This window comes from Malus domestica, chromosome 14, assembly GCF_042453785.1.
Source record: "Malus domestica chromosome 14, GDT2T_hap1".
NCBI classification, from domain to species: Eukaryota; Viridiplantae; Streptophyta; class Magnoliopsida; order Rosales; family Rosaceae; genus Malus; species Malus domestica.
In genome coordinates, this window is record NC_091674.1 from 1,339,621 (window position 1) to 1,481,923 (window position 142,303).

General features: G+C 38.1%; 13 protein-coding genes, 1 long non-coding RNA gene, 1 other non-coding gene and 1 pseudogene across 19 annotated transcripts; 8 read left to right on the top strand and 8 right to left on the bottom strand.

Annotated features, from left to right (window-relative positions):
• Positions 1–256: 256 nt before the first annotated feature.
• Positions 257–2,897, bottom strand: LOC103453984 (uncharacterized). Its single transcript, XM_029092871.2, has 6 exons — positions 2,385–2,897; positions 1,818–1,899; positions 1,368–1,434; positions 1,085–1,249; positions 819–879; positions 257–619 (listed from the first exon to the last, which is right to left on the bottom strand). Exons 1-6 carry the CDS (start codon positions 2,623–2,625, stop codon positions 450–452), a joined length of 786 nt encoding a protein of 261 aa, XP_028948704.2. The 5' UTR covers positions 2,626–2,897; the 3' UTR covers positions 257–449.
• Positions 2,898–3,827: 930 nt separating this feature from the next.
• LOC114821212 (uncharacterized) lies at positions 3,828–4,613 on the top strand. The gene has a single exon (XM_029093196.2). It carries the CDS (start codon positions 4,003–4,005, stop codon positions 4,465–4,467), a length of 465 nt encoding a protein of 154 aa, XP_028949029.2. The 5' UTR covers positions 3,828–4,002; the 3' UTR covers positions 4,468–4,613.
• A 10,935-nt stretch (positions 4,614–15,548) lies between these two features.
• LOC103424228 (glucomannan 4-beta-mannosyltransferase 9-like) lies at positions 15,549–22,825 on the top strand. 2 transcript variants are annotated; one of them, XM_070812021.1, is made up of 10 exons: positions 15,575–15,972; positions 16,042–16,451; positions 16,581–16,679; positions 17,216–17,468; positions 20,399–20,509; positions 20,974–21,110; positions 21,521–21,634; positions 21,735–21,934; positions 22,031–22,228; positions 22,331–22,825. In XM_070812021.1, exons 2-10 carry the CDS (start codon positions 16,122–16,124, stop codon positions 22,491–22,493), a joined length of 1,605 nt encoding a protein of 534 aa, XP_070668122.1. In that variant the 5' UTR covers positions 15,575–15,972; positions 16,042–16,121; the 3' UTR covers positions 22,494–22,825. The 2 variants fall into 2 exon arrangements, with proteins under 2 accessions (XP_028948323.2, XP_070668122.1); XM_029092490.2 differs by having other exon boundaries at positions 15,549–16,451.
• Positions 22,826–24,056: 1,231 nt separating this feature from the next.
• Positions 24,057–29,644, top strand: LOC114820983 (pentatricopeptide repeat-containing protein At5g12100, mitochondrial-like). The gene is made up of 2 exons (XM_029092474.2): positions 24,057–24,242; positions 24,813–29,644. The coding sequence occupies exon 2, from the start codon at positions 24,963–24,965 to the stop codon at positions 27,441–27,443; it is 2,481 nt and encodes an 826-aa protein (XP_028948307.2). The 5' UTR covers positions 24,057–24,242; positions 24,813–24,962; the 3' UTR covers positions 27,444–29,644.
• On the bottom strand, positions 28,586–29,509 carry LOC103413460 (peroxiredoxin-2E-2, chloroplastic-like). Its single transcript, XM_008351924.4, has one exon. The coding sequence runs from the start codon at positions 29,507–29,509 to the stop codon at positions 28,808–28,810; it is 702 nt and encodes a 233-aa protein (XP_008350146.1). The 3' UTR covers positions 28,586–28,807.
• A 7,621-nt stretch (positions 29,645–37,265) lies between the features above and the next one.
• LOC103453924 (enolase) lies at positions 37,266–41,048 on the top strand. Its single transcript, XM_008393517.4, has 15 exons — positions 37,266–37,507; positions 37,836–37,899; positions 38,053–38,117; positions 38,221–38,268; positions 38,398–38,484; positions 38,584–38,664; positions 38,841–39,023; positions 39,280–39,354; positions 39,466–39,528; positions 39,618–39,695; positions 39,821–40,015; positions 40,149–40,199; positions 40,298–40,438; positions 40,527–40,583; positions 40,707–41,048. The coding sequence occupies exons 1-15, from the start codon at positions 37,442–37,444 to the stop codon at positions 40,785–40,787; spliced, it is 1,335 nt and encodes a 444-aa protein (XP_008391739.1). The 5' UTR covers positions 37,266–37,441; the 3' UTR covers positions 40,788–41,048.
• Positions 41,049–42,362: 1,314 nt separating this feature from the next.
• Positions 42,363–42,445, bottom strand: TRNAL-UAA (transfer RNA leucine (anticodon UAA)). The gene has a single exon. It is a non-coding gene; the product is annotated as a tRNA-Leu (tRNA).
• LOC103453990 (splicing factor U2af small subunit B) lies at positions 42,426–45,693 on the top strand. The gene is made up of 5 exons (XM_029093101.2): positions 42,426–42,857; positions 43,003–43,089; positions 43,182–43,263; positions 44,644–44,770; positions 44,859–45,693. The coding sequence occupies exons 1-5, from the start codon at positions 42,618–42,620 to the stop codon at positions 45,298–45,300; spliced, it is 978 nt and encodes a 325-aa protein (XP_028948934.1). The 5' UTR covers positions 42,426–42,617; the 3' UTR covers positions 45,301–45,693.
• A 1,155-nt stretch (positions 45,694–46,848) lies between these two features.
• LOC103453927 (histone deacetylase HDT1) lies at positions 46,849–50,647 on the bottom strand. Its single transcript, XM_008393520.4, has 10 exons — positions 50,471–50,647; positions 49,340–49,407; positions 49,026–49,231; positions 48,889–48,902; positions 48,736–48,789; positions 48,534–48,634; positions 47,821–47,919; positions 47,606–47,693; positions 47,185–47,320; positions 46,849–47,090 (listed from the first exon to the last, which is right to left on the bottom strand). The coding sequence occupies exons 1-10, from the start codon at positions 50,481–50,483 to the stop codon at positions 47,027–47,029; spliced, it is 843 nt and encodes a 280-aa protein (XP_008391742.3). The 5' UTR covers positions 50,484–50,647; the 3' UTR covers positions 46,849–47,026.
• Positions 50,648–51,378: 731 nt separating this feature from the next.
• LOC103453928 (protein CDI-like) lies at positions 51,379–53,677 on the bottom strand. Its single transcript, XM_008393522.4, has 2 exons — positions 53,256–53,677; positions 51,379–52,510 (listed from the first exon to the last, which is right to left on the bottom strand). Exon 2 carries the CDS (start codon positions 52,484–52,486, stop codon positions 51,716–51,718), a length of 771 nt encoding a protein of 256 aa, XP_008391744.3. The 5' UTR covers positions 52,487–52,510; positions 53,256–53,677; the 3' UTR covers positions 51,379–51,715.
• A 7,021-nt stretch (positions 53,678–60,698) lies between these two features.
• LOC139191516 (ADP-glucose phosphorylase-like) lies at positions 60,699–61,503 on the bottom strand (annotated as a pseudogene).
• Positions 61,504–62,312: 809 nt separating this feature from the next.
• Positions 62,313–64,729, top strand: LOC103441777 (uncharacterized). Its single transcript, XM_070812401.1, has 3 exons — positions 62,313–62,634; positions 62,794–63,492; positions 63,963–64,729. The coding sequence occupies exons 1-3, from the start codon at positions 62,313–62,315 to the stop codon at positions 64,727–64,729; spliced, it is 1,788 nt and encodes a 595-aa protein (XP_070668502.1).
• An 18,274-nt stretch (positions 64,730–83,003) lies between these two features.
• On the bottom strand, positions 83,004–86,385 carry LOC103414721 (gamma-tocopherol methyltransferase, chloroplastic-like). Its single transcript, XM_029092547.2, has 7 exons — positions 86,119–86,385; positions 85,652–86,020; positions 85,377–85,549; positions 84,390–84,494; positions 83,882–84,085; positions 83,574–83,676; positions 83,004–83,375 (listed from the first exon to the last, which is right to left on the bottom strand). Exons 2-7 carry the CDS (start codon positions 86,013–86,015, stop codon positions 83,272–83,274), a joined length of 1,053 nt encoding a protein of 350 aa, XP_028948380.2. The 5' UTR covers positions 86,016–86,020; positions 86,119–86,385; the 3' UTR covers positions 83,004–83,271.
• A 1,276-nt stretch (positions 86,386–87,661) lies between these two features.
• LOC103453991 (delta(14)-sterol reductase) lies at positions 87,662–92,984 on the top strand. The gene is made up of 13 exons (XM_029092817.2): positions 87,662–87,893; positions 87,993–88,110; positions 88,236–88,306; positions 88,973–89,029; positions 89,606–89,697; positions 90,315–90,362; positions 90,757–90,877; positions 91,153–91,199; positions 91,617–91,698; positions 91,933–92,009; positions 92,106–92,225; positions 92,500–92,574; positions 92,658–92,984. Exons 1-13 carry the CDS (start codon positions 87,846–87,848, stop codon positions 92,809–92,811), a joined length of 1,110 nt encoding a protein of 369 aa, XP_028948650.2. The 5' UTR covers positions 87,662–87,845; the 3' UTR covers positions 92,812–92,984.
• Positions 92,985–113,762: 20,778 nt separating this feature from the next.
• On the bottom strand, positions 113,763–122,796 carry LOC103453929 (uncharacterized). The gene is made up of 3 exons (XR_003768321.2): positions 122,657–122,796; positions 122,198–122,275; positions 113,763–114,240 (listed from the first exon to the last, which is right to left on the bottom strand). It is a non-coding gene; the product is annotated as an uncharacterized lncRNA (long non-coding RNA).
• On the top strand, positions 120,437–131,020 carry LOC103453930 (DNA glycosylase/AP lyase ROS1-like). Of its 4 annotated transcripts, none has more exons than XM_008393523.4 (20): positions 120,437–121,010; positions 121,110–121,639; positions 122,694–124,358; positions 124,448–124,855; positions 125,122–125,212; positions 125,295–126,642; positions 126,740–126,819; positions 126,964–127,048; positions 127,124–127,215; positions 127,298–127,366; positions 127,499–127,535; positions 127,618–127,700; positions 128,030–128,551; positions 128,841–128,877; positions 128,987–129,050; positions 129,391–129,530; positions 129,659–129,724; positions 129,821–129,935; positions 130,019–130,057; positions 130,610–131,020. In XM_008393523.4, the coding sequence occupies exons 2-20, from the start codon at positions 121,270–121,272 to the stop codon at positions 130,723–130,725; spliced, it is 5,427 nt and encodes a 1,808-aa protein (XP_008391745.3). In that variant the 5' UTR covers positions 120,437–121,010; positions 121,110–121,269; the 3' UTR covers positions 130,726–131,020. The 4 variants fall into 4 exon arrangements, with proteins under 4 accessions (XP_008391745.3, XP_008391746.3, XP_070668124.1 ...); XM_008393524.4 differs by having other exon boundaries at positions 120,635–121,010; positions 121,113–121,639; XM_070812023.1 differs by having other exon boundaries at positions 120,635–120,807.
• Positions 131,021–142,303: the final 11,283 nt, after the last annotated feature.

The window sequence follows — 142,303 nt, forward strand, 5'->3', positions numbered from 1 at the left end:
AGATTTGATTTTAAAATAAATTATTCATTCAATCCCTGTAAAAAACGACATTTCTTAAGCTGCTATACTTCTGCCACGCCCATACTGCTTAGCAGTAGGCTACATTTTCTCTTCAAGTTACCTTTCCTTGTAATTTCCCAATTTATTTCTTCTGAAATTTAAAAAGAGGTATATCCGTTCGTATCGGAGTTGTTAATATACACTGGCGATTTTGTACGACATACATTGATGAATTAGAAATAACTTGGAACAAAACTATCGAAGAAAGATTCCGTCGACGCGAAAGCGTCGAACGATCCAACAGAATGTATTGCAACGACAGTAACAGCTAGACAAACACAGAAGGTAGCAGAAGATAAACATGTTCAGTTCAGGTGCTGCAAACAAAAAGCAGATGTTGAAATTTAAAGTTGACAACAGTTCATGTTAAAACATGAAAGCCGAGTCTCTCAACGCTTGTGCCGCTTTTGGAGTCTACGAAGAACATTCGAGTAGAATTTCCAATCCGGATGAGTAGGTGAAATTGCAGGCTGTCCAAAAGGGCTTCCCTTCACATAAATTTGCACATCTTTTGCATCTGCAAGGCCATCCAAATACTTCCCAAGTTCCCCCTTTGGATCTATTTCCAACAGTCCAAGAAAAAAGAAAAATCGGCTTTTAGGTTAAGCAAGTGGTAGAATTTCAGATGTTAATTCTCAAGGGAGATGATATCCGAACACGCATGTTCATTGTGTGCTAAAAATATACAGTACAAGAGGAGAAAATGAGCATGCGGTAATCACTTCCAAAATAATAAATGTATCAAATTCTCGCCATACCTAAGTCTTTGTCGTTGTCATTCTCAGCATCATATGACTCCAAGAAGATACCTGTGTTAGGCTGTGACATGAAACAAGGAAAACAACTTTAGAATGATTCAGGATGGCCATTGTTGCACTCTCGTTTACCCCTTCTGCACTCCTTCCATTTCTGTCATTTGATTCTCCTTCAAAATTCAATCCGAAACCTAGGAAAAATTGGAGTGCCGAGGGAGAAAACGGGAGTCCGAAAAAAAAGGAGGAAGGCAGATTTGTGATGACTATACAGGATTCAATAGGGCCTTGTAAGGTTTATCATCAATGGAAAGTGTATCAGATTCTGAATACTTCCCGCTAAAATGGCTCCACACTTTGTCCAGTTCTTTGAAAAATAGAGGCTTGTGTTTATTCTCTAGCGACTTCAACCCAGAGTCAGTACATTCATGTTGATCCTATTGAAGAAATACATATCAGCAAATCTTGTCACCAAACATTTACCAATATATATATATATATATCTCAATAATATATGTATATGTGTGTATAGCTTTAATATCTTACAGTTCTTACCCAAACAAATGACAGTCGTCTTCTCAGCTTTCCCATTACACAATCCAAAACACTATCCACATTTTTTCTGTTAATCAGTCATTCATAGCACAATAAACAGAGTGAATAGGAAGTATATGACAAATGAAAATCATGAAGAAACAGAAGTATAACTCGACATGATAATCGGTAGACAAGAACACTAATAACATGTTTACTTGCCAAAAACGAGCACAAGACTAAATGATATCGTTCTAATTCCTAACTTCTTCATGTTTACAGTCAAAAACAAAAAATAAATAAAAAAAATAATGTGGGTTTCATCTTAAAATCAGGAATTAGATACTCTCGGAATGAAAGTTGATTCATTTCGCCAGTTTGAGTTACCTGCTATAAGTTCCCAAATTCATAGTTGATAATAAACATGCCATAAAAAATAATTGGAATATAAAACATTGGGTGTGCACTTACTCTTGGGCAGAACTCCATATTCCAACTTCAAATCTTTCGAAACAAAATTGCATGAATTCCTCACAAAATGGTCTCTTAAAAACTGCAACGTCAAAGAAGAGGGTGGTCAAACCTAAGGCGAATGTACATTGTAAATTGCGAATGTAACATGTAGTATTAATTCTAAGTATTTTTTTTATTTACTGTTTTTTAATACAAACGATATTATTATTATAATTCATACTAAGAGAAGGACAATTTGAACTCGGTAGACATCATGCTACAAGCTCTAGTAGACGAGAAACTCATCGTTATCCATAAGTCGTTGGTAAACTTTTTTGAAAGTGTAATGCTAGGTACACAAATTTTTTAAATTATATTTGCAAATCCTGTGATATGTCAACAATAAAAAAATATGCATGTTAGTAGATCTTCAGATTTCCCCCTACACGAAATTTCACTCTCACCTGTCTCACAACACTTAATAATAATCCGACATTCATCAACCACGTTAGGTTTACAAAATATAATTTAAATTACCTTTAAATGCTATGAACAACACTCTAATTCAAAGATTGGTGTACGCACCTAGATAGCTTCCATATGTGCCATCAGGAGTACGATTGCTCGGAATTTTTGTCCCGTAGTGGAGGGAAACTCTGTGGACGATCAAGCCATTGAGGCTAAAGATTACAAGCTTCTTCCTTGATCCTATGTTTAGCTTCTCCAGAGAAAGGCCGCAATCGCTTCCGGTGTCTTCGTTGCCATCATCGTCGCCGTCATCGCTGACATATTGATGCTTGTTTTTACAGATCTTTTCATCAGCCATTGTTCAAAGCAATGATGTAACAAGTAGCAATTTTGCCGATTAACATATGGTGTCGTCGGTTTATAGAGGAAGAAGAGACTGCTGGCTTTTCATCTTCGGTAAATGTTTGTCGGTCAATTTATAGAGGAAGAAGAGACTGTTGGCTTTTCATCTTCTGTATATGTTTATCTAGTAAATGGTGGCAAAAACCGAAGAGTAAAGAGAAAAATGGTCCTGCAAATGGCTTTGGATACCCTAGTCAAAAGATGAGAATGACTTGAAAAATGCCACTCATTTTTTATGACGTGAGATATTTGACTAAAAAATTAATCGTGATCATATGATATTAGAATATCTTCAAATGAAATGTCAAATTTTGAACTTAAAATTAAAATTTGACAACCTAAATGACATTTTGACATCTTTCAAAGTTTTATTGTCCACCCGATATGTCAAATTAAATTATTATTTTATTATATTATAAAATAAATGATTAAATTAATAAAAACTTAATAAAAGGCATTTAATAATTATGAAATTCGAACTGGTCACCATTTCTTTTTAACAAGAGGGAAGTAATAAAAAGCATTCATAATTAATTTTGAAGCTGCTCTCAAATTTGACAGCAACTCTCTTGCTACCAATTCATGTTATCGCCACATAGAATTTGACATTTTGGTTGGAGAACATTAGTGTGATCTTTTTTTACTGTTATAGCTTATGTAGACATTTTAACATCTTTTTTTGGAGATGCTCTTACTATTCACTTATAAAGAGGGGCTCTTAAGTTTTACTCATTTAGACGACGAGTTTAATATCTAATTGTAGTGTCTGGTCATCTCAGTCCAAATCCTTTTTGCTTTTAAAGTAGAACATTAAAATTCTCCAATATTCAACGGTCTGGACCAGTTGTCCCTGCATCACTACTCACACAATCGTCATATGGAGTCATATATTTTTTCTTTCTTTCTCGTCACGTGACACGTATTGAAGCAATGTCAACCAACAACTACAATTGGATATCCACTTCTTTTAACCGACCCAAGATTAATGAAGCCCAAATTGCAGTTTTCTTTCTAGCCCATTATAACAACAAAGATTTCTAAGAATTGGGCTTGTAAAGACAAAATTCATGCACCATGGTCCAAAATTCTTCAAAATTTGTGCAGAAGCTTCTCAAAGTTACCACATAAAGGATAATAATTCCTACAACAAAACGTGGGAGTCTCCCATACCTCCACAGGGCAGAAGGTTGTAGTAATAGCCCACTTTTCCAGCACCTTCTAGTACTCTCTCTCTCTCTCTCTCTCTCTCTTATATACACACCCAAGAGTAAAGACAGAGACCTGGGTTTTAGTTCAGTGAGGCATAACATCAAAACTTGGAGTGCATAACAAAATGAAGCCAATCGACGACAAGAAAGACAAGGTGACGATCCGGGCGGTGACCCACGACGAGGAGGGCCGTAAGAGGGTGGAGAAGATGGAGCTCCCCACCCACAACATAGACAGCATCAAGTACGTCGAGAAGAAGCTCATAGACAAAGGCGTGCAGCGACTCGAACGCCACCCGAGAGACGGGACTGGGATCGGGAGGCCGCCGCCTAAGTCGGGCCACGGCGGCAAGTACACTTGGGAGGGACCTGGCGACGAGGTGGAAGTTGAGATGGACCCGGTGCCGCCGGCGATCGACGAGAGGGATCCGAACTACGTGGATGAGGAGACGGAGAAGAAGATTGTGAAGGGGGAGGACGATGATGCGGCGGGGTTGGTTGTGGGGGAGGTGGAGGTGGCGAAGGCGGCGAAGGACAGGGAGGGGGTTGCTAGAATTGAGGTGGTTAGCCCTCGTCACCTCCAGACTTAAGTTGCTGATCTTTGTAACGTAACGGTGTACTAGAAGAGCTTACTAAAATTAAAATGTTGTGACCTGTCTGGCGTGTAATTATTTGGTTTTGCATGAAAAATTATGTATGCTTTCTTTTAATAAATATGCTTTAATCTTGTATTGAATTTTATGATAACATTTCACTTTCTAAATTTTGGTCCCTAATCTTGTGGAAGATCAAATTGTGTGGGCTTATATTAAGCATGTTCTGCGCCTTCGGGTTTGTGTTGCACATCCACCATCTTTTTTTTTCTTTTCTTTTTTTTTAATATTAAGAAGGAAGAGTTCAGTTTCATAATAAATTAGTAATAATGTAGCAAAACTTCAAATTTAAGATTTTTCGCATACAACAAAGAAGAACATTAGTAAATGTAGTATTAAGTGGAAAACTTAAAAAACTTAAAATATGTTGCTTTGGGCTTTTAAACAACGAAATTTGGCCTAAAGCACCCATATGGTCTTTATACAGATCATGTGGACCTTTAAAATCATCCTCAAGCCTCTTTGTTGATTTTATGCTTGTCTAGATGCCTTTTTTAAGGTCTGATAAACGAGTTGTGTTTGTTTTATTTGTGTTATTTTCGTGTTATAATTGTTATCGTAATAGGTTTAATGTGTTTTTAACATGTGACCTAATAAGGATCTTATTCAACGGGTCGTGTTGTTTTAAGTCAGGTTAACGGATTGTGTGAGAAATTATCATGCTTGATGTTTAAATTTGACAAATGATATTTTATTCGGCTTTTAACCGGTGACATGATAGTAACTCAATATGTTAACGGGTTCTTAATGGGTTACTCGATAAGGGCCTGACTTCTTATTAGGTTGACTCAAAATTTGTTATTTTCATGTCATTTATTGTCGGGTTAACGGGTCATGTAAAAAATTGTTCAACCAATCTCCTCCCCTCCTATTGCCTTATCCTCCCCTTCTCTCCTCGCTCCTCACTTTCTTCTTTTACTCTCTATAAAAAAGTCAACACAAGATGTTGACGTGTCTTAATTGTGGCAGTTCAAATAGGTGAAGAAAATAAAATTTTGAAGAAGTGAGAATCATACTCTATAACAAAGATCATGTTCAATAGCTAAGGCCTTAATCAAATGAAGCGATCTTCTAGTATTTAATTGATAAAACCCAAATGGTGACCCAGCTCATCACGTCACTCCCATGCAACAGTTTCGTAAGCATTAACTTGTCCAACATGGAAGTTCAAGAGTGATGCCATATCCAGGGCTGAAGGGTTAGAGGAAGACTTAGGGAAACTTTGAAAGAAATTCTAAGAAAATACTTAGAGTACTTGGATTTAACAGAGGACATGACACAGGACCGAGCGCAATGGCGTTATAAGATTCATATAGCCGACCCCACTTAGTGAGAAAAAGCTTTGTTGTTGTTGTTATTGTTATATAATTATTATCGTTAAAGAGAATAGAAAATTCGAAATTATTACAACAATAAAAAAAGAAAGAGTTTTTAACTTGGGACTTATTCACTAAAATATTGAACCATATGCAAAAACGGAAGCCAATTAATGCCACACTATAATCGTTTTTACATCACTTTCCGTATTCTAAACTTATGGATTATTTCACCCCAAAAAAAATCTTATGGATTAAGTGTCTGACTCATCATCGTCTCAGTATTTTGTTTTCGTGATATCTGGACTCCCTATCTGAAGCTAACATTAATAATTGACCACCTTTTTTATTTTATTTTTATTTTTTTATAACAAATGATATTATGTACACTAAGAGGGAGACGATAAGCTTAATCTCACAATGGACTAGCAATAATGTAGTTCAAATTTATCATTGGCAAGAATCGAACCTAGAACCTTTCACTTACAAGTGAAAATGAATACTATTAGATCGTAGTATTAAGTGACATTGACCATCTTGTTCAGAACACCAAATTTCGTTGAAAATCCAAATTTCTCGGCACGTTTGTTTGAAAGTGTTTTTCTAATCTTGAATTTTTGTGAATTTCAATTAAACAAGGACAAGATTTTTACGAAACATCGATGTATAGCATGCATTGTCTTTTACGTGGTGCAGTTGCACTTGTTAAATTTTCTGGAATTCTGCAATAAATGCCTAGCTGTTAAATATCCGTTACATTGTTGTAATCTTGAATTTTCAAGTAATTTAAGTATCTGGAGTGACACGTGTTAGAGATGTTGTGGATCTCTCACCAGAATTGTCCAATCATTTGAATTTATTATTTGAAGATGAAGAAAGCCATACGCAAGGTTTTGTTCCAGAGAAGAACAAAATGGATGACAGCACAAGGAGTCTTAAGTTAAGGGGAGAATGATTTGATGGCTGGTTGCTGAAACGAATAATGTCTCTGGCTCTCTGCATATCTGAAGCAAAAGGGGCGTTCCAACCTTTTTAATGATAATTGACAAACTAACAATTGCGTTAAGTTTGTTAATTACTTGTTTGGATTCGTCTAATGTCGTATTACTTGAGATAAAGAAAGTTTTTTCAAGAGCGTGCGTGAAGAATGATTTGTATTAAGTAATGGGATCAATTTCCCTTTATCTCCTAATATGGCAGAAATGATTAGCTTGCATTCCATTCGTCAATGGAGTCTCAGCTGGCTTGGAAATCATCTTTGAAATGATTAGCCACAAAAATGTAAAAAAAGTTATTAAAGGGATCCAAAGTGAAGATCTCAAATTTAATCAACTCAAAAAAAGTTAAAGCACAAATTTAATATTTTACGCCACTATCTTCTTCGGCCAATTTCTTATGGTTAATCATCTAGATTGAGGCTCACTATTTAGAATCTATATGAGAAATGATTTGCGTACTCAATTTCTACCCTTCACATTGTTATTTATTTATGATATTTGGATAGAATATAGAGAATTTTAACGAAAAGCTCCTGGTACTATTCATTTTAACGAAAAATCACATTTTTACACTAAAAAGTCAATCTTGGTACTATTCATTTTACCTTTTATTTTGTCTTTATCGTTAAAACTCAAATTTTTCAAGTTATTTTCATTAGTTTTCCTTAAAATATATAAAACTAAAATTACGAAGAGTAGAAAAAATGATTGTTGAAATTATATCTTTAATGAAACGGAAATTCAAAATGCAACTTAAATAACAAGTTTTGTACAAGAAAATATGAAATTTGCTGCAAGTGGTGGATTGCTCTGTTAGAGTTTTTCTCTTCAAGACTTCAACCCACTAGTTACAAGGTTCAAAGCTTCCCCCTATCCTTACTGTATAATTTTGCTTGTAAATGTACACAGTTTGGTTACTTAATTTCAAAGTTCAACAATTTTCTTGGTTTCATACAAAACAAGTAATTAGCCATGAAAAAGATATAACTTAACTTGTTGAGATTGCTACATTTTGTGCACTAGCTTCAAGTTTTTCACAAAGTTTGTTGTGATTAAGATGAAATAATAAGAATCGAATCATTGACCTAACCTAATCCTTTCTCAACATTTAGCCTAACTACAAGGCAAATTATTTTTAATTTCATTTTAGGCTAAAATATAATTTTTAAAAGTCTGAACGCTGATTTTTTTTTCGCCTTTCATTTATTCTCACTTTTTTCTATTTATACAATATGGTGAAAGGGACTTATGAACATACTTTCCGAGTCAAATTCAAAATGGGTGTGAGGTGAGTGGAATATGGTATGGTGTCTAGTTCAACAAAGACATATTTCACATTAGATAACATAATAGAGTGAACAACATCAAAGAGAATTGTATAACAAGTTTGTTAAAACATGGTGGATGGGAGATCATTTCTATTATATTTCATATGGGCTCCAAGCCCACCAAAAAGTTTTCAGACCCCAAAAAACAGAAAATATAAAATAATTAAAGAATAAATAATATATGATTAAAATGTCAAACTGCTTTTAGACAAATTGTTTTTGGGCTTCATAAGCACTTGAAATGTTTCATTCAAGAAGCATCAGTTATGTGCTTCTTATAGTTATATGTTTCTTCTATGAAGCACTTCAAGTATTTTTCTAGGATTTACTTGTATTCTTACTAAAGATTGGTTTAAAAAATATTTTCACCAAAAGCGTATTTAGTCATTTTCAAAGTCCAAACGAGCTATATATCTCTTTGAAAAAAAAAAGTTAAGTGCACTAACCACAGTAAAAAAAAAAAGGATAGTGCTATCCAACACCCACTTCTACCTCCTACACAACCCTCTTAATTTCCGATCGTCAGATTGAATGAATTTGAAGAAGATCAAAGACAAAAAATTAACAAGCATGCGTGGGAAGTAAAAATAAGTGTGTAAATAGCACTATCCTAAAGAATATGTACACAACATAGGAAAATTGAATACTTCACTTGATTGGTTTTCCTATAGAGTAATTATAGGCAAATCAACTTTTTATTTTTTATTTTCCAAAATAAAAATAAATAAATAAACACGTTAATCATGTGATATGTCTCAAATAATAAATAAACACGTTAATCAACGCTTAAGTAATAATCCAATAATCAACAACCATGCCATATGGTTTACAAAATTTAGTCTAAATAGTTGGTCTAGCATTACCATTTGATTTAAAACAACAATTATTAAAAGAAATATTAACTAGTTTTTCGTATCATCTCCTCTAAATTAAGAAAAATCTCAATAGTTTTCGTTGATATAATTGACATAATAAATCTAGACACAGAATTAATTACATTATTGATCATTTTTCTAATACGGATCAACTCACTGCAGATTGAAATGTGAAAGGGGATCATTCCAAAATTGAAAAAATTTGTTCATTGGTGACATTAAAAATTTAAAATGCTAATGCAAATAATTGTAAATTGGATATGCTTTGAACAACATACTAGTTTTAGGTGATGAAAAAGATAGATAGGTGACTATTAATTCAGAGTTTTTTTTCAGAGATATATGCAACTATTAATTAATTGTAAATTGGACACAAATTTTCACAGTCATACACAAATAAGGGTCATCATTACGGGTTAATATAATTATTCTTCACTTATAAGGTCATTTTTAACCAAAGGCTCTAGGCCACATTTAGTCTTAAATTTGATAAAATTAGTCCCTAATTAAAGGGCTAAAGAGAGTCAGGCTAAAAGATTCAGGCTAAATTTGGTATCGTGACAAGCAACATGTAACCTCAAAATAGTCTTTAAAATATTAATTTTTGGAGGACTAAATGGCTTAAGTGGTAGTCGTTAGGTTTTAGTGTTTGTGAACGACGAGTTGTCATTTATTATTCAATTTGGTTTTTGAATTTCATATTCCTCCAAGTTTGTTACGCTCTCTGTCGTTTATAAGGCCAATATTTCTACCTAATTATACACACTCTATTGGTGTACGTTGACTCGATATAAATCTAAGGCCGCAAAGAGTAGTCTTACATTAGTGCATGGTTGAATTAAATGGTGAATACTTTTACCTCTAAATTTTTTGGTTGTAAAAAAATTTAAACAACTTCTCGATCTATGCGTATCATCCTTCTTAGGGTTGGGCATTAAAAAAAAACCGATTGAACCGTCCAAACCGTACCGATGGGTTGATTTGGTAGGGTTTTTTTTAATTTTTTTTTAATTTTTGGTGCTTAAACCGAACCGCACCGATCATAATCGGTTTGGCAAGCGGTTTTCAAAATTCTTCAGATGCGGTTAACTGAACTGACCCGCATATACTTATTTTATTTTTATAACCATAATTAATACGTGTAATAATATAAATAATTAGTTATTTACGAGTTACTCTGTATCCACCACATAAAAATAAAACATGATTAGTTTAGGAGTCCCTTTTTGTCACAGCACATCCCGGAGTATTATTTTTCGACGATATGAAATTACAATTATACCCTTGAACCTTATGGTGTGTGATATGTTGGTTGCGGTTTCATTCCTAATTTTCCCTAAGTTTCGGAAGGACTTAAGTGTTTTGTTTTGGTTTGTTGGGGACAAACTAGGACCACATAACACACCCACACACCACACCCGTGCTCTCTCTCTCCTCCCTCACGGATTTTTCTGAAAAATCCGTACAATTGTACGGATGAACTTTGGAACCAACCATATACGCACGGATCGATGTCAAGAAGGTAAGATTCGAACTCCTTGCAAGTCTCTGAGTTCATATATGCCATTTTTAGATCGTGAAACCCTCAAATCCCCGAGAAACCATCACCCCCAATTTGAGTAATGTTCACGTGGTCGTAATTATGGATGTTTCAGGGGATTTTAAGCGCACAGGAAGTTTTAGGATGTTTTAGGGGATTTTAAGCGCATAGGAAGCTTTAGGACGTTCTTACGAAGCTTGGAGAAGAAAAACCAAGCAAAATGAACGTCAGGATACCTAGTTTTGACGAGTTGCAATTTGGCAGAATTATCGAGGAATTTTCCGACGTGATTCCGTAATTTTTGGAGCTTGAAATTGGTAAGAAAGTGTTTTACTCGTTGTAAGCTTAATTTGGTATAAGTTTCATGAGTTTTTGTGCAAAAATGAAGAAGTTATAAGGATTTTAAGATTTTCCAGTTTCCGGCGACAGCGACGGTCGCCGAAGTTCAAAGGAAGAGGACAGAAACTGGAAGGAATATTCTAACGCCGTCAGGTAGACTTAACGATTTTTGTTGTTTTTTAACGGAATATTCCTAATGGCAGTTAGGTTTCTGTCAGGGTTACTCGCGCGTGGGTGATTGGATTTTTTTTCTAAAAATATGAGGATGTTCGTGAAAGTGTGTAGATCATGTTGGTGTATTCAAACATCCCATTTGAGCAATGTATGAGAAGTTATTAACTAGTTTTGTCCATATGCTTTAAATAACGTTTATTCAGTTATTTCGCATATAGGTGAGACCTATCTCGAGGACGAGCGCAGTCAAGGGCGACTCTGGGGCTACGACCCTTCGACATACCAGTGAGTGGGCTGTTGGTTTTCAGTATATATTTATATACTTGATATTTTCCCAGAAAATGTGTTTAAATGAAAGTATGCTTTGAAAATGCCATGCCTATTGAATTATGCTTAAACCATGAGTTAGAATTGTATGCATAAATGTGATTTGGTGCTGTGGACGCTCAGGTAAGTTTATGAATTATGAATGTGAATTGAATGGTTGTGATTAATTGAGAAACTTCGAGCTTATAAACCTGCACCTCAGTGATTGTGATTTAGTTAGAGATAAGGTACATGTCTGTTTATGATGTCATTACCCGCACCATATGCTCACATTGGATCCAATTTAGGTGCATAGCTTTGTCATACAGACCATTATAGGTGGTTCCGACTCATAAGTGACTAACGATTTATTGCACAACTATCATGAGAACGTAGCATTGAGCATAACTATATTCACTCAGTCTTGTCGTACAGACCATTACAATGGTTTCGACTCGTGTGCAGGTGCAGTGCCGTATAGGTCACTGGCGGTGACTCCAGCTAGATTGATTAATGAGCTATAAATTCAGTCGTACATACCTCTGCAGGGGTTCCGGCTAATATGTTATTTTCCATGAGCTTATTCTCACCTGAGTTACTTATTATTTTCTATATTTGACATGACATACTTATGTTTATGGTTATGTGAAGCATGATTTGAAATATATATATATATATATATATATTCCATTTCTGGGAAAATTATACATGTTTTACGGTGAGGGGTTAGAGCATTTGATAAATGAAATGGTTTTAAAAAGCTTTGTTTTTGCCCACTCACACTTTCTGATTTGCGCCCTTCCAGGTTTTAGATAAGCTTGTTCGCTAGTGGCTCACAAGGATTGATTAGAGGTTCTGACAGACTATCACAAATGTAGGGCATCTTTGGATGTCGTTTAATTAGTACTTGTTGTATGGACTAAACTTAGGCTACTTACGCTCTGATTGTGTATTCACACATATTCTAGCACTTATCTTAGCTGTTACTCTTGAGTTGGTTTTTATTTATTCGTATTCTCTATTATCATTATTGCTTCCGCACAATGCACATGACTACGTCACCCTCACGTGACGGCCAACATGCCTCAATCTCGGTCGGGGTGTGTCACTTTTCCTTTTATTAAAAAAGCAAACAACAAAAAGAAAAGGCAACCTTTATGTGCCTAAACAAGCAGAGAGGAATGAAATTATGAAAGGAAAACAGGGTCGCCATTTGGAGAAGGTAGTAGTTGCTATTTGGTGCTCTCCTTGAGCTGCATCATTTGTGTTTTTCTTTGAGCAATCACTCATATTGGTGCTATGTTCTGTAGCTTTTGGGAAAATAATTTGTTATGTATTTTCGTCTTCACACAAACCAAAAACCAATCCAAACCAACCCGCCACTATCGGTTAAGGGTCTGTTTGGTATGCTACCCAAAAACTTTGGTTGTTCCTAAAAATAATTTTCAAATAACATCACTTAAAAACAGTATTCTTTTAAGTCTCAAAATTTAAAAAATCTGTTTGGTTGAATTTTTAAAAATAATTTTTTTAGTTTGAATTCAAACTTCCTTGAACAAAAATTGGAGGAGAGAAAGAATTGGGAAAGAGAAAAGAGAGAGGAAATAGTTGGCGAGGAGAGAGAAAGACAAGGAGAGGACGAAGAGGATAGGGAGAGCAAAAAATTACGGTGAGAAGGTAATGAGTGAGGAGAAAGAGAGTGTAATGAGAAAGAGACAAGACAAAGGCCGAGGAGAGAGAGAAGACAAAGTGTGACGTGGGGAGAGAAGAAAGAGAGGGTTAAGAGAGAAAAAAGAGAGGGTTACGAAAGAGCAAAAAAAAGATGTTGAGGAGATAGTAGGAAAACTCTAAAAACTCACTTTTAGTGTTTTTAAGAAATAGCCTATGTTTTTAAGTTAGTTCTGAATCTAATTTTTAAAAAGAGTTCTACCAAACAAGAATTCAAAGTCTAAAACTCAAAAACCGTGTTTGAGTTAAAAAAGTTGAACTCAAGTAGGATACCAAACAAGCCCTAACTGACTTTATCGGTTTTAGACCCAGCTTTGTCGGTTTCGGTTTGCAATTTTGACCCAACCGATCCAAACCAACCCCCGCCCACCCCTAATTCTTCTGCAAAGGTCATGCTTAGACTACATAATTAGCTCATTATCAAAATGCCCAGATTGATAAATTGTTGTTTGATTAATTATATCAAATTATCAGAGACGGGCTAAAGTTCCATTTCCAACAACCCGATTGTCCTCAACTTGTTAATTACAACATGTACAATCCGTCAGGTGTGAGATTTTATCACAAAAGACCTCGGTATAAATTAGAGTGGGTGAGAATATTTAATTTTTTTTCTCATAAATACGATCAATGTGAAATATTTCAACAATGATAACCATACATTCAATAATTGTAATGTTTAATACACAATATTTAAGCTTAGAAGTGGGTTTTGAGATCAGTAAACAAATCAAAGACCATACTCTCAAACATAATCATCTTTTTTTTATTCTTTTTAATTTGTTTTTTTTCACCAAAAGGTTTTGCCACACGAGAACCTTCAACATTCTGAGCTGTTCCTTCCATCGGCATGGACAACGCCAACACCGATGCTTTTACATGATTTTGGACCGACTACATTTATTCCCTTTTTTTCTTCTTTTTACTTTTTATTTGCCTTTTTGTAAATGCCTCAATAGTCAATACTATTTCAGAAGGACAAAGAAAAAAAAGGAACAAATAACATAAAGAGAATTACACATGTCGTCTTTTGAGTTGTTGTAGTAACCGGTGGCAGATTTAGGATTCGAATATTGGACGTTTTGGTGTTAGAGGTCAAGTTTTTAGATAGAAGCTTAGCGAAGCGCACCAAAAATTTCAGTTTATTTACTGAAGCATTTCGTTGAACACCTATTGGTCTTGTTGTCGTCAGCAAACCACACATGTCAACAAATATCAACATCTGTCAAAGGGTGATATCGAGAGAATTCGTCAAGTGTTGTACGCAATCTGTTGAAATATGCCCAGTAGGTATTACTTCAAACACTTGAAAAGTACAAAAGGGACCTGTACAAAATATTTGGAGGATTCTCGGAAGATCTTCTTATGTATATTTTTCTAACTCCGACATGAGACCACGTTCCAGAGTGCGTGGCCCCTTATAGTAACAACACATACTAGACAGTAATTTTCACATTTTCGTTTTATTTTTTTACATTGTTTTACTTATGTTTATGATTTACTTATTCATTTCTCAAAAAATAAAAGCCAGAAATAACCAGTGTAAATGGATAAATGGGAGTATGAGAACTGCCACCCTATATACTTGCACGCACCTTAGAAACTACATGATGCAATGCAATTCGGAGATCTCGTTGCCGGTCATTTAGCTCTTTCCCAAAAATAGAGCACCCGAGCAACGAAACAAGATCTACCGACCCCTGAAATTGCTGTGTATTATGTAACAGCATTGCGGCTTTGACTAGAGAGAATTTTTCAAGTATCAGATATAAAGCGGTACTCCACATGTCCAAATACAATTAGAGGAAAATTATTTCATTTCCTGTGTCCCTCCACTATAAAGTACCCGTTCAAATACTGGGCAATTTGAAAAATGTCTATTAACTCGCCTAAAAAATGGTAGAAAAACCCCATTATATTGTGTTTTAGCTATATTTTCTCTTTGTCTAAAAAACAAAATCCCCATTCCCCATCCAATATTAGATTGTAAATATGGAAATATAGTTGGAAACATCCCACCTTAAAAAATGATTACTCAAAATTAACTTTTTTAGTCATTTTTATAGGAATTTCTCCAAAAAGACTAATGATCATGAGCGTTAGGTGACAAATTTGGTAAACGGCTATTGACGTCATATGATGTCAGCCACCGGTAAAACCCGCCGCCGGCACGTTTGCATTTTTCTGTTTTCTATTTAGAAAAATGCTAAAAAAAAAAACTAATGAAAATGATTTGAAAATTTTGAATTTTAATGATAAGGACAAAATAAAAGGTAAAGTAAATAGTAACATAATTAATTTTTTAATATAAAAATATGATTTTTCGTTAAAGTAATTAATATCAAAGATTTTTGGTTAAAGTTTCAATAAAAAAAAAAACATATTTGGGAGGACTGAACTGGAGGCTTATAAAAGAGGTAGAGAGAGAGACCACAAAACTGCCAAAACACCCTAAAAACCCAAAGAAATTAGAGAGCTTTTTATTTCCATTACATTTTACAACTAGCCTTTGCCTTTCTGTTTCTGATTTTTCTGTTGCCACATTGTGTGTATATATATACACACATATATACACACACACACGCATATATGCGTTGTTCTTCCTCTGTTTTTTCCTTGTTTTCTGAAGCAGAAAAGTCTCTGTATTTTTAGAAAAAAGGGGGAAAAGAAAAGAAACGGAGCTTTTTTTTTTTTCCAATACAAATAAATATTCAGTTCAGCCGGTCAATTGTTTCTGTGTTTTTCTGTGCATTTGAGCTTGAAATATCAAATGTGGTGGAGGTTGAACCACTGAAACTTCAGCTCTTCTCCATTTCCATCGTTTTTCCGATCAAACAAGTAAGTTCTCGTGATTTTTTTCATAAAAATCCACTTTTGTCTTCTGGGTTTTTCTCACAATCCAAAAAGTTTTTGTCTTTGCACTTTTTTTCTCTCCCATTTGCTCCTCCTCTGTTTTCTGCGACGAAAAATCGAAGAAAAACTCCCAAATGGAGCGACTGCCGACTGCGGCGATGCTCCCGGATTCATTTCTCGGCGCCAGAGACGACATTTCCATGCAAATGGGGTTGATTTGGGACCAGATCAAGGCCCCATTGATCGTTCCTATGCTGCGACTCGCCGTCGTTCTGTGTCTGATCATGTCGGTGATGCTCTTCGTCGAGCGGCTGTACATGGCGGTCGTCATCGTTCTGATCAAGTTCTTCGGGCGGAAGCCGGAGAAGCGGTACAAATGGGAGCCCATGAAAGATGACGTGGAGCTCGGGAACTCGGCTTATCCTATGGTTCTGGTCCAAATCCCAATGTACAATGAGCGAGAGGTCCTTATCCTTAAGTCTTTTCCTTAATTATGTTTTGAGGCGAAACGATAACTGTTTTATTTACGGTCTAGTTTTTGAGTTAATAACATTGATTAGGTTTGTGTTTTGGTGATTTCATTGTCGTTGCAGGTTTATCAGATTTCAATTGGAGCTGCATGCGGGCTTTCATGGCCGTCCGATAGGATCATCGTCCAAGTACTTGATGATTCAACTGACACAACCATCAAGGTCACTAGCAAAAATCTTTTCTTTTATACGTCTAAACAACCTAAATATTTGGAAAGGGAATTTGAGCACGAGTTTATTCGGCTGCCTGACCAACTGACTTAAACTACGCTTATAAAAACTCAAACATTTCATCAAATTTATACCAATTTTATATTTTCCTATGTTTTGGAATAATTCTCAAAGAAAATTTAGTTGGCTAAGCCATTCTGTTGGCCCCTTGAACCCAAATTTGAGTCACTTTTTCATAAATTAGAGTATTTGAGTAGTTTAGAATATTTCTCTTAAAGTAAATTGATGGAAATGATCAGCTTACAAATCTTAAGAGTTGATATAATTATTTTTTAGTATTGGTGGATATATCGTAAATATTCGATTGACATGTCATCTGTATTTGATTTTGATCAGTTCAACCATCGAAATTTGTAAAATTATTTTAGTCAATTTCCCCGTAAAAACAGCCCAAATGCTCAAATTTTTTAATTACCAAGTTAAAATTTGGAAATTTGGGTTGTACTAATTGTTAAATTAAAATGCAGGAGATGGTGGAGCTGGAGTGCCAAAGATGGGCAAGCAAGGGGATAAACATAAAGTACGAAATAAGAGACAACAGAAATGGCTACAAAGCTGGGGCGCTCAAAGAAGGCATGAAGCGCAGTTACGTCAAAAGCTGCGATTTCGTCGCCATTTTTGACGCCGATTTCCAGCCGGAGCCCGACTTTCTCTGGCGGACCATCCCCTTCCTCCTCCACAACCCTGAGCTCGCCCTCGTCCAGACTCGCTGGAAGTTCGGTTAGTTCTTTAATCCCCCATTACTCTCAATTCTTTGATTCGTTTGGCCGTTTTGAAATTGCTTTTGGATAAAACACTTATGCTCATACACACTTTTAATACAAGTGTTTGTGTAAAAGCACGTTGAAATTTATAAAGTATAAGTGCGTCTTAGAAAAACATTTGGTTGAAAGTGCTTATTTGAAAAGCATTTTTACGACCTCAGTGGTTTAAGTTTTTCTGTCGAAATTAATCAAAATCGCTTCCATAATCAAACAAGCGTTTTTTAGTTATTTCAGAATCTAATTCTTATTTTGTAATGTAGTGTTTAATTTGATTTTGGTTTATTTTAGTTGGGTTTTAAAATCAGATTTGTAAGGATTTTGAATATTTACGTATTGTGTTCATTCATTGTACATCGTATGTTATAAATAATTTAAAATTTTATTATTTAAAATTAAACTCGTAGTTGATAAAAATCATAAAGAACGAACACAATTCATAACTTCTCGGAATAGAGGATCCGGATTCCTAAACTCAGGATCTGTCTTGACTTGAAAACTGTCGGTGCCTCTGTGCTGGTTTGAGAAGATTTCTAGGAAGTAGGTGGGCCGCTCCTTGGGTTGTCCTTTTTCCTTTGCTGTGATTGTCTTGTCGCTTGTTTTGTTTGCCACGTGTCCGAACTTTCTGTCTCTTCTCTTTTCTTTAGAGTGTATGTTTGATGTTTTCGAAACACAATCACGTGACATGATTAAAAGGTCGTACCCAGTGCACAAGGCTCCCGCTTTACGCAAGGTCTGGGAGAGGTGAATGTCGGCTAGCCTTACCCCATTTTATGGAGAGGCTGCTCTCAAGTCTCGAACCCGAGACCTACCGCTCATGGGCGAAGGCACTTGCCATCGCACCAAGTGCGACCTCTAATCACGTGACATGATTATTTTATTAAAATTAAAACATGTAGTTTATATATAGTTGATAAACTATAAAAACAGAACATTTTGATCTTATTGTGCACACATATTGTAACATGTGAAAAAAGATCAGGATCATCTCTTGAGCTTAGGAGGTTGAGCCTCCTAAGTAAATCACACGATCGGTTAGATCAAAATTCAATTACTACAAACAGGAAGTCCCTCTAAAGTTATAATAATTGTAGTCGTTGAATTTTAATCCAACGGTCCGTGTGATTTGCTCAAGAGGCTCAGCCTCTTAAGCTCAGGAAAGGATCCTGATCCATGAAAAAATAGGACTTGGATTGTCTGCCCTCCCCATTCTATCGCCTCTTATTTTTGTGGTCACGGTTAAGCCACGTCAACATTTTATATTCCCATTGTTTTTTGTGTTATTATTTCTATAAAAAATTAATATAAAATATTAATATGGCTTAACCATGACCATATAAATAGAAGAGGATGAGAATTGTATAGGATGAGGGAGGCAGACAATCTAGGTCCAAAAAAATATCACTCGTAGCAGAGCATTTAGGTTACTTGGGAGTTGGGACCCACAGTCCAAAGCAACCCACACGAAAAATCAGTGTGGAAAATCAAAATCAATGGCATTGTTGCTATTTCCATCAATGCATGCAATTTTGAGGACCAGAAAACCCAGATGTTATTTTCAGCACTTTGTCTGTTTTAATCCGTCTAATACATCTGTGATGCTATTAACAATTAATATATTCGTTGTTGGTGTGTTGTGGGCATCTGTGGTCACAAATGGAGAAATGGCAAAGCTCTTAGCTGGATACATAATCCCCAAACTTTATTTTTAAAAGATATCATCTAGTGGTTTTGTCACGATAATTCATCTTTTTAAAGACTAAGAGATTAGCTAGTAATTTTATCATGATAGTCACTTTTTTTAAAGCTAAAAATATTCAAATAGGTATTTCAATCTCATTCTAACTATTATCGTGTGATTCAACAAACTTTTGGTTTTCATTAAATTATTTGACACATTTTGGCGCAAGTTAATTAGATATTGATAGGTTGACAGTAATTAAGTTGAAATCATTTAAAGCAAAACAACTTTTACAGAGGTTTGTTAGTGACATATCAGCTTTGTGGCTGAAGGCTTGGATGGACTATGTTGAAGGGTAACCTATAGTCTATGGAGATTAAATTCTAGGTCTTTTTGGGAATGATTTTGGAATTCGAGGTCTGTTTGGCAGAAATAATAAACAGTGCTTCTGAATAGTGTTTAGGGGTTTTTTCCAAAAGGAATGAGATTCATTCTTTCCGAATCTCTTCCATCAAAATCCACTAATCAATTAATCTGAATCTTTTAAATTTGATTCAACGATTAAAATTGTTATAATTTTTAAAATGACTCCATATTTATAGCCGATGGATTAAATTTCAAAGATTCGAGTTAATTGATTAGTGAACTTTGGTGGAAGAGATTTAGAGCTTTCCAAAAAAGTATTGGCCCTGGATCTCTTCCCTTTCCAAAAAAGTATTGGAATTTTAATAATTTTTGAGCTCGTTTAGAATTGCTTTGGTAAAAGATACTTTTGCACATAAAACATTTTTGTTTATAAGTGTTTTTATTGAAAGTGTTTTCTGAAAAGCAAATGGTATGAATACCTTTAACTTTCTCTCTCAAATCTAATCAAAAAAGCATATGTCATTATCCAAATGGAAGAACACTTAACAAAAATTTTCTCTTCACTTATACCGCTCTGTGTTCCTCGGGTACATTGAAAACTCTCTCCATGTTTGTACATAAAAATTTGCAAAGGCATGCATTGAAACATGGGACAGCAGCATGTGGCCATCTTTAATGGTGGACCTCAATTCTTTATATACCCTAGTCACACTCACACTCTCCTCTCTAACTTTTATACATATTTGACCTAACTTTCTGCTAGCTCATTACTTTTTGAAAACTCGAGCCGAATTTGCAGCAGCTGTTTTCAGACTTCTTTTTTCAATTATTTATTTTGGCAGTGAATTCAAATGAGTGCTTGATGACAAGAATGCAAGAGATGTCTCTGGATTATCATTTCACTGTCGAACAAGAAGTGGGCTCCTCCACTCACGCCTTCTTTGGATTCAATGGTAATTTACGCAAATTTTGAGCGGTCATGTGTTTGAATTGAGGGCTAATTCTGTTTCGATATACAATAATTTTATTTAGGCCCATAAAATCGACACATTGTTCAATAAAAGTGGCCCCACCCCACCATAGTATCATTATACGTGAGATTCATCTGTATTAGAAATGATGTATGTCAGTAAGTGTATCAATTCAGTCTGTCAACCAAGTCGAATTGCTCTTCAGTAGTCATTTAGTTACACAGTGGAGAAAACCAGCACACTCTCTAATAGTGGTGGACCCTATCGTTGTATGCAAAACTCATTTGTATTAGAGAGTCGTCTAAATAGTATTACTCTTCTTAATATATGTACTTTAACAGTCATTTTGTTATGAAGTGGAAGAAAATTGTATTACCATAAGCTAAATGGGTTGAGGTAGTATTATTAGTATGTATATGCTCAGTTCTGTTGGTATAATGATATAGGGACTGCTGGTGTATGGAGAATTACTGCAATCAATGAAGCCGGAGGGTGGAAGGACCGGACGACAGTGGAAGATATGGATCTGGCCGTTCGAGCGAGTCTCAAAGGCTGGAAATTCGTATATCTTGGTAGTATACAGGTACCATTACTGTCCTGTGCTTGTATATTTTTCTGCATTAACGTATTTTTGAGTGTTTAACCGATCGATCCAAATGTTGTGTTTTTGCTCACTAGTAGGGTTTAGGGTTTAGGAAAGCCAAAAAAAAGTTAGTTCTTTTGACTCAACGACGTACTGACATGAAACCCAACTTGTAGAGAGGGACAGATCTCTTAGCATTTGCATTACGTGAGATGCAAGTCTCATCTGACCTTTGGACGTATAAAACCGATTGTTTTGAATGCATTTTTAAGTTACATTTCATCAACTTTTGATTATGCCTCCACTTTGTTCCTAAAATTGGTAGATTTCAACTCCAAATGCACCGTAAACTTTGGATTCATGACGGATTTTGAGTGAAACATCATATCCTCATTTCGTTTGCTCTATAGGTGAAGAATGAATTGCCAAGCACTTTCAAGGCCTACCGATACCAACAGCACAGATGGTCTTGCGGTCCAGCTAATCTTTTCAGGAAAATGGTCATGGAAATTGTAAGAAACAAGGTGAGCGTTTTTCATAAATCGTATCAAATTTAACCAAGGGTGGGAGGTGAAGTGGAAATGAGTGAATAGCTAACCCTCTACCTTCATATGTTTAATGCAGAAAGTAACGTTCTGGAAGAAGGTACATGTGATTTACAGCTTCTTCTTTGTCAGGAAGATCATAGCGCATATCAACGCGTTTGTATTTTACTGCATTGTCTTGCCCTCAACTGTCATGGTTCCTGAGGTTGAGGTGCCAAAGTGGGGAGGGATTTATATTCCTTCCATTATTACCATTCTCAATGCAGTTGGCACTCCAAGGTCTGATTTCCTTTGAACTTCCGCTGTTTTTCCATTTCGATTTCTTTTTGTCTTCTACTCGGTTGGCATTTGATATTCATGTTCTACAATTTGCAGGTCAATCCACTTGTTGGTGTTCTGGATCCTATTTGAGAACGTCATGTCACTACACCGTACGAAGGCTACAATCATTGGTCTGCTAGAGGCTAGTCGAGTGAATGAGTGGATCGTGACTGAGAAACTTGGAGATGCTCTCAGGACTTTGAAGGCAGCCACGAAATTACCTAGAAAATCTCGATTCAGGATCGGAGAAAGGTACACATTCTCACATATACTACTTCCCCAAAATGAGAATTTGATGTTCGATAATGCCTGACCGCAATTTGCCATTTGTGTGTACTTTTTACATGTTAACAGACTTCATCTGTTAGAGCTAGCTGTTGGATTGTACCTCTTCTTCTGTGGCTGTTACGATTTTGTCTTTGGGAAGAACTACTTCTTCATGTTCCTTTACATCCAAGCAACTGCCTTCTTCATCATGGGTTTCGGGTATGTTGGGACATTCATTCCCAACTCTTAATCTGCAGAAACGCTATGAAATCATTCTCTTCTTCGAAGAACACCAGCGCGATTGTAAAGAGGGAGACCAACAACGAAAGGAAAAATGACGGCCAAATTTTTTACGTACAGCATAAGATATCGAGACTACTCGAAAAATTAGTTCTCTTGTGAATTGTCAAGAAAAGTAAGGAAATTAAGTTTTACAGATTGTTGTTATGGGAATGCAACACAAAAGGGGAAATGGCTTTTAGGTTGTAATTGTGAGATTTTTCTTTGATACTTTTTGTTTTCCATTTTTTGGTTTGATTTTGCTCAAATGAATAAACTCCATGGGAATGGAAGATGTCACAATTGTTCTCTCTCTCTCTCAAAATATGTACAAGAAAATTTGTTGCTTGGTATGGCTGCATGATTAGGGCATTTCTCCTAACGTGAAAACAAATGAGATTAAAATACGAAGTTTTTCTGTTTTTACAATAAATGCCTTATGGATGATATGATCAGATACTCGGAATTTTTCATGGTATTCAGATATAAAAAAATGATTCACTATCCTCTGTCCAACACCCATTCTTCCATTTCCGGATATCATCATAGCAATCTTATTATCTTTCAAAGAAAATACAAAAATAGTAGAAAATGACACATTTATGTAGCCCCACAAAAGTGGATCAGACATTGAATTACAAAATGTATGGTCTTCTCACTTATGAGATTTTTTAGTATGTTCCGAAGTATTATATACCATATAGTTTTTAGCCGTTAAATTCTTGATACAACGACTAAATTTTAACGAAATAAATCAGTATAAGATACTTGGGAGCATGATACAAATTTACTTTGTGTTGGTCCAGCCATAACAGCTGTCAGATGCAAGCATATAAGCCCTTGAATTAATACTGGAAAATGGTTTTATGGTACCCACAACCTACTAAAATGTTTGGTTTGGTTGGTGAAGGGGTTGGTCACATATCTTCTGTAATTTTTTGTTCGTTGATTATTTTTAATTTATTTGATTTGATGGTTTGAAAAATTAAAACGAGGTGTGTAGGTAACACCGTCCTAACCAAGGGTGTTAGAAACATTTGTGTTGGTCTTTGGAGGAAGGTCTTGTTATTCTATATGCCTTACCAATTACCATTGACACGTTTTGTATTATGGGTAATGGATTTGTTTAACTGAAATTGGAGTATTGGTCCCTCAACAATAACTGAATTTAAGTTTTAGTCTTTGAATTTAAAATCCAATCAAATTGGTATTTGCATTTGAAAAAAATATAAAGAGCATTAGTTCCTATGCCAACTCTGAGAATTTCTGTCAAAATTAAGCACTTGAAAAGTAGGTAATCCTCCTTTTAGGAAACAAATTGGAGAAAGGGCGTGCTTATCACGTGCTTAAATTTGGCGGAAATCTCACGAGATTGACATCAAAATCTCAATTAAATACATTCCCTCAATTTGTGAATCCAAAAAAAATTTGGACAAAAAAAAATAAAAAAATTGGCCCAATGAAAAAGCCCATTGAAGAGCCTTCAAAGTTCAAAATCCATGAAGAAATCTCCATTGTTCTTTTGGGTTTTAATTACAAAGAGGGTTTTAGAAGGGTTTAACGATCAAATTAAGAACAACAAAAAAAAAAGAAGGGATTTAGGGTTTTTGAAGGGTCAATCAAAATCCCTACTCCTCCTCCTCTGCGCTCTGCCGTGACTGCACCTCTCCTCCACCTCCAGGCGGTGGCTACTGTGGACTGCTGCTAACTCCTTCCTCATGTAAGTGTGTTTCTTTTTCCTTTTGTTCTTGAATTTCAGGGTTTAGCGATTTGTGGAATTGGGGAAATTAGGGACTGGAATTTTGAACCTGAATCACTGAATTCAGTAGTCTTCCTCTCTCTAGCTGCCTCAAAGTCGGAAAATTGACAAAATTAAATCATGAATTATACTGAAAGTAACAAATAAATAACAGATTGGCCGAATTTGGGAGTGTTAAGTGTTAGGTTTTATGAGGTTTGAAGGAACGACTATTGAATTTGAGTTAAGAAATTTTCAAGTACGTTTGTTTTTCTCGAGAATGCGTGTTGGATGAGTCGAATTTAGGTGTTGTGTAGCTCTCATTCGTGACGTTCCGGTTTGTGTATTTGGATTCTATCCCCTCATTGCAATATTTGTAGGCTATGTTTGGGTGAGGGATTTCCAAGTCCCAAGGGATTGATGCCAAGTTTGTAATAAAATGTTAGACAGGAGGGATTAGAACAACTCCCACGTATGGACTTCTACGTACGGATTTGCAAATCGTTCTCACAGCCTTTGTAATACATCTACACTTTTTTTTGTCATCAACAGGTGTGAACTTGGGGGAATGTCGTAGAAACGAAGGAGACTAGTTTGACAAAATCCTTCTGCTAATGAAATTTGGATTCGAAGTTCAGCCCTTTGCAGTTTTAATACCTGGGTCCGTAACTGATTACAGACCGAGACTCTGAAAAGTTGAAAATGGCAAGACGTGTCTATCTCCTTCCCAAATCCGTATTGAATGCCATCAACAAACCTCAAAATCCCATCTCAGTCCCTCTATCTTTCAATCTCTGCACAGACTCTGCTGACAACCAAACTCATCAACCACAGATCGAAGGCCCAACAGAGAACCACAACCCCACCAACATCCACGACCAACAACGCCATGAGCAAGTCCGAAAACTCCGAGTCCTTCTCCAGCAGGGTCGCTCTGAAACAGCGCGAAGGCTCATCAAGTCTCTCATTCTCCCCGGTTCACCCTTCTCTTCCCCCACTGAACTCTACACCCTGTTTTCTCTCTCTGCACCCTCCATGAAACCCACATTCTGCGACATGCTTTTAGCCGCTTGTTCAGAGTCTAAGATGCCGACTGAAGCAGTAGAATTGTACAGTTTGATGAGGAAAAGTGGTACACGCCCTTGCTTAGCTTCTGTCAATGTGATGCTTGAATCTTTGGTGACTTCAAAACAGTTTGGTAAGACCCTTGAATTGTTTTCGGAGATTTTCGAGTCAGGTCAGGGCATTCGACCTGATAAGTTCACGTATGGGAAGGCAATACAAGCTTCTGTAAAGTTAGGGGACCTGGAAAGGGCTGGTCAGCTAGTGAATTCAATGAAGATGAAGCGGATGAATCCAGGTGTGTTTGTGTATAATGTTTTACTCGGTGGGCTGTGTAAAGAGAAGAAAATGAGGGACGCACAGAAGGTGTTTGATGAAATGATTGAGGGAAAGGTGACCCCGAATTTGGTTACGTACAATACGATGATTGATGGGTGTTCTAAGGCGGGTGAGTTGGAGAAGGCCTTTGAATTGAGAGACAGGATGAAGGATGAGAATGTGGAAGCTAATATGGTCACATATAATACAATGCTCAGTGGACTTTGTCGGGTGAAGAGAATCGAGGACGCGAAAAGGATTTTGGAAGAGATGGAAGCTCACAGCTTTGCACCTGATGGTTTTACTTATAGCATACTCTTTGATGGGCATTTCAGGTGTGGGGATGGTGAGGGGTCACTGGCTTTATTTGAAGAAGCAATTAGTAAAGGTGTGAAGATTAATGGTTATACTTGTAGCATTTTGTTGAATGGCTTGTGCAAGGAAGGAAACATTGAGAAGGCAGAGGAGGTTTTGAAGAAACTAATGGAAACTGGTTTTATTCCAGATGTAGTAGTATATAATACTATTGTCAGTGGTTATTGTCGAAGGGGTGAGATAGACAAAGCCATTTTGGCCATTGAACAAATGGAAGTACGCGGGTTGAAGCCGAACTGCATCACCTTCAATTCTTTGATTGACAAGATCCGTGAGACAAAGGATATGGATATGGCTGAGGAATGGGTGAAGAACATGGCAAAGAAGGGAGTTTTTCCAAATTTGGAGACATATAACATCCTTATTAATGGCTACGGGCAGATGTGTGTATTCGATAAGTGTTTCCAGATTGTTGAAGAGATGGAAAATAAGGGGATTAAGCCAAATATTGTGAGCTATGGTTCTCTTGTAAATGGTTTATGCAAGGACGGGAGGCTTCTTGAAGCTGAAATAGTATTGAGGGACATGCTAAGCAGAGGGGTTTTGCCAAATGCACAAATATATAATATGCTCATTGGTGGTTGCTGTACGGTGGGGAATCTGAAAGATGCTTACAGATTCCTCGATGAGATGGCGAAAACTGGGATAAGTCCCACACTTGTAACCTACAATGCACTCATTCATGGACTCTGCAAGAAAGGACGGTTGATGGAAGCTGAAGACCATGCATCTCAAATTACAAGTAGCGGTTATAGCCCGAATGTGATTACATACAACTCCCTAATTTCAGGTTATTCTGATGCTGGAAACACCCAGAAATGTCTGGAATTGTTTGAAACTATCAAGAGTCTGGGCATGAAACCTACTTTGTATACATATCATCCTCTAATTAGTGGGTGTATCAGGGAAGATATGGCATTAGCAGAGAAGCTATATGGTGAAATGCTACAGATGGGCTTGGTTCCTGACCGGGTTGTATATAATGCACTCATTCACGGTTACGCAGAGCACGGAGACACTCAAAAGGCACTTGCTTTGCACTCTGAGATGGTAAACCAGAATGTTTATGTTGACAGGATGACATATAATAGCTTGATTCTGGGGCACTTCAAGCAAGGAAAAATTTCAGAGGTAAAGGACCTAGTAAATGATATGAAGGCTCAAGGATTGACTCCTAAAGCTGATACGTATAGCTTACTTGTTAAGGGACACTGTGAACTGAAGGACTTCAGTGGTGCCTATTGTTGGTACAGGGAACTGTTTGAGAATGGTTTTCTTCTAAATGCCTCGACGTGCCATGAACTTACATCTGGCCTTCAAAAGGAGGGGAGGTTGCGAGAGGCTGAGATTGTCTGTTCAGAAATGAGCGCCAAAGGAATGAATGACTGCAGTTCTAATGAGGATGTGTTTTCTGTTGCCAACGTCTAGGGAACAGATGTTTGCCGTTCTTGAAGTTCTCAGCACAAGAATTGGCCAAGATATATCCCATAGCGTACATCTCCGCTGGCAGCCTGGCGTATCCTTGAAGGAGAGCACAGTAAACTCCAAAAAGGAGTTGGTCAGATAAGTTCAGAAGTAATCCTGCAAAGATTGGCCGGTGGAAGTGAGCAAGGAGCTTTTCGTTGTTTCGTGGACTTGGGAGAGAGTTATCGATGTGAATAAGCTTCGAGCATCCCATATCTTCTCCATAAAAACCCAAAAATGTATGGTGTCCGTATAAGTTTATGATGAATTTTAGTGCTGTATACCTTGTTTATCCTATTCGTCTTCAATGTGAATAAGCTTTTGGATTGGCGTTCTGAAAAGTTGCAATCTTCAAAGCTGTTTCAAAGCTCTTTGTTTTACTGGAAAATGGATATATGTTGTCGAACGTTGATGCATCTAATTTGAGCATGGTTTTCTTCTAACCGTCTCCCCGTGCAATGAACTTACATATGGCCTTCAAGAGGAGGTGAGGTTACGACTTACCAGAGCTCGGGATCATCTGCTCAGAAATGACGGTCAACGGAACGGATGATCGCAACTCTAGTGGGGATGTGTTTTCCGTTGCCAAAGACGTAGGGATCATATGTTTAGTGTTCGTGAAGTTCACGGCGCGAGAACTAGCCAAGATCGATATCCGTATAGAAATGTTGCTAAACCAGTAGCCCGGCAACGAACCTTCATTTCTCTTCAAGTTTTATGCTCTCCGGGAGGGAAAGCAATGCATCGGGCTGAAGACGGTTTTTCAAGGGCCACTGCATTAGAAGTGGTCTCTCTGGATCATTAGAAGTTCCTGGCTGCAATGACATGAAATGTTGATGGTTTGCTTTCATTTCTGCCATGTTTGTGATTGCTTCTGCAAGGGCACAAACCGCTACATGATAGCCAAAGCGCTTCTACTTGCGTTTTGTAGAAAAACTTAAAAGTGCTTGAGTCATGGAAGGGCTTCTAGCATAAGTACTTTCTGGAAATGCAATTCCAAACAGGCCATGATACTAAATATTACCATGCCAAAACGCAAACAATTCATCACGAAAATTCGAAAACCAGAATTTTCTACAACCATCAAATCAGAAAAAAAAAAAAAAAAAAAAAAAACCCAACTGATTTTATTAGATTGGAATGGAAAATCGAACTCATTACCTTGGCTGCAAAGCTACTCTTAACCATCTGAGCTACAAGCTCGCAACACAGTATTCTACTCATAAATTAAGAACAAAAACAAAAAAAACAAAAAAAAAACAAAAAACCAAAAAAAAAAAACCTTACGAAGCTAACAACCACCGTCACCGCCGCCGCGAGAAGCAAATTCAGAGCACTTTGAGAATGTCCTCAGCTCCACTGGAGGTAAAGGCACCGCCTTCCTCCAAATTCAAGACCTTAACAACGCCATCCTCCGCCAAAAGCGAGTACCTTCTGGACCTGACGCCCAGCCCCACCGGCTTATCGCTCAAATCGAGCTCCGCCCCAATCGCCCTCGTGAAATCACCGTTCCCATCGGACAGCAGCAGCACCTCGTCGCCGATGTTGAGATTCTCCTTCCACGCCTTGAGCACGAAGACGTCGTTGACCGCAATGCAGGCGATGGTCTCGACGCCCTTCGCCTTGAGCTCACCCGACTTCTCCACGAATCCCGGGACGTGCTTCTGGGAGCAGGTCGGGGTGAAGGCGCCGGGGACGGCAAAGAGGACGGCCTTCTTGGATTTGGTGAGCTCGGAGACAGTCACGGTTTGGACGTCGCCGGCGGCGTCGAGGTACGCGAGGGTGGCTTCGGGGAGCTTGTCGCCGACGGCGATGGCGGCGGATATAGGTTTGGCAGCGGTGGTGGAGAAGCGGAGGAGGGGTTTTGGGTGTGGGGAGTGTTTGAGGGGGAGAGGGGTGTAGGAGCTTTTGGAGGAGAGGGATTTGGGTGAGAAGAGAGACGTTTTGGGTGGTGCGGCGGCGGTGGTAGTGGAGAAAGAGAGGGACTTGGGGGCGGTCAGGAGCCTTGAGACTGTGAGGGAGGCTGCCATTTTTGGTGGTTTGGGTTTTAGAGAGTGAGAGAGTGAGTTTGAGATGGGAGAGAGAGACTGGTAAGCTTTGGCATGCAGGGTTTGCTGGGTACGCTGGGTTTGTTGGGTTTAAGGGTTTTTAGCGGAGGGAACAATGAGAGGTTGTTGTGAAGAGGGTCGGATAGATAGAGGATTTATTGGACCCTTCTGTTGTGTGGGCATGTGAGTTTCCATATACCTCCAACTTTGCCACCATAAAAATTATCAACGTATATATGACATGTTCTTGGTTATGTTCACTCGGATATGTCCTTCTCTCCACAAAGAAACTTGATAATTAGAACGGCTAAAGTAAAAATATCGTTGTATTAAAAAAAATCATATAATTTAGTAAAAAAAATTAATAAAAAATTGAACTTTATTCCTCCTCAGTACAATTCATTTCAGTTTAAAGGATATCGTCCTATTACATATTAATAAACATGTCATAAAGTAGTTGAGTTCTATAACTTGTCTTTAGGGTTAGTTTGAATGTGCTCTTAAAATAACTAAAAACGCTCTTGATGAGAGTGCTTTTGAAACAAATCCTTAGTAAAATGCAATTGAATTTTGAAAAATACTTAAAATGTTTCCTACAAGAAGCACAAGCACTTCACAAATTATTACACTAAAGCCATAAGTTAGAACTCAAGCGTTTAATCTTGATGTAGTCTAACGTATGGTGATTAGTAGCGCTAAAATATAAAATAGTAAGTTGATAGGCTTTAAACATATTTCTGTGTTTAACATCACAAAATGGAGGGTCTTAGTGTAATGAAAATATTACTTTCAATTTTTTTTTTTTACCAAAAACGCTTTCAATTATTTTAAAATCATATACAAATGAACTCTTAATTCACCTTTTATCAATAAAAACTTTCAAATTATGGTACATAACTTGTCAAATGATGCTCTCAGAATTTGTCATATAGCATCGCGCCACACGTGGTAGTCTAGTAGGTTTATGTCGGCATGTGTCACGTGAGATCACGTGTTGTACTTGACACATGTTGAAAGATTTTTCAGTGTGATTGGCACACGCAATGATACATCACGTGTCTGTAGACATCGAAATTTTGGTAAATAAATGTTGACCGATAAATCAAAGTTTCAACGCTCATATATATTACATAAATTTTACACGTAGCATATGACTCGACGAAAAATTGAAATGAGTCGGAAAAGTCATCAAACAGGACACGTGTCAACACATGGCAGAAACGACTTATTTCATCTGGAATATTATATTCAAAATTAGGCCTTGGAAAATTCTATAAATAGAAGCCAATTTCATTTCATTTTAGAAAGGAATTCATATTACACCTTGAAGCTCTAAAGCTCTGAAACTCCGAAGCTCTCAAGCATCCAGATTCCCGAAGAATCAAGAAAGCCTTCTTCGTTCTTCGTTCATCGTTCTTCCAAGATCAAGCCCCGACGGCCCTTGAAGAAAGTGTTCTTCGTTCATCGTTCTTCCAAGATCAAGCCTCGACGGCCCTTGGATCAACAATCATCCACCTTCAAGATCAAGCCCCGACGGCCCCTTGAAGAACTTCCACCAATTCAAGATCAAGCCCCGACGGCCCTTGAAGAAAGTGTTCTTCGTTCATCGTTCTTCCAAGATCAAGCCCCGACGGCCCTTGGATCAACAACATCAACAAATCCACACAACCGTTCTTCAAGATCAAGCCCAAAAGCCCTTTGAAGATCCGTTCATCACTGTTATTCAAGATCAAGCCTCAACGGCCCTTGAAGAAACGCTCATCCTCAAGATCAAGCCCCAACGGCTCCTTGAAGATTCACTCAAATCCACCTTCAAGATCGAGTCCACGGCCCTTGAAGAACGTTCATCCTTAGATCAAGCCCAACGGCCATTTGGATCAATTGCACATCCACAAATCAACACCTTACGGAGATCGAATCAGATGATCAAATTTAAGAGAGATTGTAACCCAAAATCATCAAATACAAATATTATTTTGTGCACGTTGTTCTTATCTCTTTCCTTTCAGGAAATTTTCGTGTTCACAAATTTGGCACGCCCAGTGGGACCATCTTTACCTCTCATCTCTTTCTCCGTTCAAGAAATTTAAGCACACTTCCAAAATTAATGGCATCAAGGAAGGCTCAAACTGTTCCCGCAATCGGCGCAAAGAACAAGAGCGTCCTCGTCGCAAGTGGTGTCACTTTGGGCATCACGACTCGAAGCAAGACAAGAGCTACTTCTGCCGCCTCTTTCACCTCTGCATCAACTCTGCCAAGGGAACAAGAGCACCCAAGGCACAAGTCTGTGATCACCTTAGCCTCACTAAGGGCACCAAGGGGGGAAAGCCCAAGGAAATACTCCAAATCCATGCTCTCCGATGCCGATTCAAGCGGCAGTTCAGCCATGCAAGTCATGACCACTGGAGCAACTTCAATCGATGAGCAGCTGGCTTAAATGAATGAAGCAATCGCAAGGCTAACCCGAACTGTGGAAGAAAAAGACTTGCAAATTGCAGCACTAGTCAATCGATTGGAGGCGCAGGACGGCGAGAAACCCGACCCAGAGGATGATCCACTAAAGGAATGAATTGGCGGAGAAGATGAGCTTCCAGTGAAGAAAATCGATGTGAAGTTGGAGCCAGACCAAGCAGCGGCACTCATAGGATCTCTTTCTATCCAGCAGCTGCAAGAGATGATCACCAATACCATCAAGGCACAGTACGAAGGGAGCTCTTATGCCTCCACGTTGTACTCGAAGCCTTACTCCAGGAAGATCGACGCCTTAAGGATGCCAAGGGGCTATCAACAGCCGAAGTTCATGCAATTTGACAGAAAGGGAAACCCGAAGCAACATGTCGCACATTTCGTCGAAACCTGTAACAATGCAGGGACGGAATGAGATTACCTCGCTAAGCAGTTTGTACGCTCGTTAAAAGGAAACGCCTTTGAGTGGTACACGGACCTGGAGCCCGAGTCCATCAACAGTTGGGAACAGTTGGAAAGGGAATTCCTCAACCGCTTCTATAGTACCTGCCGCACTGTGAGCATGCTAGAGCTGACGAGCACGAAGCAATGGAAGGAAGAACCAGTTATGGACTACATCAACCGATGGCGTAATCTAAGCCTCGACTGTAAGGACAGACTCTCCGAGATTTCTTCAATCGAGATGTACATCCAGGGCATGCAATGAGGTTTACAATACATCCTTCAAGGTATCAAACCACGAACTTTTGAAGAATTAGCCACCTGTGCCCACGACATGGAGTTGAGCATCGCCCACCATGGAAAGAATGAGCCAATCACTGATTTCAAAAGGGATAAGGTGTTTACTTCAAGAGCAGACAATCATGGGAAAAAGCCCGCCAAGAAAGCTTTTACCACCAATACCACCCCTATCAAGACCTCGTCCGCACCCTTCAAAATCTCCTTCAATAACAAAGCAAATGAGATAAAAAGAAGTGAGACTTCCCACACTCAAGATAGGTACAAAAACACCTTGAGGGAACTGAAGCAGAAGGTATACCCTTTTCCGGACTCCGACATGGACGCCATGCTGGACGACCTACTGGAGAAAAAGGTGATTAAGTTGCCTGAATGCAAACACCCTGAAGAGATGAATCGCATTAACGATCCCAAGTACTGCAAGTACCATCGTATCGTGGGTCATCATGTGGGCAAGTGTTTCATCCTAAAAAAACTCATCATAAAGTTGACACAGCAAGGGCGGATTGAGCTCGACCTAGAAGACACAGACGCAACGCAGACCACTACGATCGTGTTCGGATCCTTTGATCCCGTGCCTCTTCAAGAAATACCTGACCATTCCTATCAATGCACAAGCTACACGGCACCTTCTGCACAACCATCATTGGGGGCAAACGACCAGGATGCACCTATCGATGATGAAGAAGGGTGGACATTGGTGACCTATAAGAAGACGAGGAAGCCAAGACCACAAGCTATAAAGCCAAATGGGGAGCGAGCGAGAAAGCACCGCCGCTGCAACAATAGGAAGCCTAAAAGAAGCATAAGAGCTGCTAAGCCAACATATGCTGGGGAACCTATGGAGCAAGAGCCACGTATTCCCGTCTCCTTGCGCGAATACTTCCCGGAGGACTTTTTCCAACAGTGCATTATCACTGCATGTCACATGGTCGAAGTAGAAATGGAAGAACCCTCAAAAGGCAAAGATATCACCACTGAGGGGGGAAAAGACTCTTACAACTGAAGAAGGTCTGCCAACACACTTTAGCATCGAGGGAGCGCTCCAGTTGCTAAAAAAGAAGCGAAAAGTACTGGCAGCGGTCTTGGCAAGTTCCAACGACCATGAAGTGTAAGAAAGCAAGAACGAAAGCTTGAAGCTTCGACCACATGAATGTGCCACATGCTGTGCCGCCGAGGACGTAATCCACTTCATCGACGAAGACTTGATGCTAGGATCCAAGCCTCACAACCGACCTCTCTTCATCTCTGGTTACGTAAAGGAGCACAAAGTCAGCCGCATGCTTGTGGATGGCGGATCAGCCATAAATATCATGCCAAAGTCAACAATGACCACAATCGGCATCAAGGTGGATGAACTGTCCCTAAGCCGTCTACTAATCCAAAGAGGACAAAGAGCGATGGGCATGATCCGAGTAGAGATGACCATTGGTGAACTCAAGTCAATCACAATATTCCACGTAATTGATGCAAGAATTTCCTACAGTTTGCTCTTAGGAAGGCATTGGATCCATGCGAATGGAGTAGTACCGTCCACCCTTCACCAATGCTTAAAATTTTACCGAGAATGAGTGAAGGTGATCTATGGTGACACCAAGCCATTCACCGAAACCGAATCACATTTCGCAGACGCCAAGTTCTACATGGATGAAGACATGGTGCCTGAAACTCTTCCAAAATAGATCAAATCCATGGGCAAAGCAACACCTAAAAAACAGGAGTGGCAAGCCGTGCCCAAGAAGCAAGAAGAAGAAGCTATGTCATCTTCAAGCAAAAACGACGATGAGCTTGCTAAACCTGCAACAACCAGAGGGAATAGGACACCCTCAAATGGACCAAACATACCCGTTTTTCGATACATCCCAACGTTGAGAAGAAAGAATGGTTAATCCCCGTTTGAAACTGCAGCAAGCAAAGCCGATGCACAGCGGCACATGGATAATGTAAAGTTGCTCAAAACGAATGCAAATATAGTGATTAGCATTACCACTATTTAAGAATGGTGAACAAAAAATGCACCTGTGAGATGCCAACCAGGTTGGACTTGTGGGTCAAATCAAAGATGAAGTGTACACTTTTGTTTTTTTAAAGTAATGATAATTAATTGAAATAAATAAGGACAATAACTTAGAAATGGACTCTATTGGATGGAAATAACAGATTTATCCATAATTCTATATAACCATATATATTTTGCAATCGCATAATTATTTTTATTTATGTTCATTTATGCGAGTTCCGTTCTCCTAGACTTTATGATCTAAGAAAATTTTGGTCAAACACCATTCAAAGTTAATATAACGATAGAAGATAAAGCACAACAATAAAAATTATAAACGACTGCATACCATTAAATTAAAATCGAACAATGTAATGTATAACCACACATTTACCTGGTCATGTAATCTATGGTCATTACGCATGTATGTATACGTATACGTACACATATATATGTACATGGAATCCAAAAGCTGATAAGAGAGATGTTGCAGTTTTGTGTTGGGAGTCAAGCTGTAACATGCTGCAAGAGAGAATATTGCCTTGGCAGCTGAGCATCCTCATCGAAAGTCAATAAATTATTAACCATCTGAAATCATGTTGTCATTTTCGTTTCTTAATTACACAAATATATGCTTGACCAAAAAAAATATATTATTAAGAAAACATATGTTTTTGAAAAATCAATTTGACACAACACGAGCGTATGTGTGGGTTACACTGTTTCACTATCAATGAGATTCACTATTAATCTGCGGACAAGGAGATTTGGGTCGTTCAACAGAGAGGGAAAGAAACGGGGTTTTGTGAGATAAACTAGTGAAATTGACTAATAGGGGTGTATGATTGAAATTGTATGGTCTGGATCTATTTGTCTGTGGGCTCTAAATACATAAATTTGGAGTAGATTCAATCCATTTCACTAGGACAATGTGAATGTTTCCTTATTCTCATATTTGAATTTGCTCCCTGTAAATTAATACGTAATTGAATGAAAAAAAATATAAATATAGGTCATGAATGATTCATGTAAGAACATAAGAAAAAAGGTCTAAGTTGAAACCTGAGACAACATCTATAGGAACAAAATAAATGAGTCTCCAAGTGGAAAATTATTGAACAAGCAAAATAAATGTTTTTAACCAATTGAGCAACACTCTCATTCCAACACTACTAATTGTAAATGACTATACCAATATTAAGAATTTGAATTACGTTTTGTATTTATAACTCCTGATATATAAAGTGAGTAGAGTAATAATAGCCACGAGATTTTATATTCTTGCCCAATAATTAAAAGCCTTGCATTGCACAACAAATAAAAGGATAAAACAGGATGTTTACCATCAATCGTGAACAAATCTTTGAGGAGAATAATGAGCAAATCTTCGTTCTTGCTCAACAATCAAATTCCTTGCACAACAATTAAACCCCTTATTTACAAGAAAAATATATATTTATTAAACTTCGTGACCATAAATTTTTTTTTTCAAAAAGAAAATGTTTTATACCACCAAATTCCAGAAATAAAAATCATACGTACCATATCACGTGCAACTAGAAAGTCAGATCTGACCTACCCATTTTTATTTTTCTATTTTAGTATTATATTCGTTTTGGACAATATATTTATTTTTAGTTATATCAAAAAATAAATTTATTTTTAGAGTGTCACACTTTCCTTTACTTTTCACGCACATTTGTTAATTTTATCCGTTGATCATTATTAATTTGTTCGAAGAAGGCCTGAAAATTGAGAGAGTGTGTGAGAGGTAAAAGTAAGTGTGTGGACCACCATCTTTTTTCAATTGATTTATAATTTATTTTGTTTGAGGGGTCTTGGTATGAGTGTATTTTTGCCCACCATCCTAAAAATACTAATCACTCTATATATCATTGTTGAATGAATTTAGGGGGGTGTATTCAATTGAGAATTTGAGAGATTTTAATGGATTTATAAATTTATGGATTTTTTATGGAGTTTAATTGATTTGTAGAGATTCCATAAAAAATTTTGATTTAATTCCCTCGAAATCTCGTGAGAAGAGGTGAGATTTGTGGATGCTTAAAATATACTACGAAATATCTCCAATTTCCTCTAATTCCTCAACTTTCTTAAATTCTTTAAAATCAATTTCTAATTGAATATACCTGGAATGTTATAAACTTCTTTAAAATCCTAATTGAATACACCCGAATTTCTAAGGATTTTAATAAACTATCTTAAAATTTTGATTCAATATATCTTTAATTTCAGAGAATCATTTAAAATCTTGATTGAATACCCATTAGATTCATTAAAAGAATTAAAATCTCTCAAAATCCCAATTGAATACATCCTCTTAAATTTTTACTTTGTTTTTATCCACAACACATTTTTTTTTAAATTTAATAAAAAATAAACTCATATAACGATTATAAATAAAATATTAGTCTTAGGTCAGGGAGGTAAATAAAAATATTCTCCTTTTGGTACAAATTAATTTTCTTTTCTAAACAAAATTATAAATACTTGCTTAATGAGTCCGCTAAACCTAAAAGATTAAATCGGACGGCTGCAATTAACTAAGTTCCTCTACAAAGAGGCCAGTCCCTTCACTCTCCCAAGTAAAAGCTCTTACCAAAGTCTCTCCCATCTCACTTTCTCCACTCAAACTCTCTCATCTCTCTCTCTCTCTCTCTCTCTCTCTCTCTCTCTCTGTGCATCCATCCATGGCGACGATCCAGAGCGTCAAGGCTAGGCAGATCTTCGACAGCCGTGGCAATCCCACCGTCGAGGTTCGCTTCTCTCTCTCTCTCTCTCTCTCTCTTCGATACTTTCTAGGTCGCCGATCTACTTGTTCAATCACTGATCGCAATCCTCTTTTCTACTTTTTGTTTTTCATTGATTTGAATTCGATTCGGTTAAAACGACGCGTTTCGTCTGTGATTACGACAGGCAAGAGCGTTAGCTGATTAGATCGATGGGTGCTTGATTATATATGAACATTTGTTTTTATTTTTTCGAATTTAATTTTGCGATCTGTAATTTTGTTGAATTTAATTCTCAAATGGATCGATAAATGTTCGATTGAAAATTAAAAAAATGGATGTGTGTTCGTTGCAGGTCGATATCATACTGTCAGATGGCACTTTGGCTAGAGCCGCTGTTCCAAGTGGTGCATCCACTGGTATATTTCTCTGATCGATTTCTCACTTTTTTTCGTGTTATTCGAAAGATTTCGATGTATGGAACTTGTACGATGGTTCGTGTTTATTGTCCAGTATACATCTTAATAGTCTTATCAAACAAGTTTAATTTATCGTTTGTCAATAACTTGCAGGAGTTTACGAGGCCCTTGAGTTGCGCGATGGAGGCAAAGACTACCTCGGAAAGGGTGTTTCGAAGGTGAGGAATCGCTCCGTTGTTAGTTGATTTTGTGTACCACCCAGATTGAACATAGTGTTGATCTTTTTGTGACTGGTTTATTACCTTTTTTTGTTGTGTGTAGGCTGTCAACAATGTCAACACAATCATTGGCCCCGCTTTGATCGGCAAGGTTGGTTGAATCTGCTTGTATTCTATTAGATTATGTGTTCTGTTTTTGTCAATTTAATGTTTGGAACCTTAAGATTGCTGTTTCAGGCGTATATAATTGTAAACTAATGTTTCTTGTTGCATTGCGCAGGACCCGAGCGAACAGACGGCTATTGACAACTTCATGGTTCAACAGCTCGATGGAACCGTCAACGAGTGGGGTTGGTGCAAGCAAAAGGTATAACATATTTATGCTTGTTACATTTAGTCTATATGTGTAAATCGTTGGTTGTAGGTGTTGTCAATCAAATTAACCGGGATATAATTTGTTTTTCAGCTTGGTGCAAATGCCATTTTGGCCGTGTCTCTTGCAGTCGCCAAGGCTGGTGCTAGCGTCAAGAAAGTTCCTCTCTACAAGGTATAGGGTTTGGGGTTTAAGATCAAATAATATCTATTGTGCTTCTTTTCATTTTTAGTGTTCACTGTTTTGATGTAGGTTTTAAAGGACCGGATGAATTGCTTTTTCCTTTTTTAGCTGTTTCTTTTTCATGTTACACGAATCTGATTTTAATGTTGCTGTCTTTTTCATTGCAGCATATCGCCAATCTTGCTGGCAACAAGAACCTAGTGTTGCCCGTTCCTGCTTTCAATGTCATCAACGGTGGATCACATGCAGGAAACAAGCTTGCAATGCAGGAGTTCATGATTCTTCCTATTGGAGCTTCCTCATTCAAGGAAGCCATGAAGATGGGTGTGGAAGTATATCACAACCTTAAGGTGGGTTACCCTTCCTTGAGGGAAGGGGTTTAGAATTTTTTGGGAACGTATTGTTTCTTATTCTATATTCATAAGATCATCATAGGGTCCTTGCGATGAGGAGATTTTAGTAATTCTCTTTTCGGAATTATCTGCTAAATCATGCCAGTACTTTCCCCTGATATTTTCAGGATCCATGTCCTTCGTATTGTTGAGCATGCTTGTATGATTCAGTTATGCATCTTACTTTCTCACTGACCACTGTTGTTCTCTATAGTCTGTGATTAAAAAGAAGTACGGTCAGGATGCAACCAATGTTGGTGACGAAGGTGGATTTGCTCCTAACATCCAGGTTAACCATAGTTTTATGTAACCTAATCATTCAATTGAAGTTTTTTCTCGTTACTTTTTATTTCTTTCACATTTGTGTACTGAAATTATCATCATTTTTAAATGAATTCAGGAGAACAGGGAAGGTCTTGAATTACTCAAGACAGCCATCGAGAAGGCTGGATACACCGGCAAAGTAAGTTTGTTTCTAATCCTAATGTTCCATTACAAAGGAAATTTTATGACCCTGCAATAGTTATCAACGGAATTTCTTTTTCTCTTCAGGTTGTCATTGGAATGGATGTTGCTGCATCTGAGTTTTATGGATCAGATAAAACCTATGACCTGAACTTCAAGGAAGAGGTTCGACTTTTGACAATCCCCTCCTTTCAATCTGTGTTGCCGCTTTTTGTTTATCCGACCTCGAAAAAAGTTTATTAAGAATTAATTATTAACTTAATTTTCTACTTTCTTTTTTGTCTGTACAGAAAAATGATGGTTCCCAAAAGATCTCAGGAAATGCTCTCAAGGACCTCTACAAGTCATTTGCAAGTGAGTACCCAATTGTTTCAATTGAAGATCCATTTGACCAAGATGACTGGGAGCACTATGCCAAGATGACAGCTGAAGTTGGAGAAAAAATACAAATTGTGGGAGATGATCTGTTGGTGACCAACCCCAAGGTCGGTTGATCTCTTGGAAGCGATGTTTTTCCCTTCCGTCGCTTTCTCCCTATAAAATGGGGTTTCAATTTAAAGTTTCTTTCTGATGGCCTCACTTTACTGACATCTCTACTCTTCCTACTCGTATTTTCAGAGAGTCGAGAAGGCAATCAAGGAAAAATCTTGCAATGCTCTTCTTCTCAAGGTACAACAGGAATCTCACTCCTTAGTCGAAAATACCAGAGCTTGTGTTTTTTATCAACATGAAAATAATAACCCTTTTTAATCTTGTTGGGAATACAGGTGAATCAAATTGGATCAGTAACCGAGAGTATTGAGGCTGTAAGAATGTCCAAGAAAGCTGGATGGGGTGTGATGACCAGCCACCGCAGTGGAGAAACCGAGGACACCTTCATTGCTGATCTCGCTGTTGGTTTGGCTACGGTAATTATTTGATCTGAAATCTGTGTTATCCCTCAGTTTTCTCCAAACCTCCATTCGATTTCTCACGAGTTTTTATATTTGTTTTCAGGGACAAATCAAGACAGGAGCTCCCTGCAGGTCGGAGCGTCTTGCCAAGTACAACCAGGTCTGTACTAGCACCAATTTTCTTTTGTGCTCCTATGATTTCGTAAAATTTCTTAGTTCTTAGTTCTTTGTTGGTTGAATTCTTCAACTTAGTTTCTGAACATCTCATGTTTTGTAAATGTAGCTGTTGCGAATTGAGGAGGAGCTCGGTGCTGAGGCAGTGTATGCCGGAGCTAAGTTCCGTGTGCCCGTTGAGCCCTATTAGTTTATGAAGTGCTTCCGAGGCTTTTGCGGGATATGAGAGATCGGAGTTTGACGATGTTAGGGAATAAGTTTTTATGTAGAATGGCTTAGTTATGTGGAAAACTTGAAACCCTTTTCCAATAACTTTCAGAGTAAGTTTTGTTCTGAGAGCTTGAAAACAGTTCTCTACTGGAAATTTTCGAGTAAGCGTGTTCGACTATGTAATCTGTTTTGAGTTGCTTTCTTAATGTTTGCTACAAGTAAATTTGTGTTTTAAGAACAACTTGATCGTCTTCTCTTTTAGCGTTCGCATTCAATCATCGTTTCTTGTTTTTCGAGTTTGGTGTGTGCATCATGTTCAATGTGCTTCAATGGTTTTTAAGTTTGATCTGGACGGAGATTGATACGAAACGCTTGAATGTTTTTGAAGCTCGATTTGAACTGAGATTGATAAGAGACATCATAAGAGCATCTCAAGAGAGGAGGCCAAGTACAATCTAACTATCCGAGGTTGTCGCCTCGAACTAGGCAACTATACCTCACACATTATCCAAGGTCTCTCTCATCCTCATTCTTTATGGCGTCAATAATTATCCAAGGTCTCTCTCATCCTCATTCTTTATGGCGTCAATAATATTACGGTCTGATAATATTTTTCTTCGTTTGTAAGTGAAATATTACATGTTTGACTCACATGAATGATGAGTTTGATATTTAATCCTCTTTCTTAGTAGAATATCGTTGTATAAGAAAAAACTTCATCGTTTATAAACTTAGGTAGTTGTGCCCGACCATATTTCCATGGGGCACCTTTTACGGAGACTCCTATTGTTGTTGATCTTACTTGATTTCATTAGGTACGAATATTTCGTTAATAAAGTAGTCCTACCAGATATCTTCTCAAATCAAAGATGCGTTTGGGGATGGTATGTATGAATAATTAGCATGAAAACCGACTAAAAGTTTGAAAACTAAGAATTAAAAACGAGATTTTTATGGAATTTTTTTTGAAATGTCATAGGAACTTGTACGCCGTTTTCAATTTATCATATAAATTAAAATTTTAAGCAATATTTCATATCAACTTTCCGAAATCATCAATTTGTCATCTCATCCTAACTCCGTTAAGTTTTCCATCCAAAATTCAAATGACTTGTGTTCAAGGTTATTTCTATCATTTAAGATCTTTTCACAAGTTCTTTACTTTTCTTTAGCAAAACTCTTAAATTTTGTGTTCTGACTTCCGAGGGTATTCATGTGGATCATTGTGTTTCAAGTAGCGTAAATGCATCTACAACTCCATTTCTAGCACCAAACCTCAACTGGTTTCTCATATTACAAGGTACATATAAAATTTGATTTCATGACATGCTAAACTGAACATCCTATAATTGTTTTGATCTAATGCAACTTAATAGAAGAAAGTGGGGTGTTAAAATGACATAGATAACCCTAAACATAAGTCATGTGCCTCACACATGACTTATTTTGGATGGAAAACTCAACGAAGTTAAGGTGAGATGATAAATTGATGATTTCTGAAAGTTGGTATGACAAATTACTTAAAATTTATAAAGGAGAAAAAAAGAAAAAAAAATGCAGGCTGTGGGGTTCGAACCCACGCGTACTTATGTACAGCAGATCTTAAGTCTGCCCCCTTAACCTCTCGGGCAAACCTGCTTCACGTTTGTAGTTTACTAAAGCCTTCTATTTATCCAACTTCATATTGAATACAATTATGCAACATACAAGAATAGCACTGCTGCCGCTGCGCGTTTCGTAAAACTTAAAACCCTAAAACAAAGATCCAAGGCAGAATTCGACATCTTCCCAATTCGGAGGTCTCACAGCCATGGCGGAGCACTTGGCATCCATCTTCGGCACAGAGAAGGACCGCGTCAACTGCCCCTTCTACTTCAAGATCGGAGCTTGCCGGCACGGAGACCGCTGCTCCCGCCTCCACACCAAGCCCAGCATCAGCCCCACCCTCCTCCTCTCCAACATGTACCAGCGCCCCGATATGCTCACCAACCCCGGCGTCGACCCCCAGGGCCAAGCCCTCGACCCCCGCAAGATCCAGGACAACTTCGAGGTCCGTCTGTTTCTCTCTCTCTCTCTCCCCCCCCCCCCCCTTCTCTCTCTCTCCCCCCCCCCCCTTCTCTCTCTCTTGAATTGGGATTTTCTTTTTGGGTGCAGGATTTTTATGTCTCGAATTGGGATTTTGTTTTTGGGTGCAGGATTTTTATGAGGATCTGTTCGAGGAGCTGAGCAAGTACGGACAGATCGAGAGCTTGAATATCTGTGACAATTTGGCTGACCACATGGTATAATTTTCAATTTCTAGGGTTTTTTTGGTGTGTAATTTTTTAGTTTTCTAGTTTTGTTTGACTAATTGATTGTGTGTTTGCGTGTGTAGGTTGGTAATGTGTACGTTCAGTTCAGGGAGGAAGAACATGCTCAAGCTGCGCTTCAGAATCTCACTGGCAGGTTCTATGCAGGTTAGTTCCCCTTCTTTTTCTTATCTTGGTATGTTACGAACATGATGGTCGATATTCGTGATGCTATGGTGGTTTTATCTGCCGCTGTAATATGATTTGCCGAAGTCCTTTTGATTGATTCGTGATCGGTAGATGTATTGTGCTACATGACAGTTCAGTGTTTATTGCTCATTATTGCTGAACTTCCAACTTAGAGCCGAGCTATTAATGAGGATTGGGTTTATTTTGAATTTTCGATTGATTAAATTTTTAAACATGCTGTCTGATTAAATTTTTAAACATGCTGTCTATCAGGGCTGGCCTTGAGACTGTTGGATTTAGGATGAAAGCAAACCGTGCATTCACACAATCGCACATAAGAAACTTCTTTGTATATTGTTAGAAGACCATACATATGTAATAGATTTTCAATCATTTGAGCGAGTTGCTCAAATTTGAATATGTGATGGTGTTGCATAATTATTTCCTGGCTTGGCATTATCATAAACTATGACAGTTCCATGGATAAGATTAAATAATAAATCTGGTTTCAGGTCTTTAGGTATTGAGATTCAAAGTTTCAGACCATGTCCAATTTAGCCCAAGTGGGTTGGAATGGCCGAATTAGGTTTTCTGAACTACAAGCATTGTACTTTGGTCCATCTTTTAATCATCTTAGATTATGATTTGATGAACTACATTTGTTCAGGTAACTCATAGTTTTTCAAGGATGTGTATATTGGATGTACTCTTGTTTTTCCTTTAATTGGACAAATCTTGAATTGATGCTTATCTATTATAGAGATGGATTGGTTCTTATATGTTTACATGTGTCTAGTTCTACTCGTTCAAACATACTTTATTCATATCTATATCTAGGCCGAAAGGGGAAGTTTCATTCCATTGACCATAAAGTTTACCTATGAGTAGATTACAAAATTTACTTTAAAGAAGAACTAAAGGATAAAAATGTCGTTGTTACATAATGGTTTGTAGATGATTCATACATCGACTATAAAACTTGATCTGTAGAAATGACTGCATGGTTGTCTTATAGTTGTTCGACCATTAAATTAGAGCACACGTATTTAATTCCGCAGTAACTTGTAAAACTGTTAATCATTACAACCATTTGCAAGTTAAGGTAATGAAGCTTTATCCTTCAGAATTGAATATATTGGTAGGATTCCATTCAATTTGAGTTATTTTGAATTGTATATGTTTGAATCTGGAGAGTTTTAAATTTTCTTGTCAGCCAGTGGTGGTGGCACTCTTATTGTTGTCTGATCTTTTTCATTGTTTTTCTTTCATTACAATGATAGTACTATTAGTATTAGTAGAATTACTGCTATCATGCAGTTACTAACGTTTTAGTAATATGATGAATGCTAAACATTCTAGGGCGTCCCATCATCGTCGACTTTTCCCCCGTGACGGATTTTCGTGAAGCTACCTGTAGGCAGTACGAAGAAAATGTATGCAATCGAGGTGGCTACTGCAACTTCATGCACTTGAAGAAAATTAGCAGGTGAGATGGTACTTTTCTCTTATTTTGCAAACAGCATGATTTTCATATTGACTTGTTTGTTTATGCACGTACTTCTATCAATTGTTAGGGAGTTGAGGAGGCGGTTATTTGGGAGAAACAAGCGAAGGCATAGTCGCAGTCGAAGCAGAAGCCGCAGTCCTCAAAGGCATCATCGTGGTGGTTATCAGGAGCGCCCACATGGAGGTCGTGGTTTCGGTAGAAGAGGAGAAGATGACAGAGATCATCGTTTCAATGATAAGAGCAGGAGGCCTAGAAGCCGCAGTCCTGGGCGTAGAGGAAGAAGTAGAAGCCCTGTGGGTGCTGGGGGAAGGAGGAGGAGTCCTCCAGCCAGGGAAAGTAGTGCCGAAAGAAGGGCTAAGATCGAACAATGGAACAAGGAGCGGGAACAGGTGGACTCTGGAAATAAGTATGATGACAATAATAACAGCAACAATCAGGATGATCAATGGAATGGTTCTGCAGAGAACAATGATCAGTACTACGACGACCCTCATCAGCAGCAGCAGTAGCACGTTAGATACAAAATTAATCTTCCTGCTTCCAAGATCAAGCCTCAGTTATTTCAAGCAGCTTACCGTGCTACTTGTATACAAGATGGCTGTTGTCCAAGAACTATGTCCATTATCTAATGTGATGGGTTTTGGAGGCGGTAAGGTAATTTCGTGATCTTGGTGCAGGAGTCTGCTGCCTACAATGGTGAGTTTTTATTATAGGAAACATCGTAGTGTACGTGAAGTAAGAGACATGAATGTTTTTACTGGAATTACAAGTATTTTCTAAGATGTCTTGATTAAGTTTTTCAAACCTTTGCTGTTAGAATTGTTAGCGTGATCATTTGTTGCTGCTTTTCCTAATTCGGGTGACTGACGGTGATTATATTATTATTCCTGCTACTTCCTTTATCCGAATTTCTGTAGGATATGGCTCCCTAGTAGTTTATTCCCTGCATATGTGTCTGTAGGCCTTTAGTGCAATTGTAATTCTTGCTTCGGAAGAAATCAAATAGCAGTGTATTGGTTTTATCGAAAAATCGCATTCTCATCAAGTCTCAAAAGTAATTAACAACTGGTTCTGTTTTAACCAGCTTGGATGAGAATTGACTGCAGTTGATATGGGAGGCATTTTCTATGTAAAATTGTTCTGAATTCTATTGTTTTCGAATTTGAGACGTTATGAGTAACCGTTGCATTATTTTACATAGGTGTTCGTTGCTTTCGTTTCTTACCGAGATTTGGTCATTCTCGTGTTTAGAATTTCTGAAAACGGAGTTCAGTTAATTGAAAGTTAGGAACAGATGAAAATTTCACAATTTACCTCTCATCGTTGCACACACCACAAGCTAAAGCTTTCTAAGTTCTGGTCACCGAATTGAAGATGTTGCCAATCTCACAACTTAGTTACACCGATGAAGCCTACATCGTACGTGTGACGGAAGAAGATGGATCAAAATGTCTCCGGCCAAACGATCAGCAAATTCTGGGTGATCATTTACAGGTCTCTGTTACTTGGAATGTCAAGAGAACTTGCTATTCGGAAGTTGAATGGCCAATAAAAAATTCATGCATTTGATGGTATATACTATATGCTAATACCATCATTAGAATCGGAATACTCGCAGCAGAAACACGTAGACGCCATGACATTTGAACACATGATATACGAGAAAATACCCGTTCTCGTTCCTTGGTTGCCGGCTGCGCTGGTTGGAGTGTTATTCTGAATCCGCCGGAGCCACAGACGGCTGCGTTGGTTAGAGTGTTCTTCTGTCTGCGGATTCGGAAGAACCATTGGCAAACGTTTTCGACATGATTCAGAAAATATGCAACATGACGCAAGAAGTTGGACGTTCTTGTCACATTCGACAAGCAAATTACACTCTTTACCTCAACAATATGAAGCAGTGGAGCGGAGAACAGTAGAGCCTAGGTGTGGTCTTTTTAAGTACTTTTCTCAATGAACTGCAATTTCGTTTTCGGCAATTCTACACACGAGATGACCAAATCTTGGTAAGAAACGAAAGCAACGAACAGCGACGTAAAATAACGAATCATAACGTCTTAAATTCGAAAACCACAGAACTCAGATTAATCAACTGCAATAAATTCTCATCCATGCTGGTTAAAACAGAACCAGTTAGTAACCAATAATCTCCGTTTATCTTGCTAAACCGAACTTCTTTCTTCTCGTCAAAATCCCAAAACATCACCATGTAGAGGGTGGAGAATAATCTGCCTCTCACTTTGCAGCACTGTGCTTTGCCTTTGTATGGCTTTGCAATGCACCATCCGAGTTAAACGACCTGCGTGAAGAACAGTGCAAGAAATTACAATTCCGTTTACGAAGAAACACACTAGCAAGAATTGAAACTTATTCAAAAAATGAAATAGAATTACCTGTTGCAGGGTTGGCAATGGAATGCACCGCTTGATTTAGGAGCCTGCTGCTTTGACTGGTCGGACGTAGCTGGTTTTTTCCCAGTCTGCTTTGAAGGGTGTGGAGTTGCTGTGTGGACGCTGCCCTTCCTGCTACCTGCACTGACAAGTAGCAGTCAATTAAACATCTCCGCTTATATAATGGTCAGACAATCATCTCCATTTCAAATCGCCGCTGTGTGACAGGGAACATGTAACATATTCAATTGAAATGAGACTACAGACAGCACCCACCACAAAATCCAGGTTTACAAGTTAAAATTTGGCAAAGTACATGTTTAAATTTATTAAAACTTTGTAATACGCGTCTTCCACAGCACACACGAAAATGTTTAAAATGGTAACAGAATGAGAAAAAGCATTGGAAGACAGAAAACTTTACCAATCTTTTCAGGAGTAACAAACTTTGGCTTCTTGTCATTAGCAGGTGTTTTAGAAGATTCAGCAGGTCGCTTCTTGCCAACATCAGCCTTGACAACAAAAAAGACGAATACATTTACTTATCAATGATAATTTGATAACGAAAACAACACAGAAGGGATATAAGCACTCTCGGACATCAAAAAGTAAAGGCCTTCATAATAGGAGCGTTATTACCTTCTTCGGAGTTTCTTCATCCTCTTCACTGTCATCGTCACTGTCAGAATCATCATCACTTTCGTCAAAATCTTTACTGCTATCTCCCTCAGCCAAGGCCTATAAAACAACTCAGCAAGAAGATATATTCAGTACACATTGTCTCTGGATAATGCCATGCAAAATTACATCAACAAAGTTAAAACAATAATTTGTAATAAGCCAGAAAAAAAGTTTTAAAAATTCAGTAATCAGTTTCAAATGCAAGAAGTCGATCACTCCAGAGTGTTGTAGACATAATATAATGGCACGAATGTCAATTCAATTTTTTAAATGCCAAACTTCTAGTAGTCACATCTGGGAAATTTCTGTACACAAGTACGCATGCTCCAGAGCCAATAATTGTTTTCGATACCCAGAATCTATATTTCTAGAATTAACACCTAAATAAAGCTTTTTCTGTTCATATTTGTTATGGATTAATACCGCAACTAAATATACCTAAAGAACAGAGATTATCGGAACCTTTCTAAACAATTACATAGAAATTGCACGTACAATACGTCCCAGAACACAAGTCCAATATCGTATATAACTTGGGCAATGAACATGTTTGTTTCAGATGTACTTTTCTCAGTTAATCACGGTAGGTAAATTACCGTTAGACATTCACATCTGGTAAAATATTTCAGTTATCGAAAGGAAATTCAAACAGAATTGAAAGATGTGAATACCTGATGACCAACAAACTCATCATCATCATCGCTACTAGCTTCCTTTTGCTCAGATTTACTAGGCTTCTTAGCTACCTCAGTAACATTAACCTTTGCTTTTCCTGCAAGCCAACTCGTTCCAAATCACAATATAAAGTTATTAAAAAGAAGAAGAAAAAGCCTCAAATCCCAGTAATAAAAAATGAATCAGTATTATCTTTACCCTTATCAACCAGAGTAGGTGCCCTAATAGGTGGTGCATCATCCTCTTCAGAATCTAGAAGAAAAAACAGATCAACAGCTTAAGAATCAAATGCGCTTGGAAGTTAGAACTATGATAAAACCAAATAAACCAAATATCAGAATGGTGACTCACCAGACTCCACAATAGTGAAGACAAAACATAGCAGTCAAGGATTTAACAAAAAATTCAATGTTCAAGAAAGTAATCTGAGAACAAGTAACATGTAAGACACACCATTTAACGTGAAACGTCATTAAAAAAAAGGATATCACATAGACTTATATCCAGTGAAGTGGACGCTCCCATTTTTCCAGTTATGGGATAGCTCAAATTTCTCATCAAATACAATATCAAACATTAACTGAGGGGATTTCTCAGCAGAAAGAAACCCAAGAACAAGCTTCAGATCACCAACTTTCGCAAAGAGTGAAATAGGATCGCCTCCCTTCGCTTTCTTAAGGTCATCCAGACAAGCCTGCATTATAAAAATAAATTTTACACAAACTTGCGCAACATATTAAAGGCAAAAGAAACAGAAAAATGAAAAATTAACAGTCACAAAATTTTACAGCTAGCTGACTACCTGCGAAAGATGCAGGAGCTTTTCACCAGGATCAACAACAAGAGACTGACCACTTTTTACCTCAGCACCTGGACATTGAGTCACTTAAGTAGTCATTAATAACTGCAAATTTGAAAGTAAAGAGAAAAAAGGACATTGAGGGAAAAAAAAGTAAGAGATGCCTATTTTGCAATAAAAATTAAACAAGGGAGGGAAAAAACGCAAACGAGATTCCTGAATCACATCAACCCGATGCAAAAACAATTATGGAATAGATATCACATTCTATTCAATAACTTGAAACAGATAACAAATCATCCTTAACATATATCACATACAATTGTATTCACCACAAGCACATTGCATCGGTTCAAAACGAAATACAATGATTATAATTTTGTTACCATGGCACCTTCAACATGTACAAAGAATTAACACGTGCATTGCTGTAACTAAGAAGTAAGAAGCCACATGAAGAAAAATAACATGGAATCTTAAACGTTAACCATCTCAACAAAAGAAAATTAAAACTTATGCTAGAGCAGAAACGTCACGCATGCCAAAAATCCAAGTTAAACATGTCAGCAACTGAAAAAACATTTACAAACTCAGACTAAATATATTTTCCATTTATTTTCTCGGCAAACAAACAGAGTGACTTAAGTTCTAAATAAGCAACAAGAAGCCACAAAAATACTTATCAAAACATTTTAGAAAGAAACAGAAGCTAAAAAACCTAAGTCAAGCGCTGCGAAAATTAACCACACCAGTCCTGCCATTTTCCCTAGTTTTCTCAGCAACCAAACAGCAAAAGAAGGTACTTTCCATTTATTTTCTCAGCAAACAAACAGAGTGGATTAAGTTCTAAACGAAGAACATGGAGCCAGAAAAATACTAATAGCAAAAATAATTTTAAAAACAAAAAAGGGCTTAAAAACCTAAACTCAAGCGCTACAAACTTCCGATCCACAGCATAAAATTTTAACCAGACTAGTACCGTAATTTTCCAGAGTTTTCTCGGCAACCAAACAGCAAAAACGTTACAAATAAAAACGCAAAACATTCGTAATGAGAAAATAAAACCCTAACAAATCAAACGATCAGGGAGCGAGAGAAGTTTTCAAAATTACATAGAGAGACAGAGAGGAATACCCCAAAACTCCATTGCTTGCTAGTGCTAGGTCTTCTAGAAGGCTTTGCGGAATTTTCAATTTCTAATTTTCGGTTTCTTTTTCGGTGACAATTTTAATCTTGAGGAATGAGGCGGATCATTTTATATGGAGGCTCCATCGGGTTCTTCTCTAGAGAGATTTTAATGTGCCCGCGTTATTTGTACGGATTTTTTTTTTAAAGTTTCCTTTTCCACAATGACATATAGCGTAAGTTTACGTGCTCGTGTTACAAACACACTGAAATAATTCTCGTTTTTACAGTGAGATGAAGAGTGACAACGTTACACATGTCAAAAGGTTAAGCCCCACTGGTTGAGAGAATTTTCAATGAGCAAATGTCAAGCCCGATAGTTTCGAAGATTTTTTGAGCATGTCTGGTTCGATACATCAAGTATAATAATATAATTAATTAAAAATTAAAAAAAAATTTCGTCCAATTATATTATAACATTTGATATACCAAACAGTGTTTTCAACGGACATAAAATTTTCACCGACTGGTTCGGCAACCCAGAGGCTGATGAGTGACCCAATCGGGCTTAGAGGCCAATAAAGTGCAAATTTTTAATTTCATAAAATACCTTTCTGATCAAATTTCATAAATACCTTTATTTTCGGAAATTATTATTGCCACTATAAAAATCTTATTTTGCACTCCAAACTTTCTATAATTAAAAAAAGAAACACTTCTCTCTGCAAAGAGCCTTGATGATTTGCAGGCGCAAGCGTTGTTTAGAAGTTGTGAAGGTTTGAGGATGGACCATCTGGCAAGCATTGGCTCGGCGAGGCCTCATAGACAATTCACACCTTCGTTTCTCAAACTTGTTTTATCTTACAAGTCTTTGTTCGGGTATGTTTCTTTGCGGCAAGGAGACCGTGAGGAGTGTAGAGTGCTAATAACAATTCCTTTATTTCCTGGACAAACAAACTTAAATACAAGGCTTTTGGAAGAAAATAGTTAAAAAATAATACAACGAAAATTCCAAATTATACAACACATTTCCTCCAATCGACGAGCTAAAAAAATAGAATTACAAAGAATGTAAATCCTTTGAACAAACTAAGGTCAATTTGTAGATGGAATTTCTAAATCTTCCTAACTTCTTCTGGGATTCATTCAACACATTTCACATAAAGAATGGACGAGCAGCAGGATCACAATGAACTTCAATAACGAATCGCAAACTTCAAATAAATTACGCCAGTCGCCAGCTGCCGATTCTTTCTATTTCTCTGTTTTCTTCGTTGATTCCTTCACGTACTCCTCCTTCTCGTTCAACCACAGGTCTGCAAACTCGCAATGCTTCCAAGCTTCAAACCACGGTCCTCCACGAGTGTAGTGTACAGCCTTGGGTTGTGTTTGGGGATCATTTTCAACGACCTTGTTATGTCCCTCGAGGAAATTCCACACAAATGGGATCGACCCTATTTCATTATCCTCGAGCCACTGAAACCTGTGAAGAAAAGCACCCGTTTCCTTATTCACAACCTCGGGTGTCAACACCTTGTTCTTGGGATGCCCACAGTTATACAATACCATGGAGGACCAGTTCTTCCTCGGATACACAGTTTGAACGGCTCCATCCATTTTTGTTGTCTCTTTTGGAGTATAATCATGTTGAACACACATTATAGCGTACTTATCGTCAATCAAGTCTCGCAGCTCCTTAATGTCAGCAAGATAAAGAAAATCACAATCCACAAACATTGCCCAACCTTCATAATTCGCCAAACGTGGAGTCAAGAACCGAGAAAATGAAAACTCAGTGCTTTCAAATTGCCCTCGTTCACGCCAGTAGAGGCCATCCTTTCGCAGATCTGATTGTTTGATTGGTGTGATCTCAACAGGGATTGAAGACCGCTTCAAAATTGAGTGGCGACAGACCTCATATGCGAGATCTTCACGTGGATCATAACCCACAAAGATCTTAAAGGGATTTTCCTTAATGTTGCCATTAGAACTCACTGGATGAATCTTCCCATCACTCGAACTCATCTTAGCTGATAAGATGGTACCTCACTGTTCAGAATCGAAACAACACGCAGAAGATTATTCAGACAATGAGTTTACAAATAAGTAATGAAAATCGTCGACGGATATAGAAATTTTCATGACATGGAATAAACCATGGATTATATGACAATTTCTCTAAAATCCAAGCAGGGAAATGGCCGATCATACAAATACCGAGTTTAACTAGTCGATTAATTGCTGAGCAAGGAAAAGATTATTCCAATTGAGATAAGCTCCCACCAAGGCATACAATTCACAGATCTGAATCGAAATTCAAAGACAATAACAAAGGGATTGTTCTTATTTACTAGTTCGAGATCTAAAACATCACAAACAACAACACTAGTGTCATGTGTTAGCAAGACCCCTGTTTGGTTACCAAGAAAATGAAGGAAAATTGTGGATCTTAACACTTTCTGCTGCAATGGGTCAATTATTCATTTTCCAAAAATATGGAATTCTACTTTCTGAGTCTCAATTTGGCAAAGATTAAGGATCCGAGCATTTAATTCCTCAATTTTCCATCATTTTCAATTTAAATTAAACCAAAAACAAAAAACAAAATTCTGGGTTCTGCGTAATAAACCAAAATCAAATGCAACTTAATCACCATATATCCAAGATCAAAGATATTCATACAAGAAATCCAGAAAACCCCATATTTTTGAGTTTTAGAGAAATGCAGAAGCACAGAAGCTAAATCGTAAACGTCATAAACCCAGAAATACACACAAAATTGCGGAAGCAGTACCTGGAGGTGGAAATGGCGCAGATCTTGCTGCAACTGCGGTGGCGGTGACGCTTGTATATTCTTTTCTTTTTCTTTTCTTCAACTTTCCGGGAAAATTTATATGAGAGGACTGAGATCAGATATTTTCAATTCAATGGCACAGAAAGAGAGAGAGAATTGAGCGGCAGCGGAGTGAGTGGCTGGGCTTTGATTTGTGCAAATATATAGGGAGGGAGATTTACTATCATATGAGACAGAGATCATGAGATTCACGTTAAATTGACCATATATATGGCCTCGACCTCGAAAATAATTTACATGAAACGAGCACGATATTATTGTATCGTTGTTAAACCGACACCGAAAAATTATCTAATTATACCAATAAATATGTAAATATGTATTATTCTATTATAATACTACCATAAAGATGCATGTAAATCGCTCTCCTTGCTGTGGTGGCGCTTTTTTATTGTTCGGTGTGTGGGGTTACCGCGTATAAATTGTCAATGCCCATTGCTTTTTTTTATTTTTTGTTTGTCAAAGAGATTCATTGAAAAAACAGAGCTCCAAAACAAAACCAACAGACCAAGACAGCACACAGTTGAGGCCAGCACAATTATACCATGTCGGTGCGCCCACAAATCTTAGTTACCACGTGGGCATTTAAATATAGATATATTTTTGCTCACCATCATTTAGTATGTTGTATGCTCACCATTCTATTTATCATCGTTAATTGAGTTTGAATTTCGATATTCGTGTAATGGATAAACACAAATCTCAAAAGTAAAACTCATCTAACGATGATAAATACGGTGATGAGCATACATCACACTAAATGATGACGTGCAAAAATACACTTTTTAAATATAAACATGGCCGACCCTGAGGTAGCCTGAGTAGGCGGCCGCCTAGGGCCCCCACTTCGGGGGGGGCCTCTAAATTTTATTTTATTTTTTTATACAGGGAAGTGTTATTGAAATTCCAAAAATCTTATCTTACACTCTTCACAAGTGCATTTTTCTCTCCAAATATAGAAAGTTTGGAATGTAGAATAAGAATTTTAGAGTGTCAATCATAATTTTCTATATATATTTTTATATATAATTTTGTAGTTTGGGTAAATATCTAAATATGAAATTATATATATTTTTTTGGAACTTGCCTTGCTGTGTTTTGGGTAGGGCAGGGGAAAAAAATATTTGGGGGGGGGGGGGGAATATTTATTTTTAAATATGTGTGTATATATATAATATATATAAATATATTTTTAGAATTATAATTTAATAAAATATTTAAATTTAAAATCATATAGTTGTCTTGAAAGTTGAAACTTGGCATACAAAATACCTTGGGTGGGGTGAAACATAAACTTCAGCAACAATTCACCTTTTTTTTGGGAATTTAACGCACAGAGCAACTGAGCAAGTCTGCGATGGACTCATTTGCAATGCTTATGAGATCTTGAAGGTGCTTTCATGGCGTCCAGAGACTAATAAAAGTGATGGTAAGTTGGGTTTTTTTTCACTGGATTTTGTAGCTTCCAATTGGATGTTTATTGTAATTAACTGGGTGTTCTAATCACTGGCAATTTTTTTTTTACAGTGGAAGTGATTTTGGAGGTGAAAAATGAGTTGCTGAAGAGTAACCAAGAGAGTGAAGTTTGGGAAGGGTGGTTTGGAGATCCATGTGTTCCAATTCCATGAGATGGTATTACTTGTGAATCTGTTGCTGGTTATGCTGTCATTATTGTATTGTAAGTTATTTGTTTCCAATTTCTTATAAGTTCTGCAAATGGCTTTCATGGAATCATGAGAATATGGCATTTGCATTGAATTATACTAGTTTTCAGTGTGGTGGGATGCTTTGGGAGTGAAGTTTTATCGGGTTTTTCGACAAAAATGTATTGTTAAAGGCCATAAATATAGAATTGTGATAAATTCCTTAAAAACCATAATAAGTTTAACATAGAATATTTGATAATAATTTTTAGGTTCTTATTAAATTACTAAAAAAGGTTTGATTGCAAAGTAGGTAAAAGAAGACATTTTGTAAGCTTTCACCGGAAATTGATAATTCATTAGATTAATTGCTTTTGCTTTCTTAGAGTTATTTCACATATAACTTTGCTCATGATTTCGTATTTTAGGTATTCTGAATAGTCGCAGTTCTGCATGACTCATTTCCGATTTTGAATCAGTTCTTCTTTCCCACTCCACTTACAGAGGTCAGGAATCAGGTACCCAATCAATGCTTCTCTTCTCTTCTGCTTCTTTTTCTATAATTTAATTTGTGAGTGCTGTGTTTATAAATATAATTAGGATTTTCGATTCTAGGGTTTATGATTTGTTTATTTTAATGTGTATTGTTTATGCGAAATCAAAGTATTCACTTGTCAAGTGTCTATATTGCACTTATAAAATTCAAACTTGTGGATGTACTTAATAAAGTGGTTAAATCCCTTCAAGAAGATACATGGATTATGGGTGCACTTAACAAGGTTGGTCACTTTTGCTTCCTAACTAGTTTTGGTTCAAGATAATTCAAAGTTTCGATGTTGAATTTTACCATATTTTTTATGCGCCTTGTTTTGTGTTGTGTCATTTGTATCAAACTGTTGTGTTGGGTGGGTAAAATTTGAATTTTAGTTTGTTTCTTTGTCAATTTGTTGTTTACAGAATATTAAGTTGATTGTTGATTGTGGGGTTGTGATTTCCTGATTGAAAAAGAGTTGGTTATCATGCATCCTATTAGAAATAGTAAGCCCACTAACAGAAACAGAAAGTATCTCTCTGGGTCTCAAAAAAGAAGCAATAAGGAAAAGGAAGAAGCATTAATAAAGTCATAGGCTGGATCTCTTAGTAAGTTTTTCAAGAAACAAGATGCTATTTCAGTGAATGAGGAACAAGGGAATCATGACAGTAATGGGGAGAAAGATGAATTCACGATTGAGATTGATAACGAAGAGCAACATGAGCGATATGAGCCTCTATCTGACGATGGTAGTAAAGAGCAAGAAGATGAACCTCTGATTAAGACTGACATTGAAGAACATGATCAAACTAATGAGAATGGTAAGGATAGTGAAATTGTCTTTCCTTTGAATATTGATGATCTAGGGAATTGGGATAAGATTGATCAAAATCTTAGGGACATGTTAGTGGAAAGAGGTCCTAAAAGAGTTGATGATGTTGCATTTCCGAAAGATAATTCAAGTAGGCATTTTTCTTCTGTACATTACATTTGAAAATTGTCTAATGGTGAGACGCAAGATAGGAAGTGGCTAGTATACTCATGTTCTTTGGATATAGTATTTTGTTTTTGTTGCAAGCTATTCAAGCAAATTGGAATCAAGACTTACCTGGATAATGAGGGTTTGAAAGATTGGAAGAATATTGGTCAGAGGCTTACAACTCATGAAACTAGCAAGGAACACATTCACTACATGAGTGAATGGATTGAATTGGAAAGAAGATTTCAAAAATGTAAAACAATTGATGAAAGTGTGCAACAACAAATAAGCAAAGAGAAAGAACATTGGAGACAAGTGTTATGAAGGATAATTGTTGATGTGAAAAGACTTACAAAAGTTACTTTGGCATTTTCGTGGAGACAATGAGAAGCTGTTTGAAGAGAATAAAGGAAATTTTTTAAATGTGATTGAAATGATTGCTGAATTTGATCCTACAATGCAAGAGCACATTCGACGTATTGATACACATGAGAGTCATTACCATTATCTTGGTCACAAGATTCAAAATGAATTGATATAACTGTTGGCAAGTGAGGTCAAAAGTGAAATCATAGCAAGAATCCGAGAAGCGAAGTATTTTTCAGTAATACTTGATTGCACTCCGGATGCCAGTCACGAAGATCAAATGTCTCTTATAATAAGGTGTGTGGATGTTATAAAAACTCCAATAAAGGTTGAAGAATTCGTTTTAGAATTTTTGAATGTACATGACTCAACAGGGTGTGCACTGTTTCATGTGCTTTTAGGTGCATTGAGCACTCTTAAACTTGATGTTGATGACATAAGGGGACAAGGTTATGACAATGGTTCAAATATGAAAGGCAAAAATAAAGGCATGCAAAGCAGAGTACTTGAAATAAATCCTAGAGCATTCTACATTCCATGTGGCTATCATAGCCTTAATCTTGCACTTTGTGATAGGGTGGGGGGGGCCCAAAATATTTATTTTTAAATATGTGTGTATATATATAATATATAAAAATATATTTTTAGAATTTGAATTTAATAAAATATTTAAATATAAAATCATATAGTTGTCTTGAAAGTTGAAACTTGGCATACAAAATGTCTTGGGTGGGGTGAAATAGAAACTTCAGCAACAATTCACCTTTTTTTTGGGAAATTTAACGCATAGAGCAAGTCTGTGATGGACCCATTTGCAATGCTTATGAGATCTTGAAGGTGCTTCTGTGGCATCCAGAGACTAATAAAAGTGATGGTAAGTTGGGTTTTTTATTTCACTGGATTTTGTAGCTTCCAATTGGATGTTTGTTGAAATTAACTAGGTGTTCTAATAACTGGCAATTTTTTTTTACAGTGGAAGTGATTTTGGAGGTGAAAAATAAGTTGATGAAGAGTAACCAAAGAGGGAAGTTTGGGAAGAGTGGTCTGGAGATCCATGTGTTCCAGTTCCATGGGATGGTATTACTTGTGAATCCGTTGTTGGTTATGTTGTCATTACTGTATTGTAAGTTATTTGTTTCCATTTTCTTATAAGTTCTGCAAATGGCTTTCATGGAATCATGAGAATATGGCAATTTATTGAATTATACTAGTTTTCAGTGCTGTGGGATGCTTTGGGGGTGAAGTTTTATCGGGTTTTTTTGACAAAAATGTATTGTTAAAGACCATAAATCCAGAATTGTGATAAATGCCTTAAAAACTATAATAAGTTTAACATAGAATATTTGATAATAATTTTTAGGTTCTTGTTAAATTACTAAAAAAGGTTTGATTGCAAAGTAGGTAAAATAAGACAGTTATCAGCTTTCATCGGAAATTGATAATTCATTAGATTAATTGCTTTTGCTTTCTTAGAGTTATTTCATATATAACTTTGCTCATGATTTCGAATTTCAGGTATTCTGAACAGTCATAGTTCTGCATGACTCATTTTCGATTTTGAATCGGTTCTTCTTTCCCACTCCACTTACAGAGGTAAGGACTCAGGTACCCAATCAATGCTTCTCTTCTCTTCTGCTTCTTTTTCTATAATTTAATTTGTGAGTGCTGTGGGATTTTCGATTCTAGGGTTTGTGATTTGTTTATTTTAATGTGTATTGTTTATGTGAAATCAGAGTATTCACTTGTCTAGTGTCTATATTGTAGTTATAAAATTCGAACTTGTGGATGCACTTAATAAAGTGGTTAAATCCATTCAAGAAGATACATGGATTATGGGTGCACTTAACAAGGTTGGTTACTTTTGCTTCCTAACTAGTTTTGGTTCAAGATAATTCAAAGTTTTGATGTTGAATTTTACCATATTTTTTATGCGCCTTGTTTTGTATTGTGTCATTTGTATCAAACTGTTGTGTTAGGTAGTGGGTAAAATTTGAATTTTAGTTTGCTTATTTATCAATTTGTTGTTTACAGAATATTGAGTTGATTGTTGATTGTGGGGTTGTGATTTCCTAATTGAAAAAGAGTTGGTTATTGTTGATGCACAAAACCTGAGGTCTTGGAACAACGTAAATCCAACCATGAATCTGCAAGAAATGTAAATAACACAAGATGTATCCTGGTTCACCCCAAGGTTTGGGCTACATCCACACTGACTGTATTTCTCTGAGAGTATTTGTGAGGGAGAGAGTGTGAGAGTTTTGCTCTAGATAGGAGAGACTTAGCGTTTGTGAGGATGAAGAGGCCCTTTTATAGAATAAGGGCTTCTCCCATTTTTACATATTTGTCCTTTTCTTTATTACATAATTACATTTGAGTCCCTCGAGTATATATACGAGGTCTAAATACGGAGGCCCTAAGTATGGTATAAACAGTAGTCCCCCAAGTCTTCAGTCAAAAGAGTCTTTTGGCTGGAGACTTGAAATTCAGTCCATGTGTGGGCTGAAGTAACTAGATGCTGTCTTGAACTGATGCTCGATATAAGGCAATGCTCAATCTGAAATGATGCTCAACTAAAAGTAACACACGCTGCTTGGCTGCTCGGCTCGTGGCTTATGTTGCCTTGGTTGGCTCAGCTTGTGGCGTTTGAAGGTGAGGGAGTCCCCTTTATTGACATGAGTGATGCTCATAAATGTTTATGTTGATTGACATGAGCGATGCTCATGGATGTTGTCATGAGTGATGGTCATGAATGTTAACATGAATGATGGTCATGAATGTTTATGTATGATTGATATGAGTGATGCTCATGGATGTTGTCATGAGTGATGCTCATGAATGATGGTCATGAATGTTTATGTATGATTGTCATGAGTGATGCTCATGAATGTTTATGTATGAATGACATGAGTAATGCTCATGTATAATTTGGAGTACTGGGCGTACTTTTGATCACCTGGTTGGTGGCATGAAGGAGAGTACATGTTGTACATTTCATCACCTATTTGGTGGCATGAATGGCTAGTTGCCAAATGATATTAGAGTATGGGTTGTACATTTCATCACCTGGTTGGTGGCATGAATGGCTAGTTGCTAAATGATATTAGAGTACGGGTTGTACATTTCATCACCTGGTTGGTGGTAATGCCGGTAGGTTGCCGAATAATTTTGGAGTACTGGGCGTACTTTTGATCACCTGGTTGGTGCTAATAACAGCAGGTTGCCGAATAATTTTGGAGTACTGGGCGTACTTTTGGTCACCTGGTTAGTGATAATAGAGGGCCTGGCTCTTTTGGGCATATGAGCCTTCGCCCTCCACATGACATTGCAGCCCATTATTTTGGGCTTGCCGTTTTTTTTTATTACCCTCTGATGGATTTTATACAGATGTCTCCGAAAGATAAGAAAAATAATTTACACCATTCAGAAACAAGAAAAGTAAATCACATCATTCTGGTGGGGTGTTTATTCCTTGCTTTTGCTTTCTGCTTTCCGTCGCACTCTCTCTGTCTCTTCACCTGGTAGACAAAATGAATCGTAATAATAGGAACCTTATAATTTTGCCCTTTTTCTTTTTTTCTCTTTTCCTTTTTTGCTTTACTTTTGCTTTTACTTTGTAAAGTGCAGATGACACTCAAGTTCTCTGTTTCCCCATGGCTTCCCACCATTCTCCAGCCGGGATCGCATATTTTGCCACGACGCTAGCCACATTAGCACTGTGGCTAAGAAGCTAAACTGTGCAATAGAAATCTTCTAGCCTTTCCACGTGGGCACACTGGCTAAGAAGCTAACATGTGCATAGTATCTAATAGACTGCACATTCAAATGATTCTCATCCCTGGCCTCCACATGCATACTCACTTCATTCACATGCAGCTCCCCACCTTTGGTCCTCTGCCCGAGGTACATCTTTTCTCTGTGTGCGTTTTGATGGCCTCCCAAGGATGTTGATGTGAATGAGGAGAGTGATCGAGAGGAATAACCTATATCTCAAATGGAAATGTAGCGGCAAACGGTACAATTGAAACAAAGTGAGCTGAAACATCAACCAACAAATCCTTTGAAGATTTGAATTCACAAACGCTGCAGTTCCCAGTCTGATCAAAATACTCCTTCATACTGTCAAGTTGGGCATCAACTGCTGTTGGAACAATTGGAAGTGCCATTATCTGACTGTGAGAGTGGCTTATTGATGCCCCAGCTGAAGCACCATGGTTCTTAAACACCTGGACGTATCTGATGACATCGTGGATTATAAGCTGTCGGATCCGCGTCATGTACGTAACAAGAATCTTGCCGACAAATTGAAAAGCTGAACGAAGTGAACAGAGGTCTCAATCACCACGTCGTGGAACCCAAACCTACTGGTCACGACTCGACCTGGACCTGAATCGGAGTTCTGGTGTAACGGGTCTTGAGCAGAGACGACGTTCATGTCTCTGCTGAGGGCAGGGTAAAGGTTCTGGATGACCCGGATTGTCCAGTCTGGATTGTCGGGCGGGAGCCGGAAGATTTTAGGTGCGCACTTGTGCTCGTGGCTGATGCAGAAAGGGCACTATTGTTGTTGGTCAGAGTTGGGGTTGATGATTTGTTGGGTACGACGTTGTTCTCGACGTCGCCGTCCTCGTCGAGCCGTAGAGAGTCAGCGAGGGAGCGAGCGAGCCTTGACATTTTTGTAGAAAGTCACAAGCTTTTCCGACAACCCAGATCGGGAAATCCACTGAAAAATCAGAAATCGAGCTTGTCGGAGAGAAAACGCCGGAGAAAGCCTCGGGTTTCAGAAGAGCTCTGTGGATCGACGATTTGGGAAAGAAGCAGAAACCTAACTCAGAGAAGCTGGCTTTAATGGCTAACTTGCTATTTTACTACTAGCTGTTTTGACTTGTTGGATACTGAGGTTTGGTTTTCTGCAGATCCACAGCGGAGGTGAAAAAATGAAAAAGAACCGACACAACTTTTCGTATTAATTCCCACAGACGGCGCCAAATGTTGATACACAAAACCGGAGGTCTTGGAACAACGTAAATCCGACCGTGAATCTGCAAGAAATATAAATAACACAAGATGTATCGTGGTTTACCCCAAGGTTTGGGCTACATCCACACTGATTGTATTTTTCTGAGAGTATTTGTGAGAGAGAGTGTGTCTTTGCTCTCGATAGGAGAGACTTAGCGTTTGTGAGGGTGAGGAGGCCCTTTTATAGAATAAGGGCTCATCCCCTTTTTACATATTTGTCCCTTCCTTTATTACATAATTACATTTGAGACCCCCGAGTATTTATACGAGGTCTAAATACGAAGGCCCTAAGTATGGTATAAACAATTATCATGCCTTATATTAGAAATAGTAAGCCCACTAACAGAAACAGAAAGTATCTCTTTGGGTCTCAAAAAAGAAGAAATAAGGAAAAGGAAGAAACATTAATAAAGTCTTAGGCTAGATCTCTTAGTAAGTTTTTCAAGAAACAAGATGATATTTCAATGAATGAGGAACAAGGGAATCATGATAGTAATGGGGAGAAAGATGAATTCACGACTGAGATTGATAACGAAGAGCAAGATGAGCAATATGAGCCTCTATCTGATGATGGTAGTAAAGAGCAAGAAAATGAACTTCTGATTGAGACTGACATTGAAGAACATGATCAAACTAATGAGAATGGTAAGGATAATGAAATTGTCTTTCCTTTGAATATTGATGATCCAGGGAATTGGGATAAGATTGATCAAAATCTTAGGGACATGTTAGTGGAAAGAGGTTCTAAAAGAGTTGATGATGTTGCATTTCCGAAAGATAATGCAGGTAGGCATTTTTCTTCTGTACATTACATTAGAAAATTGCCTAATGGGGAGACGCAAGATAGGAAGTGGCTAGTATACTCATGTTCTTTGGATATAGTATTTTGTTTTTGTTGCAAGTTATTCAAGTAAATTGGAATCAAGACTTACCTGGATAATGAAGGTTTGAAAGATTGGAAGAATATTGGTCAGAGGCTTACAACTCATGAAACTAGCAAGGAACACATTCACTACATGAGTGAATGGATTGAATTGGAAAGAAGATTTCAAAAATGTAAAACAATTGATGAAAGTGTGCAACAACAAATCAGCAAAGAGAAAGAACATTGGAGACAAGTGTTATGGAGAATAATTGCTGTTGTGAAAAGACTTGCAAAAGTTACTTTGGCATTTCGTGGAGACAATGAGAAGTTGTATGAAGAGAATAATGGAAATTTATTAAATGTGATTGAAATGATTACTGAATTTGATCCTACAATGCAAGAGCACATCCGGCGTATTGATACACATGAGAGTCATTACCATTATCTTGGTCACAAGATTCAAAATGAATTGATACAATTGTTGGCAAGTGAGGTCAAAAGTGAAAATATAGCAAGAATCCGAGAAGCAAAGTATTTTTCAATGATACTTGATTGCACTCCGCATGCCAGTCACGAAGATCAAATGTCTTTTATAATAAGGAATGTTGATGTTACAAAAACTCCAATAAAGGTTGAAGAATTCTTTTTAGAATTTCTGAATGTACATGACTCAATAGGGTGTGCACTGTTTAATGTGCTTTTAGGTGCATTGAGCACTCTCAAACTTGATGTTGATGACATAAAGGGACAAGGTTATGACAACCGTTCAAATATGAAAGGCAAAAATAAAGGCGTGCAAAGCAGAGTACTTGAAATAAATCCTAGAGCATTCTACACTCCATGTGGCTGTCATAGCCTTAATCTTGCACTTTGTGATATGGTCAACTGTTGTCCTAAAGCTATGTCTTTCTTTGGAGTGGTACAACGTATATATACATTGTTCTCATCCTCAACAAAATGATGGAAAGTTTTTACAGATCATGTGCAAGGAAGTCACACCCTCAAACCGTTGTCACAAACTCGTTGGGAAAGTCATATTGAAAGTGTTAAACCCATAAGAGAAAGCGCTTAACAGATAAGAGATGCTTTGATTCACTTGGCAAATTCTAGTGAAGATCCTAAGTTAAAGAGTGAAGCCGAATCCCTAGCAATCCATGAGCTGGAGAATTTTGAGTTCTTGTTAGGTATGGTTATTTGGCATGAATTGTTGTTTGCTATTAATACTGTTAGCAAAACTCTTAAAAAAAAGACATGCATATTGATGTTGCTATTGATCAATTGAAAGGGCTTATATATGTTCTTGATCAGTATAGAGAAACTGAATTTGAAGAGGCAATGAATGAAGCTAAGAAAATAGCAAGTGAGATGGAGATTGAGCCTATTTTTCTTGATAAACACATCATTCGAAGAAAGAAACAGTTTGATGAGAGTGCTAGTGAAGCGGCAACACAATCAGCAATTGAAGCTTTTAGAGTTGATTACTTTATTTATATAGTTGATCAAGCTCGTACTTCACTTCATATCAGGTTTGAACAATTTCAGAAATACGAAGAAACTTTTGGGCTTTTGTTTAATTTGAAGAAGTTAAAAGATGTAGACAATGATAGCTTGAAGGGTTTTTGTATCAATCTTGAAGGATGTCTTAAACATGGTGAGTATTCTGATATTGATGGAAAAGACTTATTTATAGAGCTAAGAATCTTAAGAGAAACTTTGCCGAAGGAAATAAATCGGGCAATGGAAGTGCTGAAATATATAAGACAAATTGATGGTTGTTTCCCAAATGCATGGGTTGCTTATCGTATTTTGTTAACCATACCAGTTATAGTTGCCTCTGTAGATAGAAGTTTCTCAAAATTAAAGTTGATCAAATCGTATATTCGATCAACTATGTCACAAGAATTGAATAGGTCAGCTATTTTGTCAATTGAAAAAGAATTGGTTGAAAAGTTAGATTATGTAAACTTAATTAATACATTTGTGTCTAAAAATGCGAGACGTGTAATATTTAAGTAATGTTTGCATATATTTCTTCTTTGGATATGAATTCTAATGATTTTTTATGTAGAAATGAACTTTTTCATGTATTTAGCGAAATCTTTTCTTATACATATAAATGTACAATGAGTTGGGTGTCAAAGAACTTTAGGGCCCCCACTCGAAGGCTCGCCTAGGGCCCCCAATTTCTCAGGGCCGGCCTTGAATATAAACCTGCTTTTTTGTTCTCAAAATTTTTTACCATTAACTTTTCTAAAATAATATATATATATATATATATATATATTTTAGTTTATCTTAATTATGCACAATCATCTAAAGGGAAGTGTTATTGACACTTCAAAAATCTCATTTTACACTCATCACAAGTGTATTTTTCTTTCTAAATATAAAAAGTTTAGAGTGTAGAATGAGAAATTTAGAATACCAATAACAATTCCGTTAAAGCGTAAAAATTTCATAATTAACACTTACCAATTACACTCCTACCTCTTGCTACACGTAATAAATACACTTCAATTTTTTACTACACGCACACGAAACATGCTAAACATACTCCAAGCACTTCTACACACACATCATTAAGGTCTAATTGTCTAACGCACATCGTTCCGCTCTTTGAGCTATCATCTTCATTTGTCACTATCAGTATATTTTAGATACCTTTATTTGTAAATTAAATGTTTCAGTTTTGACTAATATAAATAATGAGTTATGAATGGTGAGAGATTTGATTTCGATCCATAGAAGCCAAATCCTAATTATTATGTCCGACTCATAATTTAACTTAAATATCTCATTCTTTCTCAGCCTTACACGCGCATGAGATGATTTCCTTCTTACATCCATTGGGTGCTTTCTTTCGCTTTTCCTTTTTTTTTTACTTATTGTATTTTTATCCATGATTATTTAGTCTAGTAACAATGTGACACCCTATAATATTACAATATTATGTTAGCAGTATTGAATTTAAATTTCATGGTAGCTGGAGGAGATTCTCTATTGAAATCAAGAGGAAATTGTTGTAATAGTTCCTCAACTTTACTCAATTGGAGCAATGGTTCCTCAACTAAAAAGGCATGACCATTAGTCTTTAACTCTTTAAAACGTGCAGCTATGGTCATTTTCATCTACTCCATCTGAACTTCTATCAAAACAAGTTATGTTGGAAGAATCATTGTTACAATTGGATTAAAGTTAAAGGGACCATTGCTCCAATTGGGTTAAAGTTGAGAGACAATTTCTCCAATTACATTAAAATTGAGGTAATTTTGTCAGAAGTTTTAACGGAAGGCCTAATCGGATAAATGGTCCCTGTGGTCATAAGGTATTCGGATGATAGCCTCTGTGGTAAAAAAATTCGGATTTAAACTCATGTGGTCACAGTCTGTTAGGATTTAAACCCTTGTGGTCTAAGTCTGTTAGGATTTATGCCCTTCTGTCATTCCTCCATTAGGTTTAGGTTGGCCAAATCGGATAAATGATCCCCGTGATCATAAGGAATTTGGAAGATAGCCCCTATGGTAGAAAAAATTCAGATTTAAACCCCTGTGGTCTAAGTCTATTAGGATTTATGCCTGAAATTAGAGGTTCTGTCATTCCTTCGTTTAAGCTTACAGGTGGAGCAGATTTTCTTTGAGGAGACGCGACAGAACGAGGTGGAACTAATAAATCACATAATTCATTAAAATTCAAGATCTAATATATCAAATAATTCAAAATACCTTTATAAAATTAACGAGTTTTTGACTCCCGAATGTCCAACCGATTAATTAATTCTTTATAACATATTCTATTTTTCTTTGACAAATAAGACAGTAACGTTGACGTTTTCCCAGAATTTTACGTAAACCTCTTGAGATAAATAGTTTTTTTTTTGTGTAATTGTAAATGTGAAGTAAGTCTTCGTATCCTATTGGTGAAACTAACTATTTGAAATTTAACAGATCTTCTGTTTTCGTCTTTTTCTTCTTGTGAAATAACTGAGATGAATGAATTTTTTTACCATAAACTGAAATCTTCTCTCCCCCCTCTTTTTATTGTAAGATATTTTTTTATTGATAGATACTCAGAGAAACTCTGCTCCACCTATAAGCTTAACGAAGGAATGACAGAACCTCTAATTTCAGGCATAAATCCTAATAGACTTAGACCACAGGGGTTTAAATCCGAATTTTTTCTACCACAGAGGCTATCTTCTAAATTCCTTATGACCACGGGGACCATTTATCCGATTTGGCCAACCTAAACCTAATGGAGGAATGACAGAATGGCATAAATCCTAACAGACTTAGACCATAGGGGTTTAAATCCTAACAGACTGTGACCACATGGGTTTAAATCTGAATTTTTTTACCACAGGGGCCATCATCCGAATACCTTATGACCACGGGGACCATTTATCCGATTAGGCCTTAACGAAATTAACAAAAATGACCATAACTGCACTTTTTGATGAGTTAAGGACCAAATGGTCATAGATTTTTAATTTATGGACTATTGCTCCAATTGGGCAAAGTTAAAAGACGATTGCTACAATTTTCTCTGAAATCAATGCGTAATCTCAGTATCGATCTAAAAACAAACAAGAATACATTTTAATATATATATTGATTAAATCTTGATCTCGACCCACCATATCGGCTGATGTTGATCAAGAAAAAGAATTCCTACTTGGTTCTAATGATTTGTGTGACTAGGCCAATTCATAAAGGTGGACACTTGATTTTCTAGCTGGACGGTCAAAGTTGATTTTAATTGTTCCATCAAAATATTGCTCTATGTTGTCTAGATTGACTAAACTATTTTGGATACTAACTGGCTTGCTTTCATTAATCAAACACCAATTTGAAGACAAACTGATATCTGATCACCTAATGGTTATGGGTATTTTGATGTTGGCATTTTCTTAATTAGTTTGGATTAGGAGTGTATGGTCTCTATGACTTTAACTAAGGCTTGGAAATTCATGTTTGTCCCTATGACTTTATAATAGACTCTAAAATTTAAAGCTAATGGTTGGACTCCTTCAAGGACTTGGTAACGTGAAGTTTTTATGTTTTATGTGAGTGCTTTCAGTATGTGGCGGTCTGAAAAGACTTATTGTGAGATTTGGGAAACAATCAAAATGAATTGGTCCGTTGTAAAGATTTGACTCAATCATTCCAAGAATGCTATCACTAAAGTCAGTGAATCTTGCATCTCGGAGATATAATAAAATAAAGGTATTGATGCGTCTTCTTGTTAAGGGCTTGATTACTATTTGGACTAGACCTATGTGAATGTAATTGTAACCATCTTTTCTATGAGTTTTGATTTGTTCTGGTGTGAATAATTGACAAGTTTCATGTTCTTTACTAAGAGCATAAGTTTTTTTCAATGTTTTGACTTGGTGTTCACTTCTAAAAGAGGCTACTGACCTTTTTTTTTTGTAAATGTTTTTACTAGAAACCTTGGGGATATTCCAATCTCTAAGGTCGACACTGTCATTTGTTTGAAATTCTAATTTCTGTTCTTCATTTACTATGTTTGGAATTCTACTTAAACTAGATCTGAAGCTAGTGCTGGCAGTGGAATTAGATCTAAATAATCTATTCATATTGCTCAAAATGCAGGTTTTCAATATACAGAAATCTTACTGGCTATTACCTTCCTCGCGCATTTGCTAAACTCCCACTCCGCTCATACCAATCCTATGGACTTATTGTTTGGAACGCGTCTTACTGTTTGGGTTGAAATTAAACAATCATACTTAGAAGGTTAACAAATAAGATAAGCTGTAAATGAAAAACTGAAAGATGAACAAATGTAGTGATTATAAAGATGATAACTCAATTACCACTCACTTGGCTTTGATACCAAATGAGGTGGAAGATTTAATGATAATAACGATAAGGACAATTAAACCAAGGGCAATGATGATTAGAATTGAATTAACTGATTTCTGTATATTGAAAACCTGCATTTTGAGCAATATGAGTAGATAATTTAGATCTAATTCAACTGCTAGCACTAGCTCCTGTTTGTACCATACTTGACCAATCCCGAAACTACTGAGGACCGATCAACATTATACCGTCAAGAACCCATAAGAGTTTCCCTCAAACCAGGAGGCCAATCACAGCGTGACACGTGTCGACATCAGAAGCCAATCATAGCACGACATGTGTCAACATTAGGAGCCAATCACAACACGACACGTGTCAATGTAAAAACAAAGCTAGAAACTCTCTTCTATAAAATGAGATCATTCTCCCACAATATTTCCTAATGTCATTTGTACTAAATCATTCACTAGTACTCACTAAATGAGAGCTTGAACCTATGTACTTGTGTAAACCCTTCACAATTAATGAGAACTCCTCTACTCCGTGGACATAGCCAATCTGGGTGAACCACGTACATCTTGTGTTTGCTTCCCTATCCCTATTCATTTGCATACTTATCCACACTAGTGACTGGAGCAATCTAGCGAATGTCAAAAACTTGACACTTTCTGTTGTACCAAAGTCCTCACTGATTTTGTGCATCAACAGCTCCAAATCCAGTTTAAGTACAATTCCACACATAGTAAATGAAGAACAGAAATTAGAATTTCAAACAGATGACAATGTCGAATTTGGAGATTGGAATATCTCCAAGGTTTCTAGTAAAAACATTTACAAAAAGAAATGGTTAGTAGCCTCTTTTAGAAGTGAACACCACGTCAAAATAATTGAAAAAGCTTATGCTCTTAGTAAAGAACATGAAACTTGTCAATTATTCACACCAGAACAAATCAAAACTCATAGAAAAGATGGTTACAATTAAAATCACATAGGTCTAGTCCAAATAGCAGCCAAGCCCTTAACAAGAAGATGCCTCAATACCTTTATTTTGTTATGTCTCTGAGATGCAAGATTAAGTGACTTTAGTGATAGCATTCTTGGAATGATTGAGTCAAGTCTTTACAACGGACCAATTCATTTTGATTGTTTCCCAGATCTCACAATAAGTTTTTCAAACCCCCACATGCTGAAAACACTCACATTAAACATAAAAACTTCAGGGGTACCATGTCCTTGAAGGAGTCCAACCATTAGTTTTAATTTTCAGAGTCTACTATAAAGTCACAGAGACAAACATGAATTTCTAAGCCTTAGTTAAAAGTCCTAGAGACCATACACTCATAATCCAAACTAATCAAGAAAATGCCAACATAAAAAAACCCAGAACCATTAGGTGGTCATATATCAGCTTACCTTCAGATTGGTGTTTGGTTAATGAAAGCAAGCTAGTTGGAATCCAAAATAGTTTAGTCAATCTAGACAACATATAACAATATTTTAATGGAACAGTTAAAATCAACTTTAAATGTTCAGTCATAAAATCAAGTGACCACCTTCATGAATTAGCCCAATCACACAAACCATTAGAACCAAGTAGGAATTCTTTTTCTGGATCAACATCAACCGATATGGTGGGTTGAGATCAAAATTTAATCAATTCCTTAGTCAATAGAAAATTAAAGGCAGTAGAAACTAGCTCAGCAGTCACCCAACAAGAATTAATCAATGACCTGATTAACATAAAACTAAACTCAATAGAAACAGCTTCTCAGGTGACTCACCTAAGATATCAGCCCAATACTCAAAATCAAGGAGAACAAATCTCTCCAACAGAATCCGACTTCGAAGCAAGTCAAATCAACCATCAATTATTCATATTGAACAAACCATTCAAAATTCGATAGAAGAAACTCAATGCTGACATCGAAGCAACAGAAAATATTCTCAGAAGGAATATTTTTTGAAATAAATATACAAAAGAACAAAAATTGGACATTTACAATAAATGGACTAATTTCATGAAAAAGCACATATTTGAAGTATTTTTCTTTGATTTCGTTGAAAAATAGTACGAGTCTAAAGTAAGTTAGAAGTTATCACCAAAGAAAATTAGGTTTAAGAAAACAAAACCATAGTCTCTTCTAGTCACCCTCCACAAGAAACAATTTTAATTACAACTGCAAACACACAAGTACCAGCCACTCCTTTCAAACTTCCAAAAGAAGATGCAGGAGTCAAGCCAGTCATCGAACAATTAGATAAAATTGAAACCAAAATAAATAGACTTTCTCAACCAAAACCAACAATTAGGGAAAACCCCTTAGCCAACTTCCTAGAGCCAGTTTCAGAATATCATGAACGAAATATTTAATCAATACAGTCATTTCTCAATTGTTTATATTAACGATGTTCTCATGTATTCCAAATCGATAGATAAATATTGGAAACACTTAAACATGTTTGCTAGGATTATTAAGTCGAATGGATTAGTTATCTCAGCAACCAAAATTAAGTTATTCCAAACCAAAATTAGGTTTTTAGGATACAATATCCACTAGTCAACCATTCAACCAATAGATAGAGTAATTCAATTTGCAGATAAGTTTCTAAATGAAATCACTGATAAAACCTAATTACAGAGATTTCTAGGATCTTTAAATTATGTTGCAGAATTTTATCCACATCTTAGACAACAATACAAACCCTTGTTTGATTGTCTAAAAGAAAATCCCTCATCATGGTCCAATACTCATACTTCCATAGTCAAACAAATCAAATCACATGTTAAGACTTTAACCTGTCTTGACATTCCAACTCTTAATTCCGTTAAAATTGTTGAAACTGATGTCTCTGAAATTGGTTACGGGGGTATTCTCAAACAATCAATTTCTTCCGGATCTTCTGAACAAATTGTTCATTTCCATTCAGGAATATGAAATCCAGCACAAAGTAATTATAATACTATTAAGAAAGAAATATTATCTATAGTATTATGTATTAGTAAATTTTAAGATGATTTATTAAATCAAAAGTTTTTAATCAGAGTCGATTGCAAATCTGCAAAACATGTTTTACAAAAAGATGTTCAAAATATTGCATCAAAACAGATTTTTGCACGATGGCAAGCTATTTTAAGTTTTTATTTTATTTTGAAATTAAATACATCAAAGGTAGTCAAAATTGCATCCCTGATTTCCTAACTAGAGAATTTATGCAGGGAAAGAATGACAGCAAGAATACTTGATCAGATGAGGCTTTCATCCACTCTACCACCACCATCAGTCAAACAAGAATCAAGCCTAGATTCTTCATTGGCCTTAGCCATTTACAACCGATTCACTCTTTTAGGTTCCATAATAGGAAACCTTAAACCAAACTACCAATCACCACGTCCCAATTATCAAACGGCATTAGCTAGTCAATATGATCCTTATTCAACCCCAACATACCAATCATCATCATCCCAACCAGTCAGTTATACCAAACATCACCATATGTCAAGAAAAACCCCATTGAATATCTTTTTAGTATCCATTTCAATCTCAATCAAGAATAAGCACCAGAAAAATTAGCCAAAACTATCTTTCCACCTAATTTCCATTAACATCCTACAAAACCACATAAAACAGTTAAATACTATCAAGCCATCCTTAGCGAAATTGAGTCCATTTCAATCAAACATCTTTACAAAAAAACCCATAAAAACAAAATCCTCTACCATTATTTTTACATTGGAAGGTTTCTAACCGAATCAAATTAGAGAATCCCCCTTTACAAAACCAAACCTTTTCATACCCAATATGTCCACATTCCTAATAACCATTACAATTACTTTTGTTTGTACCATACTTGATCAATCCCGAAACTACTGAGCACCGGTCAATGATATATCATCAAGGACCCATAAGAGTTTCCCTCAAACCAGGAGGCCAATCACAGCCCGACACGTGTCGACATCAGAAGCCAAACATAGTGCGACACATGTCAACATCAGAAGCCAATCACAACACGACACGTGTCAATGTCAAAACAAAGCTAGAAACTCTCTTCTATAAAAGGAGATCATTCTTCCACAATATTTCCTAATGTCATTTGTACTAAATCATTCACTAGTACTCACTAAAGGAGAGCTTAAACCTATGTACTTGTGTAAACCCTTCACAATTAATAAGAACTCCTCTACTCCGTGAATGTAGCCAATCTGGGTGAACCACGTACATTTTGTGTTTGTTTCCCTGTCTCTATCCATTTGCATACTTATCCACACTAGTGACCAGGGCAATCTAACGAAGGTCACAAACTTAACACTTTTTGTTGTACCAAAGCCCTCACTGATTTTGTGCATCAACATTTGGCGCCGTATGTGGGAAAGACACTTATTCCCACTCTCTTCAGATTTGTTAAGCTGGTTTCCACCATTTGTACACTTTCTTTTGACTAGGCATCCATTTTCCAACATGGGGAGCAAAGGAAGACATAACACACAGAATGACACCCTTTTTGTACCTGGTGCGAAGCAACGAAAGAAGGAACAAAAGAAGTTTGCTCTTCAAGCTAAAGTCGATGAGTTGGAGGCTCAGAACAACAAGATAACAATGAAGAATGTGATCATCTAAGAGTAGTATGAGAAGGTCTTCGAGATGTTCCACGAGGCTAGATATACTAAAACACACGAGCTCATCACCCATGTGGAAGTCAACCATTAACTAGGTGCCCCCCAACGCGGATGGTCATTCCCCAACGCGGATGGTCATTTGCCCTCGACATGGGTATTCCTGTTGAGGAGCGAGCTACTCATCGAAATGGCAACCAACATGAGACTTCTTTCAACCCAGTTGCTTCGACTCGAAGCAGAAGGAGTGGAGGAAGACACCTTCTTACGGAAGAAGTAGAAGGATCGAAAGCCGTCTTTTGTAACTGTCGAGACTTCCTAAAGCAACATCGAGACAATCCCATCCATGTAAGCTCGAAGATCAATGACCCAAGGGTCTCTGAAAGACTCGGTCCCCTCCCATGTCCCAGGCCGGCTACCAATTTGGGGAAGGGGAACAAGTCCTAGAGAAACACAAAGGTATATGGGACTCAGAGATGTTCCGACAAACATACCTTAGAAGTCAGTACGGCGAGTCTAGGGAAAAATCACATGCTCTTGATCAAACCTTCCTACTTCCAAGAGGAGATGGAGATTTACGAAAGAAAACTCTAGTGGTACATGACTCCACTCAGGACCCTCTTGTCCTACAACTCCTTAAGGAAGTAAACAAGTTGAAGGTCGAACGACAAGCTGAGATACCTGATTGGAACCAACCTAGGCCTAGCCTTCTTACAAGGAGGATCCTCTACACCTTTTCCAAGCAAAGACAAAACAGAAGCTTGGCTTGCAACTCTATACTGGAAAGAAGGACCCGATTGAACACCTTAACCTTTTTGAGTCCACCATGGCATACCGGATGCACACCGACAAAGAGCGATGTCTTCTCTTCCCCTCTACCCTCTCTGGTGGAGCTCTAAATTGGTATTGCTGTCTTCTACCTGAGACGGTAGACTCATTTGAGGAATTGAGGAAACTGTTTGTTTATCAACATATTTTCCAGACCGATCGCTTACACTCTGCGAATGACTTGTACACTATTTGCCAGAAGCCAGATGAGTCATTATGTATGAATGCTAGCTGCTTCAGCCATGAGTATTCCCGTTGTGCCGAGGCAGACGACAAGACTGCCTTCAAAACCTTCACTGCAGGCCTACGTGACTGTTTCTTTAAGTACATGATCAATGACAACACTTGGAAGACTTACTCTAAGATGATGGCACAGACTTACAACCATGCCTCTGCCGAGGCAAAGCATATAAAGGAAAACCCCCCACAGCCACCCCTTATCAGCAAGTAGGGAGTGGAAGCCAGATCCAACCAAATGAGAAGACCTCGACCTTCCAAACGGCAACGATGCCTCCCCCTGCCTTACTTAATACTTCGCCAAGTCAACAGACATATCAATCTCAAGGCAAAAGGAAAGATTTCCATCTTCACTAGTCTCATTTTAGTAAAATGAGTAAGGGACACTATCGCGATAACCAAGGGTATCGCCACGATAATGCCCACCCCCAGGCAGTCAACACAGTGGGCCAAGCACGTGTCAAGACAGGCCCTACCCCGAGGTATGAGACATACACACCTTTGGACGCCACATGCGTGGCCATCTACCCTAGCATAGCATACCTGATACCGAAGCTAATGCCGAGGCAGTTGGGTTACAAGCCCACGAAGAACACGAGCACATTTTGTTACTACCACGAGCATAACGGCCATGACGGCGAGAAATGTATCACCCTTCGCGATCATATTGAAGCTTTAGCGCGTGAAGGAGAAATTGATCGATTCCTCTTTCACCCTTCAAGGGATAACCGTAACCAAAGCCAAGTGAATGTGATATATTCCATAAACGGTGGCACACCCATATCTGAATCTTCCAATAGGGCCACGAAAAACAACGAACGAGCTTTAAGGCCTGGCCACTAAGTGTTTCACGTGGAAGACATCAGGGGATGATGCAAGTATCTAAAGCCTAACTGGGATCCAATATGCTTCTACCCAGAGGAAGAAAGAGGTATTATCTACCCTCACAACGACTCACTGATCGTGGAGGCTCATATAGCCAATTTTGAAGTACGACGAATCCTGGTAGACACGGGGTTTTCGGTCAATATCATGTTTGCTGAAGCTTTCAGAGCACTTAATGTAGCTAAACACTTGCTCGATTGCTCGATTTCTCTTCTGATAAGCTTTTCCGGTGATATCGTGCAACCTTTAGGGAGCATACACTTACCTTTCACCATTGATACAGGCCCTTACACAGCTACCATTACCACTAACTTTCTGGTGGTTGATTGCCCAACGGCATACAATGTCATCTTCAGACGCATAGGCATCAATGATCTCAAGTCCATGGTATCCACACATATGTTGTTGATGAAATTTCCAACCCCTATGGCAATGGTTACATCAGAGAAGATCAACTTAGTGCACGATCATGTTACAACACTTTGGTCAAGCAACATCACCTGCCTGTGCCCAAGGAAACCCTTTCTATACATGACCAAGTCATAAAGACCAGCCCAGACGAAGCTAACTTGGATCTTCACGATGGCAACAGTCAACCCGACGATCCTCGAGACAACTCTTTCACCCAGCAAGCACAACCCGCTAAAGAGTTAGAGAAGTTTTCTATCTCAAAAGATTATCCAGATCGCATGGTAAAGATTGGCACCATCTTGTCACCACCCATTCGGTTGGCATTGATCTTTTTTTGCAAGAGAATACTAAGGTCTTCGCCTGGTCATACGAGGACATGCCAGGCATCTATTCCGATATCATATGTCATCGCTTGAGTATTAACCCCAAGACCAAGCCGGTGAGTCAGAAGCGAAGATCTTATGACGCTCAACGATACGAAGCAATGAAGGCAAAAGTTGAAAAACTCAAAGGCATATGCTTCGTCCGCGAAGTCAATTATCTAACATGGGTAGCAAATGTTGTCTTTGTTAAGAAGAATCCGACCAAGGAAAGTCTCAAGCTTTCAAAGGTCTTGTGAAGAATGTGTGTCGATTACATCGACCTAAAAAATGATGCCCGAAGGATAGTTTTCCTCTTCCTCTCATAGACAGACTTATAGACTCTACGGCAGGGTGTCAACTAGGGGAGCACTTATGCCCAACAAGAGTTATAGTCACCAACAAAGTCTTATTGCAAGCCAACAACAACTTCAGTGCATGGCATACGAAGATCAAGCTATTCAGCCCTTTTACATCTACTTCAGATATTTCTCATCTGTAACAATGCAAACACTACAACTCGTAGAAAGCTTCACACACTTTTGATCAAGATAGTGTGAAGCAAAACCAATTTATGGAGCCAACAAGAGCTTCATCAAAGGAATTCAACCACAATTCTCAAAAGCTTCGCACACTCTTGATCAAGACAGTGTGAAGCAAAACCAATTTATGGTAACAACAAGAGCTTCATCAAAGGAGTTCAACCACAATTCTCAAAAGCTTCACACACTCTTGATCAAGATAGTGTGAAGCAAAACCAATTTATGGTGCCAACAAGAGCTTCATCAATGGAGGGCAACCACAATTCTCAAAAGCTTCACACACTCTTGATCAAGACAGTGTGAAGCAAAACCAATTTATGGTGCCAACAAAAGTTTCATCAATGAAGGGCAATTACAACTCGTAGAAAGCTTTACACACTATTGATCAAAACTGTTCGAAGCAAATTCAATTTATATGGTTCATCCAAACCTTTAACTGCTACAAGGTGTGGCTTGCAACGCAATCTCTTGCTCAACAATGTGGAAGCAAAATTTGTATATGTTGTCTCTCCCACATTTTCAAATTTCTAGTTTCCCAAAAAAAAAACAAAAAAAAAAAAGGAAATTGGGAAATTCAACGAATTTCTAGTTTCCCAAAAACAAAAAAACAAAAAAAAAATTGGGAAATTCAACAAATTTCTAGTTTTCCAAAAAAAAAAAAAAGGAAATTCAACAAAGCTACATTAATGGAAGACAACTACAAATTCTCAGAAGCTACACACTATCTTGATCAAGATAGTGTGAAGCAAAATTAATTCGTGGTATCTAACAAAGCTTCACCAACAAAAGTTTCATCAATGGAGGACAACTACAAATTCTCAAAAGCTTCACACTATCTTGATCAAGATAGTGTGAAGCAAAATCAATTCATGGTACCAAACAAAAGCTTCAACTCCAAAGCTTCACCTACAAAAGCTTCAACACAATAGATTCACCCTTAAAAGCTTCACCCACCACAAAAGCTTCACCCATAAAAGTTTCACCAACAAATGTTTCACCCATAAAAGCTTCACCCACAAAAGCTTCACCCACAAAAGCTTCACCTACCACAAAAGCTTCATCCACAAAAGCTTCACACTATCTTGATCAAGATAGTGTGAAGCAAAATCAATTCATGGTACCCAACAAAGCTTCAACCTGAAAGTTTCACCTACAAAGTTTCAACACCAAACCTTCACCTACAAAGCTTTAAAATATATATATATATATATATATATATAATATTTTTTTTTCGAAAATTTGAAAATTCGAAAAAAAAAATTTTTTGTCTAGGCTTCATCTTCTTTGGGCCTAACAACTTTCATAACAAATATATATGAAGGAGGAGTTTTAGGTTACCACTTAGAAAGGAAATGCCTCATTCGTCAACTCCCTCGATCGGAGACTTGGGAGACTCCTACCATATGCTACTGCACATTGATATTCGGAAGTCTCACGATCACTCAGTGACTTGGATTTTTCAAGTCTCCAACCGAGAAGTTTTCCTCACTCGGGAAATTAAGGGAGCACTACCTCAACATACATGCTTCACTCATAAAGCTTCAACATACAAGCTTCAACAAAAGAAAAAAATTCAAAGAACTTAGTGAAGAAGGCCTTGGTGTATTTCACACAATACGTTGAAATGAAGCAAAGCTTGTTTATTGATATCTCTGATAAGTTACAAATATGTACATATACATGAATCAAAATAAACAAACAAGATGGAGCCTTCATAAAGGTTGCTCAGGATAAGTCTCAGCAGTCTGCAGAGCCCCAGAAAGAGAAGGCACCGGAGGATGATTATTCGGAGCCTCAGTACTGGGCAGAACCCCAGAAGGAAAAGGCACCGAAGGTTGATCATTTGGAGCTTCATTACGCGGTACAACCTCAGAAGACGAAGGCAATAAATGCCTTTGGAACAAACCCACAAACCTCTGATGATCAAGTAAAATTTGACCATCAGATTCCTGCAGCTGGTCGAGATTCGTCTTCATGTTCGTAGCATAGTTATGTGCAATCATCTGCAACTGTTTATTCTCATGCTTGAGCCATATGATCTCCTGTTTGAGACTTATCACTTCAGCCGCTAATGATTCAACTTGGCGGCTGAAGTGATAAGTCTCAAACAGGCGGGTTCGAGCAAATAGGCGTTGGGCCATATTAGACACAGAACCTGCACACTGAACACTGAGAGCCAGAGAATCCTTAACAACCAACTCATCAGACCGTTTGGAATGTAGTCTATTATCTTTGGGAGTGAGAAAGTTCCTGGCCACCACCGCAGCGATCATATCATTCTTCATCACAGAGTCCCCAACGGTAAGAGGACCAGTAGGGGATAAGAAGGATGGGCGCCATATGTTGTCTTGAGAAGGCATGGCTGCCTCTTCACCAAAGTTCAAGTCAAAATGACGGTTGGATGGGCCAGACATTCTCAGAAATGATGAAGGAGAAATGAGGTGTAATAAATCTGTGAAGTACAAAAATAAAGGGAAAATTCATGTAAGCAATAACTCTCTGAACGTACTTCTTGCACACAATTGGTGCCCCTATAAAAGAAAGGGCAACAAGGCCGTTGGTTCAAAAATCGAAGAGGCACCACTATCCGGATTTCGAGAAGCAGATTTTCCTGAGTAAAATATGTCGACAATCCCACACGCAACATCAGCTCCTCGGGTACCACAGATAACTTTGCCAAAAATCTCTGACAAAGTTTAGACAAATAAATTTTGAAGGTCCAGCTACCATACTATTACCCACAAGGGTAAAGGAACAACACTACTGCTTGATAACTGGAAAGTCCCTATGTGTGTCAACCTCCGTGCTCCGTGGCAAGGCAAACTGGCAAAAATGCCCAACCTTTACTCACATTCGAGAAAACACTCCCAACAAGATTGTTTGCTCAAATATCAAAGAGGTACCGCCCTTCGAATCTCGAGAGCCAAACTCCCAACATGATTACTTGCTTAAAAATCGAAGAGGCACCGTTCTCTGAATCTCGAGAGCCAGACTCCCAACATGATTGCTTTCTCAAAAATTGAAGAGGCACCGTTCTCTGAATCTCGAGAGCCAGACTCCCAACAGGATTACTTGCTCAAAAATCGAAGAGGCACCATTCTCCGAATCTCGAGAGCCAGACTCCCAACAGGATTGTTTTCTCAAAAATCGAAGAACCACCGCTCTCCGAATCTCGAGAGCCAGACTCCCAACATGATTGTTTTCTAAAAAATTGAAGAGGCACCGTTATCCGAATCTTGAAAGTCGACATGATTGCTTGCTCGAAAACCGAAGAGGCACCGCTCTTCGAACTTCGAGAGCCAGATTTCCTTGGATAAAGCTTGTTTGCAATCTTCACACGTAACATCAGCTTTCCAGATACCATAGACCACTTTTTCAAAGTGCTCTGACAAAGTTAAAACACGTGAATCTTGCAGCTCCCACTACATTGCTATGACCGAGAAGGGTAAAGGAACAACGTTACCACTCGTTTTTGGGACAATTCCTATATATGTCGACCTTCATCCTCCACAGCCAGACAGACCTGCAAATAAAAAAAATGCTCAACTTTTCTTCACATCCGAGAGGGCACTCTCAGTAGAGTCTCTCAAAATACTCAGCTTCTTTTCCCTCCGATAATATCTCTGCAAACAAGCCACACCAGAGCAAGAGTATCTCATATCATCAGGGTTAAAAGCAAAAGTATCTCATATCATGCTTTTTCCCTGTCTTTTCCTTTGGCCTTGTTCTTACCTGCAAGACAACGAGAAAGAGAGCAATCAGTCAGCACTTGGACTCAAGCTTCCAGTCAGGAACTGACTGCCTGGAACCCCTTGCTTGATTACTTACTTGGCATTGCTCTCGAGTACTCATCTTCAACATCTTATGTTTCTAGAGAAGATACCACATCTGTCTGAGGAACAGATAGGGCAAGTGAGAAAGATACAAGGAAGCATGTGGAGACAAACGTAACAGAACACGTACCGATACATCCATTACTTTGTCAACAGCAAAAGTATCCCATATCATCAGGGTTGAACGTACTTTAGATTTGATGGACTTGTTTTGACCCTTAAATTCTTGAGTCGGCTTTATACTCTGGAGGAAACCAGAAAACCCTCCAGCCCAGTTTAAGAATAAGCTTGTGGAAAGTTACTTCTTCAAAAGCAAAAGTATCTCATATAATCTCTTCTCCTTTTTCTTCTCTTTATCCTTCTTGCTGTCTACAAGATAGGGAGAATGAGAACAATCAGCCGGAACTCGAAATCAAACTTCTGATCTGGGACTGATTGCTTGGAACTCTGATTGCTTACCTTGTCTGTCACCTCTTTCGGCAAATCTCCTAGCTCGACGACTTGGGGGACTCCTACTACATGGTTTGTATTGCGCTTGACCAAGCCTGAAACTACAAGTAAGCTTCAAGTCAAATTGATACATTACCTTATGCATCTCCACCGGTTAAAGATACCACCCCTGGATGGAGGAAAAGTACTTCCAGAGAAGATGTCACATCTACCTATGAGACAGATAAGGCAAGTGAAGACGATACCACACTTCGGTACTTAGAAGTTTCATGATTACTCAGCGGCTTGGATCTTGCAAGTCCCCAACCGAAGAGTTTTCCTCACTCGGGAACTTAAGGGATCACTGTTTGTACCATACTTGATCAATCCTGAAACTACTAAGCACCGGTCAACGTTATACCGTCAAGGACCCAGAAGAGTTTCCCTCAAACCAGGAGGCCAATCACAGCGCGACACGTGTCGACATCAGAAGCCAATCATAACAACACGTGTCAACATTAGAAACCAATCACAACATGACACGTGTCAATGTCAAAACAAAGCTAGAAACTCTCTTCTATAAAAGGAGATCATTCTCCCACAATATTTCCTAATGTCATTTGTACTAAATCATTCACTAGTATTCACTAAAGGAAAGCTTGAACCTATGTACTTGTGTAAAACCTTCACAATTAATGAGAACTCCTGTACTCCATGGACGTAGCCAATCTGGGTGAACCACGTACATCTTGTGTTTGCTTCCCTGTCTTTATCCATTTGCATACTTATGCACATTAGTGACCGGAGCAATCTAGCGAAGGTTATAAACTTAACATTTTTTGTTGTACCAAAGTCCTCACTGATTTTGTGCATCAACAACTTTGATTACATTGATGCATGGACTAACATCTTTCTCCACTAAGATTTTAGTCATTCATGTTTCATTAATTTTGACAAGAGTTTCAAATTGAATTTTCCTGCATGATTCCTTAAATGGTGGTCAATTCATGGCCTAACAGCCAGTCTCCTATCAAAAGAACTTATGCAGGCCTTATCCGCCAGTTTCCAAAAGAAATTTGACAGAAGCCGATTCAACTACAAAATTACACTTCTCCCAATTTTCATGGCCAAATACAAAGTCCCATGGATTATGAAGTAGAATTATGAAGTCGAAACATGTGAAGTCTACAGAGTTAGATCACTTAAGTGGTGGGATAAATTCAACCATCAAAAGACCATCAGTCAGGTCCTCACCGAATTTTTCATTACTCCACTTCTAGTCATTCCGGCACAATCAGCACAGCCATCACTGCTAGTCATCCCGAAACAATCATTATCGAACATTAGTCCATCTTCATCCCTCAAAGGAATAGTCAAGTATTCCAAATCGTCAGGCTCAAAGAAAAATAAAACCACTAAGCTTAAAGATTTAGCACAACAATTACTTGCAAAAGCAACGATACTCCATACTGAAGAAGAAGAAGCCGCAGACTCCAAATCTTCAGACACATCCTCACATCAACCATCCAACTCAGCAAGCCAAAAAACACAATCAGTCAAGTGGGCCGACTACCAAGATTCCCATGACCGATTTGCATAGAGTCATGTGAAAATTTCAGTCATCTTTCCAAAATCACCATGTGAAGTGTTCAGGTATTATTCGCACCAATAATTCCAACAAAGCATGAAATTATTCGATCAGCTAGCACGTTCCAACCAATGATCCTGACAAAGTTTGGAGTCATTCAAACATTCATCTCATGCTTCTACAATAAAAGCAGCAATTATTCCAACAAACTTCACTATTCATCAATAGTGAAAGCAAGTCATCATTCACCAAATAGTAAAAGCAAGTCTTTCAAGACATTGTCCAAGTCTATAAGAAGTGGACTACGGAAGAGAAAGTTTTCAAGTTTGGAATTTCCATAATTTCTTAGTAAAAGCTTTCTTTGAGTTCATATTTTACCCAAAGAAATCAAAAATTGTAAACACTTCTAATTTTCAAATGTCAAAGATGCCTGCGTGCACTAATATCCTTTTCATCAGTCATTTTCTTATTTACTGACTCAATCGTCAGTAAACCAATTATAAGTTCCAGTGTAAGTTTTGAAATAAAACTTATTTTCAAATTATATTTGAATCATTATTTTGAATTCATTATTTTCATTATGAGGAATATTTTTATAACAACCGATTTTGAATGGCATAAAATCCTTACTCACAGTAAATTCATCGAATATCTCAAATTCAAGGTAAACACAGACCAATCATTTGTTCAATTCTTTTTATTTGTTTATAACAGTTGGTTTTATGACATATTTAATCCTGGTTATCCTCCACATCAAATTTCCAATATATATATTAGGTTTCCAAATCATTCATTTTCCTATCTTAATCAGAAACAATATTGTATCAGAAGTAAGTCTAAAGCCTTTCCAGAAGAGCCACAAATAATTAAAGTATGATCACTCTAATAATTGTTTCGTAATCGAAACAATGTGGCTCAGCAGCACAGATTATTGAGGAAGAACTAGATGCAGCTTTTGATTCTGTTTCTGGCCATCATAGTTTATAAAAACTCGTTCATACGGCAGTGTTTATTCCGGCTTTCGGCACGTAATCACCGAATACTTGATTAGGTCCTTCTTGAATCCTTGGATCATCAATGGCATTACCAATGCTCCTCTTATTGTTTTTATGCCTGCTCAATTCAAATCAAGAAACACAATTATTCCGGCTTTTCGACCAAAAGAGTTCAACAAACACAATTATATAGATGGAATAAATGAAAGCGGAGACTGTATCTGCAACCACAGATAGAAATGTGCAGAAATCAACTGATGTAGTTTGAAATGTGCATCACAAAACAATTTATTGGGAAGAAACGCTAAGTTCGTACCGGTGCCTAACAGCGATGTAAAACCCTTCCATGTCAATGCCGAGCGGATAACTGCAGGCCAAAACGGGGCAACATAAGGGGACCAATCTTCCGCCTTGATGTCCTGCCATGGAAGGTTTCAGATGTTATTGCAGGTTGATGTAGAGACACTGAGTTGTTAGATCAAAAAGACTTGACATGTTTTGAAGGGATTTAGTCCAGCCAATATTTGAGCAGGAAGTCATTTCCGCAAGCCCATTTTCTCCCCATGCACATGCTTGTAATATGGATCTAGGAAAATCATTTCTATATTTGAGCAAGTAATTTACCTCGAGCGAGTGGGACTCGAGTAATTTGAGATAATCAGCAGTGGAACACCAGGCTGGAAGATAGAATGAATTGCATATCCTGTCCAGGAGACTCTTCTCATCTGGCTTCAAGGTTTTTTCAGAAGCACCAAGATCCCTGTGGCACCATGTGACTATAATTATTGTTGCTCCTGGTGCAGCAACTCGAACCAACTCATTCACAAACTGCACAGTTTTAAAAAGAGAGCAAAGAGAATATTAGGGCAAGTATTTATACAAAGAGTTTAACAGTCTTTCTACGTTGCAGTTAACTATACTTGCGGACAAAGTACGATGACATATCATGCAATCGTATTTACCACATATTGACAATTGTAAATTCACATTATCAACAATATTAAAGACATCGATAGCATATTTGACTACATATCAATGCATGCCCGCATTCAAAAAGTGCAATTAACAGCAGCGTATAAATTTTACGAATCTTGCCCTATTATCAAACCGGTCCAGTGGAAAGAGGTATTACCTTGGCTTTGTCAGGCATGTGTTCTCCACTCTCCATGGACCATACCAGATCAAATTCCCCGTCAGGAAATGGTTGGTCCAGAGCATCTGCAACTTGAAACGAAGCCTGCAAATGATGAACAGAAGTTATCTTCATTTAATTGAGTCATGGAACATGTTACATCTCTATCATCGACCAAAGCTTACATTGGGACCCGTTCACATACTTGAGTCAGGGAAAAAGATGCTTTCAGTTTGATGGTGAATCATAAATTCAATTCGAGTCTTGTAATACAGATATGGTGCAACTGTTAAACTGAAGAATTCGTGGGTACCTACTCACATAAATGGGTCCCATATGGATCCAAAATATAATTATCCGTTCTCCTAGACCCCATAGTCTAAGGAAAGTGTGGTAATCGTCCGTACGAATTTAATCCAAACGGTTTGTGTTTATTTACCTTTTGATGTTGTACTTTATCCTCTACTGTTGAATTTTCGAACAGTCATTGCCCATAATTTTTTTGACCATAGGGTTTTGGAGACCGGAACTCTGATAAATGAACAGGTTTTATTTGGGGACTACTTTTGGAAGAGTAAAAAGCTGCTTTCTCTTTTTGGCAAAGATCTTAAAATTATTTTTCAATAATTAAGGGCTCGTTTATATGTGCTTTTAAAATGATTGAAAGCGTTTTTAGATAAAAAAAATTTGGATTCCAAAAGCACTTGAAGTGCTTTCTGCAAGAATCATCAGATATGTGCTAGCATGTTAAGTATTTTTTCATGATGTAATTACATTTTTACTACGAATTTGTTCTAAAAACATTTTGAATCATTTTAAAAACACATCTAAATAATCTCTAAAGCAATAGATCAGTAGTAAAAAGTTACAGCGTGCTTCTCACAAAAGAAGTTCTAACAAAAGCACTCGAGCAGAAGTGCTTCCTACAAAAAAAAGTGTTCCAATTAATCGGATTCCAGCTTAACCAACCGATAAGGTGGGGATTACCTGGTTGGCTAACCCTTGGGCAGCAGCAAGAGCATTGGCCCTTTCGGCCTGCACAGGGCTGAGGGTGATGCCTTTGGCATTGGCCCCATATTTACTAGCCAGATATCTGGAGCTCCCCCCGATCCCACATCCCACATCCACCAAATTCTTAGGAAGTCTAGTTGGGGGCTCCTCTGCAAAAACCAATTACAAATTTAAATTACACTTTTACCCGAAAACTATCATTAATTAATCAAATCACCCACAATAAAAAGATATGATAGAAGGAGAGTGACCAGAAATGCCGGCGAATCGGAGGACCTCGTCGATCATGCGAATCTGGGCGGCGCGATGGTCGGGAATGGAGACCGAAACGTCGGTGTCTGGGTCGTAGTATCCGTGGTGCATGTGGTCGCCCCAGATGTTCTCCCACAAGCCAGACGACTCGTCGTACAGCTCAGCAATCCCCTTCTTCAGCTCCACTGCTTCCATCGCTGCCGTCTCCGCCACCGCGTTCAGTCTCCTCAATCCTCTGTTCCTGGAGTTCGCTCCGTCCACGACTGTACTCGCACGATTGAGACGGTAGCACATGCGAGGCAGCACTGCTCGTGTCGTCGTCGACGATGATAATCCAGCCGTCTGGTACGACACGCATGCCATCGGGACTAAACAGAACAAATTATTAAAACTCACAGATCAAAAATTAAAATCCAAAAAATATAAGAAAAACCCAACAGAGTGAATTGTTTGTGGCAGAAACCACCTTGAAGATTTTAATTAGCAAATCAGTCCTCTGTTATAGGGTTTTGCGACGCTGCAGCTCTACCAGCAGAAGCTCGATGAGGGAGATAGAGTGAGAGAGCGGATGATAACGAGGGATTTGGAAAGTTGGTGGCTCTTGAGAAACCATGTCGGGATAAAATAGTGACGATGACGACATCGATGCGATTTTGGTTTTAAATTGCACACAAAATTATTTTGATAAAAAATCATAAGTCGACTGTTCCAAAAAAAAAAAATCATAAGTCGACTGTGTTGACAAAAAATGTTTCATTTTAGTAATATTGAGACTCTTTAAAAGTGTGATCATGGAATTTCCGCTACCTTACGTTTTTTTGGCACAATTTATGTATTAACATTATAAAACATTGGTTGTGCTAAAAACATGAAATTGCGAATGATTCCTAGAAAATCTTACTTTGAGAGACTCGTATTTATATTCTTTTTGGCTTTTTAACCAAAATAGTCCCTGAAATTTGCATAACACAACACTTCGGTCTATGAGATTGAAAATCAATAGAAATGGTCATTGAGATTGTCCACCATCTATTATTTTGGTCATTTCGTTAAAAACTCTGTTAAGTAATCCCGAAGAAACTGAGATTTTTTGCTGGAAATTTGGGCAATTTTCAAAGTTTCATAACTTAATCGTTTCTTAATCAAATTCGACCCATAATATATCAAAATGAATATAGAAAAGTGTTGAATAAGATTATACCTATTTGGAAGCCCAATGGTTGCCAGAGATGGCTGGAAAATAGCCTAAAGGGTGACTGGTCCATGGGAAAACTAGAAAACTCATCGGAAACTGGATAAACTTTAAACATTCATAAATTTTTCAATACTCAACGAAATCGAGTGACTAAAAAACGTCTTGAAAGTGGCTAACTTGATGAGACTAAGACAATCACTTTTGAGCCGTTTTCCAGCCAAACCACGGCGAGTTAGCCATCGAGAAAGCTAGCATTCTCTTCGTATCGTCGAGAAGTACGATTTTTTGTTTAAAATCAATCAATTTCGTTGAGTATTGAAGAAATTATGAACGTTTAAATTTTACCCCGTTTTCGACGAGTTTTCCAGTTTTTCCGCGGACCAGTCACATTTTATGATATTTTCCAACCAAACCACAGTGTGTTAGCCCTCAAGAAGGGTACCATTCTCTTCGTCTCGTTGAAAAATATGATTTTTGTTTTTGAAGCACTTGAATTTTTTGCATAATATCAATTTACCAGTCTTACAACAATTAGCTTCTTTGATTGTAACCTTCAGAAGGAAGCATCTTTAACTCACCAGATGGTCTCATATCCAATCCGATAAGAGTTCTATAAATTTTAATTAGTTTTGTCTACATGACACAAATTTGACATCACATCAGTAAAAATATCACATGTAATTTACACATTATCAAATAACAGTCATATTAATGGATTAATTAGGTCTGACATTACAACGAATTCGTAAATGAATGTACGACATTATAATGTTCAAAAAAACAAATGAAAGAAAAAAATCCTCCTTCCTAAATTAGTATAGGTGGGATAGAAAGGTTGAGCGGGTATGAGTTTGTTATTTAACCCAAAATTAGGATGGTCAAATGTAATTTACTAAAAATGATAAGAAGTGAGGCGAGCTCCGATAAGCAAAAGGAGTGTCATTGCTGTCAAACAGTAAGGAGCAGAGCTACTTGAGCAGCTCTCATTCTCTTCAATCATGGATCTGGATCATCTTCTACACCTCCTAATTCCCTCATGGACCTCTGTAAGTGCCCCTCTCTTAATCCATCTCACCATTCCCCTTAATCCCCACTTACGCTAATTAATTATTAATTTAATCAATTTCTTGATCCGTAATATTCAGGTTGCTATCCTGGCATTGTTCTTCACTTACTTGGCCATTGCTGGATCTTTACTGCCCGGAAAACTTGTCCCCGGAGCCACCCTACCGGATGGCTCTCGGCTTCATTATCGATGCAATGGTGTGTTTTTTGAATGCATCCTTACTCGTGCACATTACCTGTTTGTTTAAATGCTTGTATGAAGCTGGTGTGCCTTTGTTTGGAGAGTTTGATGTGTTTTAAACTTGTATTTATTTATTTGTAAGGTCTGCTATCACTTCTGTGGCTGGTTGGGCTTCTTGGGGTCGGCGCTAAGATGGATATCGTATCGCTTACTGTATGTGGTCACTCCTACTTCAATGTGGTTTTTCGGATTGTTAATTTCGTTGTACTGACCATTTGTGTTGATGCTGTGGTGATTTGGTTTTTGTTCTTGAGGTTCTACTTAATGGCTTGTTCATATTTACATCCAACAAGAACAACAACAACAACAAAGCCTTATCCCACTAAGTCAGCTGTATGAATCCAAGAAAGCCACTATGCTCAGTTTAACTCCAATTTTTGTTCAAATATGTTGTGAAATTACACTTGCAATCGATCATGTTGTGGAATTGAAGATGATTTCACAACCCACATACTGGAAATTTTTTTAATGATATAAACTGTTATTTAAGACAAATCAATTAAGCAACCCAAATGGGGTTGATGCATACTGGGAAGTAGAAGTTTTTTTCCACATGCATCTAAATTCATCCATTCTCTAAACTTATCAAAATCAATCCATCATAATACATAGTTTAGCTGCTTTCAGTGTTACATCTCTCTTCTCTCTCTCTCTCTCTCTCTCTCTCTCTCTCTCTCTCTCAAAGTTGTGCAAATAAACTTTCTCTCTCTCTCTCAAAGTTGTGCAAATAAACTTTTGGAGATTATAGTTGCCAAATTTTTGTTATTAGTGTCGCTCCAATTTCGAATGAGTGTATTAACATCATAAGACTGTTTGCAGGCAATATCAGATAGAGGACTCGAGCTGTTGTCAACAACTTTTCTGTTTAGTGTTCTGGTAAGATAGGGAATCTATTCACATAGTTTTCTATGTTCCAGTTATAGCATTTGAAACGGACAGTAATGTCACAGATGGTAAAGTGTGTGCATAAATCTTGGTATGATTGTTTAAGATAAAACTATCTTTCTATCAACTCAGACGAACGTTATGAGTTAAAAAGCGAGCCTATCAATGTTTCTGGTTTGCTCTCATGCGGAAGAGATTCCATATTGGCATTGCCACAACCTCATTGTAACTGGGAGAGTGTTCACTTTGAAAGACCAAAGATAAGCCAAAACTTCATTATGAAATTAATTGGATGGGAGAATAATTACGTCATTCTGGCATGCAAAGATATATGGATAAAAAATATCAGCTTTCAAGTAGTGTTTCATATTAATGTATGCTGCATTTACCTTTTATGGGACCCCACATGGTAAAGAATAAAATCACTTGTTCACATTAACTTTTATTTAACCATATCTTCCATTTTCAGTGGATGAGTGGTAGATCATTATTGTTAGGTTTTCTTCTCTTATCAATACTTATGTTAATTGATATGCCTTTGTTTCTTTTAAATGTGTATTATGTTAGGTCACAATGGTACTTTACGCTGCGGGCTGCAAGTCGACCAACCGGGGTTCTTCCCTGAAGCCTCATGTCACAGGGAACCTTCTTGAGGACTGGTAGTTTAAACATATTGTCTAACTCATTCCATGTGATCTCCATTGGGTGAAATGGTTTATATTCATATACGATATACCAACTGGTAAAATTTGTTTATAAATATAAGAAAAAAACATGTATATAGTGGTTTTTCTAAAAAAATTGTTTTTGCCTCCCTTATGAGAATATTTCCATTTTCTCAATTAGATGAAAATGTATAAAGAAAGTGTTAGAAGCGGATTTATAGAGGGTTTTTAATACTGATACCGTGAAACCTGTCTTATCATTCCTATCCTGGAGTCTCTGCCATCTGCATGATTAAACAACCTGAAAATTCCCCTGTTCTGAAATTCACATACTTTAATTATTTAAAAGGGTTTTGATTCAAAAGCAGATTTGTCAAATAATCTTTTGACCGCCGAAAAGAATCCCTGTGTTGTGGTTTAGAACAAACAGAAATAGATTACTATCTTGATTATTTTTGTCTTCACTGCTTCATCATCTGCAATGTGATGCTTGACTACTCTTTCTTTTATTGTCTTAAAATTGAAGTGTGCATTTTCTGTATTTTACTTCAACTCCTTGTCAAATGCATCTTCCAGTTAATTGATATGGACACTCTTACTATGTTTAATAGGTGGTTTGGAATACAGCTTAATCCTCAGTTTATGGGCATTGACCTCAAGTACGTAATCCAGTCTTCAAATATTCATGACATGTTCTAACACACACCCATAAAGTTAGTATACTACTATGGTCATAACAATCTCTTTTTGTTAATGTCTTAATAATTACTTTTGATTTCAAACCTTTATTATCTTTCTTACCTGAAATTTTCCCCTGCCCCTTCTGTACAATAGTTCCCCATCTCTTACTGCAGTCTGAGTTTGACTACTTTCCTTTTCTATATTTCTTCCATGTTTCCTCTTATTTTTGGCCAGAGCTTGGTCCTCATAATTTTACCATTTCCTCGGATTGCTATTACATTTTATACCTACTTGCATAACTGAGACAAAATTAGCCTGATATTAATGAGATATATATATATATATATAACAAAGAGAGATTCTCTTTTGCAGATTTTTCTTTGTTAGAGCTGGAATGATGGGCTGGCTATTTATCAACCTTTCGGTTCTCGCCAGAAGTGTTCAAGATGGTACCTTGAGTCAATCAATGATCCTTTTCCAGTTGTTTTGTGCGGTAATCTGGGACCTTACATTATTTATGTATATTGTTTCTCTACACGTTTTAATATGAGGTGCGTACAAAATTATCATGTGGGCATCATCACCCATACTATGATAGGAAATTAAGCACGCAACCCTTGTCCTCCACTTGCACATTTCTCCTTCCTGCTCTGTGTGTGTGCACATGTAAGGACAGATGTATGTTCACATTTGTATAAGTATAAATATTCTTTACTTGTTGCAAGTGATTGCTGAAGATTCTGTCATTTTCTCTCTTTTATTTTTCAGTTATACATCTTGGACTACTTTGTTCATGAGGAGTACATGACCTCCACGTAAGAAAATTACCATAACGTCTAGCTGAATAATCCTATTTAGTTTTATCCTGTGCCACTGTTTTCTTTTGCACTATCAAATATCTTTTCACAATATGCTTCCCCTAGCAGAATCTGCCTCATACACATTCTCTGAAAATAAGCCTGAGACACAATTCTGATTGTATCTTTTGTCATTTCCGGATTGCTTGATTTAGCCATTTATTTTGTTTGTTCCTATGTACTTCTAGTTGTATGTTCATTTTTATTTTTTATCTTTGGACAGTGAGGAAAGAATTCATTATGTTTGTTCAGCTATATTTCTTCATGCTTCCCTTTCATTGTCTTTTTGATGATTGCGCAACTTGTCAATTTGAGGCCATTATATGTTTTGTCTTTTCATATTCGATTTATTTTTACATGGTTTGCCCTTTACAGATGGGACATAATCGCAGAGAGACTGGGCTTCATGCTGGTATTTGGAGATCTAGTCTGGATTCCGTTCACTTTCAGCATCCAGGCATGTAGCCTGAACTAGAGCTTAGATAGCTCAACTGGTTTTTTGCACCCAGACACATTTTTGTGCACACTAAAGACTTGATTTCTGGTGCTTCCATACACTTCGGTTGAGAACTCAGTTTTTCTATTGTCAGCACTGTAAAAGATAAATCATATTTGGTAGCAAAACCAAAACCCTTGGCCGTTATATTCTTCATTGTTGTTAATATCTGCATTGTCATTTCCTTTGGTAAAGGGATGGTGGCTTCTGAGCAATAAGGTGGAGTTAGGAACAGTGGCTGTCGTAGCAAATTGCTTGACATTTCTGATTGGGTAATCTTCCCCTTGTAGTTGGGGTTTGAAGCTTTATAACATAATTACTCTTTGTGCATTTGCCAACATTAAACTTTTCATTTCCATACTGGTCAGGTACCTTGTATTCAGAGGAGCCAACAAGCAAAAGCACGTCTTTAAGAAGAATCCCAAAGCACCCATATGGGGTAAGCCCTGTAGGGTCATTGGGGGAAAGTTGCTTGCTTCTGGTTATTGGTAAGGTTCCATCAATCACATTCTTTATCTTCCTTTCTTTTTCTCATCATTATTGTCAACCGTCTTCTGATCTCTACATATATAAACTGATAAAAGTAAACAAAATCGTAACTGGACGAACATCACCATCCGAAGATATTATTTTGGACAATGTAGAATCAATTCTGGTACTTCTAGAGGTATAAGGAAATAGAGATGAGAAGAAAGAAAAAATGAATGATACGGTGACTTGAATACAAAGTTCATCATCCACATTCTGATTCTTTTGGTGCAGGGGAATTGCAAGACACTGTAATTACCTCGGGGACTTGTTACTTGCACTGTCTTTCAGCTTACCTTGCGGGATAAGGTAGTTTCGCTATTCCTGCAAAAATGCTCCTACAAGTTCCTTACAAAACGATTCTCCATTTGATATGCCGTTCCATTTTGCAGTTCCCCAGTTCCATACTTCTATCCAATTTATCTTCTTATTCTGCTCATATGGAGAGAAAGACGAGACGAAGCTCGTTGTGCTGAGAAGTACAGAGAGATCTGGGCCGAATACTGCCGGCTTGTTCCATGGAGAATATTACCTTATGTTTATTAAGCTTCCTGACTCTGCACTTGTTAACTCTCATCAAGTTTAACTTTGCAGTGGAGCTCATACTTTCTTGTTTGTACTATAAAAATGCACTTCATCGTGTCTGTTGAGTTATTTCAGAAAAATCATCGTGACTGTTGAGTTATTTCAGAAAAACGTAGTGCGTCCTTTTTGACGAAGTGCCTGCACATTTAACTATCTTTGTGAGTTTCGGGAATATCCCATTCATAGGTCCGAGATCCACATCCGTGAACTGAAAGGTCCGAATTAACTCTCTAATCAGTTGTAAGAATATCACTAGACTAAAAGTAAGCCGATACGTTCGTTGTTCATGTCAGTTGAAGGAAAACTAAACGCGGGCGTATTCCATCCACGATTTGGGCCTTTTTTTAAGAAAGTGCTAATTTATTTTCCTCATTGTTTTGAGGTAATAGGTATAAGAAACTGGTTAACATCAAGATTCTAATGTGGGCTTGGCTTGGGCTATTTGGCCCACAATTATTACGTGTCTTTTGGTTTTTAACAGATCGATAATAAGACTACTTTAATCGCCGGAAGAATTCAAACTCAGATGTAAGAGAATGTACTTTTCTGATCGACTGACTTAACCTATGTTTGCATGTTTTTTTAAGACTAGTCCATGCGGCTTACCTTTTACCTTTGGGGAGTAATGATATGATATGCCCTTATATTTAATCATATAATCTAATACAAATTTAATAATAATACAAGTGTCGTGTTAAAAATTAGATTTAATATATTTAATGGAGGTGCAAATGTGGCCCTAACCAAACGAAAAATGGTCACCTAAAAGTCAATGAGCCATAACCTAGTGAGAAGAGAAGGGTATTTTATAATGGTTGTAGGGTTGCTTGGTAGTTGAGAAAGCAAATCCACACACCCACAGAATAACTAAAGAGCGGTGGTGGTGGGGTGTTCTCCCTTTTCTCATCCTTTTGTCATCATTATCTATCTTTTAATATTTTATTCTTTATACGTATTGAGTAATTTTTTCTTAACCGTAATAACGGTTTGTTAGCCTCTCTTGTTGGGCCCATACACATTGGATTTGTTTTTACAAACGATAGTATTAATTAGTTAAATTGTTAAATATTAGAGGGAAGTTGATAGGTAGGAATTGACATTCACTACAGTGCATAGACATTATTGCTTTTCGCTACTGTGATAAAGTGTCATCTATATGTCGGATTTGATTCTCATAAATTGGAACCAAACTCACTAAGAAAATCAAAATATCAAGTCCAATGACTCATATAACTATTAAACTCACCATATTTATCTCAAAGTTATAAAAACTGCACTCAAACAGTCTGATTCCTATATACGAGAATCAAATTCACATAAAAAACGAAAGACCTTTACTCATTAAGTTAAAAACAAAATAAAAGGATACACATATTAAACGTGATTTGTCTGTAAAAACGATTCTACTTTAAGACAACCAAGCATCTTCCAAGTAAAAAAGGGAGGAGGGAATCGGATGTTTCTTTCTGTCAACCTATTCTGGCCAATATTATGCATTAAGGCCGTGAAAGGGCATGCATGTAAATTAACACCAAGGCGGGGATGGGGGATGACGTAATGATGAGGTACCAAACAACCCGTGAATGTGATGACGTTTCATTGGAAAAGTGGTCCCCTTCAATAAAACAAGGGAAAAGAGGAGGAAGATGTTGTGTTGTGGACCCAGTCGATGCCTAATTGTCCTTGGCTGGGACCTACGCAAATAGAGAGAGAGAGATTGTGTGTTGTGGACCCAATCGATGCCTAATTGTCCTTGGCTGGGACCTACGCAAATATAGAGAGAGAGAGAGAGAGAGAGAGTGTGTTGTGGACCCAGTCGGTGCCTAATTGTCCTTGGCTGGGACCTACGCAAATAGAGAGAGAGAGAGAGTTGCTTACAGTTGTGTACATTATTATTTTTTATTGTTTCCAATTTTTGGAAAACTTGGAAAATAATTTTTTTGCTATCCTCAATTGATGATGGTGATGTTCATGTTATATTTATTATAATTATAAATTTTAAGATTTGTGTAATGAATAAATACAAATTTTGAAATTTAAACTCATAAAAATAATAATAAGTAAGATGGTAAGTTATATCTTCCTCAACGTGTGTCCACCTAAACCAGGTGAAAGTAACTATAACCAGTTTGGAAGTGAATTTATGAAGGCCCTAATCACTTCTAGACAAAATGACAAGAGAGATACTTCTTCATAAAATCACTTAAAAATTACTTTTAATCGATTTTATCTAGAAGCACGTGATTTTATCGAGAAGGACATCAAAAGTGCTTCTTCTCATGAGTCATAAGTGACTATAACTCTCCCAAAATCACTTTCAAATGAGCCATACATTAAAAGAGTTATCGAACTATATTATTACAATATCTTGTACAAAAAGTACCTTATAACATAGGCCGAGATTCATAGTTGTTGATTCTTTAACCATAAGTCGTAGGTCCCAATCTATGTAATGAGTCGGTCCATACTTGACAAACTTCGTCTTATAATGTAGGAAACCTAAACCTTTTGAAATCATTTAAGGCACCTCTTAGTGTGAGTTACCTTAAGGTCAAACATTAAAAAATTGGTTACATGATGAAAAAGTACCAGGATGATCCTTAAATCACATCTGTTTATCGTACATCGTGCGGTCATAAATCATTGTAAATTTTTTATTTAAAATTGAATATAAATAGTACCTGACAAAAAATGATCGTACAATGTACGATGAACGAATGTGATTAGAAGATCCCTTGAATCCTCACAAAGAGGATCCGACGATGATCCTCACTCTTAGTAGGTCTCTGAGCACCTCTAGTATGCTTTATATTGATGGGTCCCACTTTACCTCTCTTTTTAGGTGTCACCTCTAGAGCTCTTTCACATCTTAAGCATTTTGTATTTAAAGAGAAATTATTGCGTACGACCATTAAAGTATTAAACAACCTCACAAGAGATGGGCCCTACTTGTAGTCCTTAGTTTGGGCACACCTCGATTGTGCTATCGTATATACAGACATCTGGATGCAAGAATTTCTCTTCTTTTTTTTTTCACTTGAAAAACATGATTTGTGGTTCTCTTTCAATAATTATAATAGTAAACTATGTATGATTAGGGTTTGTGGTTAATCTACTAAACAACTGCACAAGAAATGGGCCCCTACTTGTAGTCCTCAGTTCAGGCACACCTCGATTGTGCTACCGTATACACAGATAGATGGATACAAGAATTTCTCTTTTTTCCAACTTCGAAAACATAATCGGCGGTTCTCTTTCAATAGTTATAACAGTAAACTATGCATGAATAGGATTTAGGGTTATGTACTAAACAACCTTAGAAGAAATGCGCCCCTACTTGTAGTCCTCAATTCGGGCACACCTGGATTGTGCTATTGTATACATAGATAGCTGAATGCAAGAATTTCTTATTTTTCCGACTTAAAAAACATGATTGGTGGTTCTCTTTCAATAATTATAACTGTAAACTATGCATGAATAGGGTTTTGGGTTAATGAACTAAACAACCTCAGAAGAAATGGGCCCCTCCTTGTAGTACTCAGTTCAGGCACACCTGGATTGTGTTATCGTATTCACGACAGCTGAATGCAAGAATTTCTCATTTTTCGGACTTCAAAAACATGATTAGTGGTTCTCTTTCAATAATTATAACAATAAACTATGCATGATTAGGGTTGTCTTTTACAGCAAAGAAAGAAGGTATTGATTTCATCACATTCAGAATGCGTGATTCATCATCTACCATTCAATAAAGGTTTTCCACCGATTCCACGCACTTCACATGCAGATGGTGATGTAGTTTGCAGTAAGCAACTACACTCACTTTTAGATAGACGGACGTTTAAAGCATCTTCTTTTCATACAGCGGTCTTACCAATTTGTATTTTGAATGTTTGATCATCAAATTCGATACTGATTAATGCCCTAATCTAATATTTAATACAAAATTAATAACCCTAATCCAATTTGTTTTGGCTTTGAAGCTGGACAAATGTACGTGCATGCGGACTTGTCGATCTTGCCTGGTTATATACTGATGTGCCACGAATCTCATTTATCTTGAGCGAGACAGATCATATAGGGTTATATACTTGTTATTCTTAGCAGGGATTTCACTGTAATGTTCATGGAGCGGGATATCGTGATGCCATCATACTTTCCTTTATGTCAATTTTTTGGTTGTATGATGTATGCGATGCTATGGAGACAACACATGGTCGTCCTACATACATTACGAAGATACTCAATTCCGTTCTGTGAACAGTGGAGCGGGATCTCTATTAAAAGGAGAGGGAGAGAGAGAGGGGGCACCTAAAGCTAAAGGCAATGTGATGAATCATGGGTAGGTAGGGGTACTTGTCAAACTTTGCGTTGCGTATGGTTAGCTTATTATTTGCCATCTCTTTTTCCAATAAGCGTTAAAGCAAGAGAGATACTAATTCATTTGTGAATGGACAGTGGATGTATGAACAATCTCTCACCAACCCAAAACTCGGTCAACCGACCTAATAAAAATGTACACAAATCGAGATGAGAGAGAGAGAGAGAGAGAGGTGAAGAACGAAAAAAGAGAGAGTGAGAGACATGAAGAACGAAAAAAGTGAGAGTGAAGAATTAATAAGTGGGAGGGATGCACATCGTCTTGCCGCGTTCAACGATAAGCTGACTTTGAAATGAGTGGACGAATGTCACTAAAGTCAACTTATCGTTGGAAAATTTGTCTTACTTATTTTAAAGCCAAATTTAACGTTGTGTGTCGCGATACGAGATGCATTACCATTTACCAGCATTCATCCCACAAACGCATTGCAACATTTCACAAAAACACAAAAGTACAAGGCCCAATGTATAATGTATACAAAAGTCAGGCCACGGAATTCTAATTTTTACAAGTAATTCTCTATTTTGTTGAGAAAGATAAAAAAGCTTCATGAAGGGCGATTCATTTGGGATCATCCATTTGCTTAATTTAGGACCATCAAGGAAAAATCTTACAAGGAATTCCCTATTTTGCCCTTTACATGAAACAAAGAAAAACAAAACTTCAAAAACTCATTGTCACTCCCTCATCTAACTACACTGCAAAATTCATCCCACTTCCTTACATCATTAGCCCTTCCTCGATATGTAACTCTCTAAGCGGATAAGTGGACCCCATCATAGGGCATCATGGGGGAGATAGTAACAAAGAGAGAGAAAGAGAGGCCCAAGAGGGGGTTGGGTGATAGGTGACACGAGAGTTTATCGAGGAAGGGCTATCGTTGTCAAGGAAAGGGTTGGCATTTTCATTCTGGTTGGGGTTGAAGGTTGGGCTTTTATTTAAATATTTTTAAGGCATAAGTGAAAATGTAAAGTTGCAAAAAATGTTGGATCTCAAAAACCAACATTTGGGTCCAATATATTAAATAAGTGTGGCATAACAAAATGGCGACATATTTCAGCTAATCAACATTATGTATCATGTCGCAAATAATGGCACGACTGATTAATATCTCATCTAATTAGAAATGTGGTACAATATGATACGAATTGTAAGAGTGAGTCAGTCATATTAGTCTGCGGTTAGTTATTTAGAATTGTGTATAGAAAAATATTCCTTGTGCGATTAGGATTTTTATATTTCTAACTATGTTTTTACAACACACATTATAAGCCTATATATTCCTCCTTGTGGAGGAAATGAAGCATTCTAAATAACCTGCGAGAAAAGTGATCTAGTTGAAGTAATTGTTGAGGGAAACACACTTACAACAAAAAACTTTTGTGTAATAAACATTCTAGGTCGGAATTAAGTGGAAGTGTAATGACCTAAAATTTTTTAAGTATACATTCGTTATACCTTGACAACTTATGCCCATCATGTCGGGGTGTGACGAGAAAAATAGAACATGAGCAAATAGGATAATTCGGTTGAACCCTAACTAGGACCACAAGCAGTGGCGAAGCTAGGAATTGACGGGGGGAGGGGCGAAAATTAATAATCAATAACTATATTAGTGTATTACTCTATGATTCTATATTAATAAACTAAAATTTCGTATTAATTAATCAATTAGGGTTAGGGATAATATAAATTAGAAAGTTAAAAAATTTACCCAAAATTGAGAGAGAAGTGAAAAACCAACCAATAGGTTGGCTGCTAGAGGCTGGCGGCTGGCTGGCTCGGCTTGAAGGAGAAATAAGGGACAACGGAACGGGACGGAGGGCGCTGAAACTGAAACTATTGTTGGGATTTGGGGGGGGGGCACGGCTGTTCTGATTGGTTTTTAAAAAGGAGTTTTGTTTTGAAAAAGTGTTGGCTGCTTTAAAGGCACGGGACAATGTTCCCTTTAAGTTTTTTTTTTATTTTTTTAACCTATCAAACGAAACGGCTCGTTTTAGTAAGGAGTTTGGTTTTTTTTAAATGAAACGAAGGGATTTGAAAACAAAAACATATGCTGCTGCACAGCAGCAGAAACTCAAACAGAAACCCAGATAGGAACCCATATGCAGTGCAGGTGTAGCCATTAATTCCGACAAGATCAGAGGGGCGGAACCACCCTCATGGGCTTAATTTCCGGCGAGGGGAGGGGCGGACGCCCCTCCCAGTCCCTCTGTAGCTTCGCCACTGACCACAAGTACCCGAACTGAATCATCGAAACCCAAATCGAACCTCGAAATGTCACACACAAGCTCAAATCAAATAAAAAAGGGTTACTGATGTGAAGTTGGTTTCACATGTGGCACGGGGCCATGTTGATGTACGTAAAAGTCCCACGTTAGAAAACTAACCAAACCACAAACTTTGAATGAATGATTTATCTCCACTAATTGCAACGACACTTTATATATAAAACCACACATCTATTAAACTGCACAAATGTAGTTTTATTTTATTTTTTAATTTTTCCAGGTACAATGATATTTTGCTCTGAGAGATGAGGAGATAGGCTAAGTCACACAATGTGCCAAATAGTAACCACATATCGAACTTAACACACATATAATACGTGATTCTCATTCATGTGAGTCAAATCTGAAACCATATTTATAAATGAAAAATGAATATCATCATACTGTAATACTAATTGGTACTATATTATAATTAAGTTGGAAACAATATCAATATTAATCGTTAGAAGTTTGAACCATCTCTAATATTTTTTGACATAAATGATTTGGTCTTCTTAATATTTTCATTTACTTAAGGGACTTAATAATATAATAAATAAATAATAAGAAAAAAGGACAAACGTCAGAACTCACAACCAATCAAATTAACAATCATTGTGCTTTCAAAAACCTTAACTTACGTCACATCAAATTAAAGCACCTCTTTTCATAATTTCATTACAAAAAACCGCACTAATCTGCCTCTGAGGAGAAAAAGAGTTTACTTAATTCCAATCCGCAATAAAAAAGAAATAAATTTTTTGTGTAAAGTTAAATAGACCAGTTCTTTAGATCACATTAATATATATTATATAATATACACTTAAATAATAATTAAATAATTAATAATTAACAATCATATCATATAATTTATAAAATATATTTTAATCTCTTTTATCATTACCCAATTTTCTCCGAGTATCCTCCCACCTGGAGTCCAACTTGTAGATTCATTTTTGTCAGTATCCAGTTATTTAATACAAGATTAGATATCTCCACATGTTTCTCAGTGCCCTAACCTATAGCATGTGAGAATTTATATGAAGGGGCATGCCCCTGCAACCTTTTTACTCCAATCATTATTTGACGGTCAAAAATATATTATTTTATATCGTATAATTATTTGATGGTAAAAAATACACATTAATTATATCGTATGGATTTCAAGCTAATTTTTCTAGAATGTTTAGGTTTAAAGTTATGAAAATAAAACATATTCAAAATAAAATTGAACATGCAAGTAGCCCTTTACCACAGTAGTGGAAAGAAGTTAAGTCTTTACATGATGACGTGGGTTCGAATTACATCGATGACTAATCTAACAAATTATGTCGTTTGACAAAAAAAGAAAAATGAACATAATGAAAATATAAAAATTGATTTCAATATAAATACAAGTAGCAAAGAAATGTAGAAGTTTAGAGTATACCGGGACTTTTAGAGAGAGTGGAGAGCTGCAGAATTCATTAAACTGACGGGAAAAAAAAGAAAGGAAAGGTAGAGAGAGGAGAGAGTCTGAGTCAGACAAAAATATGTAGACTAATAATAATAAAATATTACCACGTAGTACTACGGTTTAGTGATATTTTTTTTTTCACTTGTAGGTGAGAGGTATTACGTTCGATTTTCGCCAAATGCGAAGTTGAACCACATTATTATGGCAAACCCTTTGTAAGGCTTAGCCCACTTCCCCACCCTTTAGTATAGATATTATCATTTGTTAAAAAAAAAATTAATAAGATGAATTAAAAAAATAAAAAATATTTGGATCCTAAAGATAATTTAGTATGTGGCCTAGTTGGACACTTTTAAAATACAGTTAAATAAACGCTCATCTGCTTTATTTTACAGCTGATCATTCTTAAAGTATAACATAAGCAGTTTTTTTAAAAAACACAACAATCCCAAACTGGCCCTTAGTCCATCCAAGCCAGTAGAGTCTAGTCCTTAAAGTTAGTCTAATCTGATATAGTTCGGTGCAACAAATACACCCTAAGTAGTCCCAAATATTTGGATAAGCACGTGAGGTTTCGCAACCATTTTAATATTAACAGAAAAACAGATATAAAAGTATAATTTCAAATTAAAAAGAACATAATATCATTAGTATTGTTGTAGCCTATTTTATCTGACTAAGGGGAGAGGGCCGGTGGCAAGGGAAGAGAGATGTGTTTGTAGAATCGTAGGGGAATGCGTGTGTTGAGAATGTGTTATCCCCCTACATAGTGCCTTTATTTACAATAATAAGAGGGGAAGGAAATCATTCATCAAGTCCATATAGGAAAGAATAACTATAATAAAATTTAATCTTGGATTTACGCAATTACACTTAAACTAGGAAAGTTCACAACACTCCCTCTTAAGCGTATAAATACTCAAGGTAGATTTCAGCATCATGCAGAAGTTGAGGAAGTCGACTTGTCGACACTGATTCTAGGAACAACGCTTATTCTCAATAAGGTAGGAACTTGTATGAAGTAGTAAGTCTCACTAAAAAACCCTAAGACTATGACAAAAATCGAGTATGGACAAAATTCATAGTCTAAGGAAAAATGCGTGAGAAATGCAAAGTCAAATGAAACGTCTACGGGACGTCATCAGGGATATGATTAGCCCAAGGTAGGTGCCTTGTTAAAACCTAGTTAGGTAGCAAAAACTCTGTAGGAAAAATGCTCTTAATCGTAGGGAAAAAGAGTACATTAAGATCAAACAAGTATACTTAATGATACTCCCCTTGAGTTTGACACAATTCCAAAGAGAAATAGCAATGTTACAACTCAGAAAGTTTACGCATACCAATTCCATGAACAAGCTTCTGAAACGTCGCCTTGGCTAGTGATTTGGTGAAAAGGTCGGCCAGATTGTCTTATGAACGAATTTGCATGACTTCAATCTTCTGATGCTCTTGTTGTTGATGTGAGAAAAAAGAACTTCGGTACAATGTGTTTGGTGTTGTCTCCTTTGATGTAACCCTTCTTGAGCTGTTCGATGCATGTTGTGTTGTCTTCATAGATCATCGTTGGGACATCAATGATAGGGTAAAGATCGCGGAAGCTTCGAATATGGCCCACAACTGCTCTCAACCAAAAGAATTCCCAAGTTGCTTCATGTAAAGTGAGAATTTCAGTATGGTTAAACGAAATGGCAACTATGGTTTGTGTAATTGACCTCCAAGAGATTGCGGTGCCTCCAACGGTAAAGGCATAAAATGTTTGAGAATGCGCCTTGTGCAGATTAGATAAGTATCCTATGTCGGCATAACCAACAAGGCAAGAATGAACTAAAGAAGTGGGGGGGGTGCGGCATCACTCGAGGATCCGTAAGGATAAAACAAGCCCAAATCCATAGTACCTTTAAGGTAGTGAAATATGTCTTTCATGTCAGTCCAATGTCTGTGTGTTGGTGCATTACTGTATCTTGCCAAAAGATTAACATCGAAAGAAATATCGGGTCTAGTGCCTTGAGTTAAGTACACTAAAGCACATATCGCACTTAGATAAGGAACTTTAGGTTCCAAAATATCATTATCATCCTCCTTCGGACGAAAGGGTTCTCATTTTGCATCTAGCGATCGAACGACCATTAGAGTACTAAAAGGCTTCGCTTTATCCTCATTAAAGCAACACAACATCTTCTGGGTGTAGTTCGTTTGATGTACTACGATTTCATCTAAACGATGCTTTATCTCGAGACCGAGACAGTATCGAGTCTTTTCTAGATCTTTCATCTCAAATTTTGACTTTAGGTGCTCGGCAGTTATCGCGAGCTCTTCAGGAGTTTCGATAAAGTTCATGTCATCGACATATACTACAACCATTGCAAAACAGGAATGTGACTTCTTAATGAACACACAAGGGCATAGTTCATTGGTCACAGATCTTTGACTAGTCAAATACTCACTCAAACGGTTATACCACATTATTCCGGAATGCTTCAAACTGTAGAGTGAACACCTCAGCCGAATTGAGAGTGTGTTCCGGGGTTTGGAAATATTTGATCTAGTCAATGTAAGTCATTCAGGAACTTTCATATAGATTTCTGTATCAAGATCCTCATAGAGATACGTAGTTACTACGTCTATCAGCTGTTTTTTTTCTTCAATTTTTCGGAAACTACCAAACTGATAAGGTAGCGAAAAGTAATCACATCCATAACGAGTTAATAAGTTTCGTCATAATCAATCCCAAGGTGTTGTAAGAAACGTTGCGCAACAAGACGAGATTTGTAATGCACAATTTCATTCTTCTCGTTACGCTTCCGAATGAAAACCCACTTGTAGCCAAAGAGTTTTACGTTTGGAGGAGTAAGAGTTATAGGTCCAAACACCTTATGTTTCGCAAGTGAATCGAGTTCGATTTAGATTACTTGTTTCCATTTTGACCAATTGGTTCTACTTCGACATTCATCAACGGAATGAGGTTCAATGTCATCGCTCAACATGATCTCAGTAGCTACTGCATATGCTAATGCACCGTCGACGATCATCTCATTTCTACGTCATACATCATCTAAGCTAGCATATTAGACCAAAATCTCATGATTCTCGGGAAGAGGATTTGTCTATTCAAGGACATTTCCATAATCTAGAATTTCTTCATGAATTGGATAAAATGAGTAAGCGGCAGTCAGATTCACGGTAGGCTTTTTAGAAGCCTGTGCCGTGGGTTTCCTTTTCCAGGAGTGTGAATCTTTTGAACCAAGAACTCTGGATTGCTTTTGTGTAGAGGCAGATGATTGGCTAGTCGTTAATGTACATGGATCACCTAAGTTGGCGTCCCGAGCTTTCAGGAGGGAAGTCCGTCGTACATTTGGTACATCTATCTTTGCAGGCGTATTGGCAGATCGAATATGTGATCTTGTCATTTGCGCTACATTGGTGAAAGCATCTGGCCTGCTCTGAGCTATACTCTGAAGATCTAATATGCGCTGCACTTCAGTTTTAGACTGAGTTGTGCAGGAATCTAAATGAGACAAAGTGGGAGTCGTCCACGATAATTCGCGTCATTTTTCAGGGATGTTGACATTCTTATCTCTCTTTAACGAGGGGAATACTGTCTCATATAAGTGACAATGTGCAAAATGAGAAACAGACCGCCTGTCAAAGGTTCTAAGTAATAAATAATCAAAGGAGAATCATATCTAACACACCCGATCCTGATAGTCTCTAAATACCCGAGGTAGGCACGTGCTGGTTGACACCCGAATGTGACGAAGCCATACTAACATGCATGCGATGTAATGAACATAAATAAAACTTGTAAATTTAATTATAATGAATAAGCAGTTATGGATCATGTTCAGAACATACAACTAAATCGAGACACTAGAAATGAAATAATATAAAATCGAATGAACAAAGAGATGGGTCCTACACCGAAAGGACTCGAAGATGCCGATGCGGGAGTGTCTTGACGCTAAGATTGTACGCCTCTATTCTAAGTCATGATAGGGCGCAAAAGAAAAACATGAGTAGACCAAGTTGATATATAAATAGTACTGAAATAGTTATTCAATAACGTACTAACCCCCTAAGTTTTAAGGAAACTCAATGGTACAATATGTAATAGGTTTTTTCGAAAACCCTAGCATGCCATAAAACCTTTGTAAAACATATATCGTATATAATGTGCTAAATAGTGGTATCATAATCGATCGAAGCCACTGCATCACTTGACCCGTAGGCCAAATATATGAATATCTTCGGACCCGTAGGCCACTACATCACCCGACCCGTAGGCCAAAATAAATATCTCCTAACTTGTAGGCCACTACATCACCCGACCGAAACCAATATAAATATCATCGCCCGTAGGCAGAACAGTGACCACTAGATAAGCACAAAAACATTGAATATAATCTTTCCAATATACATACATATATCTCAAAACATCTTTATAGTATATAGTCATCCATCATATATACTACAAAGAACATAAATTCGATAAAGTATGGTATTCCAAAATATTCTTAGTAAGGCATGATAATCATAAAGTGTAAATCTAATTTACTCATAAAACGTATGCATTAAATCATGCTTTTCATGTATGCATTTCTCCTATTAAAATATGCATTTTAGAAGGGGTCCACTCACAGTTACTTCACTGTCGTAGAGCCAATCAATCTAGCGAAGACGGAAACGCCACAATAAATGGTCCAATTAATAAAACACTATCAAAACGATTGAATTTGGGAAAATAGATGTCGGAAATGGATTTAGGACGTCAAATTACCCTAAGAAAGGTCCCGGGTAAATTTCAAAAAAGTCAACACAAAGTTAACACGAGAATATTCGAATCGGGTCGAGTCAAACGGGGCAGGTCAGCTGGGCTGGACAGTTGGGTCGAAGGCCTTAGGTTGGATTGAAGTTTGGGTTGGGCTGGGTCACATGGCCCAATGGGTCTGGGCCTAAAACTAAGCCAAGGGTTAATGGGTTTGGGCCAAGTTCCATTTGGGTTTAGTCTTGGGTGGTTAGGGTTGGGCCGGGTAGTTAATTGGGTTGGGCCCGGAGTTAGGTTTTAGGCTAGGTTCAGGGTGGTGGGTTGGGCTGCCTCGAGTCGGGTCTGGCCCGTTAACCTCGCAAGTCAACGAACCCAACGAATGAGAAGGTTGGATTTCAACCGGGAAACTCTTGAACTCCGATCGAGCTCAAATCTTAACCAAACCAAGTCATTCCATATATCAAAATGAAGCCCGAAAGACCAAGAATTGAACCATACCTTTGGTTCCCACAGTCGTGGCCGGAGTTAGCCAGAAAAGAGCTCAAAGCCATCAGATATTCACCGAAAACTTGGAAAAATACTCCCCGAGCTTATCTACAATCAAACCACTCCAAAAGTGTCTCAAACTTCACCTAAACACCCTATTTAACCCTATCTAGGTGTAATTAGGACCTCGAATGAAGAACACATGCACAAACCACTCCAAAATTATCTCAAACTTCACCTAAACACCATACTTAACCCTATTTAGGTGTAATTAGGACCTCGAAGGAAGAACACATGCACAGTGACTGTGCACAATGTAGAGAAAAAGAGAACGTGAGATCAGAGAGGTGAGGGAGAAAAGGGAGGGTCCGAATGGTGGTGATGGTGGTGTGATGGTTGCCGCCTGTGTGTATGTATGTTTGTGTGTGTGAGTTCGCTGGTGAGGAAGGAAAACTGAGGTTGAGAGAGAGTTTCAAGGCAGAGAAAGTGCTATGGAAAAGGGAAGAAAGAGAGGGAGTGGGAAAATAGGTCGGGGACAAGAATCAAGGGTGGGCCCCTTCGGCACACCAATTAAGGCAAAAAACAACCTAATTCAAAAATATCTAGCCCAAGCACAATGAAATTACAAAAATACCATTTCGTTTTGTAAATTTTGGGACAGGTTGTTACAATATACCCTCGTTAAGAAAATTTCGTCCCGAAATTTGAAATAACTTGTTACACTGAAAAACTCGAAAATAGGGAGAAGGATATATATATATATATAGGTTCAAGGGACAAAGATTTTGACAAATATTTCTACTCTTTATTTAAACCCTTAGATTAAACCCATTTTAACGGTTAGGATTGCTTTGATATGTTGACTATTTTGAAATAAGAACGGAAATTATACATTTATACCTCTGCAATAATGAAAATTATTATGATAATATTTTGATTTCTCTCTTCTCATTTCTTCAAATTCAAAAATAAAAGGTTTATTCCTACTTGGTCCTGCTGATGGTGTGAAAAAGAAGGATGAAATAGGAAGAGTCGAAATGACATGGGATTCAACTTGTTTGATTCATAAAGTTCTTGTAGTCACGTATCTTATTTTCTTTTCTAATCTTTAGGCATTTGAGGATAAATAAAAGATCAAATTTTGGATTACAAACACCAATTTTTTTTCTTTCTAAGACACCTTTTGGAATTGGGGTGAAATTGAGGAATTACAGGCACCACCGCCATAAACCTAAACAACACTAGAATGCTCCAAATCAAACTAAGGAGCCACTGCTTGCAAACCAGTTGGTCGAAGGAAATTCTACATACTTTGCTGCTAAATGTATAAGATTTAATGGCGTTAAATCTTTTAAGATATACGTAGGAGATAGAATCACTAATAATAATTTTTCACAATTAATGAATTTTAATTTCCTTTCATATTTCAAATTAGTAAATAAACTAGTGCGATCTTAACCATTAAAATAGCTTTAATCTAAAAGCTCAAAAGAAGTGTAAAAAAATTTGTAAAAAAATTTGTCCCTTAATCCTATCCCATATATATATACACACACACACACACACACGTAACAAATAAATCAAGTCAGAGCAGTTGCACAAAAGGGAAAATGCCACCCCGTCGCGATCAAGTTGCAATGATTCCATCTTTCGTGCGTCCAGGTTCATACCTTCTTCCCCCATTAGTGGAAAAGTATAAACATACTTTATAAAGATATAAAGTCGAAAACATATAATAACGTAAGGTTAAAAAATAGGTTCGTATAGCAATATAACTTCAAAATAGGTACATATTGAAATAAAGGTCGAAAACTCGTACTGAAATTACATTGAAAGTGGAAAAGACTCGACCAACATTTGTAACGTCAAAAATACAAATATATAACTATAATAAGGTAAGTTAAAATACTTGTACTGAAAATCCAAATCAAACATGAAAGTGGGTCTCGCCCCAGCATACGTAATGCCACATACTTCGAGAATAGGTGTGATTCTTTGGGTCGATCCTTAACAAAAACTAACTAGTAACAACTATCGCCGATGGGTCTACCTACCCACTTGCTTAACGAACCCAATGAATAAGTTATCAATACAACAGTCGGTTGCCCACGATATTGACCACAAATTGTTGTCTCGATAAGTAAGCAGTAATTTCCCAAGGGTGCATAATTTCCCATATCGTAAATTCGATCCTCCAAATACCAGTTCGCAAAACTCCTCTATCAACCAGTGTTGCCTGTAAAAACTCTCGTACCATGTCTCAAAAGTGCCACCCAAAACAAAAATAAAAACTAGCATCGTAACCACTTCAAATGAGATCGATGCAAATTCTAACCATGTTGCAACCACAGAACAAGCGAACATGACACGTCTACCTAGGTTTAGATAGCTCGTTCAGACGTATAACTGTATGGGAATGAAATGCAGTACCGAATAAACAACTTAGTACCCAAGGCCTCCAAGAGAAACTTCACAAAACTTAGAAATGGAACACGTAACGCAATGAGGCATCAAAGTGACGACATACCCTAAATCCGAAAAAGTGAAACACACAGTTAAGTGAGCTGATTCAATGAACATTTCCCTCGAATTTAGCAAACGGCTATTCAGAGAAGGCTAAAAGAACACTCAAGAATTTAAAGGTCAAAACAAGTCCAAGGATAGAATGGTTCACATCATGCAGTTCCAATCATCAAGAGGTACATGCGTTACTCGATCCTGCTGCATCAACGTGCAGCCAACATTGAATAAAACACCACCGCAGGAATTCGAAATGTAAAGGTTACGATCAGATGAGACAATACCCCGTTGTCAGAAACTTCGTTTGCCATCAGCATCACAATAAAACTGACTGGTTTCTTAGCCAAAAAGGAAATAGGTCTAAGCTCAAAGAGTAGTTAAGAACTGCTAATAGGCCAAAGACATTTCGTATATCATAACACCATGTGAGGATTTTCAATTTCCAAAGGTTGTAACCCTTTTTGGAAATTGATGAGAATAACGTCTACTACCAAAAAAAATTCTCAAAAAGAGTATCGACTCTAAACAAAAACAACATTCGAAGAATTTGACGTACAATTGACTGTTGATCTTTAGTGAACTTAACCTCGTGGTTGAAGTAAGCAAGAAGGTTATCAATAAAACAATCGTCGAGAATTGTTCTAAGGATCCACACAAGTTTCCACAATGAGAACGAGTCAAAGGACATTAATTCGATCCCACCAACTAACACTTACTAAACTTCGCAACATCTAGCGCTTACTCGCTCTATCTAACACGAACTTCGAATATTTCAAATAACTTCAATAAAGATGTGACTCCGCCCGTTATTCCTAAAGAACGCATGTCGCACAGTGACATCACCAATTCAGATCTTACAACTCAAATCACTTAAATCTTTTCGTTTCACGTTAGATACGACTCTGCCCGCCCTTCATAGGGAACGCATGTTGCATAATAACATCACTGTTTCGGGTCTTCAGTTGGTCTTAACCAACTCATACCACAAATATTTTTCGTTTCCCAAAACTCGTATGTAGATCCGACTACGCCCGTAATTCCTAGGGAATGCATGTTGTAGAGTGGCATTACCATTTCGGATCCTCAACTGGTCTTAACCAGCCTTCTTCTAACTGAGATTTTCTAAATCGCGTCACTTCAATGTAAACACTAAATCTTCCCGTAATTCCTAGGGAACACATGTTGCAAAGTATCGGTCTGATGTTGAAAGTCATCAAACAGTCCATTTCTTCACCGATGAGGCATAATCCCGACACGAATTTTCTTCTTCTTCAATAAGATGTGACTAATGATGCAGAATGAGGGTTGCACAAACGTGTCGAAAGACAACAAATCCGGAAGTCTTGACATCTAAATGACGTCATGACCGACACATTACTACAGTAAAAGAAGATCCTAAATATGCTTTGCACAAACCACATTCTGATACCAAATTGACAAGCCTGACCCTGATATTTTCTAAATACTCGAGGTAGACACGTGCTGGCCAACACCCGAAGATGATGAAGCCATACTAACATGTATGCAAAGTAATGAACATAAATAAAACTTGTAAATTTAATTATAATGAATAAGCAATTGTGGATCGTGTTCAGAGCATACAACTAAATCGAGACACTGGAAAGGAAATAATATAAAATTGAATGAACAAAAAGATGGGTCCTACACCGAAAGGACTCGAATATGCCAATGCGGGAATGTCTTGACGCCAAGATTGTACGCCTCGATTCTAAGTCATGAGGGGGCACAAAAATTAAACATGAGCGGACCAAGTTGATTTATAAAGTGTAAATATAATTTACTCATAAAACGTAACCATTAAATCATGTTTTTCATGTATGCGTTTCTACTATTAAAACATGTATTTTAGAAGAGGTCCACTCATAGTTACTTCGCCGCAAACTAGCGAAGACGGAAACGTCACAATAAATGTACCTAAGCACATAGAGGGTCCAATTAATAAAACACTATCAAAACGATTGAATTTGGGAAAACAGAAATCAAAAATGGATTCAGGACGTCGAATTACCCTAAGAAAGGTCACGGGTAAATTTTGAAAAACTCAATAAAAAGTTAAAACGAGAATATTCCATTCGGGTCGGGTCAAACGGGCCGCTGAGTCAACGGGCAAGGTCAGCTGGGCTGGACCTAAAACTGAGCCAAAGGTTAATGGGTCTAGGCCTAAAACTGAGCCAAAGGTTAATGGGTTTGGGCCAAGTTCCATTTAAGTTTGGGCTTGGGTGGTTAGGGCTGAGCCGGGTAGTTAATTGGGTTAGGCCCAGGGCTAGGTTTTGGGTTGGGTTCAGGGTGGTAGGTTGGGCTGCCTCGGGATGGGTCTGGCCCGTTAAGCTCGTGGGTCAACGAACCTATCGAAGGAAAAGGTCAGATTTCGATTGGGAAACTCTTGAGCTCCGATCGAGCTCAAATCTTAACCAAACCAAGTCATTCCATATATCAAAATGAAGCCCGGAAGACCAGGAATCGAACCATACCTTTGGTTCCCACAGTCGTGGCCGGAGTTGGCCGGAAAATGGCTCGAAGCCACTGGATACTCGCCAAAAACCTAGAAGAATACTTTCCGAGCTTAACTATAATCAAATCATTCCAAAATCGTCTCAAACATCACCTAAACACCCTAATTAACTCTATCTAGGTGTAGTTATGAGTGGGATAGACTTACCTCAAAGGAAGAACACGTGCATAGTGACTGTGCACAGTGCACAGTGCATAGTATAGAGAAGAATAGAGCGTGAGATTGAAGAGGTGAGGGAGAGAATGGAAGGTCTGAGTGGTAGTGATGGTGGTGTGATGGTTGCTGCCTGTGTGTGTGAGTTCGCCGGTGAGGAAGGAAGAGTGAGGTCGAAAGAGTGTGTGCTATGGAAAAGGAAAGAAAAAAAGGAAAGGAAAATAGGCCGAGGACAAGAATCAAGGGTGAGCTCCTTGGGCACACCAAACCAATTAAGGCAAAAAATAACCCAATTAAAAAATATCTAGCCCAAGCACAGGGAAATTACGAAAATTTTCTGTAAATTTCGGGATGGGTTATTACAATATCCGACATAGATTCCCATCTTTCGTTGAGGCCCCATTTTTGTACTTAAGGGCGGCGAAATCGGCACATAGATTGCACAATTAGAAACTCGCAGATGCAATATGTCGGGTTCGTATCTAGTAACCAACTAAATAGCGCTATATGGTTGGGTCGCAACAGGCTTCAGGCGGACTAACATGGCTGCGTGCAATATTGCATGGCCCCAAGCAGTGATCGGGAGCTTGGTACGTATGACCAACGATCGAGCAATCATTTGTAAGCATTTAATGAATGCCTTTGCCAGACCATTTTGGGTGTGAACATGGGGTACTGGATGTTCAACTTCGACCCCAACCAACATGTAACAGTCATCAAAAGTTTTAGATGTGAATTCTCCAACATTATCCAATCGAATAGATTTGATCAGATAATCAGGATGGTGAGCCCTGAGTTTGATAACCTGAGCCAACAGTTTGGAGAATGTAGTGTTCCTTGTGGACAACAAGCACACGTGTGACCAACATGTGGAAGCATCGACCAAACCCATAAACTATCTAAATGGTCCGCATTGAAGGTGAATCGGTCCACAAATGCCCCCTGAATCCGTTGTAGAAAAATGGAAGGATTCAAATAAATTTTATCATAAGAAGGCTTAGTAATAAGCTTTCCCATTGAACATGTTTGACATGCGATTCCTTGAATCGAACCTAAACTTCGGGTTAATAGATGCCCGTGTGATGATTTGAGGAGACGGTGCATCACTATTCGTCCAAGATTTCCCAAATGATCATGCCAAATTGTAATTTCGTGCGTGGTCCCAGAGGTAGGGTCGGCCATATAATGGTTCTCTATAAGGCGTATGGTCATAGTATACAGACCACTTAGGATACGCTTCATCTTCTCTAGAATACACTTCTGGACATATTCGTAGAAAGTTATGCATAGAAATTCAACTCCATTTTCTATATGGGTTTCATCGTGGTAATTGTTATCTTTAATGTCCTTAAAACTCAACAAGGCTCTTCCGGAACGTGGAGAATAAAGTGTCTCATCAATGGTCAAGATTGTACCATTTGACAACATTATACGTGCCTTACCGTATCCTTCGATTAGGTTGGATCAGCCTGAGAGGGTTGTCAGATGTGCATTATTAGGTATGAAGTTAGTGAAATAGATGCGTTCACACAAAACGGTGTGTGTGGTTGCACTATCTTCCAGACAACTAATTTCCCCACTAGTCATATGTAAAATGAAAAATTAATTTGAATCGATCACATGCATAAAAGTTCTTAAAACAAATATCCATTCAAAATAATTTAAGTATTCAAGGCCGAAAATTAATTAAAACTTAATATCCAAAAAAAATCACCAACAAATAATCCAAACGTAAAGGAAAATTGTTCAAAATTAACCAAAAACAAGGAAGGGGTTCGGCCACTACTATGGAATTTGGCCCCATTGTCTTATTTTAACTAGAAAATAAGTTTATGTCTAAGATTCTAATCTTTCATAGGTGTGGTATCCTCTTGAAAGACAGAAACCACCATTTTGGTGCTCTCCGGTTCATCCACTTGCACAAAGTTTGATTCAAACTTCTTACGACGAGAATGATATTCGGCTATAACCTTCTGAGGAGCTCGGCAAACACAAAACCAATGGTCCTTATAACCACAACAATAACACATATATGCATCCATAGTTTCATGTGCTTGACCCTTATTCTTGAAGATTGGCGCCTTGAGAGCGAGGTTAGGGCTCTTTTGGGTTTTGTTTCCTCCCTTAGATGGGTCTTGGCTCTGTTGAACTTGACGGGATGGCTTCTGGCCACCCCTACCACGCCTCTTTTAGTGTTTTGGGCGTTGGTTCGTGCTATAGTGTGCTTCAGGCACATCAGTTGTCCTAGTAGGTCAAGCTTGATGATTCTTCATCAACAGCTGATTCTGCTTTTCAGCGAGAAGTAAAACAAAGATCAAATCCAAGAACTTGGTAAACTTCTGAGCTCTATATTATTGCTGCAGGACAATATTAGTAGTAGAGAAGGTCGAATATGTCTTCTCCAAAAGATCATCTTCGGTCAAAGTTTCGTTACAAAACTTAAGAAATGATCAGAATCGACAAACTTCAGAATTATATTCATTCACAGACTTAAAGTCTTGGAAATGCAAATGCTGCCAATCATGTCTTACTTCCATTAAGAAGATGTCATTTTGGTGATCAAAACGATCAGCCAAAGTGACCTATAATGCTTGTGGATCCTCCTCAACAAGGTACTCGATATGTAATGCGTCATGAATATGTCTTCGGATGAAAATCATGGCAGTGGTTTTATCAGCTTCGTCAGCCGGGTTGTCCGTCTCATCTTTAATGGCGGGATGCAAATTCTTTGCAGTGAGGTAGAGTTTCACATCTTGGACTCACTTGAGATAGTTCTTTCTAAAGACCTCTAAAGCAGTGAAGTCGAGTTTGTTCAAATTTGATATGTTCCTATCAAAAAATAAGTGGACAAGATATGGTTAGTGCAATGGAGAAAAAAAAAATCAATTCATTCACATAGGAGTAGAACATTCAGGTTCTAAAAGACATGTATTGGTTAAAATTCACATGAAAAAGCTTCGGGTTTTCACGGGTGATGTTTTTAATGAAAACTTCAGGTTTTCAAACAAGGCATGTTTATAGAAGCTTCAAGTTCATATGTTCCTTCAGATAAACGCAAATATATATATACATAAATATACAACAAGAAAATATGCAAATAGAACCTCAGGTCTATAATTATAATTGAATTAATTATTTGGACCTTGGACCAAAATTAAAGTGTGGGTGAAAAAATATAAAACCCATTAGGCTTAAAAATAATTAGGCAATTAAATACGAGTCCCAAAATAAAAGGCCAAAGCCCACGGGTGGGCTAATGAAAATAGGTGTCGTGCATCCCAGGCCCAAATATTGAACGGGTTTGGTTTCGGGCCGAGTAGACATGCGGGCCCAACATCACAAAGTAAGCAGTTATATTCGCAAGCCCAAAGTAGAAGCCCGTGAAATGTGCGGATTGGCTGCGATATGACGCATGTGAGAGACGGCAGGAGCCCAGATAGATCTCGGGCCAAATCATCATTGAAGTCTAACGGGTTGGTGATGTGGGTTGAAACTCACGGCACAAGCATGCCCAATAACATGGGTGATGTGCGAATAGACCAAATGGAAATTGAGGCCCATGAAGGCTCGGGTTGGGACCTTCAGGCCACCCCATTAGCGCTGGGTGTGGTGATCCGCTGAAATTGAGTCGACGGCGCCATGGTCGGTGCAAGCTATAGTTCATCGGAGAACCAAGTTTTTGTCAACGGAGGTGAAATCTCAACATCAGGGTAGGGAGAACCGAAAGAATTCAATCGAATTCGAATAAAAACTCATGAAATTCTTCTGGAATTTCGAGAAATCGTTGGTAAAAACTATGAGTTTCGTCCAAATTACACGATTGCCAGTCGTGTTTCATTGGAAAAATCAACAGGGAAGACCTAGGCTTTAGGCCGAGGGTTGGGACGGTGGTGCCTCAATGCACCGTTATGATTTTTAGGCTTGCAACCTGGGTTTCGATTCTGGGCTGGGCTTGTCGGGCCGTTGCAGGTTGCTGGCCTGGTGCTAGCGACTTGCACGATTTAAGGTGAGGTGTTCTAAGAACCCTAGCTTTCCCAATTTCAATTTTTTTTCAATTTTTTCAATTCAATTCAAATATTTTAATGCATGGACATATATTTGATGCAATTCATTGCACTATCAAATTCACATAATTCAACAATTATGAATATATACACAATTGATGTAGAATCTCAAATTCGAAAAACGTAAAGTTGGGCCATGCATTATGGTGAATATTCATGCTATTAGGGCTGCAAAAATATCAAGATAAAAACCGTTGTTTTGGAATAACCTAATTGCGTGATGATATGGATTAACTGGTTTGATGCAGTAAAAGCTCCAACGTCAGATTCCTAAGCACATCGGTAGAAGCGTGCTGATAACGTGTTGTAGCCTATTTTATCTGACTAAGGGGAAAAGGCTAGCAGCAAGGGAAGAGAGAAAGGAAAGATGTGTTTGTAGAATCGTAGGGGAATGTGTGTTAAGGATGTGTTATCCACCCTACGTGGTGCCTTTATTTATAGTAATAAGAAGGAGAGGAAATCCTTCATCCCCAAGGAATACAAGTCAATATAGGAAAGAATAACTTTATCCAATATAATCTAGGATTTACACAATCACACTTAAACTAGGAAAGTTCACAAGAAGTTTAAAATGTGTCTAATTATATGTACGTGTATTATAAACTAACAAAAAATTTATGTTGTCACATGTAAGTAATGTGTTCGCATTGATGACAAAAGTTCCAACACAATGAGTGACGTAATCAATAAAGTACGAATAATTATGTTTTATATAAAGACGAGTGTTGACAATACATATTTTAAATTGTGCTGATGACTACTATTTTAATGATTCGTGTTGACAATGTATTTTCAAACAATCATTGTAACCATCATGTCAAAACAACCGGGCTCTAAATTTGGTGCCATCAAACAAAAAGAAGGATTCCAAACCAATGAAATGGTACACATATTGATGAAGTAATGGTCTTTTTATGTAACACCATTTCAACTTCTTTCCAAAATGGTTTCAAGTAAGAAATAAGGAATGAAATTTCTAACAGACTTACTCAAACTATTTCTTGTTTTAATTGAGAAAAAGAAGAGGTCGGATTGTGTTTACATGAAATTAAACAACTAGATTTTGGAGTTTTACAAAAGAGAAAAAGAAGGGGGAATATAAAACGTGAATCTTACTTTTATGAAGAAATACAATATGTATTACATGATACAAATAATTCATGTTATTTTAAAGTCGTTCTACTTGCATGGACATCGAATGTCAAATCCGCATTTACAACAAATCTCTAATGTGTTCACAATGACGACAAAAGTCCCAAAACAATGAGTGACGTAACCAGTAGAGTGCACACAATTTTGTTTTTTTATAAAGACAAGTGTTGACGATACATATTTTAAATCGAGAGGACGATGATTATTTCAATAATTCGTGTTGACAATGTATATTCAAACAATCATTATGACCGTTATGTCAGAACTACCGCAGTCAAAATCTTGAGCAACCAAACAAAAAGAAGAATCTCAAACCAATGAAATGATACAAACATTTAGATTGTCTAACCCCACACCAACACAGATATTTAATCCCTAACCCTAGTAAAAAGTAGGGGAATCCTCCAACCAAGTTGCATATTTTATTTTTCACTTTTGGCCATGAGTGTTTGGATAGTGTTCTTGGGTACCTGTCGAGTTTTGTTTGCTTCCCCCGCCCGAAAAACCTTACAACCAAAAAGCACGACTGCAACCAATGCATGCCACTTTTACTTTTTTGTTCGGTCGGCATGCATGACACTTGCCCCCAACAAAACACCAAACCCTAACCCTAATTTCAGTTCCATATTTATCCTCATCTTTTCAGCAATTTCCCTAAGTCAGCACGGCACTACGAAATAAAGTTGTCACCTACGCGAATTTAATTTAACCAAACTCAGTACGAAAAGACATAAATGACACTGAAAATACAGAAGCAAAGAAAGGAGAGTTCTCAGGGCTGGTTTGGTATTGCTGTGCTTCGAAAAAAAGCTGCCGTGAGAATAAGCGGCTGTGCTGTGAGAATAAGCAGCTGTGAAATAAATCAGCAGAGTGTTTGGTAAATTTTTTTGTAAAAGTGCTTTTGGAAAAAAAAACAATCTGATAGTGGGTCTTTTTATTAAAGGAGCACTATAGCTCCGTGTGCTTTGAAAAAAAAACCAGTTTTCCAAAGCTACAAATAACAGGTTCAGCTTTTTCCTTTGATTTCAGCTTATTCTCACAGCAACTTCCAAAATAAGCCCTTTTTTTTCAATTTACCAAACACCTAAAACCCTCACAGCTTTTTTTCATGTGTGCTTTTTTTTTAAACACCTCACTCCCAAACCACCCCTCACTGTCTCCTAAACACAACCAGCCATATGTTATTATATCAGTGAAGGAATACTTAAAAAAACTTTCTTTCGCAAACAATGCTACTATTACCGTCTATTTATACTATCACACAAATAAAGATAAGAACTACACATGTTGACGGATCTTACTTCTATTAAAATATATATATATATTAAGTGTAGCGTTACTCTTCTTCCACATACATAAAAATCTATAACGTTTAGCCCCGTATACCAAGTCCATTAAAAAATCTTTCAAAAAAAAAAAAAAGACCGCAAATACATGTAACTCAATTGGTTACAAGTATTCACTATTACAGACCAATGTCGAGTTCTGATTTCTCTAATTCCTCTAATTCCTCTATCACCTAGTCAGAAAAAAAAGAGGACACGGAAACTGTGACACTTGTCACGAAAAGAGGCATGTAGCATGAACATAAGGTGGTGCGATGGGTGATTGTAGCAAGCGTTTTTCAAGCAGAATAGTCAGGACAGAAACTTGAAAAGAGGGGAGATAAGATTCTTTGAAATGGCCTTGGAGTCGAGAGTCACGAGCGGTGACCGACAGATTTGGGAGTACGGTCAAGCAAATGGAGGAGTGAGAAAGTAGAGAGAGAGAGAGACAGAGATGACGAGAAACGATTGGAGCACTTTACTTGCATGAAAACCATGTGTTGCGGTTGCTGGCAAAAGAGCAAACCACCAAAATTATATTTCACATTTCTTCACACACCTCATCACCCTTAAATTTCGGTTTTGATCAAATGGGTTTTTGGATCTTAGCTACCAAAACCCTATCCCTTTCTTTCTCATCCAAACAAAAATAAATAAAAGAAAATATTTTCCAATGAATAAAAAAACCAACCAAAAATCGTAATCCAGTTAATTACCTCTTAAAAGCAGTTTTCAAAACAAATTGATACACGTCACGAACGGTAATAAATTTTATATTCAATTCGCATAAATAATAAGTTTGATATTTAATTATTATAAATTATTTATTGCACCACGTGACTCAATCATCTTATAAACAAAAACCACCTGAAATATGCTAGCATTTATATATATGTGTGTATTAAGATGCTTGTATGTGATGTGATGCAGTGATAGTGCTTATGAAGAAATGTTAGGTTTGAAGATCCCAATAATATGTTGACAGTTAATGTAGTTGGAAGCAATTGGTTTTTCATTTGTGTGAGTGAAAAAGTAGAGACATTAAATAAAGTTAGTGTCTGAAAAAAAGACGGCGCGCCAGACAAAAGAACATAAATATTTTTGAATAAAAGACGCATGATTAATTAATGACTTTATTTTTTTATAAAAGAAGCTTCACATTCTTCCAATCATCATAAGAGACAGGTGAAATGAAAACAGTATATATATATGTTTGACTTTTGTCTAGCAAAATCTTGTTGGAATCTATTGATCATGTGGGACCCGTTTAAGATTTCATCAATTTTAAAACTCAACTATGACCCGTACGACACACCGTTACGTTGATGTTCCGGAAATAAACTCGACACAACTACGTACAAAAAATGCATGAACATATAAACTTTCAGATAGGGTAGCCCTATAATATGGTAGGTTAACTAATCCTCAATAAATCATGAATTATCAAATTAGCACTAATCAAGATTATATATCCTCACACAAACTCTTTAAATTTCTTAACGACCCACCACGGAATGACCATCATGACCCAATTCCACGCGGGCCAAATTCAATCAACACGCAAAAACCTCCCCACCTAGAAAATGGTGAAAATGGTGCACCATTTTCTCATCCAATGAGGGGACCACTAACGCCGTAACCGATGGCTCCGTTAGCTGGAATCTGCCGTGAGGGTAGGGGCCAAAATAAAGCAAAATACAACCCCCCTAACTAGCATTGTGTTAATCGCCCAATCCCTAACCGTACGACGTCGTATTCATGCTAAGCCGGACCCATTATTGACTCTTCCACGCCTGCTTGTGCCAAGTGTCAAACTTTGGGCCAACCTCGCCCAGTAAAACCTCTTTAATTTTCTGTTAGGTCTCGTGTATCAGTCAGGATTCGACGCTTCACACGCCGTGGTCGTTGGTCCAAAACCAACTTCACATATTACCCCTGTAGTATCATGTAATTACACTACTACCCCATGTGTACGAATTACACTTTCCATTTCCTACCTGATCCTAAACAGTCACAAATGTAGCTCAAGTAATATAAAACATTTATTACTGTACTCGTGGTCCTAAGTATGATCCAATGTCCTATGTATTAAAAAAATAATTATACAGAGGGCCAACCTGATTTGTGGTATTTGCCCTTTTTTTTTTATTCAAAAATTTTAGGAGCAGAGTCTACCCCGTTTCAGGTTTGGACATACCACAAGCCTTCGTGAGAATTTGCAAACAAGGTCTTAACTTTTTTATTTTTTTTATTTTACAGATCATCACCAAGAGAAGTTACCGACAATGAAAACTCAAATGTCTTTTGAATTTGACTCAATTAAATAACGAAGATAATATATTTTTTAGTGCATGAAAATCAATTAGTAGTAAGTCTAGTGTATTTTTCTCCACTCAATCATAAGAGGTCTCAAATTTAACCTACCGAAAAGACGACGGCTATATATATATACATATATATATATATAAACACATATATATATATATATATATTTGAGTGAGTGTAATACTTAGTCGTGCATGCCGTGATTGCATGGCTCTATGACACCGTGAGTAGATTATAAAGTATTTGTTAATTAATGTACAAATACACAGAAAGAAACAGAAAAGTAAAGTAAAATTAGTTTATATAATTTCGTGTTTAGAATTATTATATTAATATAATAATATTAAAGACCAAGTCGTTTACCGGGAAAAGGTGTTATCAGTTATATCTATTGGTTCCATGGGACTTTGTGTTGTTTGGCTTCTTTCTTCTCTCTTCACATTTCTCTCACTCCCTTCCTCAATAACTTTTCACCATTTTCGATTCTTTCTGAGAGTTGAATGAGATCTGGGCAGTCACTTAAATTCAGGGTAGCTCTATAAATCCTCTCTGTTTTTGCTAATTTTTTAAAAATATTTTTCTCTGTTCTGAAGATTTCACCAAACAGCAGAGAATAAAGTGGCATTATCCGTGGAGATTTCTGTTTTTCCCATCTTATTCAATAAAACTGAATTTTCAGTGATTTAAAGATCTGAATTTTTTCAACCAGATGCTGCTGGGTGTAATGTTTTTGGTGAGTTGGGTAAACTCTGATGGTTTGTTGTGTTGTTAGCTCAAAGCTGGGTTTTTTGAGCTGAAGATTCTCAAAATTTGCCTTTTTTTTTCTTTGTAGCAGGTGATTCGATAAAATGGGGAAGAGAAGGATGAAGAAATCCTGATTTCGAGAAATCGAAATCGAAAAATCCGCCTTGGGGAGAACGGAATTGAGCGTGTTAGAAGAAATCTAAGAACTTAACAGGTGGGTGGGTCCCTCTGAAGGCAGAGGGATCGGTATGGGTGAAGAGGGAGGAGATCGGAGTTCTTGCTGTTGGATGCCACCAACACCTTACAGGCCTATTGTCCCAAGACCGGAGCCCAAATTGCAGCCGGAGATTGCGACGGCCTCGAGACCCTTGGCCTTCGGGGTAGAAGAAACTCAAGAGAATAGAGTAGTTATAGACTTGGATCCGGATCCGGAGGAAGAGAGCGGGTTTGTTTACCATGGGGCTGGGGCCGGAGCCGGAGCCGGCGTTGAAAGTTCAACGGACGCTTATTTTTGCCGCGTGGCGCAGTGGAGAGATGTTCCCTGTAAAGAGCTCATGATCCTTGCGGTGGCCTCTGCAAATGACGGGAGTGGTGGTGCAGTGCTTGGAGATACTCAGCGTAAGTGCAACCAATTGAGTTTTAGTTGTTATTTGTACCACATTTACTGATCGGGACGAATGACGGCGCAGGTGCGAACTCACGTGTGTCCGGATCCACATCCGACTCACGTGCGTCTCGACTCACATCGGGCCCACGTGCGTCTGGCCCTCTAATTATTGGAGGACAGTTGACGCACGTGTTCTTTTTTCTCCTCTATTAGGAGAAATTCTTGAGTACAGACATGTGCTTTACCACCCACGAAAATAGTGGGCCTATAGGACGTTTCTCTCCCTTCTCACGTGATGAGAGATAAAAACACACGAAGGTCAACTAACTTTTCATAGGGTTGTTTAGTGGCAAATGAGCGGAGAGAGACTTACATGTATACTGCTTTTTTCTCTCACGTGAGGAGAGAAGATAGATATAAAAAGGGTACTAACCTGGTTGCAAGGTAAGTCCCGTATAAAGCTTTATACTTGATTTTTGCTACGAACTCTAATCTTTTACTATCTTACACCTCAAGCAAAGCATTTTTAAACAAATTCATCAGTCTTGAGAAGTGGAGAACATAGTTACCGTAGGAGAAGCAAACTCGGCAGTCACTGAATTTAAGGGTAGGACAGCCGCCTTAGCGTGGACAGCCAGTTGAAGTGACTACAAATAGCATGAATATGATAGTTGTCAGAACAAATTAAACATCCGAAATGAAAATATTGATAACAAGTTATAGGATTGTTCAGGATTACGATATCTAGAAGATAGTAATGACCGCTAGATACACGCATTATGTATGATAGAACAAGTAATGAGCCAGTTTTCACACGTCATATGTCATATATTCTGACTGCAATAATGAGTTGTGTATTATTGATATGTCGTATGAATTTCTGATTCTCGGTATGAATTTCATCTTGGGGAACAAGTTCTCCATGGTTAGTTGATTACCACCAATTTTTTTACCAGATTTCAGATTTATGTTAATTTTAAGTGCAACTCTATAAATCAACAACAAAGTTTGTAGTTTGTTTTTGTTACCTTTCTGATCAGTAGATGAACCAATGTTTCTATGCAGATGAATATTCGTTCCCTGACAACCATCCTTATGATCTGAATGTTCCACCTCCGACTACATATGGCCAATTTGCACCTATAACACCAGATAAGTCCATGAGAGTAGACAGTGTTCAAATGTCTCAAATTCCGAGCTCCAACGCAGACGATGGACGAGGCCAGGAGATAGAAGAGCAATGGGATGCTAATTCTGCGACAATTAACATAATTGATCTGGAAAACAATAAGGATATAGAAAAATCTGCCGTGGATTCATCACAAGCTACTTTCTCCACGCAGCTCCAGGAACATTGCAACCCTGACAAGGAGGTGAACATCATTATAGACTTGAACAATACACCACAACCAAAACAAAGAAGGAGAAAGCACAGGCCGAAGGTGATTATAGAAGGCAAGCCAAAAAGAAACCCACAGCCTTCTGGTTCTATGGAAAATCCAAAACCCAAACGTAAGTATGTGCGGAAGAGTACACTCGAGAAAAACAAAACTCCTCCACCACAGGAATCTACAGAGCATATTGATTCAAATAATCTGAAGCCTCCGAAGAGATCATGCAGAAGGACTTTAAACTATGCTGACACAGAAGAACCAATAGATGGAATTTCCTCAAGCAAGTCTTTCAATGTGGGTTCACAATCACAGGAGATGAATGTTGGCACCAATGGAGTTCAATCAAATTCAACTGGACCGTGCAGGAATGAAGTTGAATTGGTGGCAGATAACACCCAAGCAGGCATAGCCCAAGATCTCGTCCGTTCTACAAGCCGAATGCTGAAACATTACTTGTCATTGCCAGACCAGCAACCTCCAATCACACCGCAACAAATTAGAGGTTCTACTACATATGTTAATTCCCAAAAGGAGGCTGCAGAAGAAAAAGGACAAATGAACACTTGTAGTGGACAGGCAAACACTGCACAAACCATGTTGGATTGTGACACTCGATCATCCCAACGAAGTGCAAATGATTCCACCTGCAGCACAACTACAGTTCTGGCAACAGAAGAAGAGCAAGCAAAAAGATCAGAGAGAAACTATTTGAATGCTGTTGAGCAAGCAGATCCTAGAACCGGAAATTTGTTCGGGGCTAACTATAATAATTTGCCGGCATACTACAATGTAATGTCCTGGGTGCATTTTCCATACATATACAAGAAGAAGAGGACCGACAAGGCGCAAAATTCTACCATACCAAGCACCTCATATCGTGTGACTATGGCAGAAAATGTATGGAGACCATCAACAGCTGGCTACTTGACATCTGGTCCTCAAGTGAATGCTGATAATTTTTCAACTGCACTTGGAGAAGCAGGAAAAACCCCTCAGGAGAGACCGCAAGGTGTTCACCGTTTCCTGCCTTTGTATCAGACAGAGAGGTCAACAAAGAGAAGATCTAGTTGCCCTACAAGGGTCCGTGACTTAGCTTCCCTAACCAGAACACCAGAGCACATTCTGCACAGAACCTGTCTAGTCAAACAACCACCCACTGATGGCAATGGTCAAAGAGTGAACCACTTTGACGGATCTCAGACATGCATTGACGCGCTAGTCACAGACGTCGGTGCAACACTCGCAAAAAAGAAGAGGACAAAGAGAAATCCACTTTCCAGTTCACAACGAGGTCTTGTAATATATCAGAACCAGCAATCTTTCGCCACTGCATCAGGTATGTCAGTACATTATTTATTCCTGTATGCAGGTTGTTTCCAAATCTGCCACGCAGCTTTCGTAACTGTACCTGATCATCAATCGCAGGTGTTCCTCCAGAAGTACCATTTGAACAACTGCTTTCTGCTATTACTGAGCACTTAAAATGTTTGAACATAAATAGAGAAAATAGCAGCAGATTTGCCTATCAAGGGTATAATGTGATCTCTTCTTATAAGGCACAATATCAAGAGCACAATGCACTTGTTCTTTATAGAAGAGATGGCACTGTTGTACCATTTGATGGTTCTTTTGATCCAATTAAGAAACGTAAAGCACGACCTAAAGTTGACCTTGATCAAGAGACTGATAGAGTATGGAAGCTTCTGCTGGAAAATATAAATAGTGAAGGTATTAATGGAACAGACCAGGAGAAAGAAAAATGGTGGGAAGAAGAGCGTAGAGTGTTCCATGGACGTGCAGACAATTTTATTGCACGAATGCATCTTGTGCAAGGTACAAATTCTTTCATTTTCAGGGAATTCATATTAAGCATATCATTTCAAATCTTATCTCATGACTACAGTTTCTACGCAGTGCAAGCTACTCGATGAAAAAGAAATATGCATTCTGTATATTCATGTACTGACCATCATGGTAGTCTCAAGAACCTTGGGAACTCTCATGCATATGCATTATATACAAATAGAACGCTATTCTTTCAATTTTAGATGTAGGTTACAACTTCATATTCTAACAGTATAATATTTTACTTTTAACAGGTGATAGACGCTTCTCTCCGTGGAAGGGATCAGTTCTGGACTCAGTGGTTGGAGTTTTCCTTACACAAAATGTCTCAGACCACCTCTCTAGGTAAAGTGCCGTTTCTATAAACTAGAGAATGACATTAGATAAATTCCAAGTGAGAAACTTTCTAATCTGTACCTCCTTACAGCTCTGCATTCATGTCAATGGCTGCACATTTTCCCCTGAAGTCCAGGAGCAACGAAAAATCATGTGATGAAGAGGTTGCGAGCTTCGTAGTAGATGAACCAGAAGTGTGCATTAGTGAGAATTCAAACCAGCCAGGTTGTGACTGGAGTTCCCTCACGTTCCATGATGCTGAGCATAGTGAAGAAAAAGTTGTCAATGGAAACGAGAACTCTGGAAGCACTACTGAAGGTATCTCAACAAATGAAGCAGAATGCAAGCTATCACATCCATCTGAATCTGGTCCGGGGTTGTACCCTAACTCATTAATGAACAAATCAACCACCAAGATCACAAGAACAGGATCATACCTGCAGGAGGATATGAGAACTTATGATGGAGTTTCATCTCAAAATTCTGTGGATTCTTCAACTTCACAAACTGTGGAAAAGACAGGATCATGCGAGAGCAACTCAGAAACAGAGTATCCACCTAATAGATGTGAAAACAGCAGTTTAGATCACTCCACTTCGTTTGTGGAGCTTTTACAGAGGGCCGAATCAAGTATGCTGCATTACAGTCTCAAGGGGACCTATATGTCCTCTCATGACACATCAAACTGTGGAGGTTACCAACCTGAATGTATGCAGCATAATGATCAAAGATGTGAGATAAACAGAGAAGAAGCATCCCTAGACCCTTCCAGTAACTGTTGTTTGAATCTAACCCCCAACCCAGGAGTACGGCAAGTTGAGTGTTTTGATTTGTTCGCAGAAGTAACCGAGTCTTCTTATACATCCAAAAATAAATGGGAAGACAGTCTGAGTGAAAGAAGTGTACTAACAGCAGAATCTCCCAGTCAAGATACAATAATTAATAAGCTGACAGCAAATGTTCAAGAAACACCAAGATGTTCCAGAAATTCGTCCAATAACATTCAGGCAGGCAATAATATGGCCCAGTCTCAACTCGGGTGGGTTGGGAACTTGAATAATGTTGACATACATTCTCAGGAGCAAAACAATAAGATACAGCAAAGTCGCTTGAACATTTCTGGAGGGACCACAGATGTTAGGCAGAAGGCAGCAGAGTTGGGTTTAAATGAGCAGAGTAATTCAGTAAGCAAGGAGTTCACTAGTACAAATGCTGCTACCTCCAAAACAAAGAACAGAAGAGCTGGAAAAGAGAACAAAGATCAGCAAGATTGGGACAAATTAAGGAAACAAGCAGAATCAAATGGAAAGAAAAGGGAAAAGACAGAAAATACAATGGATTCCTTGGACTGGGAAGCCGTAAGATGTGCAGATGTTAATGAGATTGCCCAAACCATCAAAGAGCGGGGAATGAATAATATGCTTGCAGAACGAATAAAGGTAAAAGTAACATTAAATATCATTCTGAAATTTTTCAGTGAGCCCATTACACATAGAAAACCTTATCAGCTGAAGTTGATTGAGAAATTTTGTGCAGGATTTCCTTAACCGACTGCACAGAGAACATGGTAGTGTTAATCTTGAATGGTTGAGGGACGTTCCACCTGACCAAGCAAAGTAAGCTTGCAGGATTATTCCAACCCATTTCTAATTATAAAAAATAAACTCTAAAACTAAATCACTTACCTTGCATGTCATATATGTACTGAACATGCATTATGATTACGTGGTTTGCATTCCATAACTATGTGGTGTCTATAGAGAGTATCTGCTGAGCTTTCGTGGATTGGGGCTGAAAAGTGTGGAGTGTGTGAGGCTTTTGACACTGCACCATCTTGCTTTTCCGGTGAGTATATATTAAAAATATGATTGACCAGAATAGATGCAACAGATCTCAATATATATAGTTGTACCTTTGAAGGTGGACACAAATGTTGGACGTATAGCTGTACGGCTTGGATGGGTACCCCTTCAGCCACTGCCTGAGTCACTGCAGTTGCATCTTCTTGAATTGTGAGTTTTATGAGCCTCCTCCATGTTGCTTTTGCAAAGCATATCCAATTGGCACTGGCGCTGATATTTCTGTCTTTTATAGGTACCCAGTGCTGGAGTCCATACAAAAGTATTTGTGGCCACGACTGTGCAAGCTTGACCAAAGAACATTGTAAACACAAAATCAGATAAAATCTTCACATTAGTACACTATATTGTATTTATAAGCTTGATTTTGGAACAGTTGCTTTTCCATGAAAATTGGATACTAACTGGACAAAAACATTTCAATATTTGTGAACAGGTACGAGCTGCATTACCAAATGATAACATTTGGAAAGGTATGCCATCTTATCATTTATGTGAAGTGATTTGTCTTCACTTTCAGACTAAGAACGAATAAAATATCATTCTTTGACACAGGTCTTCTGCACTAAAAGCAAGCCGAATTGTAATGCATGCCCTCTGAGAGCAGAATGTAGGCATTTTGCGAGTGCATTTGCGAGGTTTGCAGTTCAATTGTTCCATCCCTTGCATCTAAAAGCCAATCTCCATTATAGTTCCAATAAATAACAAAACAATTTTGTTTGTCCACCACCAATTAGATCCCTTTGGGATGTTAAGCCTGATAAGTAAAAGATATAGGGAAAAATGGTAAGCATGCACGTAGTTAGAACAAAAAATGGAAGGTCTCATGAATCAGATTATAATGTAATAAAAAAGTGTGTACAAGAACATCAGATGTCCTAATGCAAATCTGCCTTTAACATTCTCATAGAACGTACTGTACGGTAAGATTATCTGATTTGTTACTTACAAAGAATGTTGGATGCAGTGCAAGGCTTGCCCTGCCGGGACCAGAGGAGCAAAGCATAGTGAGTGCAACTGAAGACAGAACTACCCATCCAAACCCTGCTGGGATCAACAATAGAATGCCCTTGCCCTTCCCTCAGGCAACATACCAGCAATTGGAAGCAAGTCAGAAATCGGAAGTAAAATCTACAGCTGGTCATTGTGAACCTACAACATACCATCAATTGGAAGTAAGCGAGATATCAGAAGTAAAAGCTGCAGTTGGTAACTGTGAACCTATTGTTGAAGAACCAGCATCACCAGAGCCAGTGTGTACACAGATATCAGAGGACATTGAGGACTTCTGTGATGATCCTGATGAAATTCCTACTATTAAACTTAACATTGAAGAGTTCACTCAGACTTTGCAAAATTATATGGAAAAAAACATGGAGCTTCAAGAAGGTGACATGTCAAAAGCTTTAGTCTCTCTGACACCAGAAGCTGCATCTTTACCAACTCCCAAGCTTAAGAACGTGAGCCGATTGCGAACTGAGCACCAAGTGTAAGTAGGAGCTTTCATCTCTCCAGTAATTCAAGAAATATCTTGCATGCAGGATTTTGGTATTACTAGGATTAAATGGATGTTTTAGTAATCCAATAAAAATCATACAACATCACTCTGTCCAAAACTATATTGATTGTGCATCCAAAAAACATAACATCTTCCAAAATAAAGGCAAACATTTGGAACAAAAGCCCTACAACTTTCTACACCATGATGATTGTGATGAATATTATCACATAAAGCCAAATATCTTATATGTTACTGATTCTTGTTCTTCACAATGCAGCTATGAACTTCCTGATACGCACCCTCTTCTAGAAATGGTTAGTAATACCTACATATCTATCTAATAACATTGTTTAACAACCCCTTCTTTCTATAAGTCCAATAAGTATCTATCCCCAATTTAATATCTGCCTTTGTTTAATACAGTTGCATATGGATAAGCGAGAACCTGATGACCCGTGTAATTACCTTCTGGCTATTTGGACTCCAGGTATGCAGACGACAATAAAAACCAACAACTATAATTCTTAAATCTGGCTATCTAATTTTCCTCTTTCACCCCCAAGTTCTCAACCCTCTTTGAGAGTTTAGCCTAGAACAATCTTCCAAAGTGGATGGCATAGCCTTATGAAACCTGACAGTCCCCAATGTCACAGTGACTACTATTATCATTTGAACCACGAATAAAAACTGGTTTAAGATCAACACTAGAGACATGGCATAGAGCATCTCTACGTTTCTTGGTGGGATACTGCCCATAGTTTATACCTATTCTCTTTTTATATATGTTTACTAGGAAATTCCACTAAATGCCTTGATGTTCATACCAGGTGAAACTCCAAATTCCATTCAACCACCAGAGAAAAGGTGTGGTTCTCAAGAACTTGGCAAGTTGTGTGACGATAAGGAATGTTTCTCATGCAACAGTTCACGGGAAGCAAATTCACAAACAGTCCGAGGGACTCTCTTGGTAAGAATAAGCTAAACGAAACTAACCATGTATAACTTTTACTGCTATACAAAAGAACTAAACATTTGTCACACCAATAGAAGAAAAGACAACAATGATCAGTGGTTACTTGTTCTGATCATGAACAGATACCATGCCGAACAGCAATGAGAGGCAGCTTTCCACTTAACGGAACCTACTTTCAAGTTAACGAGGTGAGATACAATTTCATTCGGCTCAAGGTGTTTCACATCCTTAAGGCATCTGTTTCACGTTCAGGTGATATTGATAACAAATACTGTCCAATGTAGGTATTTGCCGACCATGATTCGAGCATTAACCCAATTGATGTTCCAAGAGCTTGGTTGTGGAAGCTAAATAGGAGAACCGTGTACTTCGGAACCTCGATACCAACAATATTTAAAGGTATAGATTCTGAAATATTATGCTTTGATCTGTTTTTAAATGTTTCTAACAAAAACACTCAATATTCTTCTTCTTCTTGCCAGGGTTATCGACACCAGAAATTCAGCAATGCTTCTGGAGAGGTATGAGAAAATGTCACTTACCCATTCTGTGTGATCCTAGCAGTCTTCAAATGGTTATATGTATGCACTGGCCTTAGTCTATTGTTGAATTATACACCCATTCAAAACCTTACTTGTTAGAAAGGAACATAAGACCTACTTCCCTTGGAATGTTGCAATTTCTAACACCCATTCAAAACTTACTTGTAAGAAAGGGACATAAGACCTACTTCCTTGGAATGTTGCAATTTCTAACATCTTACCCAAAGAGATAAGGATATTGTAATATCTTCCCCCTGACATCTACCTAAGACACTACTAATTTCATCTTCAGATATTAGTAGATTACACTTTCATAACTTAAAATGACAAATGCTGAACTTGCCCAAGGAAGGGATCTACGGGTACAAAGACTGTTTTCAACAAACTGGAACCTAAAGCATCTTATCGCTAACTCATAGAAAAATCTGCTTTATTTCATTTTTCTATTTGACTCGGCCTTGTGGTACAAACTGCCTCTGGGCAAGTCCATAGCAATTTCTGTTTGCTCAAAGCAGCTGGTGTTTTTTGCAGGATTTGTCTGCGTGAGAGGATTTCACCAAAAGACTCGAGCACCGCGCCCATTACTGGCCCGACTGCACTTCCCAGCCAGCAAGTTGGCCAGAACAAAAGATAAGAGAGAGGAGTAGTCACCCAGAAGTCTCAAAGCAAGTCTATAGAGCTGCAGATAGCCCACATTGAGCCATCCAGAAATTTCAAAGCAAGTCTATAGAGCTGCACATACCCCACATTGAGTGGCAAAGCATTCAAAACTTGTAAATTGGCTCATGTAGTAAAGAGTCGAGTTCTAGTTTAGTTGTTTGCTCAATTGACTGAGAGGGCATTTAGCCATTTGTGTAAAAACGGCCAGTATACCATGCGGCTTTATACACTAGCTAGTTTCTTGAGCAAATTTAGTTCAAGGTTGTGAGATTAGTATCCAAAGATCCCTCCCCCCTTTTCCCTAAAAATCAAAATAATTAGCAAAAAATGGAAATTCTTTTAACTCTGTAGGGACAGGAGACATGAATCTGATTTTACCTTACAGAACGTCCAACCCCTCCCCCATATCCAGCAGAAATCCTTCTACTTCTTTCTAATCACACTACCCAAAACAAGACCAATACTACACACCTCAATAGGACAATTAAGAATAAAAGTGATCTGCATTTTCAGTTTCACTTCTACATATCATGCAACAATGGAAAGAAAGACAGACATTGGGCCCTGTTCTCTCTAGGAAATCACAAATATCAACCCAACCAGAGCAATACTTCATGAAAGAAAGCGAAACCGAACCGTGGGAGGAGCTTTAGCCTTCCAAACCAAATAAAAATGGATCGAAAAGGAGATATAGATCGGTAGTCAACTGAAAACCCTCCTAAATAGTTGCTATTTATACAAGAAAGAAAAGCCTGAATGACTAGAGCTTTCAGCACCTTCTATAGAAACCAGGTGTAATCAAAATGACATTTCCTAATGATGAAAGTGAAGGAAGTTGAGGTTCCAATCATAAAACCAATTAACATCGGGAGATTGATCCAACTCCTTATAAGCCCTTGCACGATTTCGTAACTTTCCGATGTAGGACAATACTTGGCATCCTCACATAAAGCTCCGGCACTCACAAATCAATTATATTCCTACAGAAGCCAAAAGCTAAGCAATTTGGGGAAGAGTTTACTCACATTCATCCCAAAACCTCATTCTTTAGCCTTTTGTCTCCAAACGATTTCCGAATTTTAATCCTAATTTTGTTCTCTCACTACCCCTTCTTCATTCAAATAGTTTTCTTCTTCTATCAAATTCATTCCCCAATTCTCCTCCTACTCCATTTTTGTGACGTCAAAAAACCTCGTTCAAATCCCTCCCACCTTGTTCTTCTCTATCCCTCTGTTAGAAGCGTTCCAGAAATGTGTGCGATCGAGTAATTAGCTCTACGAACATCATTTATATTTCTACAGAAGCCAAAACCTAAACAATTTGGGGAAGAGTTTACTAATGCTCACATTCCTCCCAAAACCTCGTTCTTTAGCCTTTTGTCTCCAAATGATTTCTTCTCTGAACACTACTAGCTCTTCAAATTTTAATCCTAATTTTGTCCTCTCACTCCCCCTTCTTCATCCAAACAGTTTTCTTCTTCTATCAAATTCATTCCTCAATTCTCCTTCTACTCCATTTTTTTACATCGAAAACCTCATTCGAATCCCTCCCAACCTTGTTCTTGTCTATTTCCCCACCACCCCATTAAACAATTGTCTAACTTCCTGATACTTAAAATTTCTCCAAGCTTAAAAAATGACTCAAATGTTAAATTCAAGAAGTTCCAGATCCATGAAACATTTCCCCGATACTCACTGAACATTTCCTAAACTTCTGATGCTTAAAAATTTCTCCTAAATTGAAATTCCTCATATTTTAAAATGGAGAAGTTTCAGATATATGAGTTTTTCTTTTTTTTTTTTTTGCCTCGACATTATTCAGACAAAAAGGATATGTATTACTACCGGACTCAAGTTCCGATTCTTCAACGGATCGATTAACGGTGACATATTGGAAATCGATACAATCGAACATGAGCAAGCAAATTTCAAATCGCTAAAGATGAAGAGGCAGAAAAATGAAACCGACTGCGATTACAGAGAAAGAAAATCAACTACAATAAGTCGAATCAAAGCGTACCTTCGGATTTGAATCTGCTCGCAAGCCGCGAGAGGTAGATCATAGATTCGGAGACTGAACAGCGCTCTCTCTAACGCTGATTAAGATGCAGATGCAGAAAATATGAAATCGAATGCGATTGCAGAGAAAGGAAATCGACCATGACAGTATCGAATCGAAGCGTACCTTCGGATTTATATCTGCTTGCGAGACGCTAAGAGATGGATCGTGGATTCGAAGACTGAAGAGCTCTCTCTCCTCTCTCTCTCTCTCTCTCTCTCTCTCTCTCTCTCTCTCTCTCTCTCTCTCTCTCTCTCTCTCTCTCTCTCTCTCTCTCTCTTCAGTCGCAGATACAAAGGGGAGTGGAGAAAGAAACGCTCCTTTGCCGCCTAACCACCATTTTCCTTTTCGGTTTCCCTCCCAAATTTCCCATATCTTTCCTTTTGTGATTTTAAAGCGAGACGCGTGACGTGGCGAGCTGTAGGCTGTTGTGGAATTACTCGATTGAGTTGTGTAACGCGCGCGCACATGCACATGTGATCGGATTTTTTTTTTTAACAAACATGATTATCTATATTAAGAAAATTAGGTAGGCTAAATTTCACAATGATTAGTAATAATGTGAAAAATTGGAGAGGGTATTTCTCACAATAGGCTAGCAATAATATGGTTCAAATTCGCTTTTGATGAAAATCAAACATAAAACCTCTTATTTACTAGTGAAAGGAATATCATTAAACCGTAGTAAATATTCAAAACATTGTTATTGTTGTTCTAAAATTCTGATTGTGCACCTTAAATTGTTATTAGCACTTCAAAAATCTCATTCTACACTCCAAACTTTCTATATTTGAAAAGAAAAATACATTTGTGAGGAATGTAGAATGAGATTTTTGAAGTGTCAATAACACTTCCCTAAATATTTTGAGTGACAATAAATGTTCTCAATATGTATTGGGTTTCATTTTATGTTAAGCGTTTTGGGTTCAAATTTTCTATTTACATTTGATTCTATTTTAGTCTATCACATTATGTTTATAACTTGAAAGATATATTTACTTTTGTTATACTTGGTAGGGGTGAGCACGGTTTGGTTTGGTGCGGTTTTGAGTGAAACCGAAACCGAAATCGAAATTTTTTACGGTTCAGTTCGGTGCGGTTTTGAAGCCAAAACCAAAATGAAACCAAACCATTTGGTTCAGTTCGGTGCTGTTTCAAACGATTCGGTTTGGTTTTTAAGAAAAAAATGTACAATTTGCAATTTAACATATTAATAAGCATTTCCCAGTAGCAATAGGAAAAAGACATTTGTTATATAAACAATTAGCATGTTGCATGCAGTTGTGATGTTAAACATGTTTGTGCAACATAAGGGTGTCCCGTACAAGGTATAACATAATACAAGTTGAATAACTTTGAATTCAATAAACGTGAGCGAAACTTTCATACTAGAATATGTGCTATCATGTTTCAAATGAGGGGACTTCATTAGATCATTGTTCGACTCTTGATAACAAGATTAGTCCACCCTTGTACATATATGTGTGTGTGTGTGATGGTATAAAATAACAAAAGTCCTTCAAGTTAATGAACGAAAGAAAGTGATGAATAATGATATTCTAGTGTGGTTGAGTCCATACTAAGTGCATACAAACAACCAATTAAAAGATGAAATTTAATATGGACATTTAATTAAATGTTTATTAATATTTGCGGTGCGATTCGATTTCGGTGCGGTTTTCAAAAGCCAAAACCGAAACCAAACCATTTTCTAAGTTGCAGTTCGGTTTCAAAACCACAAAACCAAATCGTTCGGTGCGGTTCGATTTGGTTCGTGTTTCGGTTTCAGTTTTCGGTTCTAAGTGTCCACCCCAAATACTTGGGAAAGTCATATTATGAATTTATCATAATTTAAAGTCAATATTGCACTATCATTCACACTTATATATGTCGATGCAAATTTCCGCTGTCTTCAGTCTTGACGAAAATGTACCTGCAAAACAATCAACACATTTGATCAAAGACCTAAGCCTCACGCGCCCACAAGGTGTGGGGGGGGGTTAGGTCAACAGATCTCTGATGCCTAAGTTAGTTTCTCTAAGAGAGTAAAGTGTTTAGGGCTTTTTTAGGGTTGCAAAAGCCCTCCAAAATTTGGTAGAAAATGGGGTATTTATAGGGCTAGGGTCGGCCATATAGTGTTTAATGGAGATATATTCTCTAAATATTCCCAGGATATTAAATAGGAAATAATATCTTGAGATAATAGTGTAATTATCCCAAATTTATTTAAATTATGATTACTTACTTGATTGAAGTCAATCTTCAATTTGGAAAGTATTAGATATAGGATTTTGGTAATTAATCCTTATCTTTAATTCCTTGCCAAGGGCAAGTGAGCTATGGGCAGTCGTATTCAGCTGTTGAGACCTCCAGGTGTGTGAGCTGCACGTGGGAGCATCTGAGAAGCCTGCAAATTTATTGAGAGGGCAATCTTGTCTTTCTTGAATAAAAGTCCACATGTTACCTCTAGAATATTTGGGATTATTTAAGGCTCCACAAATGCCCCCACACATACTATGCTGCACGCAGGAAAAAGATTGTAGGTATAGGAATCCCAAGTTGCTTAGGCTTGCAGAATTGTTTCCCAATTTGAACTTGATTTTCTTTCTTGATTTGGAGATAGACTTCTTCTAGGAAAAGGAAAATAATTTCCCCCAATACTATTTAATTCTGCCTTAAGCAGGGGATTAAATAAATTTGGAGAACAATCATTATTCCAACAAGGAAGAGAAGCTACAGGAAATTTTTATTTCCCCTCCCCTAGCATTCTTCTTCTCTTACCCTTGCAAATAGTCGTCTCTCGTTGTAGTTCTTCTTCTCCGTGCCACACTAAGGTAAGAAAATTTTGAATTTTCTTCTTCTTGAATTTTTTTGGGAGTCTTGGGACTTGAAAATTTGGCTTGGTGGGGGCCGTGGGTGTGGTAACACACGGCATGGGAGCCTCGGGGCTGCTTGGTGGCGCAACACAAGTCGACTGGCGTGGGCCAGGTGGACGACTCGGCTCGGGCCGAGGGGATCAACGCGTAGAGGTGCGAGGAGACCGGCTTGAGCCGAGTCTTCAAGTCTGCTGGGCACGGGCTCATGCAGGCGAGAAGAGAGGGAGAAAGGCCGGCGTGGGCCGACTTTCTTACGTGCGCGACCTAGGCCAAGAGGCTTGGGCCTACCTTAGGGCGCAAAAGAAAGAGAAGAATGAGGCACGGGCCTCTCCCTATATGGCGTCTTTTCCAATAGGTGATCTGCTCCATGAAATACGCGTCTGCTCAGTGTTCCCCAAATGCAGTTTGTGCGATAGTGGGGTTCTCGAACTTAAGCAGGTTCTTTGATCTTGGCTTGACCATAAATGAGTTTTGGTACTTTTTTAAGATTGGCCACAAGGAAGGTGTGAGGCAGCTGAGGTCTTGCCATAAGTTGTTCGATGTTTCTAGCAAAGAGGATCATAAGTGGGCGAGAGATACCTTAGAGGTAAGCAAAGAATGAGAGTATGACTCTTCTCCTAAGCTATGTGTTCCAACTACCTTTATCAGTGGTAAGTGAACTCTTTCATTCTTGTCTTGCTTGAATTTTTTGTTGAGCTGTTCCATGACTTCAATTTATTGATTGTCTTTCTTGCTTTGCGTAGATTCGGAGTTTGGCTCAACTCCTAGGATCTTGGCAAATATGAAGAAAGTGCACGTTATCTTGGGCATTCCTGCTGAGTACCATGAATGGCGCTGGCTACTCAACCCTCTTCGTCTGGAAGAATGATGGCCTGCCTCCAATAGGAAGAGATAAAGTGGATAAAAGATGAGGTGTTACCTCGCCCGATCGCTGCTGTAAAACCTGCTGCCAATGAGGGTGGACAGAAGAGATATTCCTCACCTGCTTATGAGCCTTTGGTCGAGAAGAAGCCAATAACTTCCTCCGCTGCTCATAGGAACTCGTCTGCTGCCGAGAAACTTATTATTGATCTAACTTCCCCCAATGAGGTGAAGAAGACCGTTGAAACTAAGCCTATGAAACCTGCTGCTCCAAAGGTGACCGCATCCATCGCTAAGAGACTTACCTAGCGGAAGGGTTCGGTAGGGTATTCGGTGTCCAAGTTTATATCAAATCGTCTGTCGGGAGCTAAGTCTAGATCAGCTTTTGAGAGGTTCGCCGTTATAAAGAGCGGGAATGTGGATTTTTTTTGTTAAGGTAGCGTCTGGGCATGTTCATCCTTTTACCGTGATTGACTCGTCTACTAAGAAATGGAAATTTGCTCGCACGGGCAGTTATAAGAGATCCACCGAGTCTGAGGCTGGAGAATTTCTCAAGGTTTGTGCGCTGATGAAGGCTAACCTGCTTGAGGACGTCGATGCATACGCCAAGTTTGTTGATAGTGTTAGGAAAGTTATTGTCCACTCATACTCTTTTGCGAAGCGTCTTGCCTATTCGAGGAAGTCTTCCCTGATTGTTACAATGCATAAGACTTTGATCCTGGCAACTGAGTCTATGCGCGTTGATTAGGATGCTGTCAAGTGTGCTAAGGAGGCCGAAGTGGCGTTGGTGGCTCAGCTTCGCTCGGCTGCTGAAAATATCGAGAAGCTCAAATATGAACTCGCCGTTTTGAAAGGGTATGATGTCTCTGCCCCTACTTCTTTGCAGTTGGAGATCGCTCATCAAAAGGTCGCCTATTTGAATGTTAGGCTTAATGCGACTCAAGCGATGTTAGAAGCTGTAGAGAAGGAAATCAGTCGTGTTTTTCCGGTGGTCGATGACCTTGAGCGTGTCAATTCGGAGCTACGATCTGCTTGCTTTGCAAAGGAAGATAAGCTTATCTTAATGCATGCTGAAATGTCTCGTCTCAAGAAGGTTTCCAGTAAGCTTGAGTCCAAGAAGATGGATCTGCAAGGTGCTAGCGATAACCTGAAAAAGGAACTGGACAAGCTGCAAGGTGCTCACATTGGGCTTATTGATAAGAATACGCAACTGAAGAATGAGAAAGCTAATCACAAAGTGGCGCTTGCTTTTTGTTAGGTTGATTTCTACAAGCTTGGCTATGTAGACCATCTTCAGGGTATGCCGTCAAATTATAAGTTTTCCCAAAAGGACTTTGAGACTTTGTCCATTTTTCTAGTTAATTTGCTAGATTTCTCGTTTGAGGCTGTCTTTGGTGGAGCAGTTGAGTGTCAGGCAATCCAGGCAGGGGCAGCTAAGGATTAGCTGATGGAAGCTTCGGCTGCTAGGAATGACATGGATATTGAAGGCGTGGCAGTCGAGGAACCAGTGGTTGCGCAAGCTGCTAAGAAGTAGTTTTTTTGCTTAGACTTAGGAGTTTTCTTCTTTTCCTTTTTGTTTTGCTTTATTTGAACTTTGCTAGCCTTCGAGCCAGTTTATCAATTTGCTAGAAATTTAATAAACAATTTTCCTTGTTTTTGCTTCATCATTCTATTTCGCCATGTCTTTTGCAAAACTTTACCGTATGACGGGTGGCTCACGCGGTCACTTTAGGCTTCAGTTTTGGCTTTGGGGCTTCTAGAGCTTTGCCTGCTAAAGGAAGAAATGCAAGATTTCCAACTTATATAGCCGAAGGCCGAACTAGTTGTCTCTATAGAAGGCATACGAGTTCGCGTAGCTACTATAGCTGTGAATCTCGACTTTGGGTAAATCCATGAGCTTTAGCCTTCTCGGGGCGTATTGCAAAAATTTTTAACCTATAGAGCCAGCAGTCGAACACGTGCTTCGCGTAGAAAGCAAAGGAGTTCTTGTGGCCACTATGGTTGTATTCCGACTTTCGAGTGGCTTCTTAAGCTTTGGCCTTCCCAGGGCATGTTCCGAGATTTTTAACTTATAAAACAGTCAACCAGACTCATGTTTCTCGTAGGAAGCAGAAGAGGTCCGCGTAGCTGCTATAGTCGTGACACTTGACTTTAGTGGCTTCTTGAGCTTGGACCCTCCCAAGGCATGTTGCGAGATTTTTAACTTATAGAGTCGTCCATCGGACTCGTGTTTCTCGTAGGAAATAGAGTAGGTCCGCGTAGTTGCTATAGTTGTGACACTCGACTTTGTCCCAGCAAAACTTAAACCATAGACCATCGGCTGGAATTGCTGCTTGTAAATAAGCAGGCGAGTCCACGTAGTCATATCAGGTGTAAGTTTCAGCTTACGAGCTGCCTTGGACTTTTAACCATCTGGTTATCGGCCATGTGTCTTACTTACAAAAACAGACGACTAGTGTAAACATTTCAGGCTTTATTCCTGGCTCTCAGAGGCATTTTTTGGCATTAAGTATAGGTGAAGTCGCTCCTCAAAAGCCATATATTTCCGAGTTGCAGCTTTGATCCCGTACGTCGCTTAACTAGTATTGCAACACTTTAAAACCAAGCCGCTTCATGAAGATTTGCATGTCGAGGACGAACCATCTTGTCACACGAATTCTTTCATGGGCAAGGGTCCTGCACTTATCGTCTCTTCCGGTTAGAGACCCAGGATCCCACGGAATTAAATCCTTATGTTGGCTAAGTCTATTCCAAGGGAATGACTATCATGGCAAATTCTAGGAGTCGTCCAGCGTAAGTAGTCGTTGCATTCAGGGGAAACTAAGCAGTCATACCACCCATCCACATCTGGATGTTCTGGATTAGTTTACCTTCTCATGCTGGAGAGCTTACCCAATTGGGTGTCAATGAATTAGTTTACCCTCTCACATTGGAGAGCTTACCTAGATGGATGTCGGGGAATTAGTTTATCCTCTTACGCTAGAGAACTTACGCCATATCTACGGGTAACGGGTGTTTTCTGCTTGTCACAAGGTTGGTCAGTCTATTTATGCATTTGGCCCAAGCTTGTCAACAAATCCTTCAATCTTCGTTAAAGATAGAGGCTTTTATTAACTTTGCTCGTATGCAGTAATGGCATAACAACTGATAATCATCGGCATGCGAGGTCTTGTTCGTCGAGCTGCTTGAGTCTTCAAACTCTTTCGTCTTAAACGAGGTTTAAGAAATGGTGGGAGGTCACACGTAGTACTTCCTTAGGTTGTAGGCATTCCACTGTTTGTTGATTTTTTTTTTGTCGCTCATAGTGGTGAGGGTGTAAATGCCTCTTCCGTCTAGTCGGCTGATTTTGTAAGGACCTTCCCAGATGGAAGCCGTCTTTTTAGAACCTTCTCATCGGGCAGTGATGAAGGCTTTTCTGATAACTAGGTCTATTGATTGGAACTGCCAGATGTTTACCGTCTTGTTGTAGCTGGAGATGAGCTGCTGCTGATAGGCCACAATACGGGTGATAACCTTTTCGCGTTCTTCCTCTGCCACGTCTAATTTGGTAGCCATCTCATTTTCGTTTTGCTCAAGATTCGGCAGTACAGTGTTGATACTTGGCATCACGATGTTGGGAGGAATGATCGCCTTAGAACTATACATCAATGAGCTTGTCTTTTGGTGGTGCGATATGCCTATAGAACACCAGGTAGCTCGTTTGGCCACTTACCCTTCTTGTCTAAAGGTAGAGCTCATTGCTGCTCAGATACCACCATATAGATGCATAGGTCATCCGCTGCTTCTGGTTTAGATTGCATTGGTCGGTAGGTCGTGAGAGGAATCAGTTGAGTGCAACTGCTTGTCAGGTCAGACCTTGGATCTCCTTCAGAGTGGTGGGGAACTTCATATCCAAGTGTCTATCTGAATCTTCATCTCCTTTAAACAAGGTAAAATGTGGGGGGCTGAACTTCCGCGATGGCTCCGTCTGCTCGATCTCGTCTACAAAGGTGACTTATTTAGGTTGGCCACGTCTCTTCGAAGAGTATCGTCGGTAGTGTCAATGCGCTAGAAGCCGCACAGTTGCTCTGCTACAAGCCTTTGTACTTCCTCCTGGATTTGTGCCTGGTACGGCAGTGGAGTCTCCAGCTACCCCCGATGTTGACCTGTTGGTCTATGTTGCTCTTCGACATGTCCTGCTCGTCCATGCTGTGGTTGCGGTGCGCATGGTTTGCCCTGCGCTGCTCGCCGTCGTTCTAAGCAAGGGTTGCCAGTAGAACTTGAGTTGGACTGCTCTCGTGCTCTTCTCTGGACGTTATGCGGTTGCCTACTTCGTTGCCTCTTTAGAGGATCTCCTTGTGGGCCTAACCTCTTGTGGAAGCTTTGCCTAGAATGTCCTGAGTGCTCGTCGGAGTGCAGACCCAACCTCGAATGCACACTGACTCGTGAGCCGAGTCGGGAATGAACGCTTTTCTATGCATTTAGGTAGAAGATGACGTTTCCTCGAGGACCCAAATGAAAATGCACACTACTTGAAAGCACGGTTCGTGGCAGGCTGAACAGCTCTTTACCGGGATGTTGCTGGAATAAGTTACGTTCTTCTGCCCTTGTCTTACTTTGGGACACCTCGTTTGGGGTGCGCTGCATCTCGATACGGTCGAGGAGTTGGTTCACCAAGGTGGTCTGTTGCGCGAGGGCGTTCGTCAAATTGGTGACCTACTAGGGCAGGTGGTGCTCGCCATTTGGATTGGAAGAGTGTGGATGATGGGCGTCTCTATGTTTGGTAGAAGTATAATGGACTGCAGGTACAAAGTTTGAGCCCAAAATGGGCATTCCTGTAGAAAAGTGGGGTATATGTAACCTTGAATCGATCGCATGACATGTGGTCGGAATCTGGATTGCTGGAGGTGGCCTTGGAATGGATTGGGTCGCAGACCAGGTCATTGGAACGGGTCACGGGGTGCGTTGGACCAGCGCTTGCTCGCCTTAGGCTTGCATGGCCGTAGACCCTCCTGGTCGTTGGGCTGTCACATCATGTCCTGCTGGCTGAATGGCTTGGCTTGGGCACGTTGAGTTGCCTGGCTGGCAACAGCTGCCGCATTCTGGGCTCGGGTCTGGGCCTGCTGCTGCATTAGGTTGGGCCTCCTGCCTAGGGTTTGGTAGGGTGCAGAGTTGTAGGGGCATCGGTGGTGGGAGTGGCGTCGTGGCTGCTAAGTCACAGTGGTGATGGTGATGGCACGGCTCCACAGTGGTTGGGCTCCTCCTACCGCCGTGTTGAGCCTTGAGGACCTCCGTCGTAGGGCTATGTCCTTGTCTTCACTCTCCGGTCCAAGTCCTTGCACGTATAAGGTTTCATTCGTCGTAGTTTCTGAATTTCTTACAATTGTATCCTTTTTCCAGGGATTGATCAAGAAACTTTTCTAGGAAAACTTAATTGATACGATGTGTGAGAAATTCAACGTAACAAAAAATTCAAGAAACTAATGCAAGAGGTTTCTTCGAGTATTTTGAATCAGTTCTCAATGAAAGCACCAATTTGTCGATACAAATTTCCGCCGTCTTCAGTCTTGATGAAAATGCACCTGCAAAACAATCAACATCTTTGATCAAAGACCTAAGCCTCATGTGCCCACGAGGTAAGGGGTTAGGTCAACGGATTTCCGATGCCTAAGTTAGTTTTTCTGAGAGGGTAAAGTGTTTAGGGCTTTTTTAGGGTTGCAAAAGCCCTCCAAAATTTGGTAGAATATGGGATATTTATAGAGCTAGGGCCGGCCATATAGTGTTTAATGGA

Bases quoted from the DNA above. Each gene is read 5' to 3' on its own strand.
- LOC103453984 (XM_029092871.2), bottom strand. From the start codon at position 2,625: ATGGCTGATGAAAAGATCTGTAAAAACAAGCATCAATATGTCAGCGAT. The intron at 1,435-1,817 runs GTAAGTGCACAC...ACTGATTAACAG, and splicing joins ATATGGAGTTCTGCCCAAGA to AAAAAATGTGGATAGTGTTT. The intron at 880-1,084 runs GTATAGTCATCA...TTCATGTCACAG, and splicing joins ACAAGGCCCTATTGAATCCT to CCTAACACAGGTATCTTCTT.
- LOC114821212 (XM_029093196.2), top strand. From the start codon at position 4,003: ATGAAGCCAATCGACGACAAGAAAGACAAGGTGACGATCCGGGCGGTG.
- LOC103424228 (XM_029092490.2), top strand. From the start codon at position 16,122: ATGGAGCGACTGCCGACTGCGGCGATGCTCCCGGATTCATTTCTCGGC. The intron at 21,635-21,734 runs GTGAGCGTTTTT...TGTTTAATGCAG, and splicing joins TGGAAATTGTAAGAAACAAG to AAAGTAACGTTCTGGAAGAA. The intron at 21,935-22,030 runs GTCTGATTTCCT...TACAATTTGCAG, and splicing joins AATGCAGTTGGCACTCCAAG to GTCAATCCACTTGTTGGTGT.
- LOC114820983 (XM_029092474.2), top strand. From the start codon at position 24,963: ATGGCAAGACGTGTCTATCTCCTTCCCAAATCCGTATTGAATGCCATC.
- LOC103413460 (XM_008351924.4), bottom strand. From the start codon at position 29,509: ATGGCAGCCTCCCTCACAGTCTCAAGGCTCCTGACCGCCCCCAAGTCC.
- LOC103453924 (XM_008393517.4), top strand. From the start codon at position 37,442: ATGGCGACGATCCAGAGCGTCAAGGCTAGGCAGATCTTCGACAGCCGT. The intron at 38,485-38,583 runs GTATAACATATT...TTTGTTTTTCAG, and splicing joins GGGGTTGGTGCAAGCAAAAG to CTTGGTGCAAATGCCATTTT. The intron at 40,016-40,148 runs GTCGGTTGATCT...TCGTATTTTCAG, and splicing joins TGTTGGTGACCAACCCCAAG to AGAGTCGAGAAGGCAATCAA.
- LOC103453990 (XM_029093101.2), top strand. From the start codon at position 42,618: ATGGCGGAGCACTTGGCATCCATCTTCGGCACAGAGAAGGACCGCGTC. The intron at 43,264-44,643 runs GTTAGTTCCCCT...TAAACATTCTAG, and splicing joins CACTGGCAGGTTCTATGCAG to GGCGTCCCATCATCGTCGAC. The intron at 44,771-44,858 runs GTGAGATGGTAC...ATCAATTGTTAG, and splicing joins CACTTGAAGAAAATTAGCAG to GGAGTTGAGGAGGCGGTTAT.
- LOC103453927 (XM_008393520.4), bottom strand. The intron at 48,635-48,735 runs GTAAAGATAATA...GTTGGCTTGCAG, and splicing joins ACCTACTCTGGTTGATAAGG to GAAAAGCAAAGGTTAATGTT. The intron at 47,694-47,820 runs GTAATAACGCTC...TTTGTTGTCAAG, and splicing joins ATGAAGAAACTCCGAAGAAG to GCTGATGTTGGCAAGAAGCG.
- LOC103453928 (XM_008393522.4), bottom strand. From the start codon at position 52,486: ATGAGTTCGAGTGATGGGAAGATTCATCCAGTGAGTTCTAATGGCAAC.
- LOC103441777 (XM_070812401.1), top strand. From the start codon at position 62,313: ATGAATGAGGAACAAGGGAATCATGATAGTAATGGGGAGAAAGATGAA. The intron at 62,635-62,793 runs GTAGGCATTTTT...TGGATAATGAAG, and splicing joins ATTTCCGAAAGATAATGCAG to GTTTGAAAGATTGGAAGAAT. The intron at 63,493-63,962 runs GCAAAAATAAAG...CTTAAAAAAAAG, and splicing joins CAACCGTTCAAATATGAAAG to ACATGCATATTGATGTTGCT.
- LOC103414721 (XM_029092547.2), bottom strand. From the start codon at position 86,015: ATGGCATGCGTGTCGTACCAGACGGCTGGATTATCATCGTCGACGACG. The intron at 85,550-85,651 runs GTCACTCTCCTT...TGGTTTTTGCAG, and splicing joins CCGATTCGCCGGCATTTCTG to AGGAGCCCCCAACTAGACTT. The intron at 84,086-84,389 runs GTAATACCTCTT...AAAACTGTGCAG, and splicing joins ACATGCCTGACAAAGCCAAG to TTTGTGAATGAGTTGGTTCG.
- LOC103453991 (XM_029092817.2), top strand. From the start codon at position 87,846: ATGGATCTGGATCATCTTCTACACCTCCTAATTCCCTCATGGACCTCT. The intron at 87,894-87,992 runs GTAAGTGCCCCT...CGTAATATTCAG, and splicing joins TAATTCCCTCATGGACCTCT to GTTGCTATCCTGGCATTGTT. The intron at 92,010-92,105 runs GTAATCTTCCCC...CATACTGGTCAG, and splicing joins TGCTTGACATTTCTGATTGG to GTACCTTGTATTCAGAGGAG.
- LOC103453930 (XM_008393523.4), top strand. From the start codon at position 121,270: ATGGGTGAAGAGGGAGGAGATCGGAGTTCTTGCTGTTGGATGCCACCA. The intron at 121,640-122,693 runs GTAAGTGCAACC...GTTTCTATGCAG, and splicing joins AGTGCTTGGAGATACTCAGC to ATGAATATTCGTTCCCTGAC. The intron at 127,536-127,617 runs GTATGCCATCTT...TCTTTGACACAG, and splicing joins AAATGATAACATTTGGAAAG to GTCTTCTGCACTAAAAGCAA.